The following is a 143,001-nucleotide window of genomic DNA, read 5'->3' as shown; positions in this document are numbered from 1 at the left end:
CCGCCAGGAAAGAAGGCTATAGGATCCAAATGGGTTTACAAAACTAAATTGAATGCTGATGGAAGTGTTGAGAGGTTTAAAACTAGGCTAGTTGCAAAGGGATATGATCAAGTGGAAGGGATTGACTATTTTGACAGTTTTTCACCAGTAGCTAAACTGGTTACTGTTAGAATTTTTCTTGCTATTGCTACAACAAAGAATTGGCCTATTCATCAGCTGGATATTAACAACGCATTCCTACATGGGCATCTTGATGAAGAAGTATATATGATGCCTCTTCAAGGATATTCTAAAGCTGCAAATGGGAATGTTTGCAAGCGTAAAAGATCTCTATATGGGTTAAAACAGGCATCAAGGCAATGGAATTCAGAGTTTTGTGCTCATTTGAAACGGTATGGTTTTGTTCAATCAACCTCTGATCACTGTTTGTTTATTCTATCTACTGGTTCTTATTTCCTAGCACTCATTGTTTATGTGGACGATGACCTTATTACTGGAACATGTGAAGATAAAATTCTTGATGTCAAAAGTTTCCTAGATGCTGCTTTTACCATCAAGGACTTGGGACATGCCAAGTATTTCCTTGGACTTGATATTGCAAGAGGAAATACTGGCACTTACATCTGTCAACAAAAATATATTTTGGATATCATAATTGACGCAGGATTACTTGGGGCAAAGACAACTTCCACTCCATTTCCTAAAGGCAAAAAATTATTTGCTGATAAAGGGACACCACTTGCTGAACCTGACAAGTATCGAAGACTAGTTGGTCGACTACTTTATTTAAGCCTCAGTAAGCCAGACATCACCTTTGCTGTATAGCAACTCAGTCAGCATGTTAATTCTCCATGTCAACCTCACTAGGATGCTGCCATTCATCTTCTTCGATACTTAAAGGGATGTCCATCAACGAGTCTTTTTTATCCACCAAATAACTCTCTTGTTGTGGAAGCATATTCAGATTCAGACTGGGCTTCTTGTCCACAGAGCAGAAGATCACTTACTGGATACTGCATCTATCTAGGTTCTACCTTAATATCGTGGAAAACAAAGAAGCAAACCACGATATCTCGATCATCAGCAGAGGCAGAGTACCGCAGCTTGGTCTCCACTGTCTGCGAATTGCTTTGGATTTCATACATTCTTGCTGATTTTTGTATTTCTCATCAGCTGCCAATCACTCTCTGGTGTGATAACCAAGCTGCCATGCATATTGCAGCAAACCTTGTCTTCCATGAACGCACCAAACATCTCAATATTGATTGTCACTTAGTCCGAGACAACTTTAAGAAGGGTTTTATCAGTCTTCAACATGTTTCAACAAAGCACCAGGTGGCTGACATCTTTACTAAAGGCCTCTCCAGTCCGCAATTTTCTTATTTTCTATCCAAGTTGGGCTTGGTTGATTTTCACCAAGTACCAACTTGAGGGGGGGATGTTATGATATGTATATTGTATATGATGTACCTTATCTTAGCCTAGCATAGCTTATAGTTAGTTAGAGAGTTAGTTTTTAGCTAATGAGCTGTCCATATTCTAGAATTATTCCCTGCATGAGCTGGCAGGTTAGTTATAACAGTTTTCTGTATATAAGAATTTATACAGCAGAAATATTCAATGAATGAGAATGAAGTTTCTTCTCATCTTCAACCTTTCTTATTTGGCTTGGTTTTAATCCAAGATTGTTCGGTAAACATGAAGGAAGTTTTGTGGAAGGCGTAAAAGAGTGAGTCGTCTACGTTTCCTTAAGTCTTGGTCAAGTGCTCTTTCCTTCTAATAATACAGTCAAGAGTCTGCGTTCCATTGTCTTCACTTGACTTGTCTGAATCCCACAGTCCCATCTTAAAACATGAAGGAAGTTTTGTGGAAGGCGTAAAAGAGTGAGTCGTCTACGTTTCCTTAAGTCTTGGTCAAGTGCTCTTTCCTTCTAATAATACAGTCAAGAGTCTTGGTCATCAGGTGGGGTTAAATGATAAGCCCGCCGTGATCTGATCATAGTGGGTTAGGTTCGGGTCAGTCTTGATAGGGTTGAGGTTGGCCCTCCCAAACCCGACCCGGTGATATAAATGAAATTTATGAATTATTATTAACCTTTGTTAAGAAGGTAATTCCCTATTATTGTTTAGGATACGGAATGGATCGGATTGATAACCCTATTCCAATTTCTAACAAATGAGTCACGTCAGGTTTGGTTTGTAGTGGCTTCATGTCGGATTCGGGTCTGAATAAATCCGTAATGAACTCAACCCAGTGTTTTCAACCCGCTGTCCACCCGAACTGCCATCCTGCCATGAGTTGTAAATCCGGGACTTGGTCAAAATGCATTGAATAATGTTAGGTAATTGAACCGTTGACTCATTTGATCTAGTGACCCATGACTCAAATGGTTGATAGGGAGTCCGGATATAGAGAAACATCTCATCTTGCTATACACGGGGAGATGTTCCAGATTCACGATTTGTAGACTTGGTCGGTTTTGAAAACATTGACTCCACCCATTTTTTCATCTGCTCTGCTGTGCCCGAGTCAGTTTTCTTTTCTGGTAAAACGTTTGTGCCTTCCCTCTTGAAGAATGAAGACCACTTTATTCTTTCATGATTTGCTTTTGGAGAAAAGTAAATTACTTCTATCTGATGGGAAGTTTGTCTTTTGGCCCGAGTGTGCCTAGAAATTTCATAGTAAGAACTAAGAACTCCATGACTGATGAGTGATGACTCTCCGTCCTCTATAAAAAGAGAGAGCAGCCATTGTATATTCTCCCAAGCTTATTTAGCTAGCCATGGTTCTTGAGAAGAAGCTGGTTGAGGAGGTCGCCTGCTGGCTCAAGCTCTACGACGATGGCTCCGTCGACCGGACGTGGAGCGGACCACCGGAGGCCAAGTTCATGGCTCAGCCTATCCAACCCCATGAGGAGTTCATTGATGGGGTTGCCGTCCGCGACCTGACTATTAACGCAGACTCTGACCTGGCCATCCGAATTTATAAGCCAGAGAAAAAAGCTGAAGACCTGGAGAAATTCCCCATCTTAGTTCATTTTCATGGTGGTGGCTTCTGCATTAGTGAGCCAGAATGGTTTATGTACTACAACATTTACACACGCCTTGTGCGCACTGCGCGAGCCGTGTGTGTCTCCGTCAAGATGAGACGCGCCCCCGAGCACAGGCTCCCGGCAGCCTGCGATGACTGTTACTCTGTCCTCCTGTGGCTTCAGGCTGTGGCTCGGGGCAAATTGTCAGAGCCGTGGCTCGAAGCTGAAGCAGACTTCAAGAGAGTCTTTTTCATAGGCGACAGCTCTGGAGGGAACCTGGTGCACGAGGTGGCTGCTCGGGCAGGAAACGAAGAGATAGAGCCACTGCAGCTTGCCGGAGGTATACCCATACACCCAGGTTTCATCCGAGCTGAGCGTAGCAGATCGGAATTGGAGAATGAATCTGACTCGCCATTCCTGACACTGGAAATGGTTGACAAATTCATGTTTTTTGCATTACCGGTTGGCAGCACAAAGGATCACCCAATTACATGCCCGATGGGGTCTGCAGCTCCGCCTCTGTCGGGGCTGAAGCTGCCGCCGTTCCTTCTTGTGGTGGCGGAGAAAGACCTGATTCGGGACACAGAGATGGAGTATTACGAGGCGATGAAGAAGGCGGGCAAGGACATAGAGTTGCTGATCAATACTGGGATGGGCCACTCTTTCTACCTCAACAAAATTGCCATCGACGCAGACCCAAACACAGCTTCGCAGACGGAGCATTTGATCACAGAGATCACCAACTTCATTAAGAGGCACTGATTGAGGGCCTGTAGCTTGTTCAAGGGTTACATGGAGAGAGTTCTGTTTCAGTTTTAGCTTTTATTAGTTTTTGTTTGTTCCAGTTATGTCCAATGTACTTCTCCCCTCCAGTCTTCTTGATCGTATAATTAAGTCGTTGATGCAAATCAAACTAGACCTGTTCATGGGATGGGTAGCCCGACGGGCCGGCCCGGCCCCCGGACGAGCTTGAGCAAGTATTTTAGCCCATGGGCTTGACCTCAGGCCTAAAAGCCCGAGCCCGACTATTTTATGGGCCGGGCTCGGGATTTGTTAAAAAAAGCTCAGCCGGCTTATATATATAAGTTAAACCCTAACCCTAAATATTAATCCCTCTCTTCTCAACCCCTCTCTTATAACTCATATCTTTTTCTTAGCCGAACAAACTCCATTCTCAGTCACAGTCTCACATAGCCAAACATTCTCAGGAAAACAAAACCGGTGCAACCAGTGAACTCTAGCGGTGATTGGTGAGTCCTCTCTCTCTCTCTCTCCTTCCTCTTCTCACTTCTCCTTCTCTCTCAGAATTGATCTTAGCAGCTCATTTATCAAATGCGAGTCTGTTATGGGCCCGAGCGTAGGATTGCGTCATGGGTCGCTCCACCGTAGGAACCTCAGATCTTTCCTTGCCCTTGGCCTTGCGTACAGGCCCTATTTTGACTACCTCGGGGGTGATTTGTCCAAGAGATCACCAAACTCTCATTCACTCTCTTTCTTGATTGAATATTCGATATCCTCATTCAATAATAGCGTCTCCTTAAATAGGAGATTACAAGAGGAGGGTTCTTTGTTGGATTCGGCTAGGTTAGTCCTAAACGGACTCAAACTCCTACTTCTAATTAAACTACTTACTTTTAATGGTACTACAATTCCTTCTAGGAATAGGGGATAAGATAAGGGAGAATGGGATAAGGGATAAGGGATAAGGCGCATTCTCTTGTCGTGTCCGGATAAGGGTGGGCCCACCCTATGAGCTGTCGTGTGGGCCCCGCTCTGCTGCTGCTGTTGGTGTGCGTGCGCGCGGCTCATGGTGCCGCTGCCGCGCGGTGCGTGTGCGCGTGGTGCTGCTGCCGCGCGGTGCGTGTGCGCGGTGCCGCTGTCGCGTGGTGCGTGCACGCGGTGCTGCGCGCGACTCATGGTGCCACTGCCGTGCGGTGCCTGTCGTGTGCGCGCTGCTGCCTTAACTGCTACCGTGTGGTGCGGGTGCTCATAACAGAGTCACGCAAACTCAAGCACCAACTGTGAATCCTCTCTCTCTCTCTCTCTCTTTTCATTGTCCGATTGTTCCTCTTCTCATTTCTCCTTCTCACTCTCAGAATCTCAGCTCAGTTCATTTATCAGACGTGAACTCAAGCACCGATAGCGAGTCTTTTCTCTTTGCCCTTTTGTTCTATTCCTCTCTTATTGTTTGGTTGGCAACGAACACAGATACAGACACAGGCACTGTTGACGAACACAGATACAAGCACCGATGTATCTTTTTGTTAGGTCGGGCATCGGGCTTTTTATTAAGGCCGGGCTCAGGCCCAAATTATAGGCCCGTTGGTTAGGGCAGACTCAGGCTTGGGCCTAATAAAATCTTGTTTATGAAAAGTAAAAGCCTGGCCCAAGAACAGGTCTAAATCAAACAAAAGAAGTAAACTGCGAATATGCGATCAATAATAATGCTTAGTCTAATACATATTTGGTTTAATAAGAGAGGAAGTTCATAAGAATTTCATTTCAATCAAATCTATTAATTAGCTAGGCCCCATTTTGGCATGGTTGAAACTACACCACCCCCTATAAAAGTACTACGGTTGAAACCACGAAGATTTAGATATGGACGTACGATAAAATGTGAAATGACTCAATTCAACGTATAGACTAAACTGAACCACACCTTTCAGTACTGCTACATAGGAACATGTGCAGCGCCTTTCTCTCATTTTAGAGAGAAAAAGAAAAGCAAAGAGTTTGCATAACAGATATCCATACCCCTACTTTGGAAATTCTCAAATTCATTTACCACATGTAAAAAAAAAAGTGTTTAGATTATGCTTGAACACCTAATTCCTTGTATTCTGGTTTTTAAGGGTAATCTTGATGAAAAATTCAAAATGTATTAAATCGTGAAACACTGATATGTTGACTGACTTTTTAGTGGGACCGACCACGTGATTCACGGAGCCTACCTAAAAACCTGCTACGTAGATGATTCGCGACCATATATATCTTTGTATTATGAAAACTAAATAAAAGGGTTTAAGTAAGAGTGCAATTGAGGTTGGCCCAACCTGAATACTACAGCAACGTATCAGGAATATTTCTTCAGTACTTGTATGGTGCCCTATGAAGTCGCATCAGTCCCATAGAATGTGCCCACAGCACATCCCATCGGTGTATTAGGAATATCTTTTTTGACAAGTATTGAAAATATTCTTAATGGACACTGAGATATGCATGTGGGGCGTTTTTGGGGTGCGTTTCTGTGAGCGGAAGATGTGAATTCGTGTCAGTGCAACTTTGTTATTATAGAGACATGAAATCCTGTCACCACCAACATTGGATGGGCTACTCCCCTTGTGTAGCCACCATATATAAAAATAACCCTACTGTCCGACTGGTTGGAAGTTGGAATCTTATATTTGTATTTTATGTTAGTAATAAAAAATGCAATTTAAAACAAAATATATTAATTTAAAGATTAATTAATATCCAAATCAAACTCTTCTTCACATACAATATCCAGTTCACATATAAAAATACAAGGACTTTAAAATTCAATTTATCGAATAAGGTTCACATCTTCAAAAGCAAATCCACTGTCACCAAATATATACCTAAATTTGGAATTTCACCTAGATTCTTATCCTCCAAAGTAGAGTTAAGAAGGCTTGACTGCAATGGATCATGTGGAGACAACACTAAATACCAGTAAATTTTCCGTAGGACTTGCAAGTGGGAATAATTGTCGGGAAATGCCAAGGTAAATAGGGAAGACATGAATTCAAAAACAGTACTTACTGGTATCCATTGTGCCAGATCTTCTTTGACAGATGGAATCTCATAGATTGCCTTGTAGCTACGACAGATCTCAAGGTAATCATTGTTATGGGAGTGGTACCTACTTAAAGGAAAAGAATCCAACCATATAGTTTATTGCTTTATATTGGGATAGAGCGTTGCCTTTTGATTTCATGCAATTCTATTTCTACAAAATAAATTTTCCCAATTTTTTATAATTTCTAGAAATTAAATATTTGTGAAAAAACATTTCTATCAATACTTTTCGATATGAAACCAGCTTATTTTGGTGCACAATTTTTTTTGTACGTGTTCCAAGCAACCCCCATCATTCAAAATTATTTTTTCAGATTTTTCTCAATTTTTGGTAATTTTTAGTGATTAAAAGAATATTTTTCTCAAAAAATTATTTTAATTAATTTTATCATTTTTCAATCCTAACTAATGCCACGGGCATGGGGAGTGGGGGGCAATTGATGGAGTAAGATTTGACCCGACCCCTAGGCCACGCGACACATGGAAGCAACCGAGAGTGACCTGGTAGAAGCGCCAGCTTGGCACGGCAGCGGGCCCATAACCCGAGCTCCGAGAAAAGGAGTCCCGAGCTTCCCCAAGGAAGGAACCTACAACCCGAAATCTGAGAAAAAGAGTCCTGAGCTCCCCCAAAGAAGGGACCTATGACCCGAACTCCCCAAGGAAGAACCCAACTCTCCCCTGGAGGTCTTGAGCCTTACAAGGAGCGCAAAGGACAAAAACCCGAGCTGACCCACCCCGGGGCAATTCGGGCCACACTTCTATCCGAACTCAAGACTTCACCTCGCACACCACTTCGGCTCCTTTCTCCTTTCGCCTGATTGAACAATCGTACCTGATGCCCAGGAAACCAGTACATGGAGGCGGCGCACCTAACTGATTAGGGGTTCGATACATGACAGCAGCCCTCCAACGGCCACCTGCCACCGCCATCTCAGACGTGGCAGAGACATCCCTAACAACTGACAGTGGAGGTTATGACACCCGAACTGGCAACTGACAGAGGTTATGACACCCGATCTGGCAGAGGAAATGACACCCGATCTGGCGGAGGTAATGATACCCGAATTGACAGAGGTATGGAAGTAAGTGTACAGGGCAATTATAAAAGGCCCCCATCTCTCAAAGAAGGAGGTATGTGATATCTTGTGCTTTCTGGTCTTGAAGTCTCTCATTTTCCCTTGCCTTCTCTAGAGAACTGACTTGAGCTTCGGAGCGTTCCAACCGGGTTCCTCCCCGGAAGTCTCCAAGTTCTTCCTTGTTTCAGGCACCTCCAATTCCATCAGAGGTGAGGTAACCGGCATCTAGGACCGACCGGATTGCGCATCATCACAATCTAAGCCGTACATCTCAAGCTAACCCACCCCAGTATGATTTTTCAAAAAAGTGATGTTTCCTCCTGGCAGAGCCCCAAAAGCTTAACATACTCTTTGGGGGGGGGGTTCCCCTGGGGGGGTGCCATTGGAGAGATGCTCGGTTTCCGAATGGATTCCGTTTGATTCGATACCCATTATATACCATTGAAGGGTTCAGGTTTGGTGTTTAATACACGTTGGGCGTGATCCGACTCATTAGATCCAAAACGTTAGCGGTGACTCCGGATCTAACCATTCGCTTGCAATATACATACTTTTAAGTAAAAGGGTCAACCCAATATAAAATAATTCGAAACATTGTCTCATTTGGCATACTTTTTACTGTTATAAGGCATAGAATTAGAGTTCAAAACTCCAAATATATATGTTATAACTTATTATATAAGGTGAAAATAAAGTGCCATCTAGTGGCTAAAAGGATTCGAACACACATCTCATAGTAAGAGGAAACGACCATAAAACCATATGGCCTATTATATCAATTTGTTTTGTTTAAGACGTGTAACAAATATAAGATAATAAGACCTTCGCCCTACTTCTTTCATGAATTACGAATTAAAATGTTCCTATTCCAAATAGGCCATTACCATGTTCACTTGGTGAATTTTCAAGTTAAACGTGTAAGTAATTATAAGGAAATTATTGGAGAGAAGCTGGTAAGAAAGCTGGTAAGAAACTGGTATGTAATTGTAGGACCAAGGCGTGCACAGGCTCGGGTGTGCGCGTGCATGCGGTGAAGTGCGTGCGCGCGCGAGGCGGGGTGCGCATGTGCGCGGCGGGCTGTGTGAACTGCGACCTGTGGATGTGTTGTGGTGCCCCCTGTGGTGTGTGTCATGGTGCAAGTGGTTACTATGGTGCCTCCTCATGCGGTGACCAATATTAGAAAACACTAAACTATCGTGGTGTGTGTTAAACAACGTGTAGTGTTTTGTACTGTTGTAGTGACAGAGCTATAACAAACTGTGTAGTATTTACAGCCCTACTACACCCACCTACACACACCGTGTCTAGTGTAGTGTTGTAACACTACCACTTGTGTTAGGTGCACCAATTCCACCTTTGCATAGTGTGTAATTTACAACCCCACTACACCATTAACACAAGGCGCAATTGGGTGTGCATCGTGTAGATGTGCTGACACTGCACACAACGCCCCATGCTGCATCATTTTGCACTGGGTGTGCGCACCCGCATTGCAAGTGGTGCCTCATGTTGTGTGTCGTGGTGCAAGGGATGTGCACACCCACAATGCACTTGTGACCATTGTTGCTCTTTCAACATATCACCCATACACACCCCCATGTCACCGCTTTGGTTGACAGTCCCAAACTTGTCTTTGAGCACCTTTCTTGCATGAGACTAGCTCATCTTTTCATTAAAGTAGTGTGGGAGTGTTCCCTTTTGATTCCATGCAATCCCATTTCCACAAAATAAAATTTCCCAAATTTTTATAATTTCTAGAAATTAATTATTTGTGAAAAACCATTTCTATCAATACTTTTCGGCATGAAACCAACTTATTTTGGTGCACAAATCTTTTTTCAGCTGTTCAAAGCAACCCCCATCCTCCAAAACTATTTTTTCAGATTTTTCTCAATTTTTGGTAATTTTTAGTGATTAAAAATTATTATTTTTCTCAAAAAATTATTTTAATTAATTTATCATTTTTCAATCGTAACTAATGCCACATGTGAAGTGTAAGACCAATCCAAGTCGTACATCTCAAGATAACCCACCCCAGTATGATTTTTCAAAAAAGTGACGTTTCTTCCTGGCAGAGCCCCAAAAGCTTAACGTACGCTTTTGGGGGGGGGGGGGGGGGGGGGGGGGGCGCCATTGGAGAGATGCTCGGTTTCCGAATGGATTCCGTTTGATTCAATACCGATTATATACCATTGAAGGGTTCGGGATTGGTGTTTAATACACGTTGGGCGTGATCCGACTCGTTAGATCCAAAACGTTAGCGGTGACTCCGGATCTAACCATTCGCTTTGCAATATACATAATTTTAAGTAAAAGGGTCAACCCAATATAAAATATTTCAAAACATTGTCTCATTTGGCATACTTTTTACTGTTATAAGGCATCGAATTAGAGTTCGAAACTCCAAATATATATGTTATAACTTATTATATAAGGTGAAAATAAAGTGCCATGTAGTGGCTAAAAGGATTCGAACACACATCTCACAATAAGAGGAAACGACCATCAAACCATATGGCCTATTATATCAATTTGTTTTGTTTAAGACGTGTAACAAATATAAGATAATAAGACCTTCACCCTACTTCTTTCATGAGTTACGAATTAAAATGTTCCTATTCCAAATAGGCCATTACCATGTTCACTTGGTGAATTTTCAGGTTAAACATGTAAGTAATTGTAGGGAAATTATTGGAGAGAAGCTAGTAAGAAGCGGGTATGTAGATGTGGGGCACAGACGTGCACTGGCTCGGGCGTGCGCGGGCGCGCGCACGCGAGCGGCGGCTGCGTGCGTGCCCGCGCGACTTGCTGTGTGAACTGTCACGTGTGTGTGTGTTCCCTTTTGATTCCAAGCAACCCCCATCCTCCAAAATTATTTTTCAGATTTTTCTCAATTTTTGGTAATTTTAGTGATTAAAAACTAATATTTTTCTCAAAAAAGGTATTTTAATTAATTTTATCATTTTTCAGTCCTAACTAATGCCACGTGTCAAGTGTAAGACCAGTCTAAGCCGTACATCTCAAGATAACCCACCCCAGTATGATTTTTCAAAAAAGTGATGTTTCCTCCTAGCAGAGCCCCAAAAGCTTAACGTACTCTTTGGGGGGGGGGGTCCCTGGGGGGGCGCCATTGGTGAGATGCTCGGTTTTCGAATGGATTCCGTTTGATTCGATTCCCATTATATACCATTGAAGGGTTCGGGTTTGGTGTTTAATGCTCGTTGGGCGTGATCCGACTCATTAGATCCAAAACGTTAGTGGTGACTACGGATCAAACCATTCGCTTTGCAATATACATAATTTTAAGTAAAATGGTCAACCCAATATAAAATAATTCAAAACATTGTCTCATTTGGCATACTTTTTACTGTTATAAGGCAACGAATTAGAGTTTGAAACTCCAAATATATATGTTATAACTTATTATATAAGGTGAAAATAAAGTGCCATGTAGTGGCTAAAAGGATTCGAACACACATCTCACAATAAGAGGAAACAACCATCAAACCATATGGCCTATTATATCAATTTGTTTTGTTTAAGACGTGTAACAAATATAAGATAATAAGACCTTCGCCCTACTTCTTTCATGAGTTACGAATTAAAATGTTTCTATTCCAAATAGGCCATTACCATGTTCACTTGGTGAATTTTCAGGTTAAGCATGTAAGTAATTGTAGGGAAATTATTGGAGAGAAGCTGGTAAGAAGTGGGTATGTAGATGTGGGGCACAGACGTGCACTGGCTCGGGCGTGCGTGGGCGCGCGCACGCGAGCGGCGGCTATGTGCGTGCGCGCGCGGCTTGCTGTGTGAACTGCCACATGTGTGTGTGTTCCCTTTTGATTCCAAGCAACCCCCATCCTCCAAAATTATTTTTCAGATTTTTCTCAATTTTTGGTAATTTTAGTGATTAAAAACTAATATTTTTCTAAAATTATTTCAATTAATTTTATCATTTTTCAGTCCTAACTAATGCCACGTGTCAAGTGTAAGACCAATCTAAGCCGTACATCTCAAGATAACCCACCCCAGTATGATTTTTCAAAAAAGTAATGTTTCCTCCTAGCAGAGCCCCAAAAGCTTAACGTACTCTTTGGGGGGGGGGGGGTCCCCTGGGGGGGCGCCATTGGTGAGATGCTCGGTTTCCGAATGGATTCCGTTTGATTCGATACCCATTATATACCATTGAAGGGTTCGGGTTTGGTGTTTAATGCACGTTGGGCGTGATCCGATTCATTAGATCCAAAACGTTAGTGGTGACTCCGGATCTAACCATTCACTTGCAATATACATAATTTTAAGTAAAAGGGCCAACCCAATATAAAATAATTCGAAACATTTTCTCATTTGGCATACTTTTTACTATTATAAGGCATAGAATTAGAGTTCAAAACTCCAAATATATATGTTATAACTTATTATATAAGGTGAAAATAAAGTGCCATGTAGTGGCTGAAAGGATTCGAACACACATCTCACAGTAAGAGGAAACCACCATCAAACCATATGGCCTATTATATCAATTCGTTTTGTTTAAGACGTGTAACAAATATAAGATAATAGGAGCTTCTCCCTACTTCTTTCATGAATTACGAATTAAAATGTTCCTATTCCAATTAGGCCATAACCACGTTCACTTGGTGAATTTTCAGGTTAAACGTATAAGTAATTGTAGGGAAATTATTGGAGAGAAGATGGTAAGAATCTGGTATGTAGTTGTGGGGCCCAGGCGTGCGCTGGGTGGGGCGTTCGCGGGCACGGGCGTGCGCGCGCGCGAGCGGCGGCTACGTGCATGTGCGCGCGGCTTGTTGCATGAACTGCCACATGTGGGTGTTTTCCCTTTTGATTCAAAGCAACCCCCATCCTCCAAAACTATTTTTCAGATTTTTCTCAATTTTTGGTAATTTTAGTGATTAAAAACTAATATTTTTCTCAAAAAAATTATTTTCATTCATTTTATCATTTTTCAATCCTAACTAATGCCATGTGTCAAGTGTAAGACCAATCTAAGCCTTACATCTCAAGATAACCCACCCTAGTATGATTTTTCACAAAAGTGATGTTTCCTCCTAGTAGAGCCCCAAAAGCTTAACGTACTCTTTGGGGGGGGGGGGGGGTTCCCCTGGGGGGGGGTGCCTTTGCTATGATGCTCGGTTTCCGAATGGATTCCGTTTGATTCGATACCCATTATATACCATTGAAGGGTTCGGGTTTGGTGTTTAATGCACGTTGAGTGTGATCCGACTCATTAGATCCAAAACGTTAGTGGTGACTCAGGATCTAACCATTCACTTGCAATATACATAATTTTAAGTAGAAGGGCCAACCCAATATAAAATAATTTGAAACATTGTCTCATTTGGCATGCTTTTTACTGTTATAAGGCATAGATATAGAGTTCAAAACTCCAAATATATATGTTATAAATTATTATATAAGGTGAAAATAAAGTGCCATGTAGTGGCTAAAAGGATTCGAACACACATCTCACAGTAAGAGGAAACCACCATCAAACCATATGGCCTATTATATCAATTCGTTTTGTTTATGACGTGTAACAAATATAAGATAATAAGACCTTCACCCTACTTCTTTCATGAATTACGAATTAAAATGTTCCTATTCCAAATAGGCCATTACCATGTTCACTTGGTGAATTTTCAGGTTAAACGTGTAAGTAATTGTAGGGAAATTATTGGAGAGAAGATGGTAAGAAAACTGGTAAGAATCTGGTATGTTGTTGTGGGGCCCAGGCGTGCACTTAGTCGGGCGTGTGCGCACGGCTTGCTGCATGAACTAGCACATGTGGGTGTGTTCCCTTTTGATTCCAAGCAACCCCCATCCTCCAAAACTATTTTTCTGATTTTTCTCAATTTTTGGTAATTTTAGTGATTAAAAACTAATATTTTTCTCAAAAAAATTATTTTAATTAATTTTATCATTTTTCAATCCTAACTAATGCCACGTGTCAAGTGTAAGACCAATCTAAGCCTTACATCTTAAGATAACCCACCCTAGTATGCTTTTTCACAAAAGTGATTTTTCCTCCTAGTAGAGCCCCAAAAGCTTTACGTACTCTTTGGGGGGGGGGGGGGGGGTTCCCCTGGGGGGGCGCCTTTGCTGAGATGCTCAGTTTCCGAATGGATTCCGTTTGATTCGATACCCATTATATACCATTGAAGGGTTCGAGTTTGGTGTTTAATGCACATTGGGCGTGATCCGACTCATTAGATCCAAAACGTTAGTGGTGACTCCGGATCTAACCATTCGCTTGCAATATACATAATTTTAAGTAAAAGGGCCAACCCAATATAAAATAATTCGAAACATTGTCTCATTTGGCATACTTTTTACTGTTATAGGGCATAGAATTAGAGTTCAAAACTCTAAATATATATGTTATAACTTATTATATAAGGTGAAAATAAAGTGCCATGTAGTGGCCAAAAGGATTTGAACACACATCTCACAGTAAGAGGAAACCACCATCAAACCATATGGCCTATTATATCAATTCGTTTTGTTTAAGACGTGTAACAAATATAAGATAATAAGACCTTCGCCCTACTTCTTTCATGAATTACGAATTAAAATGTTCCTATTCCAAATAGGCCATTACCATGTTCACTTGGTGAATTTTCAGGTTAAACGTGTAAGTAATTGTAGGGAAATTATTGGAGAGAATATGGTAAGAAAACTGGTAAGAATCTGGTATGTTGTTGTGGGGCCCCGGCGTGCACTGGGTCGGGCGTGCGCGCGCACGCGGCGGGCTGCGTGCGAGCGCGAGCGGTGGCTGCGTTCGTGTGTGCGCGGCTTGCTGCGTGAACTGCCACATGTGGGTGTGTTCCCTTTTGATTCCAAGCAACCCCCATCTTCCAAAACTATTTTTCAGATTTTTCTCAATTTTTGGTAATTTTAGTGATTAAAAACTAATATTTTTCTCAAAAAAATTATTTTAATTAATTTTATAATTTTTCAATCCTAACTAATGCCACATGTCAAGTGTAAGACCAATGTAAGCCTTACATCTCAAGATAACCCACCCTAGTATGATTTTTCACAAAAGTGATGTTTCCTCCTAGTAGAGCCCCAAAAGCTTAGGCTCGCAGAAACCAGTATGGAGGTCCAAGAGGTCAAAGATGACATCCGGGAGCTGCGTCGCCTGTTAGAAGCGTTCCTCTCCAACAAAGAAAAAAACTCGGAGGGACTAGCCTCTACCAGCAGTCGCCGCACGGACGGGACAAAATCAGCCAACGAACATCAAGCCACAACACCGATGACTGCAGTTGTCCCCAAGTACAGCCGGCTTGAATTTCTATCTTACGACGACACCAGAGACCCATTAGGTTGGTTGTACCGCTGCAAGCAGTTCTTCCGCAACCAGCGCACGGATGACAGAGACAAGGTCAGCCTGGCAGCCTTCCACCTTACGGAAGAGGCACTACTCTGGTTCTATTGCGTGGAGCAAGAAGAACCCGGGCTCAGTTGGGAGCAGTTTAGGTCCTATTGCCTCCTCAGGTTTGGACCCCCGATGACGAGCAACCCGCTGGGTGAGCTAATCAACCTCAAGCAAATGGGAACCATGGCTGAATATCAATGCCAGTTCCAAACCTTGCTTGCCAGAGCGGCCACGGTCAGACCAGATCAGCAGGTGGACATGTTCACAGCAGGGCTGATAGAACCCTTAAGGGTGGGCGTAGAGATGCAGCACCCCCCAAATCTGGTTACGGCAATGAACCTCGCCCGCGCCTTTGAACGAAATATGCAGCTTACTCAGGGACCCTTTAGCATTAGACGGCCAGCCACGACTTGGGCACCATCAAGGCCAGCGGGAGTGTCTACCCCTGCGCCCATCAGGGAGCAGAAGACCCACACCGGTAACCCAGCTAGATCAGTATCACAGACAGGGAGCAGTAGGGTGTCACCCCCCATCTGGCATCTGTCCCGAGCCGAGATGGCAGAACAGCGCGCGAAGGGGCAGTGCTTCAATTGCGATGATCTATACTCCGTAGGGCATAGATGCAAGAAACTATTCTGCCTTCTAGTAGACGAGACTAAAGAGGATGAGGAAGAGCCGTCACCAAATGAACTCGATATCTCACTTCACGCAATCACAGGGATCAGAACCTCCTAGACGATGCAACTAAGGGCACTAGTGACGGGGAAACCCGTGCGCATTCTGGTAGACTCCGGAAGCACCCACAATTTCATCATCAATCAGGCGGCCCGCAAGTTAGAGTTGCCCCTGGAAGTCAGGCCACAACTACAAGTAGCCGTGGCAAACGGGGAAAGAGTCCACAGCCCCGGTATCTACAAGAACACCAGGATTCAGGTTGAAAAAGAATCCTTCCAAGCAGATTTATTTGTACTGTCCTTGGACGAATTTGACATCGTCCTAGGCGTCAAATGACTGATCACGCTAGGCCCAATCCTGTGGGACTTCGCTGCCCTGACCATGACCTTCCAATTAGATGGCAAACTGGTTACTTGGCAGGGAACACGGACAAGGACCAAGACACAACTGCATGCACTCCAGGGGGAGAATTCGCGCACAACGGATGTGAAGAGACTTCTCACCGATTACTCGGCCGTTTTCCAAGAACCCAAGGGCTTCCCACCTCCTAGAGCCTGCGACAACCGGATCCCTCTAATTGTAGGGTCAGACCCGGTCGTTGTTCGGCCCTATCGCTAGCCCCACCGACAGAAAGATGAGTTAGAGAAGCAATGCGCAGATATGCTACAACAGGGGATCATTCGGCCCAGCCACTCCCCTTTTTCCTCCCCAGTTCTGTTGGTGCCCAAACAAGATGGAACTTGGAGATTTTGTGTAGACTATAGGGAACTCAACAGCCGAACCGTTAAGGACAAGTTCCCGATCCCCATCGTAGACGAATTATTGGACGAACTCCACGACGCACAATTCTTCTCGAAATTAGACCTTTGGTCAGGCTATTTCCAGGTCAGGATGTCTTCCGCAGATGTAGAAAAGACAGCTTTCAGGACACATCATGGCCATTTCGAGTTCCTAGATATGCTATTCGACCTCTACAACGCCCCTTCCACATTCCAGGCCCTGATGAATGAAGTCTTCCACTCCCACCTCTGTAAATATGTACTGGTCTTCTTCGACGACATCTTGGTCTATAGCAAGATGTGGGAGGAACACATTCAACACCTGCGGGTCATGCTCGAGCTCCTAAAGCAGCACCGACTCTTCCTTAAAAGATCCAAGTGTTCCTTTGGGGAACACTAAGTCCTTTACCTTGGACATGTAATCAGCAGGCAAGGTGTAACTGTGGACAGCTCCAAGATTCAAGCCATTAAGGACTGGCCCCGGCCATAGTCCGCCAAGGCCCTCCGTGGGTTCCTAGGGCTAACAGGGTACTACCGAAAGTTCGTACAGAATTACGGCCTGTTAGCAACCCCGCTTACCAACCTGCTCAAGAAAAATGCCTTCCACTAGGATAGCATAGCCGATGCAGCCTTCGTTGGCCTAAGGGAAGCCCTCTCTTCCACACCAGTCCTCCAGCTACCAAACTTTGATCTTGAGTTCACAGTCGAGTGTGATGCTTCCGGCACGGGCATAGGAGCCATCTTTCAACAGCAAGGGCACCCGATAGCCTTCTTCAGCCGCAAGCTAGCTGACTGCCATCTCAAATTACCCGCCTATGAACGCGAGCTCATTGGCCTAGCCAAGGCAGTACAACACTGGAGGCCGTACTTGTGGGGCAGACCCTTCGTCGTCAAAACAGACCACTATAGCCTCAAATACTTGCTGGAACAACGATTGACCACCTCCCCACAGCAACATTGGGTCAGCAAGCTTCTGGGGGGTTCGACTTCCGAGTGGACTATAAGGCAGGATCCCTGAACCGTGCAGCGGATGCCCTATCCCGATGAGAAGAAGATAGTATGCTCCTCCATGCGATCTCCCAACCACGAGCCACCTTGCTAGAAGACATTCGGAACACACTGCCACAGTCATCAGAATGGAACAACATAGTCCAACAAATACAGTCGGGGTCTGCTAACCCGAACTGGTCTCTCCATGATGGGCAGGTATTTTACAAAAAGAAGATCTACCTACCCGCTGATTGCCCCCTCATCCCTTCCATCATCGCTAGCATACACCACTCGACACACGAGGGCATTCAAAAAACGCTGCATCGCATTCACGCTGACTTCCACTGGCAAGCTATGAGGGCCTCGGTACGGGACTTTATCCAGAACTGTACAGTGTGCCAACAGCAAAAATGGGAAAATCTGCACCCCGCAGGCCTGCTCCAACCCCTCTCCCTCCCAACGCAGATCTGGGCCGACATTGCCATGGATTTCATCAAAGGGCTTCCCAAAGTCAGGGGGAAGTCAGTCCTGTTCGTGGTAGTGGACCGGTTCTCCAAATATGCTCACTTCCTCCCTTTATCCCATCCTTATACCGCAGTCTCGGTCGCCCATACCTTCTTCACCCACATTTTTCGCCTACATGGACTCCCTGAATCCATCGTCAGCGACCGAGACCCGATCTTCACAAGCACAATCTGGAAGGAGATCTTTAGATTACAAGGCACGGCCCTCGCCTTCTCCTCAGCCTACCATCCACAATCAGACGGCCAAACATAGGTGGTGAACCGGACAATTGAGATGTACCTTCGTTGCTTTGTGGGCGACCAGCCACGGCGCTGGGTGGAGTACCTCCCAAGGGCTGAATACTGCTACAATACATCCTATCACTCCTCCCTTGGAATGACTCCCTTCAGAGTTGTGTACGGTCGAGACCCCCCACGCCTTCTGTCCTACGAGCCGGGCTCAATGCGGCTAGAAGAAGTGGACTGCATCCTCCAAGCTCGTGATGCCCTCCTGGCCGAAGTCTCCTTGCGCCTACAGCAGGCGCAGGCACGTATGAAGTACGCCTACGATCAGCAGCACCGCGAAGTCACCTTCGAACCAGGGCAGTACGTTTGGCTGAAACACCGACCATACAGGCAGCTGTCCCTCAGGCGTCGGGGGCCCCCTAAGCTGGCCCCCAAATTCTACGGGCCCTTCAGGATTCTAAGGAAGATAGGGAAGGTAGCTTATCAACTCGAGCTCCCGGAGCACTGTAGGATCCATGACATCTTCCATGTATCCCTCTTAAAGCTTTATGTTGGCACCCCTCCCGACCATGTGCCTCCCCTACCCCCCTTGCAGGAGGGCAGACCTATCCTCCAACCCCATGCCCTCATCCGGTCCCACATCCATCAAGGCACCTTCGAGGTTTTAGTGGAATGGGAGGGACTACCCCCAGCAGAGGCGACTTGGATTCCCTGGACCGACCTCCTCAATGCTTATCCAGACCTCGAGCTTGAGGACTACCACGTAGTCCAGGAGGGGAGTGATGTTATGAGCAGCCGCACCACACGGCAGCGACACCATGAGTCGCGCGCACGCGACGCGCGCAGCACCGTGTGCAAGCACCGCGCGGCAGTGGCACCACGTGCGCCGTGCGGCGGCGACACCATGAGCCGCGCGCATGCACACCAGCAGCAGCAGCAGAGCGGGGCCCACACAACAGCTCATAGGGTGGGCCCACCCTTATTTGGACACGACAAGAGAACGCACCTTATCCCTTATCCCTTATCCCATTCTCCCTTATCTTATCCCCTATTCTTAGAAGGAATTGTAGTACCAATAAAAGTAAGTAGTCTAATTAGAAGTAGGAGTTTGAGTCCATTTAGGACTAACCTAGCCGAATCCAACAAGGAACCCTCCTCTTGTAATCTCCTATTTAAGGAGACACTATTATTGAATGAAGATATCGAATATTCAGTCAAGAAAGAGGGTAAAGGAGAGTTCGGTGATCTCTTGGACAAATCACCCCTGAGATAGTCAAAATAGGGCCTGTACTCAAGGCCAAGGGCAAGGAAAGATCTGAGGTTCCTGCGGTGGAGCGACTCGTGACGCGATCCTACGCTCGGGCCCATAACAGTGACTCCGGATCTAACCATTTGCTTGCAATATACATAATTTTAAGTAAAAGGGCCAACCCAATATAAAATAATTCGACACATTGTCTCATTTGGCATACTTTTTACTGTTATAAGGTATAGAATTAGAGTTCAAAACTCCAAATATATATGTTATAACGTATTATATAAGGTGAAAATAAAGTGCCATGTAGTGCCTAAAAGGATTCGAACACACATCTCACAGTAAGAGGAAACCACCATCAAACCATATGGCCTATTATATCAATTTGTTTTGTTTAACACGTGTAACAAATATAAGATAATAAGACCTTCGCCCTACTTCTTTCATGAATTACGAATTAAAATGTTCCTATTCCAAATAGGCCATTACCATGTTCACTTGGTGAATTTTCAGCTTAAACGTGTAAGTAATTATAGGGAAATTATTGGAGAGAAGATGGTAAGAAAACTGATAAGAATCTAGTATGTTGTTGTGGGGCCCAGGCGTGCACTGGGTCGGGCGTGCGCGGGCGCGGTCGTGCGCGCACGCGCGGCGAGCTGCAGGCATGCGCGCGCGGCGGGCTGCGTGCGCGTGCGAGCGGCGGCAGCGTGCGTGCGCACGCGGCTTGCTGCGTGAACTGCCACATGTGGGTTTGTTCCCTTTTGATTCCAAGCAACCCCCATCCTCCAAAACTATTTTTCAGATTTTTCTCAATTTTTGGTAATTTTAGTGATTAAAAACTAATATTTTTCTCAAAAAAATTATATTAATTAATTTTATCATTTTTCATCCTAACTAATGCCATGTGTGTAGTGTAAGACCAATCTAAGCCTTACATCTCAAGATAACCCACCCTAGTATGATTTTTCACAAAAGTGATGTTTCCTCCTAGTAGAGAGCCCCAAAAGCTTAACGTACTCTATGGGGGGGGGGGGGGGGGGGGGGGGTGGTGGTTCCCTTGGGGGGGGGGGGGGGGGCGCCTTTGCTGAGATCCTCGGTTTCCGAATGGATTTCGTTTGATTTGATACCCATTATACCATTGAAGTGTTCTGGTTTGGTGTTTAATGCACGTTGGGCGTGATCCGACTCATTAGATCCAAAACGTTAGTGGTGACTGCGGATCTAACCATTCGCTTGCAATATACATAATTTTAAGTAAAAGGGCCAACCCAATATAAAATAATTCAAAACATTGTCTCATTTGGCATACTTTTTACTGTTATAAGGCATAGAATTAGAGTTCAAAACTCAAAATATATATGTTATAACTTATTATATAAGGTGAAAATAAAATTCCATGTTGTGGCTAAAAGGATTCGAACCCACATCTCATAGTAAGAGGAAACCACCATCAAACCATATGGCCTATTATATCAATTCTACGGCGGAATTCTACTGCTCTTGGGCAAGGGGCTGTCACGGGGGTAGTTCTACAGCGGAAGAAACCCGTGCGACGTCCTGGCCAAGGCAGGCCAGGACAAGCCTTTATGCGCTTAGAGGCTAGGAGTTGCCCGATGGGATGGCTGCACCAAAGTCAGTAGCACTGGATCATGACCTCAAGTCCAATGGCCGGGGCACTCTCCTGGCTCAGACCGGTCCATGGGAGGCGCCGCTTACGTGCTAAAGGGGGACAACCATAATGGAAGGTGACCATGCGCCGATGAGGTGACTTGGCACCGATGTGAAGGGTCTCCTGTATGCCGATGATGACAGGCACCGGTGTGCCATGATGATAGGCAACCGCTTGGGCCGGAACACACCCGTGTGCTAGGGGCAACGGGATAGCTCAATCAGCTTGGGCAAGGGGCTAGCGAGGTGAAGGGACATGCTTGAGCCAGGCCCGCATGCCAAGCCTCCCTTGAGTATCGGTAAAGCAGTGCCGGTCCAACACTGTCCCCATGAGCAAGTGTGCACCCATGAGGAACCCTGGTAGCCATGCTAGCTGTTAAGCAGGGCCGCCCCGCAAGGGGATGAAGGTCTAGGAGTGCCAAGGTTAGGCACCCAAGGAGGTCGACCACCCCTCCTCAAAGAGTACGTTAAGCTTTTGGTGGTCTGCCCGAAGATGACATCAGTTCTCCCAAAAATCTTACAGGCGAAAATGACGGGCATGTCCCTAACGTAAGCCTGCCAAGCGTAGGCAAGGCTAGGCCTGTGCTGAACCGTCACAGGCTCCCCCACTCAATTCATCGTCGTCCTCGACAATGACTCCTTCCGTGAATGGGCGTTTGAGTCCCGCGCCATCCACTCTTCAGCCAGTTCCAAGGCTCGCCTGGCCAACCCGGGTCTTGCCTATGTTGGTGTCCATTTATGGGGACGGAACCATTTCACCATGCCAGCCTGCCTGGACTTCACCCCCAGTGTCGAGGTTACTCAAACCGCGGAATGGCTATGCTGTTGAACTGTGAAAGAAGGGCCCTCGAAGAAATGTGTGTGGTGCTTCGCGGAGGTCCGCCCCATGTATCATCTTACCTCAAGGCTCAACCGTCTTCTTGGTAGCTTTTCAGTGATGCTACCGAACACGTTGATAGGTCTACTCCTACTGTTGGCGATTGATGCTGGGTGTACCCTTTCACCATGCTGGCTTGCGGTCTTCACCTCGCCCTGTGCGGGTTACTCAAACCTAGTCATGGCTTTTGCTCTCACGGCCCTCGAAACTTTACTTCACCTCGCTGGTTCGGGCTACATGTTCGCTCCGAGGGGGCCCCACTGCTGCTGCCTCAAGGAGATCTGACCGCTTCAAACGCGAGTGTGGCAACTTTTACCCATGAGTTGCCGAACATGCACTCGCCTTGTGATAAGCTTCTGCTGCTGCAAGTGTTCAACCTGAAAACTGAGCATGTCCACCTGAAACTTTGCCGGTGTAGGGCCGCCATGCTCCAACGGCTAGCGTAACCACATTCCTAACAAGGCCCACGCGTCTGCCCCCGCATGAGGACAACAACCAATGCGTCTGCAACTGCAAGGGATGCTGTTTTTGGGTCACTGGAATGGAAATGCGAACAGTGAATGGCCTCTTGGTAGGCTGGATAAGCAATCTGTCGGGCAGTGTACCCACATTCCTATCAAGGCTCACGCGTCTGCCACCGCATGAGGACAACGACCATCACGTCTGCAACCGCAAGGGAAGCACCCGTGCGCTAGGGGCAACGGGATAGCTTGGCCGGAACACACCCGTGCGCTAGGGGCAACGGGATAGCTCAATCAGCTTGGGCATGGGGCTGGCGAGGTGAAGGGACATGCTTGAGCCAGGCCTGCATGCCAAGCCTCCCTGGAGTATCGGTAGCGCAGTGCCGGTCCAACACTGTCCCCATGAGCAAGTGTGCGCCCATGAGGAACCCTGATAGCCATGCTAGCCGTTAACCAGGGCTGCCCCGCAAGGGGATGAAGATCTAGGAGTGCCAAGGTTAGGCACCCAAGGAGGTCGACCACCCCTCCTCAAAGAGTACGTTAAGCTTTTGGAGGTCTGCCTGAAGATGACATCAGTTTTCCCAAAAATCTTACAGGCGAAAATGACGGGCATGTCCCTAACGTAAGCCTGCCAAGCATAGGCAAGGCTAAGCCTGTGCTGAACCATCACAGCGCGGGACGCGCGGTGCTGCGTGTGGTGCCGCTGCCACGCGGTGCGTGCGCTTGGTGTTGCATGCTACGCGTGGTGCCGCTGCCGCGCGGTGCGTGCGCGCATGTGCCGCGCGCGACTCATGGTGCCGCCGCCGCGCGGTGCCTATCATGTGCGCGCTGCTGCTTCAACTGCTGCCGTGTGGTGCGGGTGCTCATAACATCACTCCTTTCCTGGACTACGAGCTTGTCCTCAAGCTCGAGGTCTGGATAAGCGTTGTGGGGGTCGGTCCAGGGAATCCAAGTCGCCTCTGCTGGGGGTAGTCCCTCCCATTCGACTAAAACCTCGAAGATGCCTTGATGGACACGGGACCGGACGATGGCACGGGGCTGGAGGATAGGTTTGCCGTCCTGCAAAGGGGGTAAGGGAGGTACACGGTCGGGAGGAGTGCCAACATAAAGCTTTAAGAGGGATACATGGTAGATGTCGTGGATCCTACTGTGCTCCGAAAGCTCGAGTTGATAAGCTACCTTTCCTATCTTCCTTAGAATCTTGAAAGGCCCGTAGAATTTGGGGGTCAGCTTAGGGTGCCCCCGGTGCTTGAGGGACAGCTGCCTGTATGGTCGGAGTTTCAGCCAAATGTACTGCCCTGGTTCGAAGGTGACTTTGCGGTGCTGCTGATCGTAGGCGTGTTTCATACGTGCCTGCGCCTGCTGTAAGCACAAGGAGACTTCGGCCAGAAGGGCATCGCGAGCTTGTAGGCTACGGTCCACTTCTTCCAGTCGTGTTGAGTCCGGCTCATAGGACAGAAGGTGTGGGGGGTCTCGACCGTACACAACTCTGAAGGGAGTCATTCCAAGGGAGGAGCGATAGGATGTATTGTAGCAGTATTCAGCCCTTGGGAGGTACTTCACCCAGTGCCACGGCTGGTCGCCCACAAAGCAGCGAAGGTACTTCTCAATTGTCCGGTTCACCACCTCTGTTTGGCCGTCTGACTGTGGATGGTAGGCTGAGGAGAAGGCGAGGGTCGTGCCTTGTAATCCAAAGAGCTCCTTCCAGAATGTGCTTGTGAAGATCGGGTCCCGGTCACTGACGATGGACTCGGGGAGTCCATGTAGGCGGAAAAAGTGGGTGAAGAAGGTATGGGCGACTGAGACTGTGGTATAAGGATGGGTTAAAGGGAGGAAGTGAGCATATTTGGAGAACCAGTCCACTACGACGAATAGGACTGACTTCCCTCCGATCTTGGGCAGCCCTTCGATGAAATCCATGGCAATATCGGCCCAGATCTGCGTTGGGAGGGAGAGGGGTTGGAGCAGGCTTGTGGGGTGTAGATTTTCCCATTTTTGTTGTTGGCACTCTGCACAGTTCTGGATAAAGTCCCGTACCGAGGCCCTCATAGCTTGCCAGTGGAAGTTAGCATGGATGTGATGCAGCATTTTTTGAATGCCCTCGTGTCACGGGGGTAATCGTTGGGGCCCCGTGCGGCACTCGAAATGGGCGAGTAAGCCTACGAAACAAAGCAAACACACACACAAAGGCAACAAGATGGCACACGAATTAGCAAAAGGCTACTTGTATTGCATTAATCAGTTGTAAGCACAAGCACACAGTACAGTGTCGAGGGGATCTCGTGCTTAACCTTTACACGCTTATGAGCTCACTCGACTACCTACCTCCCCTCAAAGAGTACGTTTAGCTTTTGGGGGAGTGACAATAGGAAACATCAAAATGATGGAAAAGCATACTAAGTAATTACAATAATGCCATTGGCGGTCCCCCTTACAAAATACAAGCAAAGCCCACCCATGACACACATGTTGACACCATGAAGGCACGCGGTTGGCACTCGGATGGCTCACTGTAGGTGCTTGATGGCACAACGAAGGAGTCACCTGTGACATTCTCCCCCTCTCAATTCGATCTACGTCCTCGGAGATCGGCTTCGGCTGGTCCCTTAGAGTCATTGTTGCGGAAGGAGGGTTCTTCTGCTGCTCCCCGAACCGGCTGTCGTCCAAGGCCGAGGTGTATATTTTGGTGGCATGGTGGGGTTGGCTCATTCTGTTGGGGTTTCCTATGGCTAAGTCCTTCCCTGGCAGCCTCAAGGTATGATAGTGGCTGGTTCTGTTTGGCTAAGGGGTAGGTTTGGGCCAGGTAAGGATCAAAATGGTGTTTTGGATTATTAAGGTGTGGATTCCCATGCATTTTTCCCCTAGGGTATCTCACCGGGCTACTACGGGAACTAGCCTTAGGGTAATGTGAATGTGGTCCCTAGATGGCTTGGTTGGCACTCGCTCTCCCCGGTGGTTGTGGTAGTAGATGTGGGCAAGGTTTGACACGGCCTTGGGTCTTCTTCTGTTGGGCCCACCAGTTGCGGGCACTTGCGGCTTCTGCTGCGAAGTCGACTTCTACTGATGTGGTTGGTGCTAAAGCTGATGCTGCTGCTGGTGTTGACTTGGGCGCTGGCATTGGTGTTGGCGCTGAAAATGGAACTGTCTTGGGGGTGACTTCTTCCTGGTGACGACTTCCCAACTAGTTCCAGTGTCGATGAGAGGTACTTGACAGGGGTTCTTCCTTGTTGACGCAGAGCTGTCTTCATGGTTGATAGTTTCTTGGTACAACTGGAAGGCTGAAAGCTGCTTCCCAAGTATCTACAAGGCTGATGAGACAGGAACCATGCAAGGGGAGTGTTCGTCCAAAATAAGCAAACTATTGATGTGTGGCATAAGTGCTGCTTCCGCTTGCTTGAGGAACTCCACTCCAAGAACCACCTAAAAATCATCCAAGGGAACCACAGATAGATTGATGGGTCCTTTCCATGGTCCAACTCGGAGTTCTACTCGACGGGCCGTGCCCTCTACTGCTTTGGCCCCGGAGTTGACAGCCTTGACCCACCCAGTTTGTTTGGTGGTGGTCAAGCCAAGTCGCTTTGCCTCCGCAAGCGAAATGAAGTTATGGGTGGCCCCAGTGTCCACCAAGGCTTGGGTCGGCCTCCCGCCGAGGGTGATGTCTACATAACTCAGCCCCTTGTGGGCTTTGGTGGGCCGCTTTGATGTGGCCTCTTTCTTGACCATGGCATTGATGAGTTGGAGGGCGCCTACTCTGGGCGCCGCTGTGGGTTTCTCCTCATCACTCTCTTCACTATCGCTGAGTTTGGCGATGAGGGCAGTTATTTTCTTTCGGGTTGGACAGTCACTCGTCCAATGCTTCCCGTTGCAAAGGTAACACGGCGCAGGAGGAGATCTCCTAGTGGATTGGTGGCCCTGGTAGCTTGGGCCTCCTTGTGGCTTCTTCCCTTGTTGGTAAGTGTAGGGATTGTTCGCGGGCACTGGCTTCTCCTTTGTAGGGGTTGATTGTGGATCTCCCCCACTCAAACTCATGGTACCTGGGCTGGATGGTCTTTGCACATCTTCCTTAGGTGTTCTCAGATCAACAAGCTGTTCAGCTATGGCCATGGAGGTGGCGAGGTCCTCAACCCCACGTCGTTGGAGTTCGAGCTCAGCCCATGGCCTGAGACCGTCCATAAAATTGAACAGAAGATCCTTGTCTGACATGTCAGTGATCTCCAGCGTCAAGGCCGAAAACTCCTTGACATAGTCATGTAGTGATTCTTGATGTCTGAGATTCTTCATTCTTCGGCGCGCCAAGTACTCCACATTTTCTGGGTAGAACTGCCGCTTGATCTCACGCTTGAATCCAACCCAAGTGTCGATGGTACGGGTTCCACGTTCAATGTCTTGGCAACACCTATGCCACCATAACATTGCGATATCAGTCAAATACATAGCAGCTGTACATACCTGAGTTTGGTTGTCAATGATGCCAGTGGCAGAGAAATATTGCTCCAATTGCCACAAGAAGTTGTCAAGCTCCCTAGCATCCCGGGCACCCGAGTAAGGTGTTGGCTCTCGGATCTTGATGTTCATGGAAGCTAGGGTGGAGGGAGTGCTTGGTGTGTTGGCCACTGCCCTCTTTAGGAGAGTCATCTCATCTCTCATCTCATCCAATTGTGCTTGGAATCTGTCTAGCAAGCCCTGTAGGCTGCTTTGGGAAGGCCCAGCTCCCGAATTCTGTATGGTGGTGTGCATGTCTCTGAAGGTGCCATTGAAACGTCCTTCTAGTTCCTCCACTGCATTCTCAACCGTCTCTAGGTTGAGGTGGAGTTCATCAACCCGATCTCGGGTTTCTCCCACTGTCACCTGGCAACGAAGGAGGCGCATGTCCACGGTAGCTAGTTGGTCGACTGATTTGTCGTGCTTGCTAGGTTTGGTTGTATGCCCCTTTGGGGCTTGTGTCTTGGTAGGTTCGTCAAGTGGAGCTTTGTCAGTGTCGTGGGCTTGAATCCGCCCATGTGGTGTGTCATCGGAAACGCCCCGATTCCTCTTCATTGGGTTGATGTAGGGACGAAGACGGTCCAGAGTATTTGTAGGAGCACCTGCTCTGATACCAACTGTCACGGGGGTAATCGTTGGGGCCCCGTGCGGCACTCGAAATGGGTGAGTAAGCCTACGAAACAAAGCAAACACACACACACAAAGGCAACAAGATGGCACACGAATTAGCAAAAGGCTACTTGTATTGCATTAATCAGTGGTAAGCACAAGCACACAGTACAGTGTCGAGGGGATCTCGTGCTTGACCTTTACACGCTTATGAGCTCACTCGACTACCTACCTCCCCTCAAAGAGTACGTTAAGCTTTTGGGGGAGTGACAATAGGAAACATCAAAATGATGGAAAAGCATACTAAGTAATTACAATAACGCCATTGGCGGTCCCCCTTACAAAATACAAGCAAAGCCCACCCATGACACACATGTTGACACCATGAAGGAACGCGGTTGGCACTCGGATGGCTCACTGTAGGCGCTTGATGGCGCGATGAAGGAGTCACCTGTGACACTCGTGTGTCGAGTGGTGTATGCTGGCGATGATGGAGGGGATGAGGGGGCAATCAGCGGGTAGGTAGATCTTCTTTTTGTAAAATACCAGCCCATCATGGAGAGACTAGTTCGGGTTAGCAGATCCCGACTGTATTTGTTGGACTAGGTTGTTCCATTCGGATGACTGCGGCAGTGTGTTCCGAATGTCTTCTAGCAGGGTGGCTCGTGGTTGGGAGATCGCATGGGGGAGCATACTATCTTCCTCTCGTCGGGACAGGGCATCTGCTGCACGATTCAGGGATATTGCCTTATAGTCCACTCGGAAGTCGAACCCCAGAAGTTTGCTGACCCAATGTTGCTGTGGGGAGGTGGTCAGCCGTTGTTCCAGCAAGTATTTGAGGCTATAGTGGTTTGTTTTGACGACGAAGGGTCTGCCCCACAAGTACAGCCTCCAGTGTTGTATTGCCTTGGCTAGGCCAATGAGCTCACGTTCATAGGCGGGTAGTTTGAGATGGCAGTCCGCTAGCTTGCGGCTGAAGAAGGCTATCGGGTGCCCTTGCTGTTGAAGGATGGCTCCTATGCCTGTGCCGGAAGCATCACACTCGACCGTGAACTCAAGGTCAAAGTTTGGAAGCTAGAGGACTGGTGTGGAAGAGAGGGCTTCCCTTAGGCCTACGAAGGCTACCTCGACCGTGCTATCCCAGTGGAATGCATTTTTCTTGAGCAGGTTGGTAAGCGGGGCTGCTAGCAGGCCGTAATTCTGAATGAACTTTCGATAGTACACTGTTAGCCCGAGGAACCCACGAAGGGCCTTGGCGGACTTTGGCCGGGGCCAGTCCTTAATGGCCTGAATCTTGGAGCTGTCCACAGTTACACCTTGTCCGCTGATTACATGTCCAAGGTAAAGGACTTGGTGTTCCCCAAAGGAACACTTGGATCTTTTAACGAAGAGTCGGTGCTGCTTTAGGAGCTCGAGCATGACCCGCAGGTGTTGAATGTGTTCCACCCACGTCTTGCTATAGACCAAGATGTCGTCGAAGAAGACCAGCACATATTTTCGGAGGTGAGAGTGGAAGACTTCATTCATCAGGGCCTGGAATGTGGATGGGGCATTGCAGAGGCCGAATGGCATAACTAGGAACTCGACGTGGCTAGGATGCGTCCTGATACCTATTATATACCATTGAAGGGTTCGGGTTTGGTGTTTAATGCATGTTGGGCGTGATCCGACTCATTAGATCCAAAACGTTAGTGGGGACTCCGGATCTAACCATTCGCTTGCAATATACATAATTTTAAGTAAAAGGGCCAAGCCAATATAAAATAATTCAAAACATTGTCTCATTTGGCATACTTTTTACTGTTATAAGTCATAGAATTAGAGTTCAAAATTCCAAATATTTATGTTATAACTTTTTATGTAAGGTGAAAATAAAGTGCCATGTAGTGGCTAAAAGGATTCGAACACACATCTCACTGTAAGAGGAAACCATTATCAAACCATATGGCATATTATATCAATTCGTTTTGTTAAAGACGTGTAACAAATATAAGATAATAAGACCTTCACCCTACTTCTTTCATGAATTACGAATTAAAATGTTCCTATTCCAAATAGGCCATTACCATGTTCACTTGTATGTTGTTATGGGGCCCAGGCGTGTATTAGGTCAGGCGTGCGCGCGCGCGCAGCTAGGTGCGTGCACGCGCGGCTTGCTGCATGAACTGCCACATGTGTGTGTGTTCCCTTTTGATTCCAAGCAACCCCCATCCTCCAAAACTATTTTTTAGATTTTTCTCAATTTTTGGTAATTTTAGTGATTAAAAACTAAAATTTTTCTCAAAATAATTATTTTAATTAATTTTATCATTTCCCAATCCTAACAAATGCCACGTGTCAAGTGTAAGACCAATCTAAGCCTTACATCACAAGATAACCCACCCTAGTATGATTTTTCACAAAAGTGATGTTTCCTCCTAGTAGAGCCCCAAAAGCTTAATGTACTCTTTGGGGGGGGGGGGGGGTTCCCTTGGGGGGGGCGCCTTTGCTGAGATGCTCGGTTTCCGAATGGATTCCGTTTGATTCGATACCCATTATATACCATTGAAGGGTTCGGGTTTGGTGTTTAATGCACGTTGGGCGTGATCCGACTCATTAGATCCAAAAAGTTAGTGGTGACTCCGGATCTAACCATTCGCTTGCAATACACATAATTTTAAGTAAAAGGGCCAACCCAATATAAAAAAATTCGAAACATTGTCTCATTTGGCATACTTTTTACTGTTATAAGGCATAGAATTAGAGTTCAAAACTCCAAATATATATGTTATAACATATTATATAAGGTGAAAATAAAGTGCCATGTAGTGGCTAAAAGGATTCGAAGACACATCTCATAGTAAGAGGGAAACCACCATCAAACCATATGGCCTATTATATCAGTTCGTTTTGTTTAAGACGTGTAACAAATATAAGATAATAAGACCTTCACCCTACTTCTTTCATGAATTACGAATTAAAATGTTCTTATTCCAAATAGGCCATTACCATGTTCACTTGGTGAATTTTCAGCTTAAACGTGTAAGTAATTGTAGGGAAAATATTGGAGAGAAGATGGTAAGAAAACTGGTAAGAATCTGGTATGTTGTTGTGGGAACCAGGCGTGCACTGGGTCGGGCGTGCTCGGGCGCGGGCGTGCACGGGCGCGGGCATGCGCGCGCGCGTGGCGGGGTGCGTGCGCGCGCTCGTGCGGGGTGCTGCGTGAACTGCCACATGTGGGTGTGTTCCCTTTTGATTCCAAGCAACCCCCATCCTCCAAAACTATTTTTCAGATTTTTCTCAATTTTTGGTAATTTTAGTGATTAAAAACTAATGGCGTGCTGATGGCGCTGATGGTGAATGAACCGTCACACGGGGTCGGTCGTGCGCGGGCGCGGGCGTGCGCGCGCGCGGCGGGGTGCGTGCCCGTGCGCGCGGCGGGCTGCGTGCCCGTGCGCGCGGCGGGCTGCGTGCGTGCGTGCGCAGCGGCTGCGTGAACTGCCACATGTGGGTGTGTTCCCTTTTGATTCCAAGCAACCCCCATCCTCCAAAACTATTTTTCAGATTTTTCTCAATTTTTGGTAATTTTAGTGATTAAAAACTAATATTTTTCTCAAAAAAATTATTTTAATTAATTTTTTCATTTTTCAATCCTAACTAATGTCACGTGTCAAGTGTAAGACCAATCTAAGCCTTACATCTCAAGCAACCCAAGACACTTAGATGGCGTGCTGATGGGGCTGGTGGGGGCTGAACCGTCACACGAGGTCGGTCGTGCGTGCGTACGCGGTAGGGTGCGTGCGCATGCGCACGGTGGGCTGAGTGCGCGTGCGTCTTGCTGCGAGAACTGCCACATGTGGGTGTGATCCCTTTTGGTTCCAAGCAACCCCCATCCTCCAAAACTATTTTTCAGATTTTTCTCAATTTTTGGTAATTTTAGTGATTAAAAACTAATATTTTTCTCGAAAAAATTATTTTAATTAATTTTATCATTTTTCAATCCTAACTAATGTCACATGTCAAGTGTAAGACCAATCTAAGCCATACATCTCAAGATAACCCACCCCTGTATGATTTTTCACAAAAGTGATGTTTCCTCCTAGTAGAGCCCCAAAAGCTTAACGTACTCTTTGGGGGGGGGGGGGCTTCCGTTGGGGGGGCGCCTTTGCTGAGATGCTCGATTTTCGAATGGATTTCGTTTGATTCGATACCCATTATATACCATTGAAGGGTTCGGGTTTGGTGTTTAATGCACGTTGGGCGTGATCCGACTCATTAGATCCAAAACGTTAGTGGTGACTCCGGATCTAACCATTCGCTTGCAATATACATAATTTTAAATAAAAGCGCCAACCCAATATAAAATAATTCAAAACATTGTCTCATTTGGCATACTTTTTACTGTTATAAGGCATAGAATTAGAGTTCAAAACTCCAAATATATATGTTTTAACTTATTATATAAGGTGAAAATAAAGTGCCATGTAGTGGCTAAAAGGATTCGAACACACATCTCACAGTAAGAGGAAACCACCATCAAACCATATGGCCTATTATATCAATTCGTTTTGTTTAAGACGTGTAACAAATATAAGATAATAAGACCTTCACCCTACTTCTTTCATGAATTACGAATTAAAATGTTCCTATTCCAAATAGGCCATTACCATGTTCACTTGGTGAATTTTCAGCTTAAACGTGTAAGTAATTGTAGGGAAATTATTGGAGAGAAGATGGTAAGAAAACTGGTAAGAATCTGGTATGTTGTTGTGGGGCCCTGGCGTGCACTGGGTCGGTCGTGCGCGGGCGCGGCGGGCTGCGTGCGCGCGCAAGCGGCGGCTGTGTGCACGTGCAAGTGGCTTGCTGCGTGAACTGCCACATGTGGGTGTGTTCCCTTTTGATTCCAAGCAACCCCCATCCTCCAAAACCATTTTTCAGATTTTTCTCACTTTTTGGTAATTTTAGTGATTAAAAACTAATATTTTTCTGAATAAAATTATTTTAATTAATTTTATCATTTTTCAATCCTAACTAATGCCACGTTGTCACAGGGGTAGTTCTACAGCGGAAGAAACCCGTGCGGCGTCCTATCCAAGACAGGCCAGGACAAGCCTTTATGTGCGTAGAGGCTAGGAGTTGCCGATGGGATGGCTCCACTAACGTCAGTAGCACTGGATCATGGCCTCAAGTCTAATGGCCGGGGCACTCTCCTGGCTCAGACTGGTCCATGGGAGGCGCCGCTTACGTGCTAAAGGGGGACAACCATAATGGAAGGCGACCATGCGCCGATGATGTGACTTGGCACCGATGTGAAGGGTCTCCTATATGCCGATGATGACAGGCACCTGTGTGCCATGATGATAGGCAACCGCTTGGGCCGGAGCACACCCGTGCGCTAGGGGCAACGGGATAGCTCAATCAGCTTGGGCAAGGGGCTGGCGAGGTAAAGGGACATGCTTGAGCCAGGCCCGCATGCCAAGCCTCCCTTGAGTATCGGTAGCGCAGTGCCGGTCCAACACTGTCCCCATGAGCAAATGTGCGCCCATGTGGAACCCTGGTAGCCATGCTAGTCGTTAACCAGGGCCGTCCCGCAAGGGGATGAAGGTCTAGGAGTGCCTAGGTTAGGCACCCAAGGAGGTCGACCACTCCTCCTCAAAGAGTACGTTAAGCTTTTGGTCGTCTGCCTGAAGATGACATTAGTTCTCCCAAAAATCTTATAGGCGAAAATGACGGGCATGTCCCTAACGTAAGCCTGCCAAGCGTAGGCAAGGCTAGGCCTGCTTTGAACTGTAACAGGCTCCCCCACTCAATCCATTGTCGTCCTCGACTATGGGTCTTCCTCGTGAATGGGCGTCTGTGTCCCGTACCATTCACTTCCTTGCCAGTTCCAGGGCTCGTCTGGTTAGCCCGGGTCTTGCCTATGTTGGTGTCCATTTATGGGGACGAAACCATTTCACCATGCCTACCTGCCTGGACTTCACCCCCAGTGTCGAGGTTACTCAAACCGCGCAATGGCTATGCCGTTGAACTGTGAAAGAAGGGCCCTCGAAGAAATGTGTGTGGTGCTTCGCGGAGGTCCGCCCCATGTATCATCTTAGCTCAAGGCTCAACCGTCTTCTTGGTAGCTTTTCAGTGATGCTACCGAACACGTTGATAGGTCTACTCCTCATGTTGGCGATGACATGGGTACCCTTTCACCATGCTGGCCTGTAGACTTCACCTCGCCGATTCGGGTTACTCAAACCTAGCCATGGCTTATGCTCTCTAGGCCCTCGAAACTACGCTTTACCTCGCCGACTCGGGCTACATCTTCACTCCGAGGGGGCCCCATTGCTGCTGCCTCAAGGAGACCTGACCGCTTCAAACGTGAGTGTGGCAACTTTTACCCATGAGTTGCCAAACTTGAACTCGCCTTGTGATGAGCTTCTGCTGCTGCAAGTGTTCAACCTGAAAACTGAGCATGTCCACCTGATACTTTGCCGGTGTAGGGCCGCCATGCTCCAACGGCTAGCGTAACCACATTCCTAACAAGGCCCTGAAAGAATGGTAGGATCCATCTAATGGACGCCATAAAGGTTGCGGAATGGGTGGGGCGAATTTCAAAAATTTCCTACCTTCTCCCAACTGGGAATCATATTCCCTGAATTTAGAATACAATATTCAAGGATCTACTTGAACCCTAATCAAACCAGATCTGTACCAAAAGATAAATGGGAGGATTATACCTGATCCGGAGAAGCAGTATCTCCCAAAGTCGGTGTTCACGCCCAAAGAATGCTCCAAGATCTGTCCCTGCTGAAGATGACACAGCTGTGGATGGAACAGAACCAGCAGGGTGCGTCCTACACACTGGATCCTTCACAAGAATCCCCTGGATGTACTAAACACTGAATTCTTTCAGTCTTTCTTGCAAGACTGATGTCAAGAACTGGTTTCTTGACTTTCTTTTCTGCAAAGATCAAATCTTGCAACAATGCAGATGGCGGCGGCAGGAGGAGATTTCCAGAAACGAAAAAGCTGAACTGTATTCTTTTCTGGAGAGAATGAGATCTAATCTCAATTCGCAGGAACCTTTCTTGCTTACCAGAACCTCTTTGATCGAAATCTGATTTCCCTCTCTTGGTTCATTCGATAATCTCCTCTCTTTTCTTCTTGATTAAGAAATCTCCTAATTAGGAGTTATCCCAATCCAAATCAGTATTTGGATAGGGGATAATCTTAATCCCTTTCCCAGATAGAGTTAGCTTACTCCTGATCTTATCAGGAGGTTACCAGATTCAAATCTGATTTGAATTTGGTCTCTAAGAGTGGATAAGGCTAAGAGCCCAATCCTTTTTGCTAACTTCAATCTCAAATTCGCCCCATTGATGGGTGATCATATCAGCCCACCTCGAAATGGGCTTTTGGCCCATTAAGTATTCAGTGTTTAATTAATTTCCAATCTGCTGCCCAGTTGGGCTTCTTTGTATGGCGTGGGACCCAAGCATTGATCTACACACCAGCCACACGGGTTCGGCCCAGCCTTTAATACAAGGCCCAGCCGAATTCACTGAAAATCTCAATGAACCCCTTGAGTCCATTGTATGAACCCTATGGGCCCAACACTTACATTAAGTGGTCCCTGGGCCAAGCCATCTTATAAAAACCCAGGGACTGTGGGCAGGTGCAAGATTAGCCCATCAGGTATTATCCTAAATGGTCTTACACTTAACCTCTCAGCCCTTAATGATCAAGCACTGCCCGACAAGAGAGGACCTCTCCCTCGGCTGCAAGGAACAGTGCCGCACTCTCCTCTCACATGGATCCCGGGAATTAAAACCATTTGCAAACATTTTGAAACCGTACATATATATGTAAATATATTAATTTTGCAAAAACAAAATTCCAACGATTGAAATCAACTGCCGGCAGTTTGGTTTCCATCAGAGAGAGTGCATTCCCGATCATTACCCTTTGTCCGACAAAGTGGCTGATTCTGTCACTATGACCACCCACTCAGATGAATTCTCAAACTGCCCCAACATACCCAGGTTTTGATCCCCACTAAGGATCTCACTGATTGGCATATCAAAGGCAGCCTGATCCAGCACCTAGTGAAGTGTCATAATCGAGTCTAGGGGTCAGGTGTAACTTTCCAGTTTTGCCCATCTATCTCCAAGGTCCAGGGCAAGACTGGAAATCTGGTCCGGTTCAAGGATTCAAGTAATCCCATGCTGTATGTGCCTCGGGTTTTACCCTGATGGCTGAGACAGGCCATCCCAACACTTGGTGGCACACCAGTATCAGCCTTGGCAGGATAAATCTCCCCAGACTTATCCAACGGCTGTGAACATTTAAAACTAACATGAGTCTCTACAAATGTCCAGTTTTAGGGTTTTACACAGAATTAAACCAAACAACATGAATCAAACATGCACTTTATTTATTTCCACTAAATAACAAAAGTACATCAAAATGATTGAAGCTAAGGGCATACAAAACTATCTAACAGGCCCACGCGTCTGCCCTCGCATGAGGACAACAACCAATGCGTCTGCACCCGCAAGGGAAGCTATTTTAGGGTCATTGTATTGGGAACGCAAACATTGAATGGCCTCTTGATAGGCCTGATAAACAATTTGCTCGGGCAGTGTACCCACATTCCTATCAAGGCTCACGCGTCTGCCACCGCATGAGGACAACGACCATCGCGTCTGCAACCGTGAGGGAAGCTGTCACGGGGGTAATCGTTGGGGCCCCGTGCGGCACTCGAAATGGGCGAGTAAGCCTACGAAACAAAGCAAACACACACACAAAGGCAACAAGAAGGCACATGAATTAGCAAAAGGCTACTTGTATTGCATTAATCAGTGGTAAGCACAAGCACACAGTACAGTGCCGAGGGGATCTCGTGCTTAACCTTTACACGCTTATGAGCTCACTCGACTACCTACCTCCCCTCAAAGAGTATGTAAAGCTTTTGGGGGAGTGACAATAAGAAACGTCAAAAAGATGAAAAAGCATACTACAATATTACAATATTGCCATTGGCAGTCCCCCATACAAAAATACATGCTTAGCCCACCCATGGCACACACTTGGATGTTGGAGTTGCGGCTGTAGGCACAGTGGATGGCACTTGATGGCACATCGAAGAGAACACTTGTTACAGTCTCCCCCACTCAATTCAGTCTTCGTCCTCGAAGACTAGCTTCTGCTTGAGGCTTCAACTTGTTGTTGGTGAAAGAAGGTTCTTCGATTGCTCCACGAACCGGGTTTCTTCCAAGGCCCAGATAGTAGGTTGGGTAGATTGCCAGTGGATGTTCTCGATGGTGGGAAAACCTATGGCTAGTCCCTAAGTTAAGTCCCTGCTTGGCTGCTTCAAGGTAGGATTTTGACTTGTTCCTGATGGTGGTAGGAAAGTTGGTGGCCAAGGCTAGGTCAAAATGGTATTTTGGATTGTTTGGGTGTTGGTTCCCATGCATTTTTCCCCAAGGGTGACTCGCAAGGCTACTACGGGATTTATCTTGAGGGATAATGTGAATGTGGCCCGTAAATGGCTCGGGTGGCACTCGCTCTCCCCGATGGTTGTGGCAGTAGGTGTGGGCAAAGTTTGGCATGGCCTTGGGTCTTCTGCTTTGCTTGATGGTTGTCGACACGCACGAACCCTGTTGCTAGAGAGGCGTAGACGGCTGGATGACCTGCTGCTTCCTGCTGCTGTTGTAGTTGTTGGCTTGAGGGGCGGCTTCTTCCGCCAGTGGAGTGGGGAACTTCTCTGCTTCCTTCATGTTGGTGTTGAACAAGGCTTCTTTGTGAAAAAGTTGTAGTGCAGAAACTTGCTTCCCATGAACCTTAGTAGAAGTCGTAACTGGTACCATGCAAGGGGAGCGCTCGTCCAAGATGCATAAAGAGTTGATGTGAGGTAGGAGTGCTGCTTCTGCTTGTCTCATGAAGTCCATTCCCAAGACAACTCGGAAGTCATCTAGGGGTACCACTGAAAGATTAATCTTGCTTGTCCACAGCCCAACTTGGAGGTCAACCCCACGAGCCATGCCTTCAATCGCCTTTGCCCCGGAGTTCACGGCCTTGATCCACCCTGTCTCTTTCACAGTGTTCAGATTGAGTCGCTTGGCCTCGGCAACTGAGATGAAGTTGTGGGAGGCCCCTGTATCAACAAGGGCTTGAGTCTGCTTCCCGCCGAGGAGGATGTCTACATACTTCAGCCCCCTTTGGGCTTTCTTTGGCCTTCCATGATTGGCCTCTTTCTTCACCATGGCGTTGAAGTGTTGAAGGGCGCCCACTCTAGGCGCCTGTACAAACTTTTCCTCATCACTGAGCTTGGCGACAAGGGCATTGATCTTCTTCTTGGTTAGGCAGTTGCGAACCAAGTGATTTCCCCCACAAAGGAAGCAAGAAATTGGGGACCCAGCGGTTCTGGGCTTGTAACGGTGCTGAGGGCCTTGCTCTCCTTGTGGCTTCCTCCCATAGTCTTGTCTTGCTGGCTTGTTGAAGCTGGAGTTGTCGTACGGAGGGCGTGAGGGACTTGCTCCCCTACTCAATTTAGGGGAACGCGGGTTTTCTGGCTTAGGGGTTTTCCTCATCTGACAAGCTGGTCTCATTGAGTTGCTCCGCCACTGCCATTGCCGTGGCGAGGTCCTGCACGTTGCGGCGTTGGAGTTCTAGTTCGGCCCATGGCTTCAGTCCGTCTATGAAGTTGAACAGTAGATCCTTGTCGGACATGTCCGTGATCTCCAAGGTAAGGGCTGAAAACTCTTTAACATAATCGTGGAGTGAGTCCTCATGCTTGAGTGATTTCAACTTCTTCCGCACCAGGTACTCCACGTTCTTTGGGTAGAATTGCCGCTTTATTTCTCGCTTAAAATCAGCCCATGTCTCGATGGTGCACGTACCCCGTTCAATGTCTTGGCATCGCCTGCGCCACCATAGCATAGCAATGTCAGTCAAATACATAATCACTGTACGAATTTGCATTAGGTCATCATCAATGCCAGCGGCATGGAAATATTGTTCCATTTGCCACAAGAAGTTGTCAAGTTCTCTAGCATCTCGGGAGCCGGCATAAGGTGTGGGCTCCCGAAACTTCACACGAGCAGGGGCCAGTGTTGTGGAGGGGCTTGGAGTGCTGGCCACTAATCTCTTGAGGAGCGTCATGTCTCCTCTTAGATCATCCAATTGAGTCTGGAGGTCGGAGGGAGAGGCCATGGCCACTTTCATGGCCACCCATTCAGCTCTCATCTCATCCACCTGGTCTTGGATGTCGGATCGAGATGAGCTCCCTTCTTGTCGGGATTTTGTTCCAAGGACTTTCTTGAGGGTTCTATTCAGGACGTCTTGGACCTCGTTCATAATGCCATTTAAACGGGCTTCTAGCTCCACCACGGAGCTCTCAATTGTTTCCACATTCAAGTGGATTTCTTCTACTCGGTCACGCATCTCCCCAATAGTCACTTCACAGCGAAGGATACGTGTGTCGAAGGCAGCAAGCGTGTCAACTGACTTGTCAAGCTTGCTTGTCTTGGATGTGCGACCCCCTGGGGCCTTCTCTGCAGTGGCTTCATCGCCTAGAGACTCATCAGTCTCCCTCGCATGGGCAAGGCCATGTCTAATCTCGTCGGTGAGTTCCATGTTGTGCTTCATTGCGCCACCACTAGTGTTGCTATGCAAGGGCCACAAGCGTTGAGGAGCAACCTGCTCTGATACCAACTGTCACGGGGGTAGATCTACGGCGGAAGAAACCCGTGCGGCGTCCTGGCCAAGGCAGGCCAGAACAATCCTTTCTGCGCTTAGAGGCTAGGAGTTGCCCGATGGGATGGCTCCACCAACGTCAGTAGCACTGGATCATGATCTCAAGTCCAATGGCCGGGGCACTCTCTTGGCTCAGACCGGTCCATGGGAGGTGCCGCTTACGTGCTAAAGGGGGACAACCATAATGGAAGGCGACCATGCGCCGATGAGGTGACTTGGCACCGATGTGAAGGGTCTCCTGTATGCCGATGATGACAGGCACCTGTGTGCCATGATGATAGGCAACTGCTTGGGCCGGAACACACCCGTGCGCTAAGGGCAACGGGATAGCTCAATCAGCTTGGGCAAGGGGCTGGCGAAGTGAAGGGACATGCTTGAGCCAGGCCCGCATGCCAAGCCTCTCTTGAGTATCGGTAGCGCAGTGCCGGTCCAACACTGTCCCCATGAGCAAGTGTGCGCCCATGAGGAACCCTAGTAGCCATGCTCGCCGTTAACCAGGGCCGCCCCGCAAGGGGATGAAGGTCTAGGAGTGCCAAGGTTAGGCACCCAAGGAGGTCGACCACCCCTCCTCAAAGAGTACGTTAAGCATTTGGTGGTCTGCCTGAAGATGACATCAGTTCTCCCAAAAATCATACAGGCGAAAATGACAGGCATGTCCCTAACGTAAGCCTGCCAAGCATAGGCAAGGCTAAGCCTGTGCTGAACCGTAACAATGTGTCAAGTGTAAGACCAATCTAAGCCTTACATCTCAAGATAACCCACCCTTGTATGATTTTTCACAAAAGTGATGTTTCCTCCTAGTAGAGCCCCAAAAGCTTAACGTACTCTTTGGGGGGGGGGGGGGGGGGTTCCCCTGGGGGTGCCTTTGCTGAGATGCTCGATTTCCGAATGGATTCCGTTTGATTCGATACCCATTATATACCATTGAAGGGTTCATGTTTGGTGTTTAATGCACGTTGGGCGAGATCCGACTCATTAGATCCAAAATGTTAGTGGTGACTACGGATCTAACCATTCGCTTGCAATATACATAATTTTAAGTAAAAGGGCCAACCCAATATAAAATAATTCAAAACAATGTCTCATTTGGCATACTTTTTACTGTTATAAGGGATAGAATTAGTGTTCAAAACACCAAATATATATGTTAAAACTTATTGTATAAGGTGAAAATAAAGTGCCATGTAGTGGCCAAAAGGATTCGAACACACATCTCACAGTAAGAGGAAACCACCATCAAACCATATGGCCTATTATATCAATTCATTTTGTTTAAGACGCGTAACAGATATAAGATAATAAGATAACAAATATAAGATAATAAGACCTTCGCCTACTTCTTTCATGAATTACGAATTAAAATGTTCCTATTCCTAATAGGCCATCACCATGTTCACTTGGTGAGTTTTCAGCTCAAACGTGTAAGTAATTGTAGGGAAATTATTGTAGAGAAGATGGTAAGAAAACTAGTAAGAATCTGGTATGTTGTTGTGGGGCCCAGGCGTGCACTGGGTCGGTCCTGCGCGGGCGCGGGCGTGCGCTTGCGTGCGGCGGGCTGCGGGCGCGTGCGCACGGCGGGCTGCGGGCGCGCGCGCGCGGCAGGCTGCGGGTGCGCGCGCGCGGCGGTCTGCGTGTGCGCGCGAGCGGCGGCTGCGTGAACTGCCACATGTGGGTGTGTTCCCTTTTGATTCCAAGCAACCCCCATCCTCCAAAACTAGTTTTCAGATTTTTCTCAATTTTTGGTAATTTTAGTGATTAAAAACTAATATTTTTCTCAAAAATCATTTTAATTAATTTTATCATTTTTCAATCCTAACTAATGCCACGTGTCAAGTGTAAGACCAATCTAAGCCTTACATCTCAAGATAACCCACCCTTGTATAATTTTTCACAAAAGTGATGTTTCCACCTAGTAGAGCCCCAAAAGCTTAACGTACTCTTTGGAGGGGGGGGGGGGTTCCCCTGGGGGCGCCTTTGCTGGGATGCTTGGTTTCCGAATGGATTCCGTTTGATTCGATACCCATTATATACCATTGAAGGGTTCGGGTTTGGTGTTTAATGCACGTTGGGCGTGATCCGACTCATTAGATCCAAAACGTTAGTGGTGACTCCGGATCTAACCATTCGCTTGCAATATACATAATTTTAAGTAAAAGGGCCAACCCAATATAAAATAATTCAAAACATTGTCTCATTTGGCATACTTTTTACTGTTATAAGGCATAGAGTTAGAGTTCAAAACTCCAAATATAAATGTTATAACTTATTGTATAAGGTGAAAATAAAGTGCCATGTAGTGGCTAAAAGGATTCGAACACACATCTCACAGTAAGAGGAAACCACCAACAAACCATATGGCCTATTATATCAATTTGTTTTGTTTAAGACGTGTAACAGATATAAGATAATAAGATAACAAATATAAGATAATAAGACCTTCGCCCTACTTCTTTCATGAATTATGAATTAAAATGTTCCTATTCCAAATAGGCCATTACCATGTTCACTTGGTGAGTTTTTAGCTTAAACGTGTAAGTAATTGTAGGGAAATTATTGTAGAGAAGATGGTAAGAAAACTAGTAAGAATCTGGTATGTTGTTGTGGGGCCCAGGCGTGCACTGGGTCGGTCGTGCGCGGGCGCGGGCGTGCGCGCACGCGCGGCGGGTTAGTGCGCGCGCGAGCGGCGGCTGCGTGCTTGCACGCGCGTCTTGCTGCGTGAACTGCCACATGTGGGTGTGTTCCCTTTTGATTCCAAGCAACCCCCATCCTCCAAAACTAGTTTTCAAATTTTTCTCAATTTTTTGTAATTTTAGTGATTAAAAATTAATATTTTTCTCAAAAAATCATTTTAATTAATTTTATCATTTTTCAATCCTAACTAATGCCACGTGTCAAGTGTAAGACCAATCTAAGCCTTACATCTCAAGATAACCCACCCTTGTATGATTTTTCACATAAGTGATGTTTCGTCCTAGTAGAGCCCCAAAAGCTTAACGTACTCTTTGGGGGGGGGGGGGTTCCCCTGGGGGTGCCTTTGCTGAGATGCTCGGTTTCCGAATGGATTCCGTTTGATTCGATACCCATTATATACCATTGAAGGGTTCGGGTTTGGTGTTTAATGCACGTTGGGCGTGATCCGACTCATTAGATCCAAAACGTTAGTGGTGACTACGGATCTAACCAATCGCTTGCAATATACATAATTTTAAGTAAAAGGGTCAACCCAATATAAAATAATTCAAAACATTGTCTCATTTGGCATACTTTTTACTGTTATAAGGCATAGAATTAGTGTTCAAAACTCCAAATATATATGTTAAAACTTATTATATAAGGTGAAAATAAAGTGCCATGTAGTGGCCAAAAGGATTCGAACACACATCTCACAGTAAGAGGAAGCCACCATCAAACCATATGGCCTATTATATCAATTCGTTTTGTTTAAGATGTGTAACAGATATAAGATAATAAGATAACAAATATAAGATAATAAAACCTTCGCCCTACTTCTTTCATGAATTATGAATTAAAATGTTCCTATTCCTAATAGGCCATTACCATGTTCACTTGGTGAGTTTTCAGCTTAAACGTGTAAGTAATTGTAGGGAAATTATTGGAGAGAAGATGGTAAGAAAACTGGTAAGAATCTGGTATGTTTTTGGGGGGCCAGGTGTGCACTGGGTCGGTCGTGCGCGGGGGCGGGCGTGCGAGCGCGGCAGGCTGCGAGCGCGCGCGGCGGGCTGCGTGCGCGCGCGAGCGGCGACTGCGTGCTTGCGCGCGCGGCTTGCTGCGTGAACTGCCACATGTGGGTGTGTTCCCTTTTGATTCCAAGCAACCCCCATCCTCCAAAACTAGTTTTCAGATTTTTCTCAATTTTTGGTAATTTTAGTGATTAAAAACTAATATTTTTCTCAAAAAATCATTTTAATTAATTTTATCATTTTTCAATCCTAACTAATGCCACGTGTCAAGTTTAAGACCAATCTAAGCCTTACATTTCAAGATAACCCACCCTTGTATGATTTTTCACAAAAGTGATGTTTCCTCCTAGTAGAGCCCCAAAAGCTTAACGTACTCTTTGGGGGGGGGGGTTCTCCTAGGGGTGCCTTTGCTGAGATGCTCGGTTTCCGAATGGATTCCGTTTGATTCGATACCCATTATATACCATTGAAGGGTTCGGGTTTGGTGTTTAATGCATGTTGGGCGTGATCCGACTCATTAGATCCAAAACGTTAGTGGTGACTCCGGATCTAACCATTCGCTTGCAATATACATAATTTTAAGTAAATGGGCCAACCCAATATAAAATAATTCAAAACATTGTCTCATTTGACATACTTTTTACTGTTATAAGGCATAGAATTAGAGTTCAAAACTCCAAATATATATGTTATAACTTATTATATAAGGTGAAAATAAAGTGCCATGTAGTGGCTAAAAGGATTCGAACACACATCTCACAGTTGGAGGAAACCACCATCAAACCATATGGCCGATTATATCAATTCGTTTTGTTTAAGACGTGTAACAAATATAAGATAATAAGATAACAAATATAAGATAATAAGACCTTCGCCCTAATTCTTTCTTGAATTACGAATTAAAATGTTCCTATTCCAAATAGGCCATTACCATGTTCACTTGTTGAGTTTTCAGCTTAAACGTGTAAGTAATTGTAGGGAAATTATTGGAGAGAAGATGGTAAGAAAACTGGTAAGAATCTGGTATGTTGTTGTGGGGCCTAGGCGGGCGTGCGCACGTGCGCGGCGGTCTACTGGCACTTGCGCGCGGTGGGCTGCGGGTGCGTGTGCGCGGCGGGCTTTGGCGCGCGCGCGGGCGCGCGGCGATCTGCGTGTGCGCATGGCGGGCTGCGTGCGCGGGCGAGCGGCGGCTGCGTGCTTGCGCGCGCGGCTTGCTGCGTGAACTGCCACATGTGGGTGTGTTCCCTTTTGATTCCAAGCAACACCCATCCTCCAAAACTTGTTTTCAGATTTTTCTCAATTTTTGGTAATTTTAGTGATTAAAAACTAATATTTTTCTCAAAAAAAATCATTTTAATTAATTGTATCATTTTTCAAGCCTAACTAAAGCCACGTGTCAAGTGTAAGACCAATCTAAGCCTTACATCTCAAGATAACCCACCCTTGTATGATTTTTCACAAAAGTGATGTTTCCTCCTAGTAGAGCCCCAAAAGCTTAACGTACTCTTTGGGGGGCGGGGTTCCCCTGGGGGCGCTTTTGCTGAGATGCTCGGTTTCCGAATGGATTCCGTTTGATTCGATACCCATTATATACCATTGAAGGGTTCGGGTTTGGTGTTTAATGAACGTTGGGCGTGATCCGACTCATTAGATCCAAAACGTTAGTGGTGACTACGGATCTAACCATTCGCTTGCAATATACATAATTTTAAGTAAAAGGGCCAACCCAATATGAAATAATTCAACCGACTAATGCCACGGTGTCACAGGTGACTCCTTCGTCGCGCCATCAAGCACCTACAGTGAGACATTCGAGTGCCAACCGCGTGCCTTCATGGTGTCAACATGTGTGTCGTGGGTGGGCTTTACTTGTATTTTGTAAGGGGGACCACCAATGGCGTTATTGTAATTACTTAGTATGCTTTTCCATCATTTTGATATTTCGTATTGTCACTCCCCCAAAAGCTTAATGTACTCTTTGAGGGGAGGTAGGTAGTCGAGTGAGCTCATAAGCGTGTAAAGGTTAAGCACGAGATCCCCTCGACACTGTACTGTGTGCTTGTGCTTACCACTGATTAATGCAATACAAGTAGCCTTTTGCTAATTCTTGTGCCTTCTTGTTGCCTTTGTGTGTGTGTTTTCTTTGTTTTGTAGGCTTACTCGCCCATTTCGAGTGTCGCACGGGGCCTCAACGATTACCCCCGTGACAGTTGGTATCAGAGCAGGTGCTCCTACAAATACTCTAGACCGTCTTCGTCCCTACATCAACCCAATGAAGAGCAATCGGGGCGTTTCCGATGACACACCACATGGGCGGATTCAAGCCCATGACACAGACGAAGCTCCACTTGACGAACCTACCAAGACACAAGCCCCAATGGGGCATACAACCAAAGCTAGCAAGCATGACAAATCAGTCGACCAACTAGCTACCGTGGACATGCGCCTCCTACGTTGCGAGGTGACAGTGGGAGAAACCCGAGATCGGGTTGATGAACTCCACCTCAACCTAGAGACGGTTGAGAATGCAGTGGTGGAACTAGAAGGACGTTTCAGTGGCGCCTTCAGAGACATGCACACCACCATACAGAATTCGGGAGCTGGGCCTTCCCAAAGCAGCCTACAAGGCTTGCTAGACAGATTCCATGCGCAATTGGATGAGATGAGAGATGAGATGACTCTCCTAAAGAGGGCAGTGGCCAACACACCAAGCACTCCCTCCACCCTAGCTTCCATGAACATCAAGATCCGAGAGCCAACACCTTTGCTGAGATGCTCGGTTTCCGATTGGATTCCGTTTGATTCGATACCCATTATATACCATTGAAGGGTTCGGGTTTGGTGTTTAATGCACGTTGGGCGTGATCCGACTCATTAGATCCAAAACGTTAGTGGTGACTCCGGATCTAACCATTCGCTTGCAATATACATAATTTTAAGTAAAAGGGCCAACCCAATATAAAATAATTCAAAACATTGTCTCATTTGGCTTACTTTTTACTGTTATAAGGCATAGAATTAGAGTTCAAAACTCCAAATATATATGTTATAACTTATTATATAAGGTGAAAATAAAGTGCCATGAAGTGGCTAAAAGGATTCGAACACACATCTCACAGTAAGAGGAAACCACCATCAAACCATATGGCCTATTATATCAATTCGTTTTGTCTAAGACGTGTAACAAATATAAGATAATAAGACCTTCGCCCTACTTCTTTCATGAATTACGAATTAAAATGTTCCTATTCCAAATAGGCCATTACCATGTTCACTTGGTGAGTTTTTACCTTAAACGTGTAAGTAATTGTAGGGAAATTATTGGAGAGAAGATGGTAAGAAAACTGGTAAGAATCTGGTATGTTGTTGTGGGGTCCAGGCGTGCACTGGTGTCACGGGGGTAGTTCTATAGCGGAAGAAACCCGTGCGGCGTCCTGGCCAAGGCAGGACAGGACAAGCCTTTATGTGCTTAGAGGCTAGGAGTTGCCCGATGGGATGGCTCCACCAAAGTCAGTAGCACTGGATCATGACCTCAAGTCCAATGGCCGGGGCACTCTCCTGGCTCAGACCGGTCCATGGGAGGCGCCACTTACGTTCTAAAGGGGGACAACCATCATGGAAGGCGACCATGCGCCGATGAGGTGACTTGGCACCGTTGTGAAGGGTCTCCTGTATGCCGATGATGACAGGCACCTGTGTGCCATGATGATAGGCAACCGCTTGGGCCGGAACACACCCGTGCGCTAAGGGCAACGGGATAGCTCAATCAGCTTAGGCAAGGGGCTGGTGAAGTGAAGGGACATGCTTGAGCCAGGCCCGCATGCCAAGCCTCCCTTGAGTATCGGTAGCGCAGTGCCGGTCCAACACTGTCCCCATGAGCAAGTGTGCGCCCATGAGGAACCCTGGTAGCCATGCTAGCCGTTAACCAGGGCCGCCCCGCAAGGGGATGGAGGTCTAGGAGTGCCGAGGTTAGGCACCCAAGGAGGTCGACCACCCCTCCTCAAAGAGTACGTTAAGCTTTTGGTGGTCTGCCTGAAGATGACATCAGTTCTCCCAAAAATCTTACAGGCGAAAATGACGGGCATGTCCCTAACGTAAGCCTGCCAAGCGTAGGCAAGGCTAAGCCTGTGCTGAACCGTAACAGGCTCCCCCACTCAATCCATTGTTGTCCATGACAATGGGTCTTCCTCGTGAATGGGCGTCTATGTCCCGCGCCATTCACTTCCTTGCCAGTTCCAGGGCTCGTCTGGCTAGCCCGGGTCTTGCCTATATTGGTGTCCATTTATGGGGACGGAACCATTTCACCATGCCGGCCTGCCTGGACTTCACCCCCAGTGTCGAGGTTACTCAAACTGCGCAATGGCTATGCCATTGAACTGTGAAAGAAGGGCCCTCAAAGAAATGTGTGTGGTGCTTCGCGGAGGTCCGCCCCATGTATCATCATACCTCAAGGCTCAACCGTCTTCTTGGTAGCTTTTCAGTGATGCTACCGAACACGTTGATAGGTCTACTCCTACTGTTGGCGATGGATGCTGGGTGTACCCTTTCACCATGCTGGCCTGCGGTCTTCACCTCGCCCTGCGCGGGTTACTCAAACCTAGTCATGGCTTATGCTCTCACGGCCCTCGAAACTACTGTTCACCTCACTGGTTCGGGCTACATGTTCGCTCCGAGGGGGCCCCACGCTGCTGCCTCAAGGAGATCTGACCGCTTAAAACGCGAGTGTGGCAACTTTTACCCATGAGTTGCCGAACATGCACTCGCCTTGTGATGAGCTTCTGCTGCTGCAAGTGTTCAACCTGAAAACTGAGCATGTCCACCTAAAACTTTGCCGGTGTAAGGCCGCCATGCTCCATTGGCTAGCGTAACCACATTCCTAGAAAGGCCCACGCGTCTGCCCCCGCATGAGGACGACAACCAATGCGTCTGCACCCGCAAGGGAAGCTGTTTTAGGGTCATTGGAATGGGAACGCGAACATTGAATGGCCTCTTGATAGGCCTGATGAACGATCTGCTCGGGCAGTGTACCCACATTCCTATCAAGGCTCACGCGTCTGCCACCGCATGAGGACAACAACCAAAGCGTCTGCAACCGCAAGGGAAGCTGTTTTAATGTCATTGGAATGGGGACACGAACTATGAAATGGCCTCTTGCCAGGCCTGATCTGAATTCTGCTTGATCCTGGGTGGAGGTGACTAGGGACCGCACCCCACAAGATGCTGCTTGTCGAAATGACCGCTTCAACTGGCTTTGAGATAATCTGCTGAAAACCAACTGCTGTTGCAATTAGCCAACTTGCTCTGATACCAACTGTCACGGGGGTAGTTCTACAGCGGAAGAAACCCGTGCGCGTCCTGGCCAAGGCAGGACAGGACAAGCCTTTATGCGCATAGAGGCTAGGAGTTGCCCGATGGGATGGCTCCACCAAAGTCTGTAGCACTGGATCATGACCTCAAGTCCAATGGCCGGGGCACTCTCCTGGCTCAGACCGGTCCATGGGAGGCGCCACTTACGTTCTAAAGGGGGACAACCATCATGGAAGGCGACCATGCGCCGATGTGGTGACTTGGCACCGTTGTGAAGGGTCTCCTGTATGCCGATGATGACAGGCACCTGTGTGCCATGATGATAGGCAACCGCTTGGGCCGGAACACACCCGTGCGCTAAGGGCAACGGGATAGCTCAATCAGCTTGGGCAAGGGGCTGGCGAAGTGAAGGGACATGCTTGAGCCAGGCCCGCATGCCAAGCCTCCCTTGAGTATCGGTAGCGCAGTGCCGGTCCAACACTGTCCCCATGAGCAAGTGTGCGCCCATGAGGAACCCTGGTAGCCATGCTAACCGTTAACCAGGGCCGCCCCGCAAGGGGATGGAGGTCTAGGAGTGCCGAGGTTAGGCACCCAAGGAGGTCGACCACCCCTCCTCAAAGAGTACGTTAAGCTTTTGGTGGTCTGCCTGAAGATGACATCAGTTCTCCCAAAAATCTTACAGGCGAAAATGACGGGCATGTCCCTAACGTAAGCCTGCCAAGCGTAGGCAAGGCTAAGCCTGTGCTGAACCGTAACAGGCTCCCCCACTCAATCCATTGTTGTCCCTGACAATGGGTCTTCCTCGTGAATGGGCGTCTATGTCCCGCGCCATTCACTTCCTTGCCAGTTCCAGGGCTCGTCTGGCTAGCCCGGGTCTTGCCTATATTGGTGTCCATTTATGGGGACGGAACCATTTCACCATGCCGGCCTGCCTGGACTTCACCCCCAGTGTCGAGGTTACTCAAACTGCGCAATGGCTATGCCATTGAACTGTGAAAGAAGGGCCCTCGAAGAAATGTGTGTGGTGCTTCGCGGAGGTCCGCCCCATGTATCATCATACCTCAAGGCTCAACCGTCTTCTTGGTAGCTTTTCAGTGATGCTACCGAACACGTTGATAGGTCTACTCCTACTGTTGACGATGGATGCTGGGTGTACCCTTTCACCATGCTGGCCTGCGGTCTTCACCTCGCCCTGCGCGGGTTACTCAAACCTAGTCATGGCTTATGCTCTCACGGCCCTCGAAACTACGCTTCACCTCACTGGTTCGGGCTACATGTTCGCTCCGAGGGGGCCCCACGCTGCTGCCTCAAGGAGATCTGACCGCTTAAAACGCGAGTGAGGCAACTTTTACCCATGAGTTGCCGAACATGCACTCGCCTTGTGATGAGCTTCTGCTGCTGCAAGTGTTCAACCTGAAAACTGAGCATGTCCACCTAAAACTTTGCCGGTGTAAGGCCGCCATGCTCCATTGGCTAGCGTAACCACATTCCTAGAAAGGCCCACGCGTCTGCCCCCGCATGAGGACAACAACCAATGCGTCTGCACCCGCAAGGGAAGCTGTTTTAGGGTCATTGGAATGGGAACGCGAACATTGAATGGCCTCTTGATAGGCCTGATGAACGATCTGCTCGGGCAGTGTACCCACATTCCTATCAAGGCTCACGCGTCTGCCACCGCATGAGGACAACAACCAAAGCGTCTGCAACCGCAAGGGAAGCTGTTTTAATGTCATTGGAATGGGGACACGAACTATGAAATGGCCTCTTGCCAGGCCTGATCTGAATTCTGCTTGATCCTGGGTGGAGGTGACTAGGGACCGCACCCCACAAGATGCTGCTTGTCGAAATGACCGCTTCAACTGGCTTTGAGATAATCTGCTGAAAACCAACTGCTGTTGCAATTAGCCAACTTGCTCTGATACCAACTGTCATGGGGGTAGTTCTACAGCGGAAGAAACCCGTGCGCGTCCTGGCCAAGGCAGGACAGGACAAGCCTTTATGCGCTTAGAGGCTAGGAGTTGCCCGATGGGATGGCTCCACCAAAGTCTGTAGCACTGGATCATGACCTCAAGTCCAATGGCCGGGGCACTCTCCTGGCTCAGACCGGTCCATGGGAGGCGCCACTTACGTGCTAAAGGGGGACAACCATCATGGAAGGCGACCATGCACCGATGAGGTGACTTGGTACCGTTGTGAAGGGTCTCCTGTATGCCGATGATGACAGGCACCTGTGTGCCATGAAGATAGGCAACCGCTTGGGCCGGAACACACCCGTGCGCTAAGGGCAACGGGATAGCTAAATCAGCTTGGGCAAGGGGCTGGCGAAGTGAAGGGACATGCTTGAGCCAGGCCCGCATGCCAAGCCTCTCTTGAGTTCCGGTAGCGCAGTGCCGGTCCAACACTGTCCCCATGAGCAAGTGTGCGCCCATGAGGAACCCTGGTAGCCATGCTAGCCGTTAACCAGGGCCGCCCCGCAAGGGGATGAAGGTCTAGGAGTACCGAGGTTAGGCACCCAAGGAGGTCGACCACCCCTCCTCAAAGAGTACGTTAAGCTTTTGGTGGTCTGCCTGAAGATGACATCAGTTCTCCCAAAAATCTTACAGGCGAAAATGACGGGCATGTCCCTAAAGTATGCCTTCCAACGGTAGGCAAGGCTAAGCCTGTGCTGAACCGTAACACTGGGTCAGTCGTGCGCGGGCGCGGGTGTGCGCGCGCGCGAGGCAGGCTGCGAGCGCGCACGGCGGGCTAAGTGCGCGTGCGAGCGGTGGCTGCGTGCTTGTGCACGCGGCAAGCTGCGTGAACTGCCACATGTGGGGGTGTTCCCTTTTGATTCCAAGCAACCCCCATCCTCCAAAACTACTTTTCAGATTTTTCTCAATTTTTGGTGATTTTAGTGATTAAAAACTAATATTTTTCTCAAAAAATCATTTTAATTAATTTTATCATTTTTCAATCCTAACTAATGCCACGTGTCAAGTGTAATACCAATCTAAGCCTTACATCTCAAGATAACCCACCCTTGTATGATTTTTCACAAAAGTGATGTTTCCTCCTAGTAGAGCCCCAAAAGCTTAATGTACTCTTTGGGGGGGGGGGGGGGTTCCCCTGGGGGCGCCTTTGCTAAGATGCTCGGTTTCCGAATGGATTCCGTTAGATTCGATACCCATTATATACCATTGAAGGGTTCGGTTTTGGTGTTAAATGCACGTTGGGCGTGATCCGACTCATTAGATCCAAAACGTTAGTGGTGACTACGGGTCTAACCATTTGCTTGCAATATACATAATTTTAAGTAAAAGGGCCAACCCAATATAAAATAATTCAAAACATTGTCTCATTTGGCATACTTTTTACTGTTATAAGGCATAGAATTTGTGTTCAAAACTCCAAATATATATGTCAAAACTTATTATATAAGGTGAAAATAAAGTGCCATGTAGTGGCCAAAAGGATTCGAACACACATCTCACAGTAAGAGGAAACCACCATCAAACCATATGGCCTATTATATCAATTCGTTTTGTTTAAGATGTGTAACAGATATAAGATAATAAGATAACAAATATAAGATAATAAGAACTTCGCCCTACTTCTTTCAGGAATTAAGAATTAAAATGTTCCTATTCCAAATAGGCCATTACCATGTTCACTTGGTGAGTTTTCAGCTTAAACGTGTAAGTAATTGTAGGGAAATTATTGGAGAGAAGATGGTAAGAAAACTGGCAAGAATCTGGAATGTTGTTGTGGGGCCCAGGCGTGCATTGGGTCGGTCGTGCGTGGGCGCGAGTGTGCGCGCGTGCGCGGCGGGCTGCGGGCGCTTGCGTGCGCCGGGCTGCGGGAACGTGCGCGGGGCGGGCTGCGTGCGCGCGCGAGCGGCGGCTGCGTGCTTGCGCGCGCGGCTTGCTAAGTGAACTGCCACATGTGGGTGTGTTCCCTTTTGATTCCAAGCAACCCCCATCCTCCAAAACTACTTTTCAGATTTTTCTCAATTTTTGGTAATTTTAGTGATTAAAAACTAATATTTTTCTCAAAAAATCATTTTAATTAATTTTATCATTTTTCAATCCTAACTAATGCCACGTGTCAAGTGTAAGAGTAATCTAAGCCTTACATCTCAAGATAACCCACCCTTGTATGATTTTTCACAAAAGTGATGTTTCCTCCTAGTAGAGCCCCAAAAGCTTAACGTACTCTTTGGGGGGGGGGGTTCCCCTAGGGGCGCCTTTGCTGAGATGCTCGGTTTCCGAATGGATTCCGTTTGATTCGATACCCATTATACACCATTGAAAGATTCGGGTTTGGTGTTTAATGCACGTTGGGCATGATCCGACTCATTAGATCCAAAATGTTAGTGGTGACTACGGATCTAACCATTCGCTTGCAATATACATAATTTTAAGTAAAAGGGCCAACCCAATATAAAATAATTCAAAACAATGTCTCATTTGGCATACTTTTTACTGTTATAAGGGATAGAATTAGTGTTCAAAACACCAAATATATATGTTAAAACTTATTGTATAAGGTGAAAATAAAGTGCCATGTAGTGGCCAAAAGGATTCGAACACACATCTCACAGTAAGAGGAAACCACCATCAAACCATATGGCCTATTATATCAATTCATTTTGTTTAAGACGCGTAACAGATATAAGATAATAAGATAACAAATATAAGATAATAAGACCTTCGCCTACTTCTTTCATGAATTACGAATTAAAATGTTCCTATTCCTAATAGGCCATCACCATGTTCACTTGGTGAGTTTTCAGCTCAAACGTGTAAATAATTGTAGGGAAATTATTGGAGAGAAGATGGTAAGAAAACTGGTAAGAATCTGGTATGTTGTTGTGGGGCCCAGGAGTGCACTAGGTCGGTCGTGCGCGGGCGCGGGCGTGCGCGCGCGCACGGCGGGCTGCGGGCGCGCGCGCGGCAGGCAGCGAGCGGGCGCGGCGGGCTGCGTGCGCGTGCGAGCGGCAGCTGCGTGCTTGCGTGCGCGGCTTGCTGCGTGAACTGCCCCATGTGGGTGTGTTCCCTTTTGATTCCAAGCAACCCCCATCCTCCAAAACTAGTTTTCAGATTTTTCTCAATTTTTGGTAATTTTAGTGATTAAAAACTAATATTTTTCTCAAAAAATCATTTTAATTAATTTTATCATTTTTCAATCCTAACTAATGCCACGTGTCAAGTGTAAGACCAATCTAAGCCTTACATCTCAAGATAACCCACCCTTGTATGATTTTTCACAAAAGTGATGTTTCCTCCTAGTAGAGCCCCAAAAGCTTAACGTACTCTTTGGGGGGGGGGTTCCCCTGGGGGCGCCTTTGCTGAGATGCTCGGTTTTCGAATGGATTCCGTTTGATTCGATACCCATTATATACCATTGAAGGGTTCGGGTTTGGTGTTTAATGCACGTTGGGCGTGATCCGACTCATTAGATCCAAAACGTTAGTGGTGACTACGGATCTAACCATTCGCTTGCAATATACACAATTTAAGTAAAAGGGCCAACCCAATATAAAACAATTCAAAACATTGTCTCATTTGGCATACTTTTTACTGTTATAAGGCATAGAATTAGTGTTCAAAACTCCAAATATATATGTTAAAACTTATTATATAAGGTGAAAATAAAGTGCCATGTAGTGGCCAAACGGATTCGAACACACATCTCACAGTAAGATGAAACCACCATCAAACCATACGGCCTATTATATCAATTCATTTTGTTTAAGACGCGTAACAGATATAAGATAATAAGATAACAAATATAAGATAATAAGACCTTCGCCCTACTTCTTTCATGAATTACGAATTAAAATGTTCCTATTCCAAATAGGCCATTACCATGTTCACTTGGTGAGTTTTCAGCTCAAACGTTTAAGTAATTGTAGGGAAATTATTGGAGAGAAGATGGTAAGAAAACTGGTAAGAATCTGGTATGTTGTTGTGGGGCCCAGGCGAGCACTGGGTTGGTCGTGGGCGGGCGCGGGCGTGCGCGCGCGCGGCGGGCTGCGGGCGCTTGCGCGCGGCGGGCTGCGAAAGCGTGCGCGCGGCGGGCTGCGGGCGCGCGCGCGCGGCAGTCTGCGACCGCGCGCGGCGGGCTGCGTGCGCGCGCGAGCGGCGGCTGCGTGCTTGCGCGCGCGGCTTGCTGCGTGAACTGCCACATGTGGGTGTGTTCCCTTTTGATGCCAAGGAACCCCCATCCTCTAAAACTAGTTTTCAGATTTTTCTCAATTTTTGGTAATTTTAGTGATTAAAAACTAATATTTTTCTCAAAAAATCATTTTAATTAATTTTATCATTTTTAAATCCTAACTAATGCCACGTGTCAAGTGTAAGACCAATCTATGCCTTACATCTCAAGATAACCCACCCTTGTATGATTTTTCACAAAAGTGATGTTTCCTCCTAGTAGAGCCCCAAAAGCTTAACGTTCTCTTTGCGGGGGGGGGGGGGGGGGGGGGTTCCCCTGTGGGCGCCTTTGCTGAGATGCTCGGTTTCCGAATGGATTCCGTTTGATTCGATACCCCTTATATACCATTGAAGGGTTCGGGTTTGGTGTTTAATGCACGTTGGGTGTGATCCGACTCATTAGATTCAAAACGTTAGTGGTGACTACGGATCTAACCATTCGCTTGCAATATACATAATTTTAAGTAAAAGGGCCAACCCAATATAAAATAATTCAAAACATTGTCTCATTTGGCATACTTTTTACTGTTATAAGGCATAGAATTAGTGTTCAAAACTCCAAATATATATGTTAAAACTTAATGTATATGATGAAAATAAAGTGCCATGTAGTGGCCAAAAGGATTCGAACACACATCTCACAGTAAGAGGAAACCACCATCAAACCATATGGCCTATTATATCAAATCGTTTTGTTTAAGACGTGTAACAGATATAAGATAATAAGATAACAAATATAAGATAATAAGTCCTTCACCCTAGTTCTTTCATGAATTACGAATTAAAATGTTCCTATTCCAAATAGGCCATTACCATGTTCACTTGGTGAGTTTTCAGCTCAAACGTGTAAGTAATTGTAGGGAATTTATTGGAGAGAAGATGATAAGAAAACTGGTAAGAATCTGGTATGTTGTTGTGGGGCCCAGGCGTGCACTGGGTCGGTCGTGCGAGGGCGCGGGCATAAGCGCGCGCGCGGTGGGCTGCGGGCGGGCGCGCGAGGCAGGCTGCGAGCGCGCGCGGCGGGCTGCGTGCGCGCGCGAGCGGCGGCTGCGTGCTTGCGCGCGCGGCTTGCTGCGTGAACTGCCACATATGGGTGTATTCCCTTTTGATTCCAAGCAACCCCCATCCTCCAAAACTAGTTTTCAGATTTTTCTCAATTTTTTGTAATTTTAGTGATTAAAAACTAATATTTTTCTCAAAAAATCATTTTAATTAATTTTACCATTTTTCAATCCAAACTAATGTCACGTGTCAAGTGTAAGACCAATATAAGCCTTACATCTCAAGATAACCCACCCTTGTATGATTTTTCACAAAAGTGATGTTTCCTCCTCGTAGAGCCCCAAAAGCTTAACGTACTCTTTGGGGGGGGGGGGGGGGTTCCCCTGGGGGCGCCTTTGCTGAGATGCTCGGTTTCCGAATGGATTCCGATTGATTCGATACCCATTATATACCATTGAAGGGTTCGGGTTTGGTGTTTAATGCACGTTGGGCGTGATCCGACTCATTAGATCCAAAACGTTAGTGGTGACTACGGATCTAACCATTCGCTTGCAATATACATAATTTTTAGTAAAAGGGCCAACCCAATATAAAATAATTCAAAACATTGTCTCATTTGGCATACTTTTTACTGTTATATGGCAAAGAGTTAGTGTTCAAAACTCCAAATTTATATGTTAAAACTTATTATATAAGGTGAAAATAAAGTGCCATGTAGTGGCCAAAAGGATTCGTACACACATCTCACAGTAAGAGGAAACCACCATCAAACCATATGGCCTATTATATCAATTCGTTTTGTTTAAGACGTGCAACAGATATAAGATAATAAGATAACAAATATAAGATAATAAGTCCTTCGCCCTACTTCTTTCATGAATTACGAATTAAAATGTTCCGATTCCAAATAGGCCATTACCGTGTTCACTTGGTGAGTTTTCAGCTTAAACGTGTAAGTAATTGTAGGGAAATTATTGGAGAGAAGATGGTAAGAAAACTTGTAAGAATCTGGTATGTTGTTGTGGGGCCCAGGCGTGAACTGGGTCGGTCGTGCGCGGGTGCGGGCGTGCGCGCGCGCGCCGGGCTGCGGGAGCGCGCGCGCGGCAGGCTGCGAGCGGCGGGCTGCGGGTGCGTGCTTGCTGCGTGAACTGCCACATGTGAGTGTGTTCCCTTTTGATACCAAGCAACCCCCATCCTCCAAAACTAGTTTTCAGATTTTTCTCAATTTTTGGTAATTTTAGTGATTAAAAATTAATATTTTTCTGAAAAAATCATTTTAATTAATTTTATCATTTTTCAATCCTAACTAATGTCACGTTGTTACGGTTCAGCACAAGCTTAGCCTTGCCTACGCTTGGCAGGCTTACGTTAGGGACATGCCCGTCATTTTCGCCTGTAAGATTTTTGGGAGAACTGATGTCATCTTCAGGCAGACCACCAAAAGCTTAACGTACTCTTTGAGGAGGGGTGGTCGACCTCCTTGGGTGCCTAACCTTGGCACTTCTAGACCTTCATCCCCTTGCGGGGCGGCCCTGGTTAACGGCTAGCATGGCTACCAGGGTTCCTCATGGGCGCACACTTGCTCATGGGGACAGTGTTGGACTGGCACTGCGCTACCGATACTCAAGGGAGGCTTGGCATGCGGGCCTTGCTCAAGCACGTCCCTTCACTTCGCCAGCCCCTTGCCCAAGCTGATTGAGCTATCCCATTGCCCTTAGCGCACGGGTGTGTTTCGGCCCAAGCGGTTGCCTATCATCATGGCACACAGGTGCCTGTCATCATCGGCATACAGGAGACCCTTCACAACGGTGCCAAGTCACCTCATCGGCGCATGGTCGCCTTCCATGATGGTTGTCCCCCTTTAGCATGTAAGTGGCGCCTCCCATGGACCGGTCTGAGCCAGGAGAGTGCCCCGGCCATTGGACTTGAGGTCATGATCCAGTGCTACTGACGTTGGTGGAGCCATCCCATCGGGAAACTCCTAGCCTCTAAGCGCAGAAAGGCTTGTCTTGGCCTGCCTTGGCCAGGACGCCGCACGGGTTTCATCCGCTGTAGAACTACCCCCGTGACAACGTGTCAAGTGTAAGACCAATCTAATCCTTACATCTCAAGATAACCCACCCTTGTATGATTTTTCACAAAAGTGATGTTTACTCCTAGTAGAGCCCCAAAAGCTTAACGTACTCTTTGGGGGGGGGTTCCCCTGGGGGCGCCTTTGCTGAAATGCTCGGTTTCCGAATGGATTCCGTTTGATTCGATACCCATTATATACCATTGAAGGGTTCGGGTTTGGTGTTTAATGCACGTTGGGCGTGATCCGACTCATTAGATTCAAAATGTTAGTGGTGACTACGGATCTAACCATTCGCTTGCAATATACAAAATTTTAAGTAAAAGGGCCAACCCAATATAAAATAACTCAAAACATTGTCTCATTTGGCATACTTTTTACTGTTATAAGGCATAGAATTAGTGTTCAAAACTCCAAATATATAAGTTAAAACTTATTATATAAGGTGAAAATAAAGTGCCATGTAGTGGCCAAAAGGATTCGAACACACATTGCAGCATGCACCGCCTGGCAGCATTGCAGCATGCACCGCCCATGGCGCGCAGCACGCACCGCCAGGCAGCAGCGCGCACCGCACGCACTGCACGCCAGCACGCACCGCGCACACACATGGCACTGAACGGCAGCGGCACCATGGCGCAGCACGCACTGCCAGGCAGCAGGACGGTAGCAGCACCATGAGGCGCATGCACGGCAGCGGCACCCTGAGGCGTGCGCACGCACTGCGCGGCAGCAGCACTGCGCGCACGCACCGCGCGGCAGTGGCACCATGAGCCGCGCGCATGCACCCGGCAGCAGCAGTAGAGCGGGGCCCACACGACAGCTCATGGGGGTGGGCCCACCCTTATCTGGACAAATCAAGCCAACTCGCCGCCAGCTTACCTTATCCTTATCTTATCCCTTATCCCTTAGCTCTATCTTAATCTCATCTTTATCTTATCTTAAGTAAGAGTGAGTTACCAATAGGAGTAGGTAATTAGGAGTTTGAGTTGAAGTTGGAGTTTGAGTTTAATTAGGAATTTCCTTCTGTAAGCTCCTATTTAAGGAGCCACGAATTGAAATAAAGCATTCAGTTTTCCAGCCACGAAAAGAGTGAGGAGAGTTTGGGTGGTCTCTTGGACAAATCACCCCAAAGGAGAGTTCGGGTGGTCTCTTGGACAAATCACCCATTGGGTTTCCGTAATAGGGTCTGTAAGCAAGGGAAGGCGCAAGGGGAAGCAGGGGGCTTTCGCACCGTGGACCGACCCGTGACGGGATCCTACGTGCGGGACCATAACAATTGGTATCAGAGCCAAACGTCATGGGCGATATGGAGAAGTTGTCTTCCAAGGTCCATGAACTGGAACACCAACTTGCAGAAACCAGCATGGAGGTTCGTGAAGTCAGGGAAGACGTCCGGGAGATGCGACGCCTGCTGGAAGCATTCCTCTCCAATAAAGAAATGAGTCCGGAGGGAATCGCCAACACAAACAGACGCCGTCCGGACTAGGCAGAGGCATGCAGCGAACAACAGATCGCTGCCCCTACAGCCGTAGTTAATTCCAAGGATCAGCGCACGGAGGATGAAACTGTAAAGTCTCCTCTTTTGGCCAGGGACGATGACACGAACATTATAGTAGAACCTGCTGAATGCGCTCCTTTGACGAAGGCAGGTGGGCTTGGCAATGTTGCTGGGGCTTTACTGAAGGCCTTGGCTCAGCGTGGACATAAAGTTATGGTTGCGGCACCACTGTATGGTAACTATACAGAAATCCAAGAAACAGGAGTGCGCAAGAGATGTAAGGTGGAGGGGCAGGATATAGAGGTAATTTTCTTCCAAGCTTATATTGATGACATAGATTTTGTGTTCATGGATAGTCCTATGTTTTGTAATATTGAGGAAAGAATATATGGGGAAGGCCGAGAGGATATTTTAAAACGCATGGTCCGCTTCGGTAAGGCCGCTCTGGAGGTCCTCTACTATAAGCACACCCGGTACAGCATTCTTATGATCCACAATAGAGCACAACGGGGTCATGGTCCAGTACGTGATTTCTGTTATGTGGAGCTTCCACAAAACTACTTCAAACTATATGACCCAGGAGGTAGGGAACACTTCAATGTCCTTGCGGCTGGCCTGAGTGCAGCAGAGCGTGTAGTCACTATAAGCCATGGCTATGCCTGGGAGCGGGAAACAAAAGAAGGTGGCTGGGATCGGCACCAAATAATCCAGCGTGACGCACGGAGAAACGGGGCAGTCGCTGTTGTTCAAACTGTTGCTGGACTGAGAAATTGTGTGCAGTCGTTGGATCCATTCGCAGAATCCCAAGCCATGTATCCAGAACACGAGCTTGAGGACAAGCTCGTAGTCCGGGAGGGGTGTAATGTTATGGTCACACCATCCGGCAGGGCACCGCAGTGCAGTCATAGGCAGCAGCCCGCACAACAGGCCGCACAACAGTGGGCACCGCCTGGCAGCACTGCAGCATGCACCGCCCATGGCGCGCAGCACGCACCGCCAGGCAGCAGCGCGCACCGCATGCACTGCATGCCAGCATGCACCGCGCACACACATGGCACCGCACGGCAGCGGCACCATGGCGCAGCACGCACCGCCAGGCAGCAGCATGGTAGCAGCACCATGATGTCACGGGGGTAATCGTTAGGGCCCCGTGCGGCACTCGAAATGGGCGAGTAAGCCTATGAAACAAAGCAAACACACACACAAAGGCAATAAGAAGGCACACGAATTAGCAAAAGGCTACTTGTATTGCATAAATCTGTGGTAAGCACAAGCACACAGTACAGTGTCGAGGGGATCTCGTGCTTAACCTTTACACGCTTATGAGCTCACTCGACTACCTACCTCCCCTCAAAGAGTACGTTAAGCTTTTGGGGGAGTGACAATAAGAAACGTCAAAAAGATGAAAAAGCATACTACAATATTACAATATTGCCATTGGCAGTCCCCCATACAAAAGTACATGTTTAGCCCACCCATGGCACACACTTGGACGCTGGAGTTGCGGCTGAAGGCACAGTGGATGGCACTTGATGGCGTGATGAAGAGAACCCTTGTTACAGTCTCCCCCACTCAATTCAATCTTCGTCCTCGAAGACTAGCTTCTGCTTGAGGCTTCAACTTGTTGTTGGTGAAAGAAGGTTCTTCGACTGCTCCCCGAACCGGGTTTCTTCCAACTTCTGCTTGAGACTTCAACTTCTTGTTGGTGAAAGAAGGTTCTTTGACTGCTCCACGAACCGGGTTTCTTCCGAGGCCCCAGATAGTAGGTTGGGTAGATTGCTAGTGGATGTTCTCGATGGTGAGGAAAACCTATGGCTAGTCCCTAAGTTAAGTCCCTGCTTGGCTGCTTCAAGGTAGGATTTTGACTTGTTCCTGATGGTGGTAGGAAGGTTGGTGGCCAAGGCTAGGTCAAAATGGTATTTTGGATTGTTTGGGTGTTGGTTCCCATGCATTTTTCCCCAAGGGTGACTCGCAAGGCTACTACGGGATTTATCTTGAGGGATGATGTGAATGTGGCCCCTAAATGGCTCGGGTGGCACTCGCTCTCCCCGATGGTTGTGGCAGTAGGTGTGGGCAAAGTTTGTCACGGCCTTGGGTCTTCTGCTTTGCTTGGTGGTTGTTGACACGCACGAACCCTGTTGCTGGAGAGGTGTAGACGGCTGGATGGCCTGCTGCTTCCTGCTGCTGTTGTAGTTGTTGGCTTGAGGGGCGGCTTCTTCCGCCAGTGGAGTGGGGAACTTCTCTGCTTCCTTCAGGTTGGTGTTGAACAAGGCTTCTTCGTGAAAAAGTTGTAGTGCAGAAACTTGCTTCCCATGAACCTTAGTAGAAGTCGTAACTGGTACCATGCAAGGGGAGCGCTCGTCCAAAATGCATAAAGAGTTGATGTGAGGTAGGAGTGCTGCTTCTGCTTGTCTCATGAAGTCCATTCCCAAGACAACTCGGAAGTCATCCAGGGGTACCACTGAAAGATTAATCTTGCTTGTCCACGGCCCAACTTGGAGGTCAACCCCACGAGCCATGCCTTCAATCGCCTTTGCCCCGGAGTTCACGGCCTTGATCCACCCTGTCTCTTTCACAGTGTTCAGCTTGAGTCGCTTGGCCTCGGCAACTGAGATGAAGTTGTGGGAGGCCCCTGTATCAACAAGGGCTTGAGCCTGCTTCCCGCCGAGGAGGATGTCTACATACTTCAGCCCCCTTTGGGCTTTCTTTGTCCTTTCATGATTGGCCCCCTTCTTCACCATGGCGTTGAAGAGTTGAAGGGCGCCCACTCTAGGCGCCCGTACAGACTTTTCCTCATCACTTTGCTCGTCATCACTGAGCTTGGCGACAAGGGCATTGATCTTCTTCTTGGTTGGGCAGTTGCGAACCAAGTGATTTCCCCCACAAAGGAAGCAAGAAATTGGGGACCCAGCGGTTCTGGGCTTGTAACGGTGCTGAGGGCCTTGCTCTCCTTGTGGCTTCTTCCCATAGTCTTGTCTTGCTGGCTTGTTGAAGCTGGAGTTGTCGTACGGAGGGCGTGAGGGGCTTGCTCCCCCACTCGATTTAGGGGAACGCGGGTTTTCTAGCTTAGGGGTTTCTTCATCTGACAAGCTGGTCTCATTGAGTTGCTCCGCCACTGCCATTGCCATGGCGAGATCCTATACGTTGCGGCGTTGGAGTTCTAGTTCGGCCCATGGCTTCAGTCCGTCCATAAAGTTGAACAGTAGATCCTTGTCGGACATGTCCGTGATCTCCAAGGTAAGGGCTGAAAACTCTTTAACATAATCGTGGAGTGAGTCCTCATGCTTGAGTGATTTCAACTTCTTCCGTGCCAGGTACTCCACGTTCTCTGGGTAGAATTGCCGCTTTAGTTCTCGTTTGAAATCAGCCCATGTCTCGATGGTGCACGTACCCCGTTCAATGTCTTGGCATCGCCTGCGCCACCATAGCATAGCAATGTCAGTCAAATACATAATCACTGTACGAATTTCCGTTAGGTCATCATCAATGCCAGCGGCATGGAAATATTGTTCCATTTGCCACAAGAAGTTGTCAAGTTCTCTAGCATCTCGGGAGCCGGCATAAGGTGTGGGCTCCCGAATCTTCACACGAGCAGGGGCTGAATCGTCGGTGAGTTCCTTGTTGTGCTTCATTGCGCCACCACTAGTGTTGCTATGCAAGGGTCACGAGCGTTGAGGAGCAACCCGCTCTGATACCAACTGTCACGGGGGTAATCGTTGGGGCCCCATGCGGCACTCGAAATGGGCGAGTAAGCCTATGAAACAAAGCAAACACACACACAAAGGCAACAAGAAGGCACGCGAATTAGCAAAAGGCTACTTGTATTGCATAAATCTGTGGTAAGCACAAGCACACAGTACAGTGTCGAGGGGATCTCGTGCTTAACCTTTACACACTTAAGAGCTCACTCGACTACCTACATCCCCTCAAAGAGTACGTTAAGCTTTTGGGGGAGTGACAATAAGAAACGTCAAAAAGATGAAAAAGCATACTACAATATTACAATATTGCCATTGGCAGTCCCCCATACAAAAGTACATGTTTAGCCCACCCATGGCACACACTTGGACGCTGGAGTTGCGGCTGAAGGCACAGTGGATGGTACTTGATGGCGCGGCGAAGAGAACCCTTGTTACAATGAGGCGCGTGCACGGCAGCGGCACCCTGAGGCGTGCGGGACCATAACAAAAACATTGTCTCATTTGGCATACTTTTTACTGTTATACGGCATAGAATTAGTGTTCAAAACTCCAAATATATATGTTAAAACTTATTATATAAGGTGAAAATAAAGTGCCATGTAGTGGCCAAAAGGATTCGAACACACATCTCACAGTAAGAGGAAACCACCATCAAACCATATGGCCTATTATATCAATTCGTTTTGTTTAAGACGTGTAACAGATATAAGATAATAAGATAACAAATATAAGATAATAAGACCTTCGCCCTACTTCTTTCATGAATTACGAATTAAAATGTTCCTATTCCTAATAGGCCGTCACCATGTTCACTTGGTGAGTTTTCAGCTTAAACGTGTAAGTAATTGTAGGGAAATTATTGGAGAGAAGATGGTAAGAAAACTAGTAAGGATCTGGTTTGTTGTTGGGGGGCCAGGCGTGGATTGGGTCAGTCGTGTGCGGGGGCGGGCGTGCGAGCGCGGCAGGCTGCGAGCGTGCGCGGCGGGCTGCATGCGCACGCGAGCGGCGGCTGCGTGCTTGCGCGCGCGGCTTGTTGCATGAACTGCCACATGTGGGTGTGTTCCCTTTTGATTCGAAGCAACCCCCATCCTCCAAAACTTGTTTTCAGATTTTTCTCAATTTTTGGTAATTTTAGTGATTAAAAACTAATATTTTTCTCAAAAAATCATTTTAATTAATTTTATCATTTTTCAATCCTAACTAATGCCACGTGTCAAGTGTAAGACCAATCTAAGCCTTACATCTCAAGATAACCCACCCTTGTTTGATTTTTCACAAAAGTGATGTTTCCTCCAAGTAGAGCCCCAAAAGCTTAACATACTCTTTGGGGGGGGGGGGGTTCCCCTGGGGGCGCCTTTGCTGAGATGCTCGGTTTCCGAATGGATTCCGTTTGATTGGATACCCATTATATACCATTGAAGGGTTCGGGTTTGTGGTTTAATGCACGTTGGGCGTGATTCGACTCATTAGATCCAAAACGTTAGTGGTGACTACGGATCTAACCATTCGCTTGCAATATACATAATTTTAAGTAAAAGGGCCAACCCAATATAAAATAATTCAAAACATTGCCTCATTTGGCATACTTTTTACTATTATAAGGCATAGAATTAGTGTTCAAAACTCCAAATATATATGTTAAAACTTATTATATAAGGTGAAAATAAAGTGCCATGTTGTGGCCAAAAGGATTCGAACACACATCTCACAGTAAGAGGAAACCACCATCAAACCATATGGCCTATTATATCAATTCGTTTTGTTTAAGACGCGAAACAGATATAAGATAATAAGATAACAAATATAAGATAATAAGACCTTCGCCCTACTTCTTTCATGAATTACGAATTAAAATGTTCCTATTCCAAATAGGCCATTACCATGTTCACTTGGTGAGTTTTCAGCTCAAACGTGTAAGTAATTGTAGGGAAATTATTGGAGAGAAGATGGTAAGAAAACTGGTAAGAATCTAGTATGTTGTTGTGGGGCCCAGGCGTGCACTGGGTCAGTCGTGCGGGGGCGCAGGCTTGTGCGCGCGCGGCGGGCTGCGTGCGCGCGCGGCGGGCTGCGTGCGCGCGCGAGCGGCGGCTGCGTGCATGCGCGCGCGGCTTGCTGCGTGAACTGCCACATGTGGGTGTGTTCCCTTTTGATTCCAAGCAACCCCCATCCTCCAAAACTAGTTTTCAGATTTTTCTCAATTTTTGGTAATTTTAGTGATTAAAAACTAATATTTTTCTCAAAAAATCATTTTAATTAATTTAATCATTTTTCAATCCTAACTAATGCCACGTGTCAAGTGTAAGACCAATCTAAGCCTTACATCTCAAGATAACCCACCCTTGTATGATTTTTCACAAAAGTGATGTTTCCTCCTAGTAGAGCCCCTAAAGCTTAACGTACTCTTTGGGGGGGGGGGGGGAGGGTTCCCCTGGGGGCGACTTTGCTGAGATGCTCGGTTTCCGAATGGATTCCGTTTGATTCGATACCCATTATATACCATTGAAGGGTTCGGGTTTGGTGTTGAATGCACGTTGGGCGTGATCCGACTAATTACATCCAAAACGTTAGTGGTGACTACGGATCTAACCATTCGCTTGCAATATACATAATTTTAAGTAAAAGGGCCAACCCAATATAAAATAATTCAAAACATTGTCTCATTTGGCATACTTTTTACTGTTATAAGGCATAGAATTAGTGTTCAAAACTCCAAATATATATGTTAAAATTTATTATATAAGGTGAAAATAAAGTGCCATGTAGTGGCCAAAAGGATTCGAACACACATCTCACAGTAAGAGGAAACCACCATCAAACCATATGGCCTATTATATCAATGCGTTTTGTTTCAGACGTGTAACAGATATAAGATAATAAGATAACAAATATAAGATAATAAGTCCTTCGCCCTACTTCTTTCATGAATTACGAATTAAAATGTTCCGATTCCAAATAGGCCATTACCATGTTCACTTGGTGAGTTTTCAGCTTAAACGTGCAAGTAATTGTAGGGAAATTATTGGAGAGAAGATGGTAAGAAAACTGGTAAGAATCTGGTATGTTGTTGTGGGGCCGAGGCGTGCACTGGGTCGGTCGTGCGCGGGTGCGGGCGTGCTCGCGCGCGCGGCGGGCAGCGGGCGCTTGCGCGCGGCGAACTGCGGGCGTGGGCGCGCGCGCGCGGCAGGCAACGATCGCGTGCGGCGGGCTTCATGCGTGCGCGAGCGGCGGCTGCGTGCTTGCGCGCGTGGCTTGCTGCGTGAACTGCCACATGTGGGTGTGTTCCCTTTTGATTCCAAGCAACCCCCATCCTCCAAAACTAGTTTTCAGATTTTTCTCAATTTTTGGTTATTTTAGTGATTAAAAACTAATATTTTTCTCAAAAAATCATTTTAATTAATTTAATCATTTTTCAATCCTAACTAATGCCACGTGTCAAGTGTAAGACCAATCTAAGCCTTACATCTCAAGATAACCCACCCTTGTATGATTTTTCACAAAAGTGATGTTTCCTCCTAGTAGAGCCCCAAAAGCTTAACGTACTCTTTGGGGGGGGGGGAGGGTTCCCCTGGGGGCGCCTTTGCTGAGATGCTCGGTTTCCGAATGGATTCCGTTTGATTCGATACCCATTATATACCATTGAAGGGTTCGGGTTTGGTGTTTAATGCACGTTGGGCGTGATCCGACTCATTAGATCCAAAACGTTAGTGGTGACTACGGATCTAACCATTCGCTTGCAATATACATAATTTTAAGTAAAAGGGCCAACCCAATATAAAATAACTGAAAACATTGTCTCATTTGGCATACTTTTTACTGTTATAAGGCATAGAATTAGTGTTCAAAACTCCAAATATATATGTTAAAATTTATTATATAAGGTGAAAATAAAGTGCCATGTAGTGGCCAAAAGGATTCGAACACACATCTCACAGTAAGAGGAAACCACCATCAAACCATATGGCCTATTATATCAATGCGTTTTGTTTCAGACGTGTAACAGATATAAGATAATAAGATAACAAATATAAGATAATAAGTCCTTCGCCCTACTTCTTTCATGAATTACGAATTAAAATGTTCCGATTCCAAATAGGCCATTACCATGTTCACTTGGTGAGTTTTCAGCTTAAACGTGCAAGTAATTGTAGGGAAATTATTGGAGAGAAGATGGTAAGAAAACTGGTAAGAATCTGGTATGTTGTTGTGGGGCCGAGGCGTGCACTGGGTCGGTCGTGCGCGGGTGCGGGCGTGCTCGCGCGCGCGGCGGGCAGCGGGCGCTTGCGCGCGGCGAACTGCGGGCGCGGGCGCGCGCGCGCGGCAGGCAGCGATCGCGAGCGGCGGGCTTCATGCGTGCGCGAGCGGCGGCTGCGTGCTTGCGCGCGTGGCTTGCTGCGTGAACTGCCACATGTGGGTGTGTTCCCTTTTGATTCCAAGCAACCCCCATCCTCCAAAACTAGTTTTCAGATTTTTCTCAATTTTTGGTTATTTTAGTGATTAAAAACTAATATTTTTCTCAAAAAATCATTTTAATTAATTTAATCATTTTTCAATCCTAACTAATGCCACGTGTCAAGTGTAAGACCAATCTAAGCCTTACATCTCAAGATAACCCACCCTTGTATGATTTTTCACAAAAGTGATGTTTCCTCCTAGTAGAGCCCCAAAAGCTTAACGTACTCTTTGGGGGGGGGGGGAGGGTTCCCCTGGGGGCGCCTTTGCTGAGATGCTCGGTTTCCGAATGGATTCCGTTTGATTCGATACCCATTATATACCATTGAAGGGTTCGGGTTTGGTGTTTAATGCACGTTGGGCGTGATCCGACTCATTAGATCCAAAACGTTAGTGGTGACTACGGATCTAACCATTCGCTTGCAATATACATAATTTTAAGTAAAAGGGCCAACCCAATATAAAATAACTGAAAACATTGTCTCATTTGGCATACTTTTTACTGTTATAAGGCATAGAATTAGTGTTCAAAACTCCAAATATATATGTTAAAATTTATTATATAAGGTGAAAATAAAGTGCCATGTAGTGGCCAAAAGGATTCGAACACACATCTCACAGTAAGAGGAAACCACCATCAAACCATATGGCCTATTATATCAATGCGTTTTGTTTCAGACGTGTAACAGATATAAGATAATAAGATAACAAATATAAGATAATAAGTTCTTCGCCCTACTTCTTTCATGAATTTCGAATTAAAATGTTCCGATTCCAAATAGGCCATTACCATGTTCACTTGGTGAGTTTTCAGCTTAAACGTGCAAGTAATTGTAGCGAAATTATTGGAGAGAAGATGGTAAGAAAACTGGTAAGAATCTGGTATGTTGTTGTGGGGCCGAGGCGTGCACTGGGTCGGTCGTGCGCGGGTGCGGGCGTGCGCGCGCGCGCGCGCGGCAGGCAGCGAGCGCGAGCGGCGGGCTTCGTGCGCGCGCGAGCGGCGGCTGCGTGCTTGCGCGCGCGGCTTGCTGCGTGAACTGCCACATGTGGGTGTGTTCCCTTTTGATTCCAAGCAACCCCCATCCTCCAAAACTAGTTTTCAGATTTTTCTCAATTTTTTGTAATTTTAGTGATTAAAAACTTATATTTTTCTCAAAAAATCATTTTAATTAATTTTATCATTTTTCAATCCTAACTAATGCCACGTGTCAAGTGTAAGACCAATCTTAGCCTTACATCTCAAGATAACCCACCCTTGTATGATTTTTCACAAAAGTGATGTTTCCTCCTAGTAGAGCCCCAAAAGCTTAACGTACTCTTTGGGGGGGGGGGGGTTCCCCTGGGGGCGCCTTTGCTGAGGTGCTCGGTTTTCGAAAGGATTCCGTTTGATTCGATACCCATTATATACCATTGAAGGGTTCGGGTTTGGTGTTTAATGCACGTTGGGCGAGATCCGACTCATTAGATCCAAAACGTTAGTGGTGACTATGGATCTAACCATTCGCTTGCAATATACATAATTTTAAGTAAAAGGGCCAACCCAAGATAAAATAATTCACAACATTGTCTCCTTTGGCATACTTTTTACTGTTATAAGGCATAGAATTAGTGTTCAAAACTCCAAATATATATGTTAAAACTTATTATATAAGGTGAAAATAAAGTGCCATGTAGTGGCCAAATGGATTCGAACACACATCTCACAGAAAGAGGAAACCACCACCAAACCATATGGCCTATTATATCAATTCGTTTTGTTTAAGACGTGTAACAGATATAAGATAATAAGATAACAAATATAAGATAATAAGACCTTCGCCTACTTCTTTCATGAATTACGAATTAAAATGTTCCTATTCCAAATAGGCCATTACCATGTTCACTTGGTGAGCTTTCAGCTCAAACGTGCAAGTAATTGTAGGGAAATTATTGGAGAGAAGATGGTAAGAAAACTGGTAAGAATCTGGTATGTTGTTGTGGGGCCCAGGCGTGCACTGGTGTAACAAGGTTCTCTTCGTCGCACCATCAAGTGCCATCCACTGTGCCTTCAGCCGCAACTCCAACGTCCAAGTGTGTGCCATGGGTGGGCTAAACATGTACTTTTGTATGGGGGGCTGCCAATGGCAATATTGTAATATTGTAGTATGCTTTTTCATCTTTTTGACGTTTCTTATTGTCACTCCCCCAAAAGCTTAACGTACTTTTTGAGGGGAGGTAGGTAGTCGAGTGAGCTCATAAGCGTGTAAAGGTTAAGCACGAGATCCCCTCGACACTGTACTGTGTGCTTGTGCTTACCACCGATTTATGCAATACAAGTAGCCTTTTGCTAATTCGTGTGCCTTCTTGTTGCCTTTGTGTGTGTGTTTGCTTTGTTTCGTAGGCTTACTCGCCCATTTCGAGTGCCGCACGGGGCCCCAGCGATTATCCCCGTGACAGTTGGTATCAGAGCGGGTTGCTCCTCAACGCTCGTGACCCTTGCATAGCAACACTAGTGGTGGCACAATGAAGCACAACAAGGAACTCACCGACGAGATTAGGCATGGCCTTGCCCATGCGAGGGAGACTGATGAGTCTCTAGGCGTTGAAGCCACTACAGAGAAGACCCCAGGGGGTCGCACATCCAAGACAAGCAAGCTTGACAAGTCAGTTGACGCGCTTGCTGCCTTCGACACACGCATCCTTCGCTGTGAAGTGACTGTTGGGGAGATGCGTGACCGAGTAGAAGAAATCCACTTGAATGTGGAAACAATTGAGAGCTCCGTGGTGGAGCTAGAAGCCCGTTTAAATGGCATTATGAACGAGGTCCAAGACGTCCTGAATAGAACCCTCAAGGAAGTCCTTGGAACAAAATCCCGACAAGAAGGGAGCTCATCTCGATCCGACATCCAAGACCAGGTGGATGAGATGAGAGCTGAATGGGTGGCCATGAAAGTGGCCATGGCCTCTCCCTCCGACCTCCAGACTCAATTGGATGATCTTAGAGGAGACATGACGCTCCTCAAGAGACTAGTGGCCAGCACTCCAAGCCCCTCCACAACACTGGCTCCTGCTCGTGTGAAGATTCGGGAGCCTACACCTTATGCCGGCTCCCGAGATGCTAGAGAACTTGACAACTTCTTGTGGCAAATGGAACAATATTTCCATGCCGCTGGCATTGATGATGACCTAACGCAAATTCGTACGGTGATTATGTATTTGACTGACATTGCTATGCTATGGTGGCGCAGGCGATGCCAAGACATTGAACGGGGTACGTGCACCATCGAGACATGGGCTGATTTCAAACGAGAACTAAAGCGGCAATTCTACCCAGAGAACGTAGAGTACCTGGCACGGAAGAAGTTGAAATCACTCAAGCATGAGGACTCACTCCACGATTATGTTAAAGAGTTTTCAGCCCTTTCCTTGGAGATCACGGACATGTCCGACAAGGATCTACTGTTCAACTTCATGGACGGACTGAAGCCATGGGCCGAACTAGAACTCCAACGCCGCAACGTACAGGACCTCGCCATGGCAATGGCAGTGGCGGAGCAACTCAATGAGACCAGCTTGTCAGATGAAGAAACCCCTAAGCCAGAAAACCCGCGTTCCCCTAAATCGAGTGGGGGAGCAAGTCCTTCACGCCCTCCGTACGACAACTCCAGCTTCAACAAGCCAGCGAGACAAGACTATGGGAAGAAGCCACAAGGAGAGCAAGGCCCTCAGCACCGTTACAAGCCCAGAACCATTGGGTCCCCAATTTCTTGCTTCCTTTGTGGGGGAAATCACTTGGTTCGCAACTGCCCAACCAAGAAGAAGATCAATGCCCTTGTCGCCAAGCTCAGTGATGACGAGCAAAGTGATGAGGAAAAGTCGGTACGGGCGCCTAGAGTGGGCGCCCTTCAACTCTTTAACGCCATGGTGAAGAAAGGGCCCAATCATGAAAGGCCGAAGAAAGCCCAAAGGGGGCTGAAGTATGTAGACATCCTCCTCGGCGGGAAGCAGACTCAAGCCCTTGTTGATACAGGGGCCTCCCACAACTTCATCTCAGTTGCCGAGGCCAAGCGACTCAAGCTGAACACTATGAAAGAGACAGGGTGGATCAAGGCCGTGAACTCCGGGGCAAAGGCGATTGAAGGCATGGCTCGTGGGGTTGACCTCCAAGTTGGGCCGTGGACAAGCAAGATTAATCTTTCAGTGGTACCCCTGGATGACTTCCGAGTTGTCTTGGGAATGGACTTCATGAGACAAGCAGAAGCAGCACTCCTACCTCACATCAACTCTTTATGCATCTTGGACGAGCGCTCCCCTTGCATGGTACCAGTTACGACTTCTACTAAGGTTCATGGGAAGCAAGTTTCTGCACTACAACTTTTTCACGAAGAAGCCTTGTTCAACACCAACCTGAAGGAAGCAGAGAAGTTCCCCACTCCACTGGCGGAAGAAGCTGCCCCTCAAGCCAACAACTACAACAGCAGCAGGAAGCAGCAGGCCATCCAGCCGTCTACACCTCTCCAGCAACAGGGTTCGTGCGTGTCAACAACCACCAAGCAAAGCAGAAGACCCAAGGCCGTGACAAACTTTGCCCACACCTACTGCAACAACCATCGGGGAGAGCGAGTGCCACCTGAGCCATTTAGGGGCCACATTCACATTATCCCTCAAGATAAATCCCGTAGTAGCCTTGCGAGTCACCCTTGGGGAAGAATGCATGGGAACCAACACCCAAACAATCCAAAATACCATTTTGACCTAGCCTTGGCCACCAACCTTCCTACCACCATCAGGAACAAGTCAAAATCCTACCTTGAAGCAGCCAAGCAGGGACTTAACTTAGGGGCTAGCCATAGGTTTTCCCCACCATCGAGAACATCCACTAGCAATCTACCCAACCTACTATCTGGGCCTTGGAAGAAACCCGGTTCGTGGAGCAGTCGAAGAACCTTCTTTCACCAACAAGAAGTTGAAGCCTCAAGCAGTAGTTGGAAGAAACCCGGTTCGGGGAGCAGTCGAAGAACCTTCTTTCACCAACAACAAGTTGAAGCCTCAAGCAGAAGCTAGTCTTCGAGGACGAAGACTGAATTGAGTGGGGGAGACTGTAACAAGGTTCTCTTCGTCGCACCATCAAGTGCCATCCACTGTGCCTTCAGCCGCAACTCCAACGTCCAAGTGTGTGCCATGGGTGGGCTAAACATGTACTTTTGTATGGGGGGCTGCCAATGGCAATATTGTAATATTGTAGTATGCTTTTTCATCTTTTTGACGTTTCTTATTGTCACTCCCCCAAAAGCTTAACGTACTCTTTGAGGGGAGGTAGGTAGTCGAGTGAGCTCATAAGCGTGTAAAGGTTAAGCACGAGATCCCCTCGACACTGTACTGTGTGCTTGTGCTTACCACCGATTTATGCAATACAAGTAGCCTTTTGCTAATTCGTGTGCCTTCTTGTTGCCATTGTGTGTGTGTTTGCTTTGTTTCGTAGGCTTACTCGCCCATTTCGAGTGCCGCACGGGGCCCCTGCGATTATCCCCGTGACACTAGGTCGGTCGTGCGCGGGTGCGGGCGTGCGCTTGCGCGCGGCGGGCAGCGGGCGCTTGCGCGCGGCGAACTGCGGGCGCGTGCGCGCGGCAGGATGCGGGCGCGCGCGCGCGGCAGGCAGCGAGCGCGCGCGGCGGGCAGCGTGCGCGCGCGAGCGGCGGCTGCGTGCTTGCGCGCGCGGCTTGCTGCGTGAACTGCCACATGTGGGTGTGTTCCCTTTTGATTCCAAGCAACCCCCATCCTCCAAAACTAGTTTTCAGATTTTTCTCTATTTTTAGTAATTTTAGTGATTAAAATCTAATATTTTTCTCAAATAATCATTTTAATTAATTTTATCATTTTTCAATCCTAACTAATGCCACATGTCAAGTGTAAGACCAATCTAAGCCTTACATCTCAAGATAACCCACCCTTGTATGATTTTTCACAAAAGTGATGTTTCCTCCTAGTAGAGCCCCAATAGCTTAACGTACTCTTTGGGGGGGGGGGGTTCCCCTGGGGGCGCCTTTGCTGAGATGCTCGGTTTTCGAATGGATTCCGTTTGATTCGATACCCATTATATACCACTGAAGGGTTCGAGTTTGGTGTTTAATACACGTTGGGCGTGATCCGACTCATTAGATCCAAAACGTTAGTGGTGACTACGGATCTAACCATTCGCTTGCAATATACATAATTTTAAGTAAAAGGGCCAACCCAAGATAAAATAATTCACAACATTGTCTCATTTGGCATACTTTTTACTGTTATAAGGCATAGAATTAGTGTTCAAAACTCCAAATATGTTTGTTAAAACTTATTATATAAGGTGAAAATAAAGTGCCATGTAGTGGCCAAAAGGATTCGAACACACATCTCACAGTAAGAGGAAACCACCATCAAACCATATGGCCTATTATATCAATTCGTTTTGTTTAAGACGTGTAACAGATATAAGATAATAAGATAACAAATATAAGATAATAAGTCCTTCGCCCTACTTCTTTCATGAATTACGAATTAAAATGTTCCGATTCCAAATAGGCCATTACCATGTTCACTTGGTGAGTTTTCAGCTTAAACGTGTAAGTAATTGTAGGGAAATTATTGGAGAGAAGATGGTAAGAAAACTGGTAAGAATCTGGTATGTTGTTGTGGGGCCCAGGCGTGCACTGGGTCGGTCGTGCGCGGGTGCGGGCGTGCGCGCGGCGGCAGTCTTCGAGCGCGCGCGGCGGGCGGCGTGCGCGCGCGGCGGGCTGCGTGCGCGCGCGGCAGTCTTCGAGCGCACGCGGCGGGCTGCGTGCGCACGTGAGCGGCGGCTGCGTGCTTGCGCGCGCGGCTTGCTGCGTGAGCTGCCACATGTGGGTGTGTTCCCTTTTGATTCCAAGCAACCCCCATCCTCCAAAACTAGTTTTCAGATTTTTCTCAATTTTTTGTAATTTTAGTGATTAAAAACTTATATTTTTCTCAAAAAATCATTTTAATTAATTTTATCATTTTTCAATCCTAACTAATGCCACGTGTCAAGTGTAAGACCAATCTTAGCCTTACATCTCAAGATAACCCACCCTTGTTTGATTTTTCACAAAAGTGATGTTTCCTCCTAGTAGAGCCCCAAAAGCTTAACGTACTCTTTGGGGGGGGGGGGGTTCCCCTGGGGGCGCCTTTGCTGAGATGCTCGGTTTCCGAAAGGATTCCGTTTGATTCGATACCCATTATATACCATTGAAGGGTTCGGGTTTGGTGTTTAATGCACGTTGGGCGTGATCCGACTCATTAGATCCAAAACGTTAGCGGTGACTACGGATCTAACCATTCGCTTGCAATATACATAATTTTAAGTAAAAGGGCCAACCCAAGATAAAATAATTCACAACATTGTCTCATTTGGCGTACTTTTTACTGTTATAAGGCATAGAATTAGTGTTCAAAACTCCAAATATATATGTTAAAACTTATTATATAAGGTGAAAATTAAGTGCCATGTAGTGGCCAAAAGGATTCGAACACACATCTCACAGTAAGAGGAAACCACCATCAAACCATATGGCCTATTATATCAATTCGTTTTGTTTAAGACGTGTAACAGATATAAGATAATAAGATAACAAATATAAGATAATAAGTCCTTCGCCCTACTTCTTTCATGAATTACGCATTAAAATGTTCCTATTCCAAATAGGCCATTAGCATGTTCACTTGGTGAGCTTTCAGCTCAAACGTGTAAGTAATTGTAGGGAAATTATTGGAGAGAAGATGGTAAGAAAACTGGCAAGAATCAGGTATGTTGTTGTGGAGCCCAGGCGTGCACTGGGTCGGTCGTGCGCGGGTGCGGGCGTGCGCGCGCGCGCGGCGGGCAGCGGGCGCGCGCGAGCGGCGGCTGCGTGCTTGCGCGCGCGGCTTGCTGCGTGAACTGCCACATGTGGGTGTGTTCCCTTTTGATTCCAAGCAACCCCCATCCTCCAAAACTAGTTTTCAGATTTTTCTCTATTTTTAGTAATTTTAGTGATTAAAATCTAATATTTTTCTCAAATAATCATTTTAATTAATTTTATCATTTTTCAATCCTAACTAATGCCACGTGCCAAGTGTAAGACCAATCTAAGCCTTACATCTCAAGATAACCCACCCTTGTATGGTTTTTCACAAAAGTGATGTTTCCTCCTAGTAGAGCCCCAAAAGCTTAACGTACTCTTTGGGGGGGGGGGTTCCCCTGGGGGCGCCTTTGCTGAGATGCCCGGTTTTCGAATGGATTCCGTTTGATTCGATACCCATTATATACCACTGAAGGGTTCAGGTTTGGTGTTTAATGCACGTTGGGCGTGATCCGACTCATTAGATCCAAAACGTTAGTGGTGACTACGGATCTAACCATTCGCTTGCAATATACATAATTTTAAGTAAAAGGGCCAACCCAATATAAAATAATTCAGAACATTGTCTCATTTGGCATACTTTTTACTGTTATAAGGCATAGAATTAGTGTTCAAAACTCCAAATATATATGTTAAAACTTATTATATAAGGTGAAAATAAAGTGCCATGTAGTGGCCAAAAGGATTCGAACACACATCTCACAGTAAGAGGAAACCACCATCAAACCATATGGCCTATTATATCAATTCGTTTTGTTTAAGACGTGTAACTGATATAAGATAATAAGATAACAAATATAAGATAATAAGTCCTTCGCCCTACTTCTTTCATGAATTACGAATTAAAATGTTCCAATTCCAAATAGGCCATTACCATGTTCACTTGGTGAGTTTTCAGCTCAAACGTGTAAGTAATTGTAGGGAAATTATTGGAGAGAAGATGGTAGGAAAACTAGTAAGAATCTGGTATGTTGTTGTGGGGCCCAGGCGTGCACTGGGTTGGTCGTGCGCGGGTCCGGGCGTGCGCGCGCGCGCGGCGGGCTGCGTGCGCGCGCGAACGGCGGCTGCGTGCTTACGCGCGCGGCTTGCTGCGTGAACTGCCACATGTGGGTGTGTTCCCTTTTGATTCCAAGCAACCCCCATTCTCCAAAACTAGTTTTCAGATTTTTCTCTATTTTTAGTAATTTTAGTGATTAAAAACTAATATTTTTCTCAAATAATCATTTTAATTAATTTTATCATTTTTCAATCCTAACTAATGCCATGTGTCAAGTGTAAGACCAATCTAAGCCATACATCTCAAGATAACCCACCCTTGTATGATTTTTCACAAAAGTGATGTTTCCTCCTATTAGAGCCCCAAAAGCTTAACGTACTCTTTGGGGGGGGGGGGGGGGGGTTCCCCTGGGGGCGCCTTTGCTGAGATGCTCGGTTTTCGAATGGATTCCGTTCGATTCGATACCCATTATATACCTGTGAAGGGTTCGGGTTTGGTGTTTAATGCACGTTGGGCGTGATCCGACTCATTAGATCCAAAACGTTAGTGGTGACTACGGATCTAACCATTCGCTTGCAATATACATAATTTTAAGTAAAAGGGCCAACCCAATATAAAATAATTCAAAACATTGTCTCATTTGGCATACTTTTTACTGTTATATGCCATAGAATTAGTGTTAAAAACTCCAAATATATATGTTAAAACTTATTATATAAGGTGAAAATAAAGTTCCATGTAGTGGCCAAAAGGCTTCGAACACACATCTCACAGTAAGAGGAAACCGCCATCAAACCATATGGCCTATTATATCAATTCGTTTTGTTTACGACGTGTAACGAATATAAGATAATAAGATAACAAATATAAGATAATAAGTCCTTCGCCCTACTTCTTTCATGAATTACGAATTAAAATGTTCCTATTCCAAATAGGCCATTACCATGTTCACTTGGTGAGTTTTCAGCTCAAACGTGTAAGTAATTGTAGGGAAATTATTGGAGAGAAGATGGTAAGAAAACTGGTAAGAATCTGGTATGTTGTTGTGGGGCCCAGGCATGCACTGGGTCGGTCGTGCGCGGGCGCGGGCGTGCGGGCGCGCGCGGCGGGCTTCGTGCGCGCGCGAGCGGCGGCTGCGTGCTTGTGCGCGCGGCTTGCTGCGTGAACTGCCACTTGTGGGTGTGTTCCCTTTTGATTCCAAGCAACCCCCATCCTCCAAAACTAGTTTTCAGATTTTTCTCAATTTTTGGTAATTTTAGTGATTAAAAACTAATATTTTTCTCAAAAAATCATTTTAACTAATTTTATCATTTTTCAATCCTAACTAATGCCACGTTGTCACGGGGGTAGTTCTACAGTGGAAGAAACCCGTGCGGCGTCCTGGCCAAGGCAGGCCAGGACAAGCCTTTCTGCGTGTAGAGGCTAGGAGTTGCCCGACGGGATGGCTCCACCAACGTCAGTAGCACTGGATCATGACCTCAAGTCCAATGGCCGGGGCACTCTCCTGGCTCAGACCGGTCCATGGGAGGCGCCGCTTACGTGCTAAAGGGGGACAACCGTAATGGAATGCGACCATGCGCCGATGAGGTGACTTGGCACCGTTGTGAGGGGTCTCCTGTATGCCGATGATGACAGGCACCTGTGTGCCCTGATGATAGGCAACCGCTTGGGCCGGAACACACCCGTGCGCTAAGGGCAACGGGGTAGCTCAATCAGCTTGGGCAAGGGGCTGGCGAAGTGAAGGGACGTGCTTGAGCCAGGCCCGCATGCCAAGCCTCCCTTGAGTATCGGTAGCGCAGTGCCGGTCCAACACTGTCCCCATGAGCAAGTGTGCGCCCATGAGGAACCCTGGTAGCCATGCTAGCCGTTAACCAGGGCCGCCCCGCAAGGGGATGAAGGTCTGGGAGTGCCAAGGTTAGGCACCCAAGGAGGTCGACCACCCCTCCTCAAAGAGTACGTTAAGCTTCTGGTGGTCTGCCTGAAGATGACATCAATTCTCCCAAAAATCTTACAGGCGAAAATGACGGGCATGTCCCTAACGTAAGCCTGCCATGGGTTGGCAAGGCTAAGCCTGTGCTGAACCGTAACAACGTGTCAAGTGTAAGACCAATCCAAGCCTTACATCTCAAGATAACCCACCCTTGTATGATTTTTCAAAAAAGTGATGCTTCCTCCTAGTAGAGCCCCAAAAGCTTAACGTACTCTTTGGGGGGGGGGTTCCCCTGGGAACGCCTTTGCTGAGATGCTCGGTTTCCGAATGGATTCCGTTTGATTCGATACACATTATATACCATTGAAGGGTTCGGGTTTGGTGTTTAATGCACGTTGGGCGTGATCCGACTCATTAGATCCAAAACGTTAGTGGTGACTACGGATCTAACCATTCGCTTGCAATATACATAATTTTAAGTAAAAGGGCCAACCCAATATAAAATAATTCAAAACATTGTCTCATTTGGCATACTTTTTACTGTTATAAGGCATAGAATTAGTGTTCAAAACTCCAAATATATATGTTAAAACTTATTATATAAGGTGAAAATACAGTGCCATGTAGTGGCCAAAAGGATTCGAACACCCATCTCATAGTAAGAGGAAACCACCATCAAACCATATGGCCTATTATATCAATTCGTTTTGTTTAAGACGCGTAACAGATATAAGATAATAAGATAACAAATATAAGATAATGAGTCCTTCGCCCTACTTCTTTCATGAATTACGAATTAAAATGTTCCTATTCCAAATAGGCCATTACCATGTTCACTTGGTGAGTTTTCAGCTCAAACGTGTAAGTAATTGTAGGGAAATTAATGGAGAGAAGATGGTAAGAAAACTGGTAAGAATCTGGTATGTTGTTGTGGGGCCCAGGCGTGCACTGGGTCGGTCATTTGCGGGCGCGGGCGTGCGCGCGCGCGCGGCGGGCGGGGGGCTGCGGGCGCGCGCGCGGCAGGCTGCGAGAGCGCGCGGCGGGCTGCGTGCGCGCGTGAGCGGCGGCTGCGTGCTTGCGCGCGCGGCTTGCTGCGTGAACTGCCACATGTGGGTGTGTTCCGTTTTGATTCCAAGCAACCCCCATCCTCCAAAACTAGTTTTCAGATTTTTCTCAATTTTTTGTAAATTTAGTGATTAAAAACTAATATTTTTCTCAAAAAATCAATTTAGTTAATTTTATCATTTTTCAATCCTAACTAATGCCACGTTGTCACGGGGGTAGTTCTACAGCGGAAGAAACCCGTGCGGCGTCCTGGCCAAGGCAGGCCAGGACAAGCCTTTCTGCGCGTAGAGGCTAGGAGTTGCCCGATGGGATGGCTCCACCAACGTCAGTAGCACTGGATCATGACCTCAAGTCCAATGGCCGGGGCACTCTCCTGGCTCAAACCGGTCCATGGGAGGCGCCGCTTACATGCTAAAGGGGGACAACCATCATGGAATGCGACCATGCGCCGATAAGGTGACTAGATACCGATGTGAAGGGTCTCCTGTATGCTGATGATGACAGGCACCTGTGTGCCATGATGATAGGCAACCGCTTGGGCCGGAACACACCCGTGCGCTAAGGGCAACGGGGTAGCTCAATCAGCTTGGGCAAGGGGCTGGCGAAGTGAAGGGACATGCTTGAGCTAGGCCCGCATGCCAAGCCTCCCTTGAGTATCGGTAGCGCAGTGCCAGTCCAACACTGTCCCCATGAGCAAGTGTGCGCCCATGAGGAACCCTGGTAGCCATGCTAGCCGTTAACCAGGGCCGCCCCGCAAGGGGATGAAGGTCTAGGAGTGCCAAGGTTAGGCACCCAAGGTGGTCGACCACCCCTCCTCAAAGAGTACGTTAAGCTTTTGGTGGTCTGCCTGAAGATGACATCAGTTCTCCCAAAAATCTTACAGGCGAAAATGACGGGCATGTCGCTAACGTAAGCCTGCCAAGCGTAGGCAAGGCTAAGCCTGTGCTGAACCGTAACAGGCTCCCCCACTCAATCCATTGTCGTCCTCGACAATGGGTCTTCCTCGTGAATGGGCGTCTGTGTCCCGCGCCATTCACTTCCTTGCCAGTTTGGGGCTCGCCTGGCCAACCCGGGTCTTGCCTATATTGGTGTCCATTTATGGGGACGGAACCATTTCACCATGCCGGCCTGCCTGGACTTCACCCCCAGTGTCGAGGTTACTCAAACCGCGCAATGGCTACGCCGTTGAATGTGAAAGAAGGGCCCTCGAAGAAATGTGTGTGGTGCTTCGCGGAGGTCCGCCCCATGTATCATCTTACCTCAAGGCTCAACCGTCTTCTTGGTAGCTTTTCCGTGATGCTACCGAACACGTTGATAGGTCTACTCCTCATGTTGGCGTTGACACGGGTACCCTTTCACCATGCTGGCCTGTAGACTTCAACTCGCCCTGCGCGGGTTACTCAAACCTAGCCATGGCTTATGCTCTCTGGGCCCTCGAAACTACGCTTCGCCTCGCCGACTCGGGCTACATCTTCACTCCGAGGGGGCCTCACTGCTGCTGCCTCAAGGAGACCTGACCGCTTCAAACGCGAGAGTGGCAACTTTTACCCATGAGTTGCCGAACATGCACTCGCCTTAAGATGAGCTTCTGCTGCTGCAAGTGTTCAACCTGAAAACTGAGCATGTCCACCTGAAACTTTGCCGGTGTAGGGCCGCCATGCTCCAACGGCTAGCGTAACCGCATTCCTAACAAGGCCCACGCGTCTGCCCCCGCATGAGGACAACAACCAATGCATCTGCACCCGCAAGGGAAGCTGTTTTAGGGTCATTGGAATGGGAACGCGAACATTGAATGGCCTCTTCATAGGCCTGATAAACAATCTGCTCGGCAGGGTACCCATATTCCTATCAAGGCTCACGCGTCTGCCACCGCATGAGGACAACAACCAAAGCGTCTGCAACCGCAAGGGAAGCTGTTTTAATGTCATTGGAATGGGGACACGAACTATGAAATGGCCTCTTGCCAGGCCTGATTTGAAATCTGCTCGATCCTGGGTGGAGGTGACTAGGGACCGCACCCCACAAAATGCTGCTTGTCGAAATGACCGCTTCAACTGGCTCTGGGCTAATCTGCTGAAAACCAACTGCTGTTGCAATTAGCCAACTTGCTCTGATACCAACTGTCACGGGGGTAGTTCTACAGTGGAAGAAACCCGTGCGGCGTCCTGGCCAAGGCAGGCCAGGACAAGCCTTTCTGCGCGTAGAGGCTAGGAGTTGCCCGATGGGATGGCTCCACCAACGTCAGTAGCACTGGATCATGACCTCAAGTCCAATGGCCGGGGCACTCTCCTGGCTCAGACCGGTCCATGGGAGGCACCGCTTACATGCTAAAGGGGGACAACCATCATGGAAGGCGACCATGCGCCGATAAGGTGACTTGGCACCGATGTGAAGGGTCTCCTGTATGCCGATGATGACAGGCACCTGTGTGCCATGATGATAGGCAACCGCTTGGGCCGGAACACACCCGTGCGCTAAGGGCAACGGGGTAGCTCAATCAGCTTGGGCAAGGGGCTGGCGAAGTGAAGGGACATGCTTGAGCCAGTCCCGCATGCCAAGCCTCCCTTGAGTATCGGTAGCGCAGTGCCGGTCCAACACTGTCCCCATGAGCAAGTGTGCACCCATGAGGAACCCTGGTAGCCATGCTAGCCGTTAACCAGGGCCGCCCCGCAAGGGGATGAAGGTCTAGGAGTGCCAAGGTTAGGCACCCAAGGAGGTCGACCACCCCTCCTCAAAGAGTACGTTAAGCTTTTGGTGGTCTGCCTGAAGATGACATCAGTTCTCCCAAAAATCTTACAGGCGAAAATGACGGGCATGTCCCTAACGTAAGCCTGCCAAGCGTAGGCAAGGCTAAGCCTGTGCTGAACCGTAACAACGTGTCAAGCGTAAGACCAATCTAAGCCTTACATCTCAAGATAACCCACCCTTGTATGATTTTTCACAAAAGTGATGTTTCCTCCTAGTAGAGCCCCAAAAGCTTAACGTACTCTTTGGGGGGGGGGGGTTCCCCTGGGGGCGCCTTTGCTGAGATGCTCGGTTTCCGAATGGATTCCGTTTGATTCGATACCCATTATATACCATTGAAGGGTTCGGGTTTGGTGTTTAATGCACGTTGGGCATGATCCGACTCATTAGATCCAAAACGTTAGTGGTGACTCCGGATCTAACCATTCGCTTGCAATATACATAATTTTAAGTAAAAGGGCCAACCCAATATAAAATAATTCAAAACATTGTCTCATTTGGCATACTTTTTACTGTTATAAGGCAAAGAATTAGTGTTCAAAACTCCAAATATATATGTTAAAACTTATTATATAAGGTGAAAATAAAGTGCCATGTAGTGGCCAAAAGGATTCGAACACACATCTCACAGTAAGAGGAAACCACCATCAAACCATATGGCCTATTATATCAATTCGTTTTGTTTAAGACGCGTAACAGATATAAGATAATAAGATAACAAATATAAGATAATAAGACCTTCGCCCTACTTCTTTCATGAATTACGAATTAAAATGTTCCTATTCCAAATAGGCCATTACCATGTTCACTTGGTGAGTTTTCAGCTCAAACATGTAAGTAATTGTAGGGAAATTATTGGAGAGAAGATGGTAAGAATCTGGTATGTTGTTGTGGGGCCCAGGCGTGCACTGGGTCGGTCGTGCGCGGGCGCGGGCGTGGGCTGGCGCGGGCGTGCGCGCGCGCGCGGCGGGCTGCGGGCTGCGGGCGCTTGCGCGCGGCGGGCTGCGAGCGCGCAGGAGTGGCGGCTGCGTGCTTGCGCGCGTAGCTTGCTGCGTGAACTGCCACATGTGGGTGTGTTCCCTTTTGATTCCAAGCAACCCCCATCCTCGAAAACTAGTTTTCAGATTTTTCTCAATTTTTGGTAATTTTAGTGGTTAAAAACTAATATTTTTCTCAAAAAATCATTTTAATTAATTTTATCATTTTTCAATCCTAACTAATGCCACGTGTCAAGTGTAAGACCAATCTAAGCCTTACATCTCAAGATAACCCACCCTTGTATGATTTTTCTCAAAAGTGATGTTTCCTCCTAGTAGAGCCCCAAAAGATTAACGTACTCTTTGGGGGGGGGGTTCCCCTGGGGGCGCCTTTGCTGAGATGCTCGGTTTCCGAATGGATTCCGTTTGATTCGATACCCATTATATACCATTGAAGGGTTCGGGTTTGGTGTTTAATGCACGTTGGGCATGATCCGACTCATTAGATCCAAAACGTTAATGGTGACTACGGATCTAACCATTCGCTTGCAATATACATAATTTTAAGTAAAAGGGCCAACCCAATATAAACTAATTCAAAACATTGTCTTATTTGGCATACTTTTTACTGTTATAAGGCATAGAATTAGTGTTCAAAACTCCAAATATATATGTTAAAACTTATTATATAAGGTGAAAATAAAGTGCCATGTACTGGACAAAAGGATTCTGAAAGAATGGTAGGATCCATCTGATGGACGCCATAAAGGTTGCGGAATGGGTGGGGCGAATTTCAAAAATTTCCTACCTTCTCCCAACTGGGAATCATATTCCCTGAATTTAGAATACAATATTCAAGGATCTACTTGAACCCTAACCAAACCAGATCTGTACCAAAAGATAAATGAGAGGATTATACCTGATCCGGAGAAGCAGTATCTCCCAAAGTTGGTGTTCACGCCCAAAGAATGCTCCAAGATCTGTCCCTGCTGAAGATGACACAGCTGTGGATGGAGCAGAACCAGCAGGGTGCGTCCTACACACTGGATCCTTCGCAAGAATCCCCTGGATGTACTAAACACTGAATTCTTTCAGTCTTTCTGGCAAGACTGATGTCAAGAACTGGTTTCTTGACTTTCTTTTCTGCAAAGATCAAATCTTGCAATAATGCAGATGGCGGCGGCAGGAGGAGATTTCCAGAAACGAAAAGGCTGAACTGTTTTCTTTTCTGGAGAGTATGAGATCTAATCTCAAATCGCAGGAACCCTTCTTGCTTACCAAAACCCCTTGGATCGAAATCTGATTTCTCTCCCTCTTGGTTCATTTGAAATCTCCTCCCTTTCTTCTTGATTAAGAAATCTCCTAATTAGGACTTATCCCAATCCAAATCAGTATTTGGATAGGGGATAATCTTAATCCCTTTCCCAGATAGAGTTAGCTTACTCCTGATCTTATCAGGAGGTTACCAGATTCAAATCTGATTTGAATTTGGTCTCTAAGAGTGGATAAGGCTAAGAGCCCAATCATTTTTGCTAACTTCAATCTCAAATTCGCCCCATTGATGGGTGATCATATCAGCCCACCTCGAAATGGGCTTTTGGCCCATTAAGTATTCAGTGTTTAATTAGTTTCCAATCTGCTGCCCAGTTGGGCTTCTTTGTATGGCGTGGGACCCAAGCATTGATCTACACACCAGCCACATGGGTTCGGCCCAGCCTTTAATACAAGGCCCAGCCGAATTCACTGAAAAACTCAATGAACCCCTTGAGTCCATCGTATGGACCCTATGGGCCCAACACTTACATTAAGTGGCCCTTGGGCCAAGCCATCTTATAAAAACCCAGGGACTGTGGGCAGGTGCAAGATTAGCCCATCAGGCATAATCCTAAATGATCAAGCACTGCCCGACAAGAGAGGACCTCTCCCTCGGCTGCAAGGAACAGTGCCGCACTCTCCTCTCACATGGATCCCGGGAATTAAAACCATTTGCAAACATTTTGAAACCGTACATATATATGTAAATATATTAATTTTGCAAAAAACAAAATTCCAACGATTGAAATCAACTGCCGGCAGTTTGGTTTCCATCAGAGAGAGTGCATTCCCGATCATTACCCTTTGTCCGAAAAAGTGGCTGATTCTGTCACTATGACCACCCACTCAGATGAATTCTCAAACTGCCCCAACATACCCAGGTTTTGATCCCCACTAAGGATCTCACTAATTGGCATATCAAAGGCAGCCTGATCCAGCACCTAGTGAAGTGTCATAATCGAGTCTAGGGGTCAGGTGTAACTTTCCAGTTTTGCCCATCTATCTCCAAGGTCCAGGGCAAGACTGGAAATCTGGTCCGGTTCAAGGATTCAAGTAATCCCATGCTGTATGTGCCTCGGGTCTTACCCTGATGGCTGAGACATGCCATCCCAACACTTGGTGGCACACCAGTATCAGCCTTGGCAGGATAAATCTCCCCAGACTTATCCAACGGCTGTGAACATTTAAAACTAACATGAGTCTCTACAAATGTCCAGTTTTAGGGTTTTACACAGAATTAAACCAAACAACATGAATCAAACATGCACTTTATTTGTTTCCACTAAATAACAAAAGTACATCAAAATGATTGAAGCTAAGGGCATACAAAACTGTCTAACAGCTCCCACTTGCACTTAGGTCCAATCTGGTACAAGCCGGAGTCCCATACTTTCCACGTGTTTCTCAAACACCTTCTGTGTCAGTGGCTTAGTCAATGGGTCTGCCACATTATCCGCTGATGCTACCTTTTGAATTAGGACGTCCCCTCTACCAACGATCTCCCGCAGTACATGGTACTTCCTCTCGATGTGCTTTGACTTCGAGTGGGCCCGAGGCTCTTTAGCCTAGGCGATCGCTCCATTGTTGTCACACAACAACGGGATGGGTGATGTGCTGGATGGAATCGCTCCCAATTCGTGTATGAATTTCTTCATCCACACGGCTTCCTTGGCAGCTTCACTTGCGGCAATGTACTCGGCCTCGGTTGTGGAGTCTGCAGTGGACCCCTGTTTGCTGCTTTTCCAGCAAACAGCACACGATCCTATCGTGAAAACATACCCAGATGTGGACTTTCTATCATCTGGATCCGACTGGAAATCGGCATCGGTATACCCTAGAACTTGCAGTGAACTACCATCGAATACCAGACAAAACTCTTTCGTCCTTCGAAGGTATTTGAGTATGTTCTTCACAGCAGTCCAATGCTCCTGTCCTGGGTTTGCCTGGAATCTGCTTACCACACTCACCGCCTGAGCTATGTCCGGGCGAGTGCACAACATGGCATACATGATGCTCCCCACAGCTGAGGCATAGGGAACGTCTCTCATGCTCTCAATCTCCTCAGAAGTCTTGGGAGACATCTTCTTGGAGAGAGTGACTCCGTGCCTGAAAGGAACGTTTCCTTTCTTGGAGTTTTCCATGCTGTATCTTTTGACAATTTTGTCAATGTAAGCAGCCTGGGATAATCCAATTATCCGCTTCGATCTATCTCTATAGAGTCGAAGACCCAGTATGTATGAAGCTTCTCCAAGATCTTTCATGGAGAACTGCTGTGATAGCCATACCTTGACCGAAGTCAACATTCCTACATCATTCCCAATGAGTAGGATATTGTCCACATACAAGACTAAAAAGGTGATCTTATCCCCACTGGATTTCCTGTAAACACAGGGCTCATCCGGATTCTGCTCAAAGTCAAACGTTTTGACTGCAGAATCAAAACGGATGTTCCAACTCCTAGAAGCCTGCTTAAGTCCATATATGGATCTATTAAGTTTACATACCATGTGTTCCTGACCAACAGCAATGAAGCCTTGCGGCTGCTGCATGTAGATATCTTCACTAAGATCTCCATTCAGGAACGCTGTTTTGACATCCATTTGCCAAATGTCGTAATCATGGTACGCTGCTACAGCTAGCAGGATCCTAATGGATTTAAGCATGGCCACCGGCGAAAAGGTTTCCTCATAGTCGATGCCTTCTTTCTGAGTATACCCTTTCGCCACCAAACGAGCTTTAAAGGTCTCAATCCTGCCATCGGGGCCCTTCTTCCTCTTGTAGATCCATTTGCAACCAATTGCTTTTACCCCGGAGGGCGGATCCACTAGAGTCCAGACTCCATTGGTCTCCATTGAGTCCATCTCGGCTCTCATGGCCTCCACCCACTTCTGGGAGTCTATGTCTAACATAGCTTCCGCGTAAGTCACGGGATCCTCTTCACTAGTCAAGGCTTCCACCAGGTAACTATCCTGGTCATAACCATATCGGACTGGTGGTCTGGATACCCGGGTGGACCTTCTAGGTTGGTCATTACCTGGAACTTGTGGGATATCTCCCACTGCTCCTGAGCTCTCCTCATCAAGAACTATTTCCTGACGATGGGTGTCCAGGATGTAATCGGATTCTAAGAATTGGGCGTTTCGACTGCAGAACACTTTCTGCTCACTTGGGTCATAGAATAGATAACCCACCGAATCCTTTGGGTAGCCTATAAACAGGCAACGGCTGGTTTTAGATTCCAACTTGTCCGCACTTGTTCTTTTAACGTGTGCAGGACAACCCCAAATCTTCAAGTGTCTCACACTTGGCTTCCTTCCGGTCCAAAGCTCATATGGAGTTTTCGGAACTGATTTGGTTGGAACCCTATTCAGCACGTAGATAGCAGTCTCTAATGCGTATCCCCAAAAGGATGTGGGTAATTCTGAGCGTACGAGAAGTGACCGGACCATGTCCAACAAGGTCCTATTTCTCCTCTCTGAAACACCGTTGAGTTGAGGTGTAGCAGGAGGAGCTAGTTGTGACACTATCCCATTGGCCTTTAAGTAGTCCCTGAATTCGTCAGAGAGATACTCGCCACCTCGATCTGATCGAAGGGCCTTAATTTCTCTCCCTAACTGTTTCTCAACTTCCTGTCTGAACTCTTTGAACCTTTCAAATGATTCAGACTTATGTCTCATTAGGTACACGTAACCATATCGTGAAAAATCATCTGTAAAGGTGATGAAGTACACGTGTTGATTCCGTGTCCTAACACTCAGGGGACCACATACATCAGTATGTATTAGGTCAAGTGTGCCTGCACATCTTTCAGGCTTACCGTCAAATGGCCGCTTAGTCATCTTACCTTGGAGGCAAGGTTCACAAGTGGGAAGATTTTCTACGGTTAGAAAATCCAAAGGACCATCCTTTACCAGTCTTGTGATTCGGTCGACACCGATGTGGCCAAGTCGGTAATGCCAGAGGCACGTGGGATTTACTGTATCACGAGTCCTTTTCTTGGGATTTTCGACCGACGTAGTTTCGGTTAAGTTAGTTTCCAAAGAAGGATGCAGAACATAGAGACCGTTCTCCAGTTCCCCGCATGCGATGAATTTATTATTCCGTTTAACAGTAATCATATTACTAAAGTGAACAGTATATCCATCAGCACACAATTTTGAAACAGAAATTAAATTCCTTCTCAAGTTCTGTACATAAAGACAATCTTTAAGTACAAGGACTCCTTCTTTAAAAACTAATTCTACGGTTCCTATTGCCGCAGCTGCAACACTTGCAGTTGTTCCCAAGAACAGTGTCACTTCACCTTCACTCAACCTTCTGCTAACTTTGAACCCCTGCAGTGAGTTACACGCATGAGTTGAAGCCCCGGAGTCAACACACCAGGACACAGAAGTAACTAACATATTAGTTTCTATGACACAAGTTTCAATATTACCTTTCTTAGATTCCAGGTAGATAGGACAGTTCCTCTTCCAGTGGCCGGTCTGCTTGCAGAAGTGACAGACATCAGATGCCTTGTTCTTCTTCTGCTTCTTGGGTTTGGTAGTCTTCTTCTGGGGCTTCTTTGCCTTTCTCTTTCTCTTGCCCGATTTGTTAGCTTCAGCAAGCATAACCACAGGCTCATCCTTCTTGAGTAAATCCTCGGCCCTCTACAACATATTGCTGAGTTCCTGGACGCTGACATTCAGCTTATTCATATTGTAGTTCATAGTGAACGCATTGAAGGAAGAGGGCAAAGAATTTAGGATGGCATCCACTTGCGTGCCAAGATCTAGCCCGGATCCAAGAGCTTCAAGTTCGTTGATGTATCCCATCATCCGAAGACAATGGTCATGAACTTTCTGCCCTTTGGTCATCTGCGCGGTCATGAACAATTTCAGGACCTTCTGTCGAGTAGAACGGTTCTGCTCCTCATACATTGTCCTTAGACTGTCCAATATGTCCTTGGCAAGTTCGATCTGATCGAACTGCCTCTGTATTGAGTTGTCTAATGAGGCAATGACAAAGCAGCGGGCTAGGGAGTTCTTATCCTCCCAATCTTGGTAGTCCCTCCTACGGGCCTCAGAAGCCCTATCACCCGGACGTTCCAGGGCAGGATTTTTCACTACCTTGTCTAACTTTTCAGAAGTTAGGACCAGCATAAGATTTCTGTACCAGTCGGCATAGTTTGGGCCCTTAAGCTTGTTATCGTCTAGAAGCTTTGCAAATTGGCCGTTTGCCATTTTCTGATAAAACAGCAAAATCATTAGTCCACAACCTTAGTTTGATTCATGTTTACCTACATAGATATGGCTTTTAATCTATGTTCCATTCCCATTTGTTCATCTCTGAGATTTCCCTCCTATCTCAGTGACGGAGACGACGAAATGTCTCTAGAAATGTGGGAAATCACATGGGGTGCGTGAAGCCAACTGTTTCAGCTGCATAACCCCACCACCTTTCTGTGACGGATCATATCCACTCATCAAATGAGTTTCCCTTTTGGCCTCTGTCAGACAAGGTTCAGAGCCGTTTTCAGGTAAACCCTTCTGTCCAGTGAGAGCACACCCATCATATTCAGGTTACGCCAAGGTACCGTGAGAGAGTTCCCATTTTCTGGTGAAGCCCCTCCCACATCGGTCTATGACGCCCCTATCATCTTATGAAACACTCTAACAGATCCAACAGCAAATGGATAGCCCAATTTTATGGTGCGTTTCCTCATTACTGATGGACCCATCATTGTGCTAATGACGGAAGGCCTTTAGAGAGTCCATCATATGGATCTCCCTATCACTTGCATTCATATTTGCTGGAGGGAACAAAATCACGGCCTAGTTCTAATTTAGGTCAAACCAAAGTGGCTCCCACTAACTTTCATAAAGTCAGATTTCTGGTGGGCCTTAATCGGCTAGGGGTTCCGTACGCATCCCTTTTCAGGGTTGTGGGGCCCACCAGGCAAAGAGGGGGTCATCCAATGACCTTCAGGGACACCATGGCAATGATGTGCATTCAGCCATGGTGTGCGCAAGAGCCACTAACGAGTCATCACGGGCCAAGTACTTATGGCCCATGGTCGCAGCACATCAAACATCCAAACATCACATGTAAAGGAGGAATTGATCCAATCAATTAATTGCTGTAAAGCCCATTCAACGGCCCATTTAAAAACCAAGTCATTAACGATTAATGTCCACTAGGTGTATGGGCTGAATCGCAGATAGCAGTTCGGCCCATACAGCTTATCTCACAATAATGGGCTTTTGCAGTTTTAACTCTTTAAAACTGGGCTTTACAGGTGGGCCGAATTAATCCCTGTAATTGAACATCAGATTTGGAACAAAAGTGTGAGACAATTGGACTGAGAACAGCCCCTTTCGAAACCCAGATTCGGTCCAAACAGTTTTGGTCCAATCTAGTCCGAAATGGTCCAAAACTGATTTTCAATTCAAGAATTAATTATTGAATGATCTGAAATTAATAGTTTTGATTTCTAGCAAACACAAAACAATTATGGACTGTTCGCACCACCTGCAAAACAGAGGTTAATCACAAGGGTTGCAGTTTCATAAACTGCAAATCGCAGAAAACGATTTCTCCATCTGCAAATCTCCAGCGCCGCCATCTCCTTCCATCTTCTTTAATCAAGAAAAATAACAGAAATCCTATTTCTATTAATTACATTCTTGATCAAATCCTATACATTCAGTCTAAAATTAAAAAAATTATTTACAGATCGAATTGAATGAAATAAATAAATAGAAAAGAAAAAGGGTGCGCAGACCATCTGCGCTAAAACTGCACTGCGATCTCCAGGTTTGAACAGTCCATTAAATCAAAATAAATAAAGAAGAATTCCAAATAAATTTTGGATTTAATAAAATTAATTTCAGATCAATCGCCCTTAACAAGAAACAGTTTCTTGAGAAAAAAAAAGAAAACAATCTGCGCAAATCTTGAAAGAACACCTTCTATCCATCTGCGCAGGGTCAGATCTGATTTTCTTTTGGTTCAAGATTCGAACCTGTGGCTCTGATACCACTGAAAGAATGGTAGGATCCATCTGATGGACGCCATAAAGGTTGCGGAATGGGTGGGGCGAATTTCAAAAATTTCCTACCTTCTCCCAACTGGGAATCATATTCCCTGAATTTAGAATACAATATTCAAGGATCTACTTGAACCCTAACCAAACCAGATCTGTACCAAAAGATAAATGGGAGGATTATACCTGATCCGGAGAAGCAGTATCTCCCAAAGTTGGTGTTCACGCCCAAAGAATGCTCCAAGATCTGTCCCTGCTGAAGATGACACAGTTGTGGATGGAACAGAACCAGCAGGGTGCGTCCTACACACTGGATCCTTCGCAAGAATCCCCTGGATGTACTAAACACGGAATTCTTTCAGTCTTTCTTGCAAGACTGATGTCAAGAACTGGTTTCTTGACTTTCTTTTCTGCAAAGATCAAATCTTGCAATAATGCAGATGGCGGCGGTAGGAGGAGATTTCCAGAAACGAAAAGGCTGAACTGTTTTCTTTTCTGGAGAGTATGAGATCTAATCTCAAATCGCAGGAACCCTTCTTGCTTACCAAAACCCCTTGGATCGAAATCTGATTTCTCTCCCTCTTGGTTCATTTTAAATCTCCTCCCTTTCTTCTTGATTAAGAAATCTCCTAATTAGGAGTTATCCCAATCCAAATCAGTATTTGGATAGGGGATAATCTTAATCCCTTTCCCAGATAGAGTTAGCTTATTCCTGATCTTATCAGGAGGTTACCAGATTCAAATCTGATTTGAATTTGGTCTCTAAGAGTGGATAAGGCTAAGAGCCCAATCCTTTTTGCTAACTTCAATCTCAAATTCGCCCCATTGATGGGTGATCATATCAGCCCACCTCGAAATGGGCTTTTGGCCCATTAAGTATTCAGTGTTTAATTAGTTTCCAATCTGCTGCCCAGTTGGGCTTCTTTGTATGGCGTGGGACCCAAGCATTGATCTACACACCAGCCACATGGGTTCGGCCCAGCCTTTAATACAAGGCCCAGCCGAATTCACTGAAAAACTCAATGAACCCCTTGAGTCCATCGTATGGACCCTATGGGCCCAACACTTACATTAAGTGGCCCCTGGGCCAAGCCATCTTATAAAAACCCAGGGACTGTGGGCAGGTGCAAGATTAGCCCATCAGGCATTATCCTAAATGGTCTTACACTTAACCTCTCAGCCCTTAATGATCAAGCACTGCCCGACAAGAGAGGACCTCTCCCTCGGCTGCAAGGAACAGTGCCGCACTCTCCTCTCACATGGATCCCGGGAATTAAAACCATTTGCAAACATTTTGAAATCGTACATATATATGTAAATATATTAATTTTGCAAAAAACAAAATTCCAACGATTGAAATCAACTGCCGGCAGTTTGGTTTCCATCAGAGAGAGTGCATTCCCGATCATTACCCTTTGTCCGACAAAGTGGCTGATTCTGTCACTATGACCACCCACTCAGATGAATTCTCAAACTGCCCCAACATACCCAGGTTTTGATCCCCACTAAGGATCTCACTGATTGGCATATCAAAGGCAGCCTGATCCAGCACCTAGTGAAGTGTCATAATCGAGTCTAGGGGTCAGGTGTAACTTTCCAGTTTTGCCCATCTATCTCCAAGGTCCAGGGCAAGACTGGAAATCTGGTCCAGTTCAAGGATTCAAGTAATCCCATGCTGTATGTGCCTCGGGTCTTACCCTGATGGCTGAGACAGGCCATCTCAACACTTGGTGGCACACCAGTATCAGCCTTGGCAGGATAAATCTCCCCAGACTTATCCAACGGCTGTGAACATTTAAAACTAACATGAGTCTCTACAAATGTCCAGTTTTAGGGTTTTACACAGAATTAAACCAAACAACATGAATCAAACATGCACTTTATTTGTTTCCACTAAATAACAAAAGTACATCAAAATGATTGAAGCTAAGGGCATACAAAACTGTCTAACAGCTCCCACTTGCACTTAGGTCCAATCTGGTACAAGCCGGAGTCCCATACTTTCCACGTGTTTCTCAAACACCTTCTGTGTCAGTGGCTTAGTCAATGGATCTGCCACATTATCCGCTGATGCTACCTTTTGAATTAGGACGTCCCCTCTACCAACGATCTCCCGCAGTACATGGTACTTCCTCTCGATGTGCTTTGACTTCGAGTGGGCCCGAGGCTCTTTAGCCTGGGCGATCGCTCCATTGTTGTCACACAACAACGGGATGGGTGATGTGCTGGATGGAATCGCTCCCAATTTGTGTATGAATTTCTTCATCCACACGGCTTCCTTGGCAGCTTCACTTGCGGCAATGTACTCGGCCTCGGTTGTGGAGTCTGCAGTGGACCCCTGTTTGCTGCTTTTCCAGCAAACAGCACACGATCCTATCGTGAAAACATACCCAGATGTGGACTTTCTATCATCTGGATCCGACTGGAAATCGAGCGAGCGCGCGCGGCAGGCTGCGGATGCGCGCGCGCGGCAGGCTGCGAGCGCGCGCGGCGGGCTGCGTGCACGCGCGAGCGGCTTGCTGCGTGAACTGCCACTTGTGGGTGTGTTCCCTTTTGATTCCAAGCAACCCCCATCCTCCAAAACTAGTTTTCAGATTTTTCTCAATTTTTGGTAATTTTAGTGATTAAAAACTAATATTTTTCTCAAAAAAACATTTTAATTAATTTTATCATTTTTCAATCCTAACTAATGCCACGTTGTAACAAGTGTTCTCTTCGTCGCGCCATCAAGTGCCATCCACTGTGCCTACAGCCGCAACTCCAACGTCCAAGTGTGTGCCATGGGTGGGCTGAACATGTACTTTTGTATGGGGGACTGCCAATGGCAATATTGTAATATTGTAGTATGCTTTTTCATCTTTTTGACGTTTCTTATTGTCACTCCCCCAAAAGCCTAACGTACTCTTTGAGGGGAGGTAGGTAGTCGAGTGAGCTCATAAGCGTGTAAAGGTTAAGCACGAGATCCCCTCGACACTGTGCTGTGTGCTTGTGCTTACCACTGATTTATGCAATACCAGTAGCCTTTTGCTAATTCGTGTGCCTTCTTGTTGCCTTTGTGTGTGTGTTTGCTTTGTTTCATAGGCTTACTCGCCCATTTCGAGTGCCGCACGGGGCCCCAACGATTATCCCCGTGACAGTTGGTATCAGAGCGGGTTGCTCCTTAACGCTCGTGACCCTTGCATAGCAACACTAGTGGCGGCGCAATGAAGCACAACAAGGAACTCACCGACGAGATTAGGCATGGCCTTGCCCATGCGAGGGAGACTGATGAGTCTCTAGGCGTTGAAGCCACTACAGAGAAGACCCCAGGGGGTCGCACATCCAAGACATGCAAGCTTGACAAGTCAGCTGACACGCTTGCTGCCTTCGACACACGCATCCTTCGCTGTGAAGTGACTGTTGGGGAGATGCGTGACCGAGTAGAAGAAATCCACTTGAATGTGGAAACAATTGAGAGCTCCGTGGTGGAGCTAGAAGCCCGTTTAAATGGCATTATGAACGAGGTCCAAGACGTCCTGAATAGAACCCTCAAGGAAGTCCTTGGAACAAAATCCCGACAAGAAGGGAGCTCATCTCGATCCGACATCCAAGACCAGGTGGATGAGATGAGAGCTGAATGGGTGGCCATGAAAGTGGCCATGGCCTCTCCCTCCGACCTCCAGACTCAATTGGATGATCTAAGAGGAGACATGACACTCCTCAAGAGACTAGTGGCCAGCACTCCAAGCCCCTCCACAACACTGGCCCCTGCTCGTGTGAAGATTCGGGAGCCCACACCTTATGCCGGCTCCCGAGATGCTAGAGAACTTGACAACTTCTTGTGGCAAATGGAACAATATTTCCATGCCGCTGGCATTGATGATGACCTAACGCAAATTCGTACAGTGATTATGTATTTGACTGACATTGCTATGCTATGGTGGCGCAGGCGATGCCATGACATTGAACGGGGTACGTGCACCATCGAGACATGGGCCGATTTCAAACGAGAACTAAAGCGGCAATTCTACCTAGAGAACGTGGAGTACCTGGCACGGAAGAAGTTGAAATCACTCAAGCATGAGGACTCACTCCACGATTATGTTAAAGAGTTTTCAGCCCTTACCTTGGAGATCACGGACATGTCCGACAAGGATCTACTGTTCAACTTCATGGACGGACTGAAGCCATGGGCCGAACTAGAACTCCAACGCCGCAACGTACAGGACCTCGCCACGGCAATGGCAGTGGCGGAGCAACTCAATGAGACCAGCTTGTCAGATGAAGAAACCCCTAAGCCAGAAAACCCGCGTTCCCCTAAATTGAGTGGGGGAGCAAGTCCCTCACGCCCTCCGTACAACAACTCCAGCTTCAACAAGCCAGCAAGACAAGACTATGGGAAGAAGCCACAAGGAGAGCAAGGCCCTCAACACCGTTACAAGCCCAGAACCGCTGGGTCCCCAATTTCTTGCTTCCTTTGTGGGGGAAATCACTTGGTTCGCAACTGCCCAACCAAGAAGAAGATCAATGCCCTTGTCGCCAAGCTCAGTGATGACGAGCAAAGTGATGAGGAAAAGTCTGTACGGGCGCCTAGAGTGGGCGCCCTTCAACTCTTCAACGCCATGGTGAAGAAAGAGGCCAATCATGAAAGGCCAAAGAAAGCCCAAAGGGGGCTGAAGTATGTAGACATCCTCCTCGGCGGGAAGCAGACTCAAGCCCTTGTTGATACAGGGGCCTCCCACAACTTCATCTCAGTTGCCGAGGCCAAGCGACTCAATCTGAACACTGTGAAAGAGACAGGGTGGATCAAGGCCGTGAATTCCGGGGCAAAGGCGATTGAAGGCATGGCTCGTGGGGTTGACCTCCAAGTTGGGCCATGGACAAGCAAGATTAATCTTTCAGTGGTACCCCTGGATGACTTCCGAGTTGTCTTGGGAATGGACTTCATGAGACAAGCAGAAGCAGCACTCCTACCTCACATCAACTCTTTATGTATCTTGGACGAGCGCTCCCCTTGCATGGTACCAGTTACGACTTCTACTAAGGTTCATGGGAAGCACGTTTCTGCACTACAACTTTTTCACGAAGAAGCCCTGTTCAACACCAACATGAAGGAAGCAGAGAAGTTCCCCACTCCACTGGCGGAAGAAGCCGCCCCTCAAGCCAACAACTACAACAGCAGAAGGAAGCAGCAGACCATCCAGCCGTCTACACCTCTCCAGCAATAGGGTTCGTGCGTGTCGACAACCACCAAGCAAAGCAGAAGACCCAAGGCCGTGACAAACTTTGCCCACACCTACTGCCACAACCATCGGGGAGAGTGAGTGCCACCCAAGCCATTTAGGGGCCACATTCACATTATCCCTCAAGATAAATCCCGTAGTAGCCTTGCGAGTCGCCCTTGGGGAAAAACGCATGGGAACCAACACCCAAACAATCGAAAATACCATTTTGACCTAGCCTTGGCCACCAACTTTCCTACCACCATCAGGAACAAGTCAAAATCCAACCTTGAAGCAGCCAAGCAGGGACTCAACTTAGGGACTAGCCATAGGTTTTCCCACCATCGAGAACATCCACTAGCAATCTACCCAACCTACTACCTGGGCCTTGGAAGAAACCCGGTTCGTGGAGCAGTCGAAGAACCTTCTTTCACCAACAAGAAGTTGAAGCCTCAAGCAGAAGTTGGAAGAAACCCGGTTCGTGGACCAGTCGAAGAACCTTCTTTCACCAACAACAAGTTGAAGCCACAAGCAGAAGCTAGTCTTCGAGGACGAAGACTGAATTGAGTGGGGGAGACTGTAACAAGTGTTCTCTTCGTCGCGCCATCAAGTGCCATCCACTGTGCCTACAACTGCAACTCCAACGTCCAAGTGTGTGCCATGGGTGGGCTGAACATGTACTTTTGTATGGGGGACTGCCAATGGCAATATTGTAATATTGTAGTATGCTTTTTCATCTTTTTGACGTTTCTTATTGTCACTCCCCCAAAAGCTTAACGTACTCTTTGAGGGGAGGTAGGTAGTCGAGTGAGCTCATAAGCGTGTAAAGGTTAAGCACGAGATCCCCTCGACATTGTGCTGTGTGCTTGTGCTTACCACTGATTTATGCAATACAAGTAGCCTTTTGCTAATTCGTGTGCCTTCTTGTTGCCTTTGTGTGTGTGTTTGCTTTGTTTCACAGGCTTAATCGCCCATTTCGAGTGCCGCACGGGGCCCCAACGATTATCCCTGTGACAACGTGTCAAGTGTAAGACCAATCTAACCCTTACATCTCAAGATAACCCACCCTTGTATGATTTTTCACAAAAGTGATGTTTCCTCCTAGTAGAGCCCCAAAAGCTTAACGTACTCTTTGGGGGGGGGGGGTTCCCCTGGGGGAGCCTTTTCTAAGATGCTCGATTTCCAAATGGATTCCGTTTGATTCGATACCCATTATATACCATTGAAGGGTTTGGGTTTGGTGTTTAATGCACGTTGGGCGTGATCAGACTCATTAGATCCAAAACGTTAGTGGTGACTACGGATCTAACCATTCGCTTGCAATATACATAATTTTAAGTAAAAGGGCCAACCCAATATAAAATAATTCAAAACATTGTCTCATTTGGCATACTTTTTACTGTTATATGGCATAGAATTAGTGTTCAAAACTCCAAATATATATGTTAAAACTTATTATATAAGGTGAAAATAAACTGCCATGTAGTGGCCAAAAGGATTCGAACACACATCTCACAGTAAGAGGAAACCACCATCAAACCATATGGCCTATTATATCAATTCGTTTTGTTTAAGACGCATTACAGATATAAGATAATAAGATAACAAATATAAGATAATAAGTCCTTCGCCCTACTTCTTTCATGAATTACGAATTAAAATGTTCCTATTCCAAATAGGCCATTACCATGTTCACTTGGTGAGTTTTCAGCTCAAACGTGTAAGTAATTGTAGGGAAATTATTGCAGAGAAGATGGTAAGAAAACTGGTAAGAATCTGGAATGTTGTTGTGGGGCCCAGGCGTGCACTGGGTCGGTCGTGCGCGGGCGCGGGCGAGCGCGCGCGCGCGGCGGGCTGCGGGCTGCGGGCACTTGCGCGCGGCGGGCTGCGGGCGCGTGCGCGCGGCGGGCTGCGGGCGCGCGCGCGCGGCAGGCTAAGAGCGCGCGCGGCGGGCAGCGTGCGCGCGCGAGCGGCGGCTGCGTGCTTGCGCGCGCGGCTTGCTGCGTGAACTGCCACATGTGGGTGTGTTCCCTTTTGATTCCAAGCAACCCCCATCCTCCAAAACTAGTTTTCAGATTTTTCTCAATTTTTTGTAATTTTAGTGATTAAAAACTAATATTTTTCTCAAAAAATCATTTAAATTAATTTTATCATTTTTCAATCCTAACTAATGCCATGTGTCAAGTGTAAGACCAATCTAAGCCTTACATCTCAAGATAACCCACCCTTGTATGATTTTTCACAAAAGTTATGTTTCCTCCTAGTAGAGCCCCAAAAGCTTAATGTACTCATTGGGGGGGGGGGGGGTTCCCCTGGGGGCGCCTTTGCTGAGATGCTCGGTTTCCGAATGGATTCCGTTTGATTCGATATCCATTATATACCATTGAAGGGTTCGGGTTTGGTGTTTAATGCACGTTGGGCGTGATCCGACTCATTAGATCCAAAACGTTAGTGGTGACTACGGATCTAACCATTCGCTTGCAATATACATAATTTTAAGTAAAAGGGCCAACCCAATATAAAATAATTCAAAACATTGTCTCATTTGGCATACTTTTTACTGTTATAAGGCATAGAATTAGTGTTCAAAACTCCAAATATATATGTTAAAACTTATTATATAAGGTGAAAATAAAGTGCCATGTAGTGGCCAAAAGGATTCGAACACACATCTCACAGTAAGAGGAAACCACCATCAAACCATATGGCCTATTATATCAATTCGTTTTGTTTAAGACGCGTAACAGATATAAGATAATAAGATAACAAATATAAGATAATAAGACCTTCGCCCTACTTCTTTCATTAATTACGAATTAAAATGTTCCTATTCCAAATAGGCCATTACCATGTTCACTTGGTGAGTTTTCAGCTCAAACGTGTAAGTAATTGTAGGGAAATTATTGGAGAGAAGATGGTAAGAAAACTGGTAAGAATCTGGTATGTTGTTGTGGGGCCCAGGCGTGCACTGGGTCGGTCGTGCGCGGGCGCGGGCGTGTGAGCGCGCGCGGTGGGCTGCGGACTGCGGGCGCGTGTGCGCGGCGGGCTGCGGGCGCGCGCGCGCGGCAGGCTGCGAGCGCGCGCGGCGGGCTGCGTGCGCGCGGGAGCGGCGGCTGCGTGCTTGCGCGCGTGGCTTGCTGCGTGAACTGCCACATATGGGTGTGTTCCCTTTTGATTCCAAGCAACCCCCATCCTCCAAAACTAGTTTTCAGATTTTTCTCAATTTTTGGTAATTTTAGTGATTAAAAACTAATATTTTTCTCAAAAAATCATTTTAATTAATTTTATCATTTTTCAATCCTAACTAATGCCACGTGTCAAGTGTAAGACCAATCTAAGCCTTACATCTCATGATAACCCACCCTTGTATGATTTTTCACAAAAGTGATGTTTCCTCCTAGTAGAGCCCCAAAAGCTTAATGTACTCATTGGGGGGGGGGGGGTTCCCCTGGGGGCGCCTTCGCTGAGATGCTCGGTTTCCGAATGGATTCCGTTTGATTCGATACCCATTATATACCATTGAAGGGTTCGGGTTTGGTGTTTAATGCACGTTGGGCGTGATCCGACTCATTAGATCCAAAACGTTAGTGGTGACTACGGATCTAACCATTCGCTTGCAATATACATAATTTTAAGTAAAAGGGCCAACCCAATATAAAATAATTCAAAACATTGTCTCATTTGGCATACTTTTTACTGTTATAAGGCATAGAATTAGTGTTCAAAACTCCAAATATATATGTTAAAACTTATTATATAAGGTGAAAATAAAGTGCCATGTAGTGGCCAAAAGGATTCGAACACACATCTCACAGTAAGAGGAAACCACCATCAAACCATATGGCCTATTATATCAATTCGTTTTGTTTAAGACGCATAACAGATATAAGATAATAAGATAACAAATATAAGATAATAAGACCTTCGCCCTACTTCTTTCATTAATTACGAATTAAAATGTTCCTATTCCAAATAGGCCATTACCATGTTCACTTGATGAGTTTTCAGCTCAAACGTGTAAGTAATTGTAGGGAAATTATTGGAGAGAAGATGGTAAGAAAACTAGTAAGAATCTGGTATGTTGTTGTGGGGCCCAGGCGTGCACTGGGTCGGTCGTGCGCGGGCGCGGGCGTGCGCGCGCGCGCGGTGGGCTGCGGACTGCGGGCGCGTGTGCGCGGCGGGCTGCGGGCGCGCGCGCGCGGCAGGCTGCGAGCGCGCGCGGCAGGCTGCGAGCGCGCGCGGCAGGCTGCGTGCGCGCGGGAGCGGCGGCTGCGTGCTTGCGCGCGCGGCTTGCTGCGTGAACTGCCACATATGGGTGTGTTCCCTTTTGATTCCAAGCAACCCCCATCCTCCAAAACTAGTTTTCAGATTTTTCTCAATTTTTGGTAATTTTAGTGATTAAAAACTAATATTTTTCTCAAAAAATCATTTTAATTAATTTTATCATTTTTCAATCCTAACTAATGCCACGTGTCAAGTGTAAGACCAATCTAAGCCTTACATCTCATGATAACCCACCCTTGTATGATTTTTCACAAAAGTGATGTTTCCTCCTAGTAGAGCCCCAAAAGCTTAACGTACTCTTTGGGGGGGGGGGGGGGGGTTCCCCTGGGGGCGCCTTTGCTGAGATGCTCAGTTTCCGAATGGATTCCGTTTGATTCGATACCCATTATATACCATTGAAGGGTTCGGGTTTGGTGTTTAATGCACATTGGGCGTGATCCGACTCATTAGATCCAAAACGTTAGTGGTGACTACGAATCTAACCATTCGCTTGCAATATACATAATTTTAAGTAAAAGGGCCAACCCAATATAAAATAATTCAAAACATTGTCTCATTTGGCATACTTTTTACTGTTATAAGGCATAGAATTAGTGTTCAAAACTCCAAATATATATGTTAAAACTTATTATAGAAGGTGAAAATAATGTGCCATGTAGTGGCCAAAAGGATTCGAACACACATCTCACAGTAAGAGGAAACCACCATCAAACCATATGGCCTATTATATCAATTCGTTTTGTTTAAGACGCGTAACAGATATAAGATAATAAGATAACAAATATAAGATAATAAGTCCTTCGCCCTACTTCTTTCATGAATTACGAATTAAAATGTTCCTATTCCAAATAGGCCATTACCATGTTCACTTGGTGAGTTTTCAGCTCAAACGTGTAAGTAATTGTAGGGAAATTATTGGAGAGAAGATGGTAAGAAAACTGGTAAGAATCTGGTATGTTGTTGTGGGGCCCAGGCGTGCACTGGGTCGGTCGTGCGCGGGCGCGGACGTGCGCGCGCGCGGCAGGCTGCGGTCCACGGGCGCGTCCGCGCGGCGGGCTGCGGGCGCGCGCGCGCGGCTTGCTGCGTGAACTGCCACATGTGGGTGTGTTCCCTTTTGATTCCAAGCAACCCCCATCCTCCAAAACTAGTTTTCAGATTTTTCTCAATTTTTGGTAATTTTAGTGATTAAAAACTAATATTTTTCTCAAAAAATCATTTTAATTAATTTTATCATTTTTCAATCCTAACTAATGCCACGTTGTAACAAGTGTTCTCTTTGTCGCGCCATCAAGTGCCATCCACTGTGCCTACAGCCGCAACTCCAACGTCCAAGTGTGTGCCATGGGTGGGCTGAACATGTACTTTTGTATGGGGGACTGCCAATGGCAATATTGTAATATTGTAGTATGCTTTTTCATCTTTTTGATGTTTCTTAATTTCACTCCCCCAAGAGCTTAATGTACTCTTTGAGGGGAGGTAGGTAGTCGAGTGAGCTCATAAGCGTGTAAAGGTTAAGCACGAGATCCCCTCGACACTGTGCTGTGTGCTTGTGCTTACCACTGATTTATGCAATACCAGTAGCCTTTTGCTAATTCGTGTGCCTTCTTGTTGCCTTTGTGTGTGTGTTTGCTATGTTTCATAGGCTTACTCGCCCATTTCGAGTGCCGCACGGGGCCCCAACGATTATCCCCGTGACAGTTGGTATCAGAGCGGGTTGCTCCTTAACGCTCGTGACCCTTGCATAGCAACACTAGTGGCGGCGCAATGAAGCACAACAAGGAACTCACCGACGAGATTAGGCATGGCCTTGCCCATGCGAGGGAGACTGATGAGTCTCTAGGCGTTGAAGCCACTACAGAGAAGACCCCAGGGGGTCGCACATCCAAGACATGCAAGCTTGACAAGTCAGCTGACACGCTTGCTGCCTTCGACACACGCATCCTTCGCTGTGAAGTGACTGTTGGGGAGATGCGTGACCGAGTAGAAGAAATCCACTTGAATGTGGAAACAATTGAGAGCTCCGTGGTGGAGCTAGAAGCCCGTTTAAATGGCATTATGAACGAGGTCCAAGACGTCCTGAATAGAATCCTCAAGGAAGTCCTTGGAACAAAATCCCGACAAGAAGGGAGCTCATCTCGATCCGACATCCAAGACCAGGTGGATGAGATGAGAGCTGAATGGGTGGCCATGAAAGTGGCCATGGCCTCTCCCTCTGACCTCCAGACTCAATTGGATGATCTAAGAGGAGACATGACGCTCCTCAAGAGACTAGTGGCCAGCACTCCAAGCCCCTCCACAACACTGGCCCCTGCTCGTGTGAAGATTCGGGAGCCCACACCTTATGCCGGCTCCCGAGATGCTAGAGAACTTGACAACTTCTTGTGGCAAATGGAACAATATTTCCATGCCGCTGGCATTGATGATGACTGTTATGGGCCCGAGCGTAGGATCGTGTCACGGGTCGTTCCGCCGTCAGAGCCTCGGACCTTTCCTTGCCCTTGGCCTTGCGTACAGGCCCTATTTTGACTGTCGTGGGGGGTGATTTGTCCAAGAGATCACCGAACTCTCCTTACTTCCTTTCTTGACTGCAAAATTCGATACTTCATTCAGTAATAGCGTCTCCTTAAATAGGAGATTACAAGAGGAGGTTTCCTTGTTGGATTCGGCTAGTCCTAACGGACTCAAACTCCTACTCCTAATTAAACTACTTGCTTTTAATGGTACTAAAAATCCTTCTAAGAAAAGGGGATAAGATAAGGACGAATGGGATAAGGGATGAGGGAAACATGCGTTCTCTTGACGTTTTTGGATAAGGGTGGGCCCACCCTATGAGCTGTTGTGTGGGCCCCGCTCTGCTGCTGCTGCGTGCGCGCGCTCGTGGTGCTGCCGCCGCGTGGTGCGCGCGGTGTTGTGCGTGGTGCCGCTGCTGCGCGGTGCGTGCGCGCGGTGCCGTGCGCGGCTCAAGGTGCCGCTGCTGCGCGGTGTGTGCGCGCGGTGCCGCTGCTGCGCGGTGCGTGCGCGCGGTGCCGTGCGCGGCTCATGGTACCGCTGCTGCGCGGCGTGTGCGCGTGTTGCTGCCTCAACTACTGCCGCGTGGTGTGGGTGCTCATAACATCACTCCCCTCCTGGACTACGAGCTTGTCCTCAAGCTCGAGGTTTGGATAAGCGTTGTGGAGGTCGGTCCAGGGGATCCAAGTTGCCTCTGCTGGGGGAAGGTCCTCCCATTCGACCAAAACCTCGAGGGTGCCTTGCTGGACACGGGACCCGACGAGGGCGCGGGGCTGGAGGATAGGTCTGCCGTCCTGCAAAGGGGGTAGGGGAGGTACATGGTCGGGCGGAGTGCCCACGTAATGCTTTAAGAGGGATACATGGAAGACGTCGTGGATCCTGCTGTGCTCCGGAAGCTCGAGTTGATAAGCTACCTTTCCTGTCTTCCTTAAAACCTTGAAAGGCCCGTAGAATTTGGGGGCCAGCTTAGGGGGCCCCCGGCGCCTGAGGGACAGCTGCCTGTATGGTCGGAGTTTCAGCCAAACGTACTGCCCTGGTTCGAAGGTGACTTCGCGGTGCTGCTGATCATAGGCATTTTTCATACGCGTCTGTGCTTGCTGTAAGCGCAAGGAGACCTCGGCCAGGAGGGCGTCGCGAGCTTGCAGGCTGCGGTCCACTTCTTCCAGCCGCGTTGAGCCCGGTTCGTAGGACAGAAGGCGCGGAGGGTCTTGACCATACACCACTCTGAAGGGGGTCATTCCAAGGGAGGAGTGATAAGATGTATTGTAGCAGTATTCAGCCCATGGGAGGTACTCCACCCAGCGCCGCGGCTGGTCTCCTACAAAGCAGCGTAGGTACATCTCAATTGTCCGGTTCACCACCTCTGTTTGGCCGTCTGACTGTGGATGGTAGGCTGAGGACAAGGAGAGGGCCGTGCCTTGTAATCTAAAGAGCTCCTTCCAGAATGTGCTTTTGAAGATTGGGTCCCGGTCACTGACGATGGACTCGGGGAGTCCATGTAAGTGGAAAATGTGGGTGAAGAACGTATGGGCGACCGAGACTGCGGTATAGGGATGGGATAACGGGAGGAAGTGAGCATATTTGGAGAACCGGTCTACTACCACGAACAGTACTGACTTCCCTCCGACCTTGGGCAGCCCTTCGATGAAATCCATGGCAATATCGGCCCATATCTGTGTTGGGAGGGAGAGGGGTTGAAGCAGGCCTACGGGGTGCAGATTCTCCCATTTTTGTTGTTGGCACACCGCACAGTTCTGGATAAAGTCCCGTACCGAGGCCCTCATGGCTTGCCAGTGGAAGTCAGTGTGAATGCGATGCAACGTTTTCTGAATGCCCTCGTGAGTCGATTGGTGTATGCTGGCGATGATGGAGGGAATGAGGGGGCAATCGGCTGGTAGGTATATCCTCTTTTTGTAAAATATCAGCCCATCGTGGAAGGCCCAGTTTGGGTTAGCAGACCCTGACTGTATTTGTTGGACTAGGTCGTTCCATTCGGAAGACTGCGGCAGTGCGTTCCGGATGTCTTCTAGCAGGGTGGCTCTTGGGTGGGAGATTGCATGGAGGACCATACTGTCTTCCTCTCGTCGGGACAAGGCATCTGTTGCGCCGTTCAGGGATCCTGCCTTGTAGTCAACTCGGAAGTCAAACCCCAAAAGTTTGCTGACCCAATGTTGTTGTGGAGAGGTGGTCAGCCGTTGTTCCAGCAAGTACTTGAGGCTATAGTGGTCTGTCTTGACGACGAAGGGTCTGCCCCACAAGTACGGCCTCTAGTGTTGTACTGCCTTGGCCAGGCCAATGAGCTCGCGTTCATAGGCGGGTAGTTTGAGATGGCGGTCAGCTAGCTTGCGACTGAAAAAGGCTATCGGGTGCCCTTGCTGTTGAAGGATGGCTCCTATGCCCGTGCCAGAAGCGTCACACTCGACCGTGAACTCAAGGTCGAAGTTCGGTAGCTGGAGGACTGGTGTGGAGGAGAGGGCTTCCCTTAGGCCTACGAAGGCTGCCTCGGCTGTGCTGTCCCAGTGGAATGCGTTTTTCCTGAGCAGGTTGGTAAGCGGGGCTGCTAGCAGGCCGTAGTTCTGGACGAACTTTCGGTAATACCCTGTTAGCCCTAGGAACCCGCGAAGGGCCTTGGCGAACTGTGGCCGGGGCCAGTCCTTAATGGCCTGCACCTTGGAGCTGTCTACCGATACACCTTGTCCACTGATTACATGTCCAAGGTAAAGGACTTGGTGTTCCCCAAAGGAGCACTTGGATCTTTAAGGAAGAGTCGGTGTTGCTTAAGGAGCTCGAGCACGATCCTTAGGTGTTGTATATGTTCCACCCACGACTTGCTATAGACCAAGATGTCGTCGAAGAAGACTAGTACATACTTTCGGAGTTGAGAGTGGAAGACTTCATTCATCAGAGCCTGGAATGTGGAAGGGGCGTTGCAGAGGCCGAATGGCATAACTAGGAACTCGAAGTGGCCATGATGCGTCCTAAAGGCTGTCTTCTCTACATCCGCAGAAGACATCCTGACCTGGAAATAGCCCGATCTGAGGTCTAACTTTGAGAAGAACTGTGCGCCGTGGAGTTCGTCCAATAATTCATCTGCGATGGGGATCGGGAACTTATCCTTGATGGTTCGGCTGTTGAGTTCCCTATAGTCTACACAAAATCTCCAAGTTCCCTCCTTTTTGGGTACCAACAGAACTGGGGAGGAAAAAGGGGAGTGGCTGGGCCGAATGATCCCCTGCTGTAGCATGTCTGCGCATTGCTTCTCTAGCTCATCTTTCTGCCGGTGGGGGTAGCGATAGGGTCGCACCACGACCGGGTCTGACCCTACAATTAGAGGGATCCGGTGGTCGCAGGCTCTAGGAGTGGGGAGGCCCTTGGGTTCTTGGAAAACAACCGAGTAATCGGTGAGAAGTCTCTCCACATCCGTGGCGTGCGAATTCTCCCCCTGGAGTGCATGCAATTGTGTCTTGGTCCTTGTCCTGGTTCCCTGCCAGGTAACTGGTTTGCCATCCAAGTGGAAAGTCATAGTCAGGGCAGTGAAGTCCCACAGAATTGGGCCTAAGGTGATCAGCCATTTGACGCCTAGGACGATGTCAAATTCGTCCAAGGACAGTACAAATAAATCTGCCCGGAAGGATTCTTTTCCCACCTGAATTTCGGTGTTCCTACAGATACCGGGGCTGTGCACTCTTTCCCCATTTTCCACGGCTACCTGTAGTTGTGGCCTGGCTTCCATGGGCAACTCTAGCTCGTGGGCCGCCTGATTGCTGATGAAGTTGTGGGTGCTCCCGGAGTCCACCAGAATGCGCACGGGTCTCCTCGTCACTAGAGCCTTTAGCTGCATTGTCTGGGAGGTTCTGATACCCGTGATGGCGTGGAGCGAGATCTCTGGTTCAGTTGGTGACGGCTCTTCCTCATCCTCTTCCGTCTCGTCTACTAGAAGGCAGAACAGTTTCTTGCATCTATGCCCTGCGGAGTATAGATCATCACAGTTGAAACATTGTCCCTTTGCGCGCCGTTCTGCCATCTCGGCTCAGGACAGGCGCCTGATGGGGGGTGACACCCTGCTGCTCCCTGTCTGTGATACCGGTCTGGAGGGGTAACCCGGGTGGGTCCTCTGTTCTCTGCTGGGCGCAGGGGTAGACACTCCCGCTGGCCTCGACGGTGCCCAAGTCGTGGCTGGCCGTCTAATGCTAGAGGGTCCCTGAGCGAGCTGCATCTTTCGCTCAAAGGCGCGGGCGAGGTTCATTGCTGTAACCAAATTAGGGGGATGCTGCATCTCAACGTCTACCCTTAGGGGCTCTATCAGCCCTGCTGTGAACATGTCCACTTGCTGATCCGGCCTAACTGTGGCTGCTCTGGCAAGCAGGGTTTGGAACTGGCGTTGGTATTCAGCCACGGTTCCCCCTTGCTTGAGATTGATGAGCTCTCCCAGCGGGTTGCTCATCATTGGGGGTCCAAACCTAAGGAGGCAATAGGACCTGAACTGCTCCCAGCTGAGCCCTGGTTCTTCTTGCTCCACGCGGTAGAACCAAAGTTGTGCCTCTTCCGTAAGGTGGAAGGCTGCCAGGCTGACCTTGTCTCTGTCATCCGTGCGCTGGCTGCGGAAGAACTGCTCGCAGCGGTAGAACCATCCTAAAGGGTCTCCGGTGCCGTCGTAAGATGGAAATTCAAGCCGGCTGTATTTGGGAACAACTGCAGCCATCGGTGCTGCGGCTTGATGTTCGTTGGCTGATCCTGTCCCATCCGTGCGGCGACTGCTGGTAGAGGCTAGCCCTTCCGAGTTCTTATCTTTGTTGGAGAGGAACGCTTCTAACAGGCGACGTAGCTCCCGAACGTCCTCCTTGACCTCTCGGACCTCCATACTGGTTTCAGTGAGCCTATGCTCCAGTTCATGGACTCTACAAGACAGCGGCTCCTGTTCTCCCATGACGGTTGGCTCTGATACCAAGATGTTATGGGCCCGAGCGTAGGATCGTGTCACGGGTCGTTCCGCCGTCAGAGACACGGACCTTTCCTTGCCCTTGGCCTTGCATATAGGCCCAATTTTGACTGTCGTGGCGGGCTGCGGGCGCGCGCGCGCGGCAGGCTGCGAGCGCGCGTGGCGGGCTGCTTGCGCGCGCGAGCGGCGGCTGCGTGCTTGCGCGCGCGGCTTGCTGCGTGAACTGCCACATGTGGGTGTGTTCCCTTTTGATTCCAAGCAACCCCCATCCTCCAAAACTAGTATTCAGATTTTTCTCAATTTTTTGTAATTTTAGTGATTAAAAACTAATATTTTTCTCAAAAAATCATTTTAATTAATTTTATCATTTTTCAATCCTAACTAATGCCACGTGTCAAGTGTAAGACCAATCTAAGCCTTACATCTCATGATAACCCACCCTTGTATGATTTTTCACAAAAGTGATGTTTCCTCCTAGTAGAGCCCCAAAAGCTTAACGTACTCTTTGGGGGGGGGGCGGGTTCCCCTGGGGGCGACTTTGCTGAGATGCTCGGTTTCCGAATGGATTCCGTTTGATTCGATACCCATTATATACCATTGAAGGGTTCGGGTTTGGTGTTTAATGCACATTGGGCGTGATCCGACTCATTAGATCCAAAACGTTAGTGGTGACTACGGATCTAACCATTCGCTTGCAATATACATAATTTTAAGTAAAAGGGCCAACCCAATATAAAATAATTCAAAACATTGTCTTCATTTGGCATACTTTTTACTGTTATAAGGCATAGAATTAGTGTTCAAAACTCCAAATATATATGTTAAAACTTATTATATTAGGTGAAAATAAAGTGCCATGTAGTGGCCAAAAGGATTCGAACACACATCTCACAGTAAGAGGAAACCACCATCAAACCATATGGCATATTATATCAATTCGTTTTGTTTAAGACGCGTAATAGATATAAGATAATAAGATAACAAATATAAGATAATAAGTCCTTCGCCCTACTTCTTTCATGAATTACGAATTAAAATGTTCCTATTCCAAATAGGCCATTACCATGTTCACTTGGTGAGTTTTCAGCTCAAACGTGTAAGTAATTGTAGGGAAATTATTGGAGAGAAGATGGTAAGAAAACTGGTAAGAATCTGGTATGTTGTTGTGGGGCCCAGGCGTGCACTGGGTCGGTCGTGCGCGGGCGCGGGCGTGCGCGCGCGCGCGGCGGGCTGCGGGCGCGCGCGCGCGGCTTGCTGCGTGAACTGCCACATGTGGGTGTGTTCCCTTTTGATTCCAAGCAACCCCCATCCTCCAAAACTAGTTTTCAGATTTTTCTCAATTTTTTGTAATTTTAGTGATTCAAAACTAATATTTCTCTCAAAAAATCATTTAAATTAATTTTATCATTTTTCAATCCTAACTAATGCCACGTGTCAAGTGTAAGACCAATCTAAGCCTTACATCTCATGATAACCCACCCTTGTATGATTTTTCACAAAAGTTATGTTTCCTCCTAGTAGAGCCCCAAAAGCTTAACGTACTCTTTGGGGGGGGGGGGGGTTCCCTGGGGGCGCCTTTGCTGAGATGCTCGGTTTCCGAATGGATTCCGTTTGATTCGATACCCATTATATACCATTGAAGGGTTTGGGTTTGGTGTTTAATGAACGTTGGGCGTGATCCGACTCATTAGATCCAAAACGTTAGTGGTGACTACGGATCTAACCATTCGCTTGCAATATACATAATTTTAAGTAAAAGGGCCAACCCAATATAAAATAATTCAAAACATTGTCTCATTTGGCATACTTTTTACAGTTATAAGGCATAGAATTAGTGTTCAAAACTCCAAATATATATGTTAAAACTTATTATATAAGGTGAAAATAAAGTGCCATGTAGTGGACAAAAGGATTCGAACACACATCTCACAGTAAGAGGAAACCACCATCAAACCATATGGCCTATTATATCAATTCGTTTTGTTTAAGACGCGTAACAGATATAAGATAATAAGATAACAAATATAAGATAATAAGTCCTTCGCCCTACTTCTTTCATGAATTACGAATTAAAATGTTCCTATTCCAAATAGGCCATTACCATGTTCACTTGGTGAGTTTTCAGCTCAAACGTGTAAGAAATTGTAGGGAAATTGTTGGAGAGAAGATGGTAAGAAAACTGGTAAGAATCTGGTATGTTGTTGTGGGGCCCAGGCGTGCACTGGGTCGGTCGTGCGCGGGCGCGGGCGTGCGCGCGCGCGCGGTGGTCTGCGGGCCGCGGGCGCGTGCGCGCGGCAGGCTGCGAGCGCGCGGGAGCGGCGGCTGCGTGCTTGCGCACGAGGCTTGCTGCGTGAACTGCCACATGTGGGTGTGTTCCCTTTTGATTCCAAGCAACCCCCATCCTCCAAAACTAGTTTTCAGATTTTTCTCAATTTTTGGTAATTTTAGTAATTACAAACTAATATTTTTCTCAAAAAATCATTTTAATTAATTTTATCATTTTTCAATCCTAACTAATGCCATGTTGTTACGGTTCAGCACAGGCTTAGCCTTGCCTACGCTTGGCAGGCTTACGTTAGGGACATGCCCGTCATTTTCGCCTGTAAGATTTTTGGGAGAACTGATGTCATCTTCAGGCAGACCACCAGAAGCTTAACGTACTCTTTGAGGAGGGGTGGTCGACCTCCTTGGGTGCCTAACCTTGGCACTCCTAGACCTTCATCCCCTTGCGGGGCGGCCCTGGTTAACGGCTAGCATGGCTACCAGGGTTCCTCATGGGCGCCCACTTGCTCATGGGGACAGTGTTGGACCGGCACTGCGCTACCGATACTCAAGGGAGGCTTGGCATGCGGGCCTGGCTCAAGCATGTCCCTTCACTTCGCCAGCCCCTTGCCCAAGCTGAGTGATCTACCCCGTTGCCCTTAGCGCACGGGTGTGTTCCGGCCCAAGCGGTTGCCTATCATCAAGGCACACAGGTGCCTGTCATCATCGGCATACAGGAGACCCTTCACCTCGGTGCCAAGTCACCTTATCGGCGCATGGTCGCCTTCCATGATGGTTGTCCCCCTTCAGCACGTAAGCGGCGCCTCCCATGGACCGGTCTGAGCCAGGAGAGTGCCCCGGCCATTGGACTTGAGGTCATGATCCAGTGCTACTGACGTTGGTGGAGCCATCCCATCGGGCAACTCCTAGCCTCTAAGCGCAGAAAGGCTTGTCCTGGCCTGCCTTGGCCAGGACGCCGCACGGGTTTCTTCCGCTGTAGAACTACCCCCGTGACAGTTGGTATCAGAGCAAGTTGGCTAATTGCAACAGCAGTTGGTTTTCAGCAGATTAGCCCAGAGCCAGTTGAAGCGGTCATTTCGACAAGCAGCATGTTGTGGGGTGCGGTCCCTAGTCACCTCCACCCAGGATCGAGCAGAACTCAGATCAGGCCTGACAAGAGGCCATTTCATAGTTCGTGTCCCCATTCCAATGACACTAAAACAGCTTCCCTTGCGGTTGCAGACGCTTTGGTTGTTGTCCTCATGCGGTGGCAGACGCGTGAGCCTTGGTAGGAATGTGGGTACACTACCTGAGCAGATTGTTTATCAGGCCTATCAAGAGGCCATTCAATGTTCGCGTTCCCATTCCAATGACCCTAAAAACAGCTTCCCTTGCGGGTGCAGACGCATTGGTCGTTGTCCTCATGCGGGGGCAGACGCGTGGGCCTTATTAGGAATGCGGTTACGCTAGCCGTTGGAGCATGGCGGCCCTACACCGGCAAAGTTTTAGGTGGACATGCTCAGTTTTCAGGTTGAACACTTGCAGCAGCAGAAGCTTATCTTAAGGCGAGTGCATGTTCGGCAACTCATGGGTAAAAGTTGCCACACTCGCGTTTGAAGCGGTCAGGTCTCCTTGAGGCAGCAGCAGTGGGGCCCCCTCGGAGTGAAGATGTAGCCCGAGTCGGCGAGGCGAAGCGTAGTTTCGAGGGCCCAGAGAGCATAAGCCAGGGCTAGGTTTGAGTAACCCGCGCAGGGCGAGGTGAAGTCGGCAGGCCAGCATGGTGAAAGGGTACCCGTGTCATCGCCAACATGAGGAGTAGACCTATCAACGTGTTCGGTAGCATCACTGAAAAGCTACCAAGAAGACGGTTGAGCCTTGAGGTAAGATGATAAATGGGGCGGACCTCCGCGAAGCACCACAAACATTTCTTCGAGGGCCCTTCTTTCACATTCAACGGCATAGCCATTGCGCGGTTTGAGTAACCTCGACACTGGGGGTGAAGTCCAGGCAGGCCGGCATGGTGAAATGGTTCCGTCCCCATAAATGGACACCAATACAGGCAAAACCCGGGTTGGCCAGGCGAGCCCTGGAACTGGCAAGGAAGTGAATGGCGCGGGACACAGACGCCCATTCACGAGGAAGACCCATTGTCGAGGACGACAATGGATTGAGTGGGGGAGCCTGTTACGGTTCAGCACAGGCTTAGCCTTGCCTACGCTTGGCAGGCTTACGTTAGGGACATGCCCGTCATTTTCGCCTGTAAGATTTTTGGGAGAACTGATGTCATCTTCAGGCAGACCACCAGAAGCTTAACGTACTCTTTGAGGAGGGGTGGTCGACCTCCTTGGGTGCCTAACCTTGGCACTCCTAGACCTTCATCCCCTTGCGGGGCGGCCCTGGTTAACGGCTAGCATGGCTACCAGGGTTCCTCATGGGCGCCCACTTGCTCATGGGGACAGTGTTGGACCGGCACTGCGCTACCGATACTCAAGGGAGGCTTGGCATGCGGGCCTGGCTCAAGCATGTCCCTTCACTTCGCCAGCCCCTTGCCCAAGCTGAGTGAGCTACCCCGTTGCCCTTAGCGCACGGGTGTGTTCCGGCCCAAGCGGTTGCCTATCATCAAGGCACACAGGTGCCTGTCATCATCGGCATACAGGAGACCCTTCACCTCGGTGCCAAGTCACCTTATCGGCGCATGGTCGCCTTCCATGATGGTTGTCCCCCTTCAGCACGTAAGCGGCGCCTCCCATGGACCGGTCTGAGCCAGGAGAGTGCCCCGGCCATTGGACTTGAGGTCATGATCCAGTGCTACTGACGTTGGTGGAGCCATCCCATCGGGCAACTCCTAGCCTCTAAGCGCAGAAAGGCTTGTCCTGGCCTGCCTTGGCCAGGACGCCGCACGGGTTTCTTCCGCTGTAGAACTACCCCCGTGACAATGTGTCAAGTGTAAGACCAATCTAAGCCTTACATCTCAAGATAACCCATCCTTGTATGATTTTTCACAAAAGTTATGTTTCCTCCTACTAGAGCCCCAAAAGCTTAACGTACTCCTTGGGGGGGGGGGGGGGTTCCCCTGGGGGCGCCTTTGCTGAGATGCTCGGTTTCCGAATGGATTCCGTTTGATTCGATACCCATTATATACCATTGAAGGGTTCGGGTTTGGTGTTTAATGCACGTTGGGCGTGATCCAACTCATTAGATCCAAAACGTTAGTGGTGACTACGGATCTAACCATTCGCTTGCAATATACATAATTTTAAGTAAAAGGGCCAACCCAATATAAAATAATTCAAAACATTGTCTCATTTGGCATACTTTTTACTGTTATAAGGCATAGAATTAGTGTTAAAACTCCAAATATATATGTTAAAACTTATTATATAAGGTGAAAATAAAGTGCCATGTAGTGGACAAAAGGATTCGAACACACATCTCACAGTAAGAGGAAACCACCATCAAACCATATGGCCTATTATATCAATTCGTTTTGTTTAAGACGCGTAACAGATATAAGATAATAAGATAACAAATATAAGATAATAAGTCCTTCGCCATACTTCTTTCATGAATTACGAATTAAAATGTTCCTCTTCCAAATAGGCCATTACCATGTTCACTTGGTGAGTTTTCAGCTCAAACGTGTAAGTAATTGTAGGGAAATTATTGGAGAGAAGATGGTAAGAAAACTGGTAAGAATCTGGTATGTTGTTGTGGGGCCCAGGCGTGCACTGGGTCGGTCGTGCGCGGGCGCGGGCGTGCGCGCGTGCGCGGCGGGCTAAGGGCTGCGGGCGCTTGCGTTCGGCGGGCTGCGGGCGCGTGCGCGAGGCAGGCTGCGGGCGCGCGCGCGCGGCAGGATGCGAGCGCGCGCGGCGGGCTGCCTGCGCGCGGGAGCGGCGGCTGCGTGCTTGCGCGCGCGGCTTGCTGCGTGAACTGCCACATGTGGGTGTCTTCCCTTTTGATTCCAAGCAACCCCCATCCTCCAAAACTAGTTTTCAGATTTTTCTTAATTTTTGGTAATTTTAGTGATTAAAAACTAATATTTTTCTCAAAAAATCATTTTAATTAATTTTATCATTTTTCAATCCTAACTAATGCCACGTGTCAAGTGTAAGACCAATCTAAGCCTTACATCTCATGATAACCCACCCTTGTATGATTTTTCACAAAAGTTATGTTTCCTCCTAGTAGAGCCCCAAAAGCTTAACGTACTCTTTGGGGGGGGTTCCCCTGGGGGCGCCTTTGCTGAGATGCTCGGTTTCCGAATGGATTCCATTTGATTCGATACCCATTTTATACCATTGAAGGGTTCGGGTTTGGTGTTTAATGCACATTGGGCGTGATCCGACTCATTAGATCCAAAACGTTAGTGGTGACTACGGATCTAACCATTCGCTTGCAATATACATAATTTTAAGTAAAAGGGCCAACCCAATATAAAATAATTCAAAACATTGTCTCATTTGGCTTACTTTTTACTGTTATAAGGCATAGAATTAGTGTTCAAAACTCCATATATATATGTTAAAACTTATATAAGATGAAAATAAAGTGCCATGTAGTTGCCAAAAGGATTCGAACACACATCTCACAGTAAGAGGAAACCACTATCAAACCATATGGCCTATTATATCAATTCGTTTTGTTTAAGACGCGTAACAGATATAAGATAATAAGATAACAAATATAAGATAATAAGTCCTTCGCCCTACTTCTTTCATGAATTACGAATTAAAATGTTCCTATTCCAAATAGGCCATTACCATGTTCACTTGGTGAGTTTTCAGCTCAAACGTGTAAGTAATTGTAGGGAAATTATTGGAGAGAAGATGGTAAGAGAACTGGTAAGAATCTGGTATGTTGTTGTGGGGCCCAAGCGTGCACTGGGTCGGTCGTGCGCGCGGCGGGCTGCGGGCGTGCGCGGCGGGCTGCGTGCGCGTGGGAGCGGCGGCTGCGTGCTTGCGCGCGCGGCTTGCTGCGTGAACTGCCACATGTGGGTGTGTTCCCTTTTGATTCCAAGCAACCCCCATCCTCCAAAACTAGTTTTCAGATTTTTCTCAATTTTTGGTAATTTAGTGATTAAAAACTAATATTTTTCTCAAAAAATCATTTTAATTAATTTTATCATTTTTCAATCCTAACTAATGCCACGTGTCAAGTGTAAGACCAATCTAAGCCTTACATCTCAAGATAACCCACCCTTGTATGATTTTTCACAAAAGTTATGTTTCCTCCTAGTAGAGCCCCAAAAGCTTAACGTACTCTTTGGGGGGGGGGGGGGGTTCCCCTGGGGGCGCCTTTGCTGAGATGCTCGGTTTTCGAATGGATTCCGTTTGATTCGATACCCATTATATACCATTGAAGGGTTCGGGTTTGGTGTTTAATGCACGTTGGGCGTGATCCGACTCATTAGATCCAAAACGTTAGTGGTGACTACGGATCTAACCATTCGTTTGCAATATACATAATTTTAAGTAAAAGGGCCAACCCAATATAAAATAATTCAAAACATTGTCTCATTTGGCATACTTTTTACTGTTATAAGGCATAGAATTAGTGTTCAAAACTCCATATATATATGTTAAAACTTATTATATATGGTGAAAATAAAGTGCCATGTAGTTGCCAAAAGGATTCGAACACACATCTCACAGTAAGAGGAAACCACCATCAAACCATATGGCCTATTATATCAATTCGTTTTGTTTAAGACGCGTAACAGATATAAGATAATAAGATAACAAATATAAGATAATAAGTCCTTCGCCCTACTTCTTTCATGAATTACGAATTAAAATGTTCCTATTCCAAATAGGCCATTACCATGTTCACTTGGTGAGTTTTCAGCTCAAACGTTTAAGTAATTGTAGGGAAATTATTGGAGAGAAGATGGTAAGAAAACTGGTAAGAATCTGGTATGTTGTTGTGGGGCCCAGGTGTGCACTGGGTCGGTCGTGCACTTGCGCGCGGGCTGCGGGCGCTTGCGCGCGGCGGGCTGCGGGCTCGCCCGCGCGGCTTGCTGCGTGAACTGCCACATGTGGGTGTGTTCCCTTTGGATTCCAAGCAACCCCCATCCTCCAAAACTAGTTTTCAGATTTTTCTCAATTTTTTGTAATTTTAGTGATTAAAAACTAATATTTTTCTCAAAAAATCATTTAAATTAATTTTATCATTTTTCAATCCTAACTAATGCCATGTTGTGACGGTTCGGCCACCATCAGCCACCATCAGTGCCATCAGCACGCCATCAGCACGCCATCTAAGCGTCTTGGGTTGGGTCCTTGTACTCTCTTTGTAAGGGGGGTATGCCATTGGCAATTATGTAAATAGTAGTATGAATGTACAGTATTTTGATGTATCCTTTTGTCACTCCCCCAAAAGCTTAACGTACTCTTTGAGGGGAGGTTGGTAGTCGAGTGAGCTCATAAGCGTGTAAATGTTAAGCACGAGATCCCCTCGACACTGTACTGTGTGCTTGTGCTTACCACTGATTAATGCAATACAAGTTGCCTTTTGTCTAATTTGTGTGCACTCTTGTTTCCTTTTGTGTGTTGTTGCTTGCATTTGTAGGCTTTCTCGACCCCAATCGAGCGCCGCACGGGGCCCCGTCGATCAGCCCCGTGACAGTTGGTATCAGAGCTAGGTTGACATTAGTGGTTGTCAAGTGCAACGAGTCCCTTTCGTGCCCCACAACAACACCAGCCAGATGAAGAATCGTGACACGCGAGAGGAGATCCAGGTAGGGATCTCATGGGTCTATGATGAGGACGAGCCTAGAGGTAGCTCTCCCAAGGACAAAGGCGTCAGCTCAAAGCATAGCAAGCGTGATAAGTCAGTTGACAAGCTTGCGACCATGGACAAGCGCATCATGCGCTGTGAAGCAGTGGTTGGCGAAACTCGTGATCGTGTGGACGAGCTTCAAATCAACCTTGAGACCGTAGCATCGGTCGTGGAAAGATTGGATGACCAGTCCGGTGGCAGCTCCAACAGGCCAGATAACCCACTAGAAGACCTGGTGAAGTGCCTGCTGATCCAGCTTGAAGACTTGAAGGGCGAAGTGACCCTTCTGAAGAGGCTGATGGCCAGTACAGCCAGCGCACCTGCTGCTCCAGCCCCTCCAAAGATCAAAGTCCGCGAGCCTACCTCATATGCAGGGACCCGCGATGCCCGGGAGCTTGACAATTTCCTGTGGCAAATGGAACAATATTTCACCGCCGCCGAACTCGTCGAGGAGGCGACCAAGGTGCGTACTGTTGTTATGTATCTTTCTGATGTTGCTATGTTATGGTGGTGCAGGAGATGTGCCGATGCGGAGCGAGGATTATGCTCCATTAATACTTGGTCCGTGTTCAAGAGCGAGATAAAGCGCCAGTTCTATCCAGAGAACATGGAGTACCAAGCCCGTCGGAAGCTCAAGAACCTAAAACACACGGGCTCATTGCATGAGTACGTGAAGGAGTTCTCCGCACTATCGCTCGAGATCATGGACATGTCAGACAACAGGCGACCAAGCAAAGACGGCCCTAAACCCAACTCATATCAGGGCGTAGGCAAGATAGGAGGCGACAGGAGACCTTACTATGCGCCCAAGGGAGACTCTGGGCCAAGTAAACCCAACACTTTTAAGTTCTACAGGAGACCCGAAGGAGACACTGGATACAGAGGTGGCCAATTTGTGAAGAGGACACCTCCGGCACCATGCTTCATCTGTGAGGGAAAGCATTGGACTAAGGATTGTCCTAGTCGGGGGAAGCTCAATGCCTTGCTTGCAAAGCTTAGTGATGATGAGCATAGTGAGGAGGAGAAGGAACCAGGGGAGACAAGAATGGGGGCTCTACGAAGACTCAATGCAATGAAGAAGAAGGCGAGCCCGCAAGGAGCATCGAAGTTCAAGCCGAAGGGACTGATGTATGTAGACATCCGCTTGAATGGTAAGCCCACAAGAGCCATGGTGGATACTGGTGCTACTCACAACTTTATCTCTATGGAAGAGGCATCCCAAGTAGAACTTGCACCTACCAAGGAAGTCGGATGGTTGAAGGCTGTGAACTCTAATGCCAAACCCATACAAGGTGTAGCTCATGGGGTGGTCTTGCAACTTGGTGACTGGGAAGGGATGATAGACCTCTCAGTCGTGCCCATGGATGATTTTCAGGTTATTCTCGGCATGGACTTCTTAACTCAGGTAAAGGCGGTGCCCATGCCCTTCCTCAACAAAGTGTGCATTTTTGAAGATCAGGCTCCTTGCATGGTTCCAGTTGTGCCAGATACCACGTCCACCCCCAAGATGCTCTCAGCATTGCAACTCAAGGATGGAGTGCGGAAAGGAGAGACCACTTACCTAGCCACATTGGTGGACTCCGACCTGCCTGATCCACTAATCGAGCATATCCCACCAGTGATTACAATGGCACTAGAAGAATTCCAGGACGTCATGCCTCCCTCATTGCCGAAGAAGCTTCCCCCAAGGAGAGAAGTTGACCACAAGATTGAGTTGGAGCCTGGAACCAAACCACCAGCACGCCCGCCATACAGAATGTCTCCTCCTGAGCTGGCCGAGCTACGCAGACAGTTGAATGAGTTGTTGGATGCTGGATTGATTCAGCCTTCTAAGGCCCCTTTTGGAGCACCAGTCCTATTTCAGAAGAAGCATGATGGATCTCTTCGGCTCTGTATTGACTACCGAGCTCTCAACAAGCTCACCATCAAGAACAAATATCCCATACCATTGGTGGCCGACCTCTTTGACCTGCTCAGCAGGGCCAAGTACTTCACCAAGCTAGACCTGAGGTCGGGGTACTATCAAGTGCGTATAGCCGAAGAAGATGAACACAAAACAGCTTGTGTTACCCGCTATGGGTCCTTTGAATTTCGTGTCATGCCCTTTGGGCTTACCAATGCTCCAGCCACCTTTTGTACATTGATGAATAGAATATTTCATCCCTACCTAGACCAATTTGTTGTTGTGTATATTGATGATATTGTAATCTATAGTAGAACCTTGGAGGAACATGTTGACCACCTCCGCACTGTTTTACAGGTCTTGCGGGACAACAATCTATTTGTTAAGAAGGAGAAATGTTCTTTCACCACAGAAGAGGTGGCCTTCCTCGGTCATATAATCCGAGCAGGCACAATCAGTATGGATCCAGCTAAAGTCAAGGCCATTCAAGATTGGGCACCGCCCACCAGGGTCACCGAACTTCGCTCCTTCCTTGCCCTCATGAACTACTATCGAAGATTCATCTCTGGATTCTCAGCACGAGCCACTGCCCTCACCAACTTACTGAAGAAGACTAGTATGTGGACCTGGAGTGAATGTTGCCAAACAGCTTTTGATGATTTGAAGAGAGCTGTCTCAGCAGAACCTGTCCTCGACTTGCCTGATCCAAGCAAGCCGTATGAGCTACACACAGATGCTTCTGATTTTGCTATTGGCGGGGTGTTGATGCAAGAAGGACATCCCATCGCCTTTGAAAGCCGTAAATTGAATGATATAGAGAGGAGGTACACTGTACAAGAGAAGGAGATGACAGCCATCGTCCACTGCCTCCGCACATGGCGACACTACCTGCTTGGCTCCAAGTTCGTGGTCAAGACTGACAACATAGCTACTAGTTACTTTCAGTCTCAGAAGAAGCTGAGCCCTAAGCAAGCTCGATGGCAAGATTTCTTAGCGGAGTTTGACATGACTCTAGAGTACAAGCCAGGGCCAATGAACAGGGTTGCTGATGCACTTAGCAGGAAGGCCGAGCTTGCAGCACTATCCACAGGTGAAGGTCCCTCTCAAAGCCAGATCAGACTAGACCTCATCAAGCTCATCAAGGAAGGACTCCAGAAGGACCCCATTGCTCAGAGCCTATTGATAGCGGCTCGTGAAGGGAAGACTAGGCAGTTTTGGGTTGAAGAAGACCTTCTTTTGACAAAGGGAAGGCGGATATTTGTGCCGAGAGTTGAAGATTTGAGGAAGACTCTCCTATGTGAATGTCATGGTAGCTTATGGGCAGGACATCCTGGGTGGCAGCGTACCTTGGCACTTCTACAACATGCCTACTATTGGCCTCATATGGAGCAAGATGTTCGAGAATACACAAGGACATGCCTGATTTGCCAGCAAGACAAGCCCGAACGTGCCAAGCCTCTTGGACTCCTACAACCTCTTCCAACTCCCTCACAACCTTGGGAGAGTGTTTCTATGGACTTCATCAGCGGTCTTCCTAAAGTGGGAGACTATACATCCATCATTGTTGTTATTGATAGATTTTCCAAGTATGCCACTTTCACCCCAGCACCAAAGCACCTTTCAGCTGAAGACACGACATACCTTTTCTTCAAGCACGTAGTGAAGTATTGGGGAGTCCCCCAGAACATTGTTAGTGATCGGGATCCCCGATTCACTAGTGCTTTCTGGATAGAGCTATTCAAGCTTCTTGGCTCGAACTTGAACTTCTCCAGCAGCAGCCATCCAGAGTCAGATGGGCAGATAGAGAGAATGAACTCCCTCCTTGAAGAGTACCTCCGCCATTTTGTATCAGCTACACAGAAGAATTGGGTTCGATTGCTGGACATTGCGCAGTTCTCCGTCAACACACAGAAGAGCTCCTCCACCAATCAAAGTCCTTTTGAAGTCATCACCGGCCAACTACCAAGATGTCCGCACAGCATCGTCAACGACCATCAAGGAAGAAGCCCTCGCGCCTTCACTTTCACCAGGGAATGGAAAGAATGCCTTGACATCACTCGAGCCTCCCTAGAAAAAGCCTCCAGAAGAATGAAGAAATGGGCCGATTTGGGTAGACGACCCGAGAACTTCCAAGTAGGTGACCTGGCCTTAGTAAAACTCCATACCCATTGCCTTAGGTTCTTTCGAAGAGTTCATCCCGGGCTTGTGAGAAAATATGAGGGACCCTGTGAAATCCGAGCCAAAGTAGGAGCTTCAGCCTATAGACTCAAACTACCTCCATGGCTAAAAGTACACCCTGTCTTTCATGTAAGCCAACTTAAACCCTACCATGCCGACAACCAAGACACCTCCCGAAACCAAAGTCAACGTCCACACCCATCCTACCAACCACCCAAGAACCGATCCCTTGACTCCATCCTCAACCATAGGTTGTCCCAATCCTCCCAAACATTAGAATGGGAGTACCTGGTGAAGTGGAAGGGACCTGCAGAAGAAGACACTTGGGACATTGCAGAAGACCTCCTTCCGTTCGTAGTGAAGCTGGACGAGTACCTGAGGAAGAATCTTCGAGGACGAAGATTGAATTGAGTGGGGGAGACTGTGACGGTTCGGCCACCATCAGCCACCATCAGCGCCATCAACACGCCATCAGCACGCCATCTAAGCGTCTTGGGTTGGGTCCTTGTACTCTTTTTGTAAGGGGGGTATGCCAATGGCAATTATGTAAATAGTAGTATGAATGTACAGTATTTTGATGTATCCTTTTGTCACTCCACCAAAAGCTTAACGTACTCTTTGAGGGGAGGTAGGTAGTCGAGTGAGCTCATAAGCGTGTAAAGGTTAAGCACGAGATCCCCTCGACACTGTACTGTGTGCTTGTGCTTACCACTGATTAATGCAATACAAGTTGCCTTTTGTCTAATTTGTGTGCACTCTTGTTTCCTTTTGTGTGTTGTTGCTTGCATTTGTAGGCTTTCTCGACCCCAATCGAGCGCCGCACGGGGCCCCGTCGATCAGCCCCGTGACAATGTGTCAAGTGTAAGACCAATCTAAGCCTTACATCTCATGATAACCCACCCTTGTATGATTTTTCACAAAAGTTATGTTTCCTCCTAGTAGAGCCCCAAAAGCTTAACGTACTCTTTGGGGGGGGGGGGGGTTCCCCTGGGGGCTCCTTTGCTGAGATGCTCGGTTTCCGAATGGATTCCGTTTGATTCGATACCCATTATATACCATTGAAGGGTTCGGGTTTGGTGTTTAATGCACGTTGGGCGTGATCCGACTCATTAGATCCAAAACGTTAGTGGTGACTACGGATCTAACCATTCGCTTGCAATATACATAATTTTAAGTAAAAGGGCCAACCCAATATAAAATAATTCAAAACATTGTCTCATTTGGCATACTTTTTACTGTTATAAGGCATAGAATTAGTGTTCAAAACTCCAAATATATATGTTAAAACTTATTATATAAGGTGAAAATAAAGTGCCATGTAGCGGCCAAAGGGATTCGAACACACATCTCACAGTAAGAGGAAACCACCATCAAACCATATGGCCTATTATATCAATTCGTTTTGTTTAAGACGCGTAACAGATATAAGATAATAAGATAACAAATATAAGATAATAAGACCTTCGCCCTACTTCTTTCATGAATTACGAATTAAAATGTTCCTATTCCAAATAGGCCATTACCATGTTCACTTGGTGAGTTTTCAGCTCAAACGTGTAAGTAATTGTAGGGAAATTATTGGAGAGAAGATGGTAAGAAAACTGGTAAGAATCTGGTATGTTGTTCTGGGGCCCAGGCGTGCACTAGGTCGGTCGTGCGCGGGCGCGGGCGTGCGCGCGCGCGCGAAGGGCTGCGGGCGCGTGCGCGCGGCGGGCTGCGGGCGCGCGCGCGCGGCAGGCTGCGAGCGCGCGCGGCGGGCTGCTTGCGCGCGCGAGCGGTGGCTGCGTGCTTGCGCGCGCGGCTTGCTGCGTGAACTGCCACATGTGGGTGTGTTTCCTTTAGATTCCAAGAAACCCCCATCCTCCAAAACTAGTTTTCAGATTTTTCTCAATTTTTTGTAATTTTAGTGATTAAAAACTAATATTTTTCTCAAAAAATCATTTAAATTAATTTTATCATTTTTCAATCCTAACTAATGCCATGTGTCAAGTGTAAGACCAATCTAAGCCTTACATCTCAAGATAACCCACCCTTGTATGATTTTTCACAAAAGTTATGTTTCCTCCTAGTAGAGCCGCAAAAGCTTAACGTACTCTTTGGGGGGGGGGTTCCCCTGGGGGCGCCTTTGCTGAGATGCTCGGTTTCCGAATGGATTCCGTTTGATTCGATACCCATTATATACCATTGAATGGTTCGGGTTTGGTGTTTAATGAACATTGGGCGTGATCCGACTCATTAGATCCAAAACGTTGGTGGTGACTACGGATCTAACCATTCGCTTGCAATATACATAATTTTAAGTAAAAGGGCCAACCCAATATAAAATAATTCAAAACATTGTCTCATTTGGCATACTTTTTACTGTTATAAGGCATAGAATTAGTGTTCAAAACTCCAAATATATGTGTTAAAACTTATTATATAAGGTGAAAATGAAGTGCCATGTAGTGGCCAAAAGGATTGGAACACACATCTCACAGTAAGAGGAAACCACCATCAAACCATATGGCCTATTATATCAATTCGTTTTGTTTAAGACGCGTAACAGATAATAGATAATAAGATAACAAATATAAGATAATAAGTCCTTCGCCCTACTTCTTTCATGAATTACGAATTAAAATGTTCCTATTCCAAATAGGCCATTACCATGTTCACTTGGTGAGTTTTCGGCTCAAATGTGTAAGTAATTGTAGGGAAATTATTGGAGAGAAGATGGTAAGAAAACTCGTAAGAATCTGGTATGTTGTTGTGGGGCCCAGGCGTGCACTGGGTCGGTCGTGCGCGGGCGCGGGCGTGCGCGCGCGCGCGGCGGGCTGCGGGCCGCGGGCGCGTGCGCGCGGCGGGCTGCGGGCCGCGGGCGCGTGCGCGCGGCGGGCTGCGGGCCGCGGGCGCGTGCGCGCGGCGGGCTGCGGGCGCGCGCGCGCGGCACGCTGCGAGCGCGTGCGGCGGGCTGCGTGCGCGCGGGAGCGGCGGCTGCGTGCTTGCGCGCGCGGCTTGCTCCGTGAACTGCCACATGTGGGTGTGTTCCCTTTTGATTCCAAGCAACCCCCATCCTCCAAAACTAGTTTTCAGATTTTTCTCAATTTTTGGTAATTTTAGTGATTAAAAACTAATATTTTTCTCAAAAAATCATTTTAATTTATTTTATCATTTTTCAATCCTAACTAATGCCACGTTGTCACGGGGGTAATCGTTGGGGCCCCGTGCGGCACTCGAAATGGGCGAGTAAGCCTACGAAACAGAGCAAACACACACACAAAGGCAACAAGAAGGCACACGAATTAGCAAAAAGGCTACTTGTATTGCATTAATCAGTGGTAAGCACAAGCACACAGTACAGTGTCGAGGGGATCTTGTGCTTAACCTTTACACGCTTATGAGCTCACTCGACTACCTACCTCCCCTCAAAGAGTACGTTAAGCTTTTGGGGGAGTGACAATAGGAAACATCAAAATGATGGAAAAGCATACTAAGTAATTACAATAACGCCATTGGTGGTCCCCCTTACAAAATACAAGTAAAGCCCACCCATGACACACATGTTAACACCATGAAGGCACGCGGTTGGCACTCGGATGGCTCACTGTAGGTGCTTGATGGCGCGGCGAAGGAGTCACTTGTGACATTCTCCCCCACTCAATTCGATCTACGTCCTCGGAGCTCGGCTTCGGCTGCTCCCTTAGAGTCACTGTTGCGGAAGGAGGGTTCTTCTGCTGCTCCCCGAACCGGCTGTCGTCCAAGGCCGAGGTGTATATTTTGGTGGCATGGTTGGGTTGGCTCATTCTGTAAGGGTTTCCTATGGCTAAGTCCTTTCCTGGCAGCCTCAAGGTATGTTAGTGGCTGGTTCTTTTTGGCTACGGGGTAGGTTTGGGCCAGGTAAGGATCAAAATGGTGTTTTGGATTATTAAGGTGTGGATTCCCATGCATTTTTCCCCAAGGGTATCTCACCAGGCTACTACGGGAACTAGCCTTTGGGATGCTGTGAATGTGGTCCCTGAATGGCTTGGGTGGCACTCGCTCTCCCCGGTGGTTGTGGTCGTAGATGAGGGCAAGGTTTGACACGGCCTTGGGTCTTCTTCTGTTGGGCCCACCAGTTGCCGGCACTTGCGGCTTCTGCTGCGAAGTCGACTTCTGCTGATGTGGTTGGCGCTGAAGTTGATGCTGCTGCTGGTGTTGACTTGGGCGCTGGCATCGGTGTTGGCGCTGAAACTGGAACTGTCTTGGGGGTGACTTCTTCCTGGTGACGACTTCCCAACCCGTTCCAGTGTCAATGAAAGGTACTTGACAAGGGTTCTTCCTTGCTGACGCAGAACTGTCTTCATGGTTGATAGTTTCTTGGTACAACTGCAAGGCTGAAAGTTGCTTCCCAAGTATCTGCACGGCTGATGAGACAGGAACCATGCAAGGGGAGTGTTCGTCCAGAATAAGCAAACTGTTGATGTGTGGCATAAGTGCTGCTTCCGCCTGCTTGAGGAACTCCACTCCAAGAACCACCTGAAAATCATCCAAGGGAACCACAGATAGATTGATGGGTCCTTTCCATGGTCCAACTCGGAGTTCTACTCCACGGGCCGTGCCCTCTACTGCCTTGGCCCCGGAGTTGACAGCCTTGACCCACCCAGTTTGTTTGGTGGTGGTCATGCCGAGTCGCTTCGCCTCCGCAAGCGAAATGAAGTTATGGGTGGCCCCAGTGTCCACCAAGGCTTTGGTCGGCCTCCCGCCGAGGGTGATGTCTACATAACTCAGCCCCTTGTGGGCTTTGGTGGGCCGCTTTGATGTGGCCTCTTTCTTGACCATGGCATTGATGAGTTGGAGGGCGCCTACTCTGGGTGCCGCTGTGGGTTTCTCCTCATCACTCTCTTCACTATCGCTGAGTTTGGCGATGAGGGCAGTTATTTTCTTTCGGGTTGGATAGTCACTCGTCCAATGCTTCCAGTTGCAAAGGTAGCACGGCGCAGGAGGAGGTCTTCTAGTTGATTGGTGGCCCTGGTAGCTTGGGCTCCTTGTGGCTTCTTCCCTTGTTGGTAAGTGTAGGGCTTGTTCACAGGCACTGGCTTCTCCATTGTAGGGGTTGATTGTGGATCTCCCCCACTCAAACTCATGGTACCTGGGCTGGATGGTCTTTGCACATCTTCTTTAGGTGTTCTCAGATCAACAAGCTGTTCAGCTATGGCCATGGTGGTGGCGAGGTCCTCAACCCCGCGTCGCTAGAGTTCAAGCTCAGCCCATGGCTTAAGACCATCCATAAAATTGAACAGAAGATCCTTGTCGGACATGTCCGTGATCTCCAGCGTCAAGGCCGAAAACTCCTTGACGTAGTCATGTAGTGATTCTTGATGTCTGAGATTCTTCATTCTTCGGCGCGCCAAGTACTCTACGTTTTCTGGGTAGAACTGCTGCTTGATCTCACGCTTGAATCCAACCCACGTGTCGATGGTACGGGTTCCACGTTCAATGTCTTGGCAACACCTACGCCACCATAACATTGCTATGTCAGTCAGATACATAGCAGCTGTACGAACCTGAGTTTGGTTGTCAATGATGCCAGTGGCAGAGAAATATTGCTCCAGTTGCCACAAGAAGTTGTCAAGCTCCCTAGCATCCCGGGCAGCCGAGTAAGGCATTGGCTCTCGGATCTTGATGTTCATGGAAGCTAGGGTGGAGGGAGTGCTTGGTGTGTTGGCCACTGCCCTCTTTAGGAGAGTCATCTCATCTCTCATCTCATCCAATTGCGCTTGGAATTTGTCTAGCAAGCCCTGTAGGCTGCTTTGGGAAGGCCCAGCTCCCGAATTCTGTATGGTGGTGTGCATGTCTCTGAAGGCGCCATTGAAACGTCCTTCTAGTTCCACCACTGCATTCTCAACCGTCTCTAGGTTGAGGTGGAGTTCATCAACCCGGTCTCGGGTTTCTCCCACTGTCACCTCGCAACGTAGGAGGCGCATGTCCACGGTAGCTAGTTGGTCGACTGATTTGTCGTGCTTGCTAGCTTTGGTTGTACGCCCCTTTGGGGCTTGTGTCTTGGTAGGTTCGTCAAGTGGAGCTTCGTCGGTGTCGTGGGCTTGAGTCCGCCCATGTGGTGTGTCATCGGAAACGCCCCGATTGCTCTTCATTGCGTTGATGTAGGGACGAAGACGGTCCAGAGTATTTGTAGGAGCACCTGCTCTGATACCAACTGTCACGGGGGTAATCGTTGGGGCCCCGTGCGGCACTCGAAATGGGCGAGTAAGCCTACGAAACAAAGCAAACACACATACAAAGGCAACAAGAAGGCACACGAATTAGCAAAAAGGCTACTTGTATTGCATTAATCAGTGGTAAGCACAAGCACACAGTACAGTGTCGAGGGGATCTCGTGCTTAACCTTTACACGCTTATGAGCCCACTCGACATCCTACCTCCCCTCAAAGAGTACGTTAAGCTTTTGGGGCAGTGACAATAGGAAACATCAAAATGATGGAAAAGCATACTAAGTAATTACAATAACGCCATTGGCGGTCCCCTTACAAAATACAAGTAAAGCCCACCCATGACACACATGTTGACACCATGAAGGCACGCGGTTGGCACTCGGATGGCTCACTGTAGGTGCTTGATGGCGCGGCGAAGGAGTCACTTGTGACAACGTGTCAAGTGTAAGACCAATCTAAGCCTTACATCTCAAGATAACCCACCCTTGTATGATTTTTCACAAAAGTTAGGTTTCCTCCTAGTAGAGCCCCAAAAGCATAACGTACTCTTTGGGGGGGGGGGGGGGGTTCCCCTGGGGGCGCCTTTGCTGAGATGCTCGGTTTCCGAATGGATTCCGTTTGATTCGATACCCATTATATACCATTGAAGGGTTCGGGTTTGGTGTTTAATGCACGTTGGGCGTGATCCGACTCATTAGATCCAAAACGTTAGTGGTGACTACGGATCTAACCATTCGCTTGCAATATACATAATTTTAAGTAAAAGGGCCAACCCAATATAAAATAATTCAAAACTTGGTGAACTGTGGCTTGCTGCGTGAACTGCCACATGTGGGTGTGTTCCCTTTTGATTCCAAGCAACCCCCATACTCCAAAACTAGTTTTCAGATTTTTCTCAATTTTTTGTAATTTTAGTGATTAAAAACTAATATTTTTCTCAAAAAATCATTTAAATTAATTTTATCATTTTTCAATCCTAACTAATGCCATGTGTCTAGTGTAAGACCAATCTAAGCCTTACATCTCAAGATAACCCACCCTTGTATGATTTTTCACAAAAGTTATGTTTCCTCCTAGTAGAGCCCCAAAAGCTTAACGTACTCTTTAGGGGGGGGGGGGTTCCCCTGGGGGCGCCTTTGCTGAGATGCTCGGTTTCCGAATGGATTCCGTTTGATTTGATACCCATTATATACCATTGAACGGTTCCGGTTTGGTGTTTAATGCACGTTGGGCGTGATCCGACTCATTAGATCCAAAACGTTAGTGGTGACTACGGATCTAACCATTCGCTTGCAATATACATAATTTTAAGTAAAAGGGCCAACCCAATATAAAATAATTCAAAACATTGTCTCATTTGGCATACTTTTTACTGTTATAAGGCATAGAATTAGTGTTCAAAACACCAAATATATATGTTAAAACTTATTATATAAGGTGAAAATAAAGTGCCATGTAGTGGCCAAAAGGATTGGAACACACATCTCACAGTAAGAGGAAACCACCATCAAACCATATGGCCTATTATATCAATTCGTTTTGTTTAAGACGCGTAACAGATATAAGATAATAAGATAACAAATATAAGATAATAAGTCCTTCGCCCTACTTCTTTCATGAATTACGAATTAAAATGTTCCTATTCCAAATAGGCCATTACCATGTTCACTTGGTGAGTTTTCAGCTCAAACGTGTAAGTAATTGTAGGGAAATTATTGGAGAGAAGATGGTAAGAAAACTGGTAAGAATCTGGTATGTTGTTGTGGGGCCCAGGCGTGCACTGGGTCGGTCGTGCGCGGCGCGGGCGTGCGCGCGCGCGCGGCGGGCTGCAGGCGGGTGCGCGCGGCGGGCTGCGTGCGCGCGCGAGCGGCGGCTGCGTGCTTGCGCGCGCGGCTTGCTGCGTGAACTGCCACATGTGGGTGTGTTCCCTTTTGATTCCAAGCAACCCCCATCCTCCAAAACTAGTTTTCAGATTTTTCTCAATTTTTTGTAATTTTAGTGATTAAAAACTAATATTTTTCTCAAAAAATCATTTAAATTAATTTTATCATTTTTCAATCCTAACTAATGCCATGTGTCAAGTGTAAGACCAATCTAAGCCTTACATCTCAAGATAACCCACCCTTGTATGATTTTTCACAAAAGTTATGTTTCCTCCTAGTAGAGCCCCAAAAGCTTAACGTACTCTTTGGGGGGGGGGGGTTCCCCTGGGGGTGCCTTTGCTGAGATGCTCGGTTTCCGAATGGATTCCGTTTGATTCGATACCCATTATATACCACTGAAGGGTTCGGGTTTTGTGTTTAATGCACGTTGGGCGTGATCCGACTCATTAGATTCAAAATGTTAGTGGTGACTACGGATCTAACCATTCGCTTGCAATATACAAAATTTTAAGTAAAAGGGCCAACCCAATATAAAATAACTCAAAACATTGTCTCATTTGGCATACTTTTTACTGTTATAAGGCATAGAATTAGTGTTCAAAACTCCAAATATATATGTTAAAACTTATTATATAAGGTGAAAATAAAGTGCCATGTAGTGGCCAAAAGGATTCGAACACACATCTCACAGCAAGAGGAAACCACCATCAAACCATATGGCCTATTATATCAATTCGTTTTGTTTAAGACGCGTAACAGATATAAGATAATAAGATAACAAATATAAGATAATAAGTCCTTCGCCCTACTTCTTTCATGAATTACGAATTAAAATGTTCCTATTCCAAATAGGCCATTACCATGTTCACTTGGTGAGTTTTCAGCTCAAACGTGTAAGTAATTGTGGGGAAATTATTGGAGAGAAGATGGTAAGAAAACTGGTAAGAATCTGGTATGTTGTTGTGCGGCCCAGGCGTGCACTGGTGTTACGGTTCAGCACAGGCTTAGCCTTGCCTACGCTTGGCAGGCTTACGTTAGGGACATGCCCGTCATTTTTGCCTGTATGATTTTTGGGAGAACTGATGTCATCTTCAGGCAGACCACCAGAAGCTTAACGTACTCTTTGAGGAGGGGTGGTCGACCACCTTGGGTGCCTAACCTTGGCACTCCTAGACCTTCTTCCCCTTGCGGGGCGGCCCTGGTTAATGGCTAGCATGGCTACCAGGGTTCCTCATGGGCGCACACTTGCTCATGGGGACAGTGTTGGACCGGCACTGCGCTACCGATACTCAAGGGAGGCTTGGCATGCGGGCCTGGCTCAAGCACGTCCCTTCACCTCGCCAGCCCCTTGCCCAAGCTGATTGAGCTATCCCGTTGCCCTTAGCGCACGGGTGTGTTCCGGCCCAAGCGGTTGCCTATCATCATGGCACACAGGTGCCTGTCATCATCGGCATACAGGAGACCCTTCACATCGGTGCCAAGTCACCTCATCGGCGCATGGTCGCCTTCCATGATGGTTGTCCCCCTTTAGCACGTAAGCGGCGCCTCCCATGGACCGGTCTGAGCCAGGAGAGTGCCCCGGCCATTGGACTTGAGGTCATGATCCAGTGCTACTGACGTTGGTGGAGCCATCCCATCGGGCAACTCCTAGCCTCTAAGCACAGAAAGGCTTGTCCTGGCCTGCCTTGGCCATGACGCCGCACGGGTTTCTTCCGCTGTAGAACTACCCCCGTGACAGTTGGTATCAGAGCAAGTTGGCTAATTGCAACAGCAGATGGTTTTCAGCAGATTAGCCCAGAGCCAGTTGAAGCGGTCATTTCGACAAGCAGCATTTTGTGGGGTGCGGTCCCTAGTCACCCCCACCCAGGATCGAGCAGAATTCAAATCAGGCCTGGCAAGAGGCCATTTCATAGTTCGTGTCCCCATTCCAATGACATTTAAACAGCTTCCCTTGCGGTTGCAGACGCTTTGGTTGTTGTCCTCATGCGGTGGCAGACGCGTGAGCCTTGATAGGAATGTGGGTACACTGCCTGAGCAGATTGTTTATCAGGCCTATCAGGAGGCCACTCAATGTTCGCGTTCCCATTCCAATGACCCTAAAACAGCTTCCCTTGCGGGTGCAGACGCATTGGTTGTTGTCCTCATGCGGGGGCAGACGCGTGGGCCTTGTTAGGAATGCGGTTACGCTAGCCGTTGGAGCATGGCGGCCCTACACCGGCAAAGTTTTAGGTGGACATGCTCAGTTTTCAGGTTGAACACTTGCAGCAGCAGAAGCTCATCTTAAGGCGAGTGCATGTTCGGCAACTCATGGGTAAAAGTTGCCACACTCGCGTTCGAAGCGGTTAGGTCTCCTTGAGGCAGCAGCAGTGGCGCCCCCTCGGAGTGAAGATGTAGCCCGAGTCGGCGAGGCGAAGCGTAGTTTCGAGGGCCCAGAGAGCATAAGCCATGGCTAGGTTTGAGTAACCCGCGCAGGGTGAGGTGAAGTCGGCAGGCCAGCATGGTGAAAGGGTACCCGTGTCATCGCCAACATGAGGAGTAGACCTATCAACGTGTTCGGTAGCATCACAGAAAAGCTACCATGAAGACGGTTGAGCCTTGAGGTAAGATGATACATGGGGCGGACCTCCGCGAAGCACCACACACATTTCTTCGAGGGCCCTTCTTTCACAGTCAACGGCATAGCCATTGCACGGTTTGAGTAACCTCGACACTGGGGGTGAAGTCCAGGCAGGCCGGCATGGTGAAATGGTTCCGTCCCCATAAATGGACACCAATATAGGCAAGACCCGGGCTAGCCAGACGAGCCCTGGAACTGGCAAGGAAGTGAATGGCACGGGACACAGACGCCCATTCACGAGGAAGACCCATTGTCGAGGACGACAATGGATTGAGTGGGGGAGCCTGTTACGGTTCAGCACAGGCTTAGCCTTGCCTACGCTTGGCAGGCTTATGTTAGGGACATGCCCGTCATTTTCGCCTGTAAGATTTTTGGGAGAACTGATGTCATCTTCAGGCAGACCACCAGAAGCTTAACGTACTCTTTGAGGAGGGGTGGTCGACCTCCTTGGGTGCCTAACCTTGGCACTCCTAGACCTTCATCCCCTTGAGGAGCGGCCCTGGTTAACGGCTAGCATGGCTACCAGGGTTCCTCATGGGCGCACACTTGCTCATGGGGACAGTGTTGGACCGGCACTGCGCTACCGATACTCAAGGGAGGCTTGGCATGCGGGCCTGGCTCAAGCACGTCCCTTCACCTCGCCAGCCCCTTGCCCAAGCTGATTGAGCTATCCCGTTGCCCTTAGCGCACGGGTGTGTTCCGGCCCAAGCGGTTGCCTATCATCATGGCACACAGGTGCCTGTCATCATCGGCATACAGGAGACCCTTCACATCGGTGCCAAGTCACCTCATCGGCGCATGGTCGCCTTCCATGATGGTTGTCCCCCTTTAGCACGTAAGCGGCGCCTCCCATGGACCAGTCTGAGCCAGTAGAGTGCCCCGGCCTTTGGACTTGAGGTCATGATCCAGTGCTACTGACGTTGGTGGAGCCATCCCATCGGGCAACTCCTAGCCTCTAAACACAGAAAGGCTTGTCCTGGCCTGCCTTGGCCAGGACGCCGCACGGGTTTCTTCTGCTGTAGAACTACCTCCGTGACACTGGGTCGGTCGTGCGCGGGCGCGGGCGTGCGCGCGCGCGCGGCGGGCTGCGGGCGCGCGCGCGCGGCAGGCTGCGTGCGCGCGCGAGCGACGGCTGCGTGCGCGCGCGAGCGGCTGGCTGCGTGAACTGCCACATGTGGGTGTGTTCCCTTTTGATTCCAAGCAACCCCCATCCTCCAAAACTAGTTTTCAGATTTTTCTCAATTTTTTGTAATTTTTGTGATTAAAAACTAAAATTTTTCTCAAAAAATCATTTAAATTAATTTTATCATTTTTCAATCCTAACTAATGCCATGTGTCAAGTGTAAGATCAATCTAAGCCTTACATCTCAAGATAACCCACCCTTGTATGATTTTTCACAAAAGTTATGTTTCCACCTAGTAGAGCCCCAAAAGCTTAACGTACTCTTTGGGGGGGGGGGGGTTCCGCTGGGGGCGCCTTTGCTGAGATGCTCAGTTTCCGAATGGATTCAGTTTGATTCGATACCCATTATATACCATTGAAGGGTTCGGGTTTGGTGTTTAATGCACGTTGGGCGTGATCCGACTCATTAGATCCAAAACGTTAGTGGTGACTACGGATCTAACCATTCGCTTGCAATATACATAATTTTAAGTAAAAGGGCCAACCCAATATAAAATAATTCAAAACATTGTCTCATTTGGCATACTTTTTACTGTTATAAGGCATAGAATTAGTGTTCAAAACTCCAAATATATATGTTAAAACTTATTATATAAGGTGAAAATAAAGTGCCATGTAGTGGCCAAAAGGATTCGAACACACATCTCACTGTAAGAGGAAACCACCATCAAACCATATGGCCTATTATATCAATTCGTTTTGTTTAAGACGCGTAACAGATATAAGATAATAAGATAACAAATATAAGATAATAAGACCTTCGCCCTACTTCTTTCATGAATTACGAATTAAAATGTTCCTATTCCAAATAGGCCATTACCATGTTCACTTGGTGAGTTTTCAGCTCAAACGTGTAAGTAATTGTAGGGAAATTATTCGAGAGAAGATGGTAAGAAAACTGGTAAGAATCTGGTATGTTGTTGTGGGGCCCAGGCGTGCACTGGTGTCACGGGGGTAATCGTTGGGGCCCCGTGCGGCACTCGAAATGGGCGAGTAAGCCTACGAAACAAAGCAAACACACACACAAAGGCAACACGAAGGCACACGAATTAGCAAAAGGCTACTTGTATTGCATTAATCAGTGGTAAGCACAAGCACACAGTACAGTGTCGAGGGGATCTCGTGCTTAACCTTTACACGCTTATGAGCTCACTCGACTACCTACCTCCCCTCAAAGAGTACGTTAAGCTTTTGGGGGAGTGACAATAGGAAACATCAAAATGATGGAAAAGCATACTAAGTAATTACAATAACGCCATTGGCGGTTCCCCTTACAAAATACAAGTAAAGCCCACCCCTGACACACATGTTGACACCATGAAGGCACACGGTTGGCACTCGGATGGCTCACTGTAGGTGCTCGATGGCGCGGCGAAGGAGTCACTTGTGACATTCTCCCCCACTCAATTCGATCTACGTCCTCGGAGATCGGCTTCGGCTGGTCCCTTAGAGTCACTGTTTCGGAAGGAGGGTTCTTCTGCTGCTCCCCGAACCGGCTGTCGTCCAAGGCCGAGGTGTATATTTTGGTGGCATGGTTGGATTGGCTCATTCTCTAAGGGTTTCCTATGGCTAAGTCCTTTCCTGGCAGCCTCAAGGTATGTTAGTGGCTGGTTCTGTTTGGCTAAGGGGTAGGTTTGGGCCAGGTAAGGATCAAAATGGTGTTTTGGATTATTAAGGTGTGGATTCCCATGCATTTTTCCCCAAGGGTATCTCACCAGGCTACTACGGGAACTAGCCTTTGGGATGATGTGAATGTGGTCCCTGAATGGCTTGGGTGGCACTCGCTCTCCCCGGTTGTTGTGGTCGTAGATGAGGGCAAGGTTTGACACGGCCTTGGGTCTTCTTCTGTTGGGCCCACCAGTTGCGGGCACTTGCGGCTTCTGCTGCGAAGTCGACTTCTACTGATGTGGTTGGCGCTGAAGTTGATGCTGCTGCTGGTGTTGACTTGGGCGCTGGCATCGGTGTTGGCGCTGAAACTGGAACTGTCTTGGGGGTGACTTCTTCCTGGTGACGACTTCCCAACCCGTTCCAGTGTCGATGAATGGTACTTGACAGGGGTTCTTCCTTGCTGACGCAGAGCTGTCTTCATGGTTGATAGTTTCTTGGTACAACTGCAAGGCTGAAAGTTGCTTCCCAAGTATCTGCACGGCTGATGAGACAGGAACCATTCTAGGGGAGTGTTCGTCCAGAATAAGCAAACTGTTGATGTGTGGCATAAGTGCTGCTTCCGCCTGCTTGAGGAACTCCACTCCAAGAACCACCTGAAAATCATCCAAGGGAACCACAGATAGATTGATGGGTCCTTTCCATGGTCCAACTCGGAGTTCTACTCCACGGGCCGTGCCCTCTACTGCCTTGGCCCCGGAGTTGACAGCCTTGACCCACCCAGTTTGTTTGGTGGTGGTCAAGCCGAGTCGCTTTGCCTCCGCAAGCAAAATGAAGTTATGGGTGGCTCCAGTGTCCACCAAGGCTTTGGTCGGCCTCCCGCCGAGGGTGATGTCTACATAACTCAGCCCCTTGTGGGCTTTGGTGGGCCGCTTTGATGTGGCCTCTTTCTTGACCATGGCATTGATGAGTTGGAGGGCGCCTACTCTGGGCGCCGCTGTGGGTTTCTCCTCATCACTCTCTTCACTATCGCTGAGTTTGGCGATGAGGGCAGTTATTTTCTTTCGGGTTGGACAGTCATTTGTCCAATGCTTCCCGTTGCAAAGGTAGCACGGCGCAGGAGGAGGTCTTCTAGTTGATTGGTGGCCCTGGTAGCTTGGGCCTCCTTGTGGCTTCTTCCCTTGTTGGTAAGTGTAGGGCTTGTTCACAGGCACTGGCTTCTCCTTTGTAGGGGTTGATTGTGGATCTCCCCCACTCAAACTCATGGTACCTGGGCTGGATGGTCTGTGCACATCTTCTTTGGGTGTTCTCAGATCAACAAGCTGTTCAGCTATGGCCATGGCGGTGGCGAGGTCCTCAACCCCGCGTCGCTGGAGTTCGAGCTCAGCCCATGGCTTGAGACCATCCATAAAATTGAACAGAAGATCCTTGTCGGACATGTCCGTGATCTCCAGCGTCAAGGCCGAAAACTCCTTGACGTAGTCATGTAGTGATTCTTGATGTCTGAGATTCTTCATTCTTCGGCGCGCCAAGTACTCTACGTTTTCTGGGTAGAACTGCCGCTTGATCTCATGCTTGAATCCAACCCACGTGTCGATGGTATGGGTTCCACGTTCAATGTCTTGGCAACACCTACGCCACCATAACATTGCTATGTCAGTCAAATACATAGCAGCTGTACGTACCTGAGTTTGGTTGTCAATGATGCCAGTGGCAGAGAAATATTGCTCCAGTTGCCACAAGAAGTTGTCAAGCTCCCTAGCATCCCGGGCACCCGAGTAAGGCATTGGCTCTCGGATCTTGATGTTCATGGAAGCTAGGGTGGAGGGAGTGCTTGGTGTGTTGGCCACTGCCCTCTTCAGGAGAGTCATCTCATCTCTCATCTCATCCAATTGCGCTTGGAATTTGTCTAGCAAGCCCTGTAGGCTGCTTTGGGAAGGCCCAGCTCCCGAATTCTGTATGGTGGTGTGCATGTCTCTGAAGGCGCCATTGAAACGTCCTTCTAGTTCCACCACTGCATTCTCAACCGTCTCTAGGTTGAGGTGGAATTCATCAACCCGGTCTCGGGTTTCTCCCACTGTCACCTCGCAACGTAGGAGGCGCATGTCCACGGTAGCTAGTTGGTCGATTGATTTGTCGTGCTTGCTAGCTTTGGTTGTACGCCCCTTTGGGGCTTGTGTCTTGGTAGGTTCGTCAAGTGGAGCTTCGTCGGTGTCGTGGGCTTGAGTCCGCCCATGTGGTGTGTCATCGGAAACGCCCCGATTGCTCTTCATTACGTTGATGTAGGGATGAAGACGGTCCAGAGTATTTGTAGGAGCACCTGCTCTGATACCAACTGTCACGGGGGTAATCGTTGGGGCCCCGTGCGGCACTCGAAATGGGCGAGTAAGCCTACGAAACAAAGCAAACACACACACAAAGGCAACACGAAGGCACACGAATTAGCAAAAGGCTACTTGTATTGCATTAATCAGTGGTAAGCACAAGCACACAGTACAGTGTCGAGGGGATCTCGTGCTTAACCTTTACACGCTTATGAGCTCACTCGACTACCTACCTCCCCTCAAAGAGTACGTTAAGCTTTTGGGGGAGTGACAATAGGAAACATCAAAATGATGGAAAAGCATTCTAAGTAATTACAATAACGCCATTGGCGGTCCCCCTTACAAAATACAAGTAAAGCCCACCCCTGACACACATGTTGACACCATGAAGGCACACGGTTGGCACTCAGATGGCTCACTGTAGGTGCTCGATGGCGCGGCGAAGGAGTCACTTGTGACATTCTCCCCCACTCAATTCGATCTACGTCCTCGGAGATCGGCTTCGGCTGGTCCCTTAGAGTCACTGTTGCGGAAGGAGGGTTCTTCTGCTGCTCCCCGAACCGGCTGTCGTCCAAGGCCGAGGTGTATATTTTGGTGGCATGGTTGGATTGGCTCATTCTCTAAGGGTTTCCTATGGCTAAGTCCTTTCCTGGCAGCCTCAAGGTATGTTAGTGGCTGGTTCTGTTTGGCTAAGGGGTAGGTTTGGGCCAGGTAAGGATCAAAATGGTGTTTTGGATTATTAAGGTGTGGATTCCCATGCATTTTTCCCCAAGGGTATCTCACCAGGCTTGCGCGCGCGGCTTGCTGCGTGAACTGCCAGATGTGGGTGTGTTCCCTTTTGATTCCAAGCAACCCCCATCCTCCAAAACTAGTTTTCAGATTTTTCTCAATTTTTGGTAATTTTAGTGATTAAAAACTAATATTTTTCTCAAAAAATCATTTAAATTAATTTTATCATTTTTCAATCCTAACTAATGCCATGTGTCAAGTGTAAGACCAATCTAAGCCTTACATCTCAAGATAACTCACCCTTGTATGATTTTTCACAAAAGTTATGTTTCCTCCTAGTAGAGCCCCAAAAGCTTAACGTACTCTTTGGGGGGGGGGGGGTTCCCCTGGGGTCGCCTTTGCTGAGATGCTCGGTTTCCGAATGGATTCCGTTTGATTCGATACCCATTATATACCATTGAAGGGTTCAGGTTTGGTGTTTAATGCACGTTGGGCGTGATCCGACTCATTAGATCCAAAACGTTAGTGGTGACTACGGATCTAACCATTCGCTTGCAATATACATAATTTTAAGTAAAAGGGCCAACCCAATATAAAATAATTCAAAACATTGTCTCATTTGGCATACTTTTTACTGTTATAAGGCATAGAATTAGTGTTCAAAACTCCAAATATATATGTTAAAACTTATTATATAAGGTGAAAATAAAGTGCCATGTAGTGGCCAAAAGGATTCGAACACACATCTCACTGTAAGAGGAAACCACCATCGAACCATATGGCCTATTATATCAATTCGTTTTGTTTAAGACGCGTAACAGATATAAGATAATAAGATAACAAATATAAGATAATAAGTCCTTCGCCCTACTTCTTTCATGAATTACGAATTAAAATGTTCCTATTCCAAATAGGCCATTACCATGTTCACTTGGTGAGTTTTCAGCTCAAACGTGTAAGTAATTGTAGGGAAATTATTGGAGAGAAGATGGTAAGAAAACTGGTAAGAATCTGGTTTGTTGTTGGGGGGCCCAGGCGTGCACTGGGTCGGTCGTGCGCGGGAGCGGCGGCTGCGTGCTTGCGCGCACGGCTTGCTGCGTGAACTGCCACATGTGGGTGTGTTCCCTTTTGATTCCAAGCAACCCCCATCCTCCAAAACTAGTTTTCAGATTTTTCTCAATTTTTGGTAATTTTAGTGATTAAAAACTAATATTTTTCTCAAAAAATCATTTTAATTAATTTTATCATTTTTCAATCCTAACTAAGTCCACGTGTCAAGTGTAAGACCAATCTAAGCCTTACATCTCAAGATAACCCACCCTTGTATGATTTTTCACAAAAGTTATGTTTCCTCCTAGTTGAGCCCCAAAAGCTTAACGTACTCTTTGGGGGGGGGGGGGGGGGGGGTTCCCCTGGGGGCGCCTTTGCTGAGGTGCTCGGTTTCCGAATGGATTCCGTTTGATTCGATACCCATTATATACCATTGAAGGGTTCGGGTTTGGTGTTTAATGCACGTTGGGCGTGATCCGACTCATTAGATCCAAAACGTTAGCGGTTACTACGGATCTAACCATTCGCTTGCAATTTACATAATTTTAAGTAAAAGGGCCAACCCAATATAAAATAATTCAAAACATTGTCTCATTTGGCATACTTTTTACTGTTATAAGGCATAGAATTAGTGTTCAAAACTCCAAATATATATGTTAAAACTTATTATATAAGGTGAAAATAAAGTGCCATGTAGTGGACAAAAGGATTCGAACACACATCTCACAATAAGAGGAAACCACCATCAAACCATATGGCCTATTATATCAATTTGTTTTGTTTAAGACGCGTAACAGATATAAGATAATAAGATAACAAATATAAGATAATAAGTCCTTCGCCCTACTTCTTTCATGAATTACGAATTAAAATGTTCCTATTCCAAAGAGGCCATTACCATGTTCACTTGGTGAGTTTTCAGCTCAAACGTGTAAGTAATTGTAGGGAAATTATTGGAGAGAAGATGGTAAGAAAACTGGTAAGAATCTGGTATGTTGTTGTGGGGCCCAGGCGTGCACTGGGTCGGTCGTGCGCGGGCGCGGGCGTGCGCGCGCGCGGCGGGCTGCGAGAGCGCGCGGCGGGCTGCGTGCGCGCGGGAGCGGCGGCTGCGTGCTTGCGCGCGCGGCTTGCTGCGTGAACTGCCAGATGTGGGTGTGTTCCCTTTTGATTCCAAGCAACCCCCATCCTCCAAAACTAGTTTTCAGATTTTTCTCAATTTTTTGTAATTTTAGTGATTAAAAACTAATATTTTTCTCAAAAAATCATTTAAATTAATTTTATCATTTCTCAATCCAAACTAATGCCATGTGTCAAGTGTAAGACCAATCTAAGCCTTACATCTCAAGATAACTCACCCTTGTATGATTTTTCACAAAAGTTATGTTTCCTCCTAGTAGAGCCCCAAAAGCTTAACGTACTCTTTGGGGGGGGGGGGTTCCCCTGGGGGCGCCTTTGCTGAGATGCTCGGTTTCCGAATGGATTCCGTTTGATTCGATACCCATTATATGTTAGACAGTTTTGTATGCCCTTAGCTTCAATCATTTTTATGTACTTTTGTTATTTAGTGGAAATAAATAAAGTGCATGTTTGATTCATGTTGTTTGGTTTAATTCTGTGTAAAACCCTAAAACTGGACATTTGTAGAGACTCATGTTAGTTTTAAATGTTCACAGCCGTTGGATAAGTCTGGGGAGATTTATCCTGCCAAGGCTGATACTGGTGTGCCACCAAGTGTTGGGATGGCCTGTCTCAGCCATCAGGGTAAGACCCGAGGCACATACAGCATGGGATTACTTGAATCCTTGAACCGGACCAGATTTCCAGTCTTGCCCTGGACCTTGGAGATAGATGGGCAAAACTGGAAAGTTAAACCTGACCCCTAGACTCGATTATGACACTTCACTAGGTGCTGGATCAGGCTGCCTTTGATATGCCAATCAGTGAGATCCTTAGTGGGGATCAAAACCTGGGTATGTTGGGGCAGTTTGAGAATTCATCTGAGTGGGTGGTCATAGTGACAGAATTAGCCACTTTGTCGGACAAAGGGTAATGATCGGGAATGCACTCTCTCTGATGGAAACCAAACTGCCGGCAGTTGATTTCAATCGTTGGAATTTTGTTTTTGCAAAATTAATATATTTACATATATATGTACGGTTTCAAAATGTTTGCAAATGATTTTAATTCCCGGGATCCATGTGAGAGGAGAGTGCGGCACTGTTCATTGTAGCCGAGGGAGAGGTCCTCTCTTGTCGGGCAGTGCTTGATCATTAGGGGCTGAGAGGTTAAGTGTAAGACCATTTAGGATAATACCTGATGGGCTAATCTTGCACCTGCCCACAGTCCCTGGGTTTTTATAAGATGGCTTGGCCCAGGGACCACTTAATGTAAGTGTTGGGCCCATAGGGTTCATACGATGGACTCAAGGGGTTCATTGAGATTTTCAGTGAATTCGGCTGGGCCTTGTATTAAAGGCTGGGCCGAACCCATGTGGCTGGTGTGTAGATCAATGCTTGGGTCCCACGCCATACAAAGAAGCCCAACTGGGCAGCAGATTGGAAACTAATTAAACACTGAATACTTAATGGGCCAAAAGCCCATTTCGAGGTGGGCTGATATGATCACCCATCAATGGGGCGAATTTGAGATTGAAGTTAGCAAAAAGGATTGGGCTCTTAGCCTTATCCACTCTTAGAGACCAAATTCAAATCAGATTTGAATCTGGTAACCTCCTGATAAGATCAGGAGTAAGCTAACTCTATCTGGGAAAGGGATTAAGATTATCCCCTATCCAAATACTGATTTGGATTGGGATAACTCCTAATTAGGAGATTTCTTAATCAAGAAGAAAGGGAGGAGATTTTCGAATGAACCAAGAGAGGGAAATCAGATTTCGATCCAAGAGGTTCTGGTAAGCAAGAAGGGTTCCTGCGAATTGAGATTAGATCTCATTCTCTCCAGAAAAGAAAACAGTTCAGTTTTTCGTTTCTAGAAATCTCCTCCTGCCGCCGCCATCTGCAATATTGCAAGATTTGATCCTTGCAGAAAAGAAAGTCAAGAAACCAGTTCTTGACATCAGTCTTGCAAGAAAGACTGAAAGAATTCAGTGTTTAGTACATCCAGGGGATTCTTGTGAAGGATCCAGTGTGTAGGACGCACCCTGCTGGTTCTGTTCCATCCACAGCTGTGTCATCTTCAGCAGGGACAGATCTTGGAGCATTCTTTGGGCGTGAACACCAACTTTGGGAGATACTGCTTCTCCGGATCAGGTACAATCCTCCCATTTATCTTTTGGTACAGATCTGGTTTGATTAGGGTTCAAGTAGATCCTTGAATATTGTATTCTAAATTCAGGGAATATGATTCCCAGTTGGGAGAAGGTAGGAAATTTTTGAAATTCGCCCCACCCATTCTGCAACCTTTATGGTGTCCATTAGATGGATCCTACCATTCTTTCATTATATACCATTGAAGGGTTCGGGTTTGGTGTTTAATGCACGTTGGGCGTGATCCGACTCATTAGATCCAAAACGTTAGTGGTGACTACGGATCTAACCATTCGCTTGCAATATACATAATTTTAAGTAAAAGGGCCAACCCAATATAAAATAATTCAAAACATTGTCTCATTTGGCATACGTTTTACTGTTATAAGGCATAGAATTAGTGTTCAAAACTCCAAATATATATGTTAAAACTTATTATATAAGGTGAAAATAAAGTGCCATGTAGTGGCCAAAAGGATTCGAACACACATCTCACAGTAAGAGGAAACCACCATCAAACCATATGGCCTATTATATCAATTCGTTTTGTTTATGACGCGTAACAGATATAAGATAATAAGATAACAAATATAAGATAATAAGTCCTTTGGCCTACTTCTTTCATGAATTACGAATTAAAATGTTCCTATTCCAA

The 143,001-nt window shown here is 47.4% G+C and overlaps 3 protein-coding genes across 3 annotated transcripts; 1 reads left to right on the top strand and 2 right to left on the bottom strand.

Annotated features, from left to right (window-relative positions):
• The first annotated feature begins 2,567 nt into the window (after positions 1 to 2,567).
• On the top strand, positions 2,568 to 3,944 carry LOC104588261 (strigolactones hydrolase CXE15-like). Its single transcript, XM_010246116.3, has one exon. The coding sequence runs from the start codon at positions 2,783 to 2,785 to the stop codon at positions 3,791 to 3,793; it is 1,011 nt and encodes a 336-aa protein (XP_010244418.1). The 5' UTR covers positions 2,568 to 2,782; the 3' UTR covers positions 3,794 to 3,944.
• Positions 3,945 to 25,172: 21,228 nt separating this feature from the next.
• Positions 25,173 to 81,206, bottom strand: LOC148790246 (uncharacterized). The gene is made up of 2 exons (XM_088891112.1): positions 79,590 to 81,206; positions 25,173 to 27,866 (listed from the first exon to the last, which is right to left on the bottom strand). The coding sequence occupies exon 2, from the start codon at positions 27,817 to 27,819 to the stop codon at positions 26,203 to 26,205; it is 1,617 nt and encodes a 538-aa protein (XP_088747238.1). The 5' UTR covers positions 27,820 to 27,866; positions 79,590 to 81,206; the 3' UTR covers positions 25,173 to 26,202.
• Positions 62,511 to 63,005, bottom strand: LOC148790247 (uncharacterized). The gene has a single exon (XM_088892244.1). It carries the CDS (start codon positions 63,003 to 63,005, stop codon positions 62,511 to 62,513), a length of 495 nt encoding a protein of 164 aa, XP_088748370.1.
• Positions 81,207 to 143,001: the final 61,795 nt, after the last annotated feature.

This window comes from Nelumbo nucifera, chromosome 7, assembly GCF_055504915.1.
Source record: "Nelumbo nucifera cultivar China Antique chromosome 7, China Antique-T2T, whole genome shotgun sequence".
In the NCBI taxonomy this organism is placed as follows: Eukaryota; Viridiplantae; Streptophyta; class Magnoliopsida; order Proteales; family Nelumbonaceae; genus Nelumbo; species Nelumbo nucifera.
The sequence above is the reverse complement of the archived record's forward strand: the minus strand, read 5'-3'. Positions and strand labels throughout refer to the sequence as shown.

Coding starts and splice junctions, on each gene's coding strand:
- LOC104588261 (XM_010246116.3), top strand. CDS start 2,783: ATGGTTCTTGAGAAGAAGCTGGTTGAGGAGGTCGCCTGCTGGCTCAAG.
- LOC148790246 (XM_088891112.1), bottom strand. CDS start 27,819: ATGAAGAGGAATCGGGGCGTTTCCGATGACACACCACATGGGCGGATT.
- LOC148790247 (XM_088892244.1), bottom strand. CDS start 63,005: ATGAAGCACAACAAGGAACTCACCGACGATTCAGCCCCTGCTCGTGTG.